At 44.2% G+C, this 128,431-nt stretch overlaps 1 protein-coding gene across 1 annotated transcript; it reads right to left on the bottom strand.

Annotated features, from left to right (window-relative positions):
• Positions 1-6,819: 6,819 nt before the first annotated feature.
• On the bottom strand, positions 6,820-115,139 carry ARHGAP31 (Rho GTPase activating protein 31). The gene is made up of 12 exons (XM_082839318.1): positions 114,872-115,139; positions 53,306-53,408; positions 50,592-50,736; positions 40,211-40,293; positions 38,923-39,030; positions 37,497-37,639; positions 31,311-31,509; positions 29,159-29,283; positions 22,650-22,712; positions 20,246-20,818; positions 13,123-13,400; positions 6,820-9,982 (listed from the first exon to the last, which is right to left on the bottom strand). The coding sequence occupies exons 1-12, from the start codon at positions 114,969-114,971 to the stop codon at positions 7,544-7,546; spliced, it is 4,359 nt and encodes a 1,452-aa protein (XP_082695444.1). The 5' UTR covers positions 114,972-115,139; the 3' UTR covers positions 6,820-7,543.
• Positions 115,140-128,431: the final 13,292 nt, after the last annotated feature.

Here is a 128,431-nt window from a genome sequence, read left to right as displayed (position 1 = left end):
GCAGTGTCAGGGAATGCCTCACTGCATCAGTAACACACATGATGCATTTTGAAGCAGCACTAGTTTACCACAGAGATGAGAGAGGGAGGGAGGGCTCATGCAGTGGGAACAGAAGAGGCAAAAACTCGCATAGACTTGCACTAAGTTTTTAACTAATAGTTCAATAATGCTAAAGAGCTAGGCAAGGAATAGATTACAGAGGGACTCAAGTTCCACATTAAGTGGTTTGGATTTTTATTATCTTGTAGGTCACAGATTGTCAAAGGAGTGATCCTTGGGCACTGCATCAGATCTACTAAGTCAGAATCTTGAGGGTGAAGCCCAGTAATACATACTTTTCACAAGTACTTCAGGTAATTCTTAAGTGGACAGAAGGCTGGGGACTTTTGTAGACAGAAGCTATCTAATGAGAGATTTTAAGCCGAGGACTTAACGATGACCCAAAGAGTTTGCAGGTCAAGGGTTCTGGAAGTGTAATTTTTGGACCAGCAGCATTGGCATCACCTAACTGGGAACTTGTTAGAAATGGGAATTTTCAAGCCCTAACCCTAACCTAACAGTCAGAAACCCTGGATGAATACCTAGGTCTGTTTGAACACACACTCCAGGGGATTTTGATGAGAACCACTATCCTGTATTAGGTAACTTTCGCAGCAATATGTAGGATAGGTTTGGAGAATGGGAGGATGTGAGAATTGGCAGGGAGACCAATTAGCCAACTATTTAAAAAGTCCATATAAGAGAAAATGGGAAAAGTTGGGGTGGGGTATCACCACTGTGTGATAGAAAAAGCCACGGACATGAATAAGATAATGTAGGGAAAGTATGTACAGTGAAAAAGGAAGGACAGAATTCTGATGAATAACAACATTTAAGGGCAGAGGAAGAGGAAGCTTTCAAATGAGCAACACTAAGGAAATGGAAGTCCAAGAGATGAGGTGAATTAGAGTTTCAAGAAAGGAATGATTACAGTATCAAATATAAAAGGTAAGTCAGGAGACTAAGAATTGACTGTTGGATTTGATTGTGAGACCACTGGTAACTTTAGTAAGAGAAGTTTAATGAAGCAGTGAGGGTGGAGTTCGGGTGGCAGTTGGTTCAGAGTAGTGAATTGGGAAGAAGGAGCCGTTTGGAAGAGGAATAGCGCTTCTCCTGAGTTAGAAAGGAGTTTAGGGACACACGTATGAATAAGGGAAGTGGCAATGTATCTGATAGCATAAACTTGTTAAGTAAGAAGTAATTATGTTTTCAAAGGAGTGGTCCATCTGGGAGGGGGAATAGCCTTTATGAGTTTTGGGAATGAGGCCACTGCTGAGGTGGTAAACCATAAATTTACAAAGGCTTTCTTCATGGTTTTACGATTTTCTGTAGTCTAACTCAATAGACACAGTAAAAGGGTAGTAAGATGGGTGGTAAGAGTCCTGGTCCTGGTTTGGAGGTTTGCCAAGCAGGTATAGCTGAAGGACTAGTAGCCAAGGGAGTTATGAGAATAGCTGAGATGATGCACCTTGGGGTCTGGAAAGGCTGGGGAAGAAGAATGAAGTCTGGTGGAGTACTGGCCATCAGAAAGAGCAGGGCTGGGTCGGGCATTAGTGATCTTGAGCAAGTAGAAGGAATAAAGGAGCAAAGATAGGAGTTCTGAGAAGAATATGGGAGTTCAGGATCATAGAGTTCTGGGTTATGAAACAGCCTGATGTGTACCCCTGGAAGCAGATGGTCAAAATTCAGTAGAGGCAAAAGCCGTAAGCAATTGTGGCAAGGGTGTAGGATGAGTTTTCCTCAGGAACGTTGAAGTCATCCAGGATGACGATGGGACAGGAGGTAGAGAGTCTGGTGCCGAAAACTGGGAAATCTGGCACACGGACTACATCATGGCCACAAAGAACAGAAAAGGTAAAATCGCTGGATGCCATAAATTTCAGTAATGAGATTTTTGCATGAGATGGGAAGAAACGGTGCAGAAGCAGGAGTGGGAAACTGGATAACATTTCTGGGCTTTTTGTAGTCTGTGTAATGTGGGAAAAATGGGCAGGGAAAGAAGCGTCCTCAGGTGAGTGTCAACTTTTACTGAACTCTAAGAAGTGGAGGCAACGTTCAGTGAAGAGATTCAAGGAGAGAAGCACTCTAGAGGAACTGGAGGAAAGATTAGGAGTGAGGGGAACTGTGTGTTGCCAGTTTGGCAGGGGGGAAGAGTGGTAGGCTTACTCAGAGAAACAGAGAAGTGTGGGGATCTGGGAGTATATAGGATAAAAGGCATTTATGGCAGCAATGAAGGAACAAGAGCAGGCCTGAGTGGTGTAAAGTTCTAAATAGAATATTGCCGAAATGCTAGAATTTTAATACCCTTGGCAACAATATTTTTCACTGCAAATATCACCAAGTTGTGAGCCTAGGCTGTATGCTTGTTTTTTTAAGGGCCTGTCATTTCAGCTCATTGAGTGCCTCTCTCCCCTCCCCCAGCCCCCTTCTGTGATAATATATGCCACGATAGCAAACTTTTGCTTTTTTTCCCTCAGAGCACCATTAACAAAAATCACTGAAAAAACTAGTCCTCCCTGACTAATTCAAGAAATAGAAAAATTGAGTTCACATCTTTGCAGGTAGACCCACATAACTCCTTAAGCTGTGGAGTTTTGAGAAGTAATAGCTTTTTTTCCTTCTCATTTTTCATGACAACATCCATTGATTTATACTGGGTATATTGGGTGACATGTATGATTGCAACAGTAAGAGAGTGAAGTTGCAAATATTTGACAATTATTAAGATGTAAAATAACAAAGCAAGGAAATTTTACTGAAGCAAATGATCAGGACTTGTGCTGTGAGGAAACCAAACCTTGAAGTAATAAAAAATGATATCAAACAGAACAAAGTAGAACAATGAGCCTGAATGCATAAAGTCCACTTTTCCTATTATTGATTTTGCTGATCCCATGTCCTCTAGTTCATAGTGCCGTCATGAGCATTATGTTTTATATCATTTATTAGAGTACATTTTTAAAGGATAACAATCTTTTAATTACACTTAAATGTCTCTAAGGATAGGTTTAATATTTATGCTTTTTTAATCAATAGAAAAACATTTTGATTATATCTTTGGAAACATATTTGTCAAGCTCAACAAACAGCTGAAATCATGTGGCTTTCTAATAGACTCCTTTGAGAAAGTGCTTTACCTTACAGAATTATAAGCCAGGAAGTACTATGGCATTAAGTTAATGCAAAGCATTGTGATTCATCCAGTAAAACACATGGCTCTGAATTTCATAGGTTTCGTATATGTAACTACATCCTCCTTCATCCTCATAGAAGTGCTCCCTGCATTGCTCATGAACTTCAACGCTACTAAATGTGTGCCAGTTGATCAGTGGTGGCCCCAATTTTATCCTATATGGACTTACCCTGATCTTAAGCAATCACCCTTCTACCGTCTCCCATTCCTCTCCATGCTTGGAAAGGTGCTTGCTCCCTCTTCTGGTCTAACTTTGCTAGGAAAGGTGTTGACAAAGGAGGACACATGCTTTGTCATTCCACATTTTGAACTGACCTTCCTGCTGGAAATGCCTGAAATCATACTCCTGGCAACATTTAACCCCAAGATTCATGTTGTCATCAGATAGGACAGGTCATGGTAGAATGTAGTCCTAATCAATCCTGGTGGGAATTGGACCTACCCTGAACCTCTCCCATTCCAATCCCAGACAAATGAATCTTAGGTTTCCCAGTGGCTCTTCAGGCAGAACACAAGACCTGTGTAGACAATCGACTGACCCACCCAACTTTAGGCAAATGTGATTATCATGTGCTAAACATTAGACATGAAAGTAACAATTTATCTTGGACCTATGAGTTCATCATCAACAGGAGTTAACCCATTTTGTGATGATGGAAGTGTCTAAACCCCCCTCTCAGGGAGTATGGAACCCTGATGTTACCTGGCTCATTTGCCGAGATCCAACAAGACTTCACAGCCAAACTAATTAAGACCATGCAAAACCTCAGAACTATTTATTCTTAGTTACCACTCGCTAAGTTTTTAAGTGATCAAAGCAAAATTCTCAGCACCTGAATGTCTTCCTGGTACCTTCTACTGGATTTGTAATTGTGTTTAACTTGATTAAAGTCAGTAGGTAACTTGAACACTGTTAGCAATCATATTAAAAGATGCTAAGTTGCTACCTGTTTTCCCCTGCTGCTTTCATTTGGTAACTTAATGGTTCTAGATCTTGCTCCTGGTTGCTTATAGGCTGTTTCATTTGCTACCATCCCTCTCCCCTTTTTCATTAGACTCTTCAAGAATTTCAGAGTTCTGAGGTACCCAGCGCAATATTACTAAGCTCTTGATAAATATTGTCTGTTGAGTATGATGATGTTTACATTTTTAATCTCCCCAGAATTCAGAATTTTGCCTTGGCCAATATTTTGAATTTTAGGGCTTAGATTAGGCTAACCCCTTAATGGGGTTTTTGATCAGGACCCTTCATATTCCATTTGAAGCAGAGAATAAAAACTAAATTCCCTCTACCTGGTACATTTTGGCAAAAAAAAAAAAAAAGGTTGGCCTGGGAGGGCCATTTTGCCAATAAATATAGGTTATTATCTTATTAGGCAAGCGTTAACACTGAAGGAAACATTAGAATATGCATGCATTTCACTTTAAATTCAGGATTTAAAATCAGCCACCCCCATTTTGATGACTCATAGTTTATTTGAAGGTGCCTTTTGAGAATTTGTTTCTGTAGCCCTTTCTAGGGCACCATGTAGATCCTCCTATAAATAGCAGCACCTCTTCTCTCCTTCCCCTAGATGGAAGCAGGCAGTCTGGTTTTCATCCAGCCATTCTCAGGGGGTTCATTTTTCAGTCCCAAGTGGATGACCAAATAGGTAATCTCAGGAGATTTGGAGGGAACAATTTCAAGGGGAAAATGTAATGAGTTTTCCTTGTCATGGAACGGAATTTCGTCAGTGCCAGGCTAGCCCCAGCTCACAGGAAGTTTATGATTATGGAGAGGTCCATACTTTAGCAGCAGGACACTGACCAAGAAGGTGAGTCAGCTTCCAAGGCCTTCTGGATTGATTGGCTGGGAAAGCTCAGAGTAGGGAATATCTCCAGACAGTTGTCACACACACTGTGTGTGTGTGATGACATGTGGATGATATCCACACACTCACACTTCTGAAGATGATGCTACAAATGAAAGATGTCAGAGTCTAAGGAACATGGCAGTCATTTAATCAATCTACATAGGTGCCTCCAGTTGAACTCACTTGTTATTATGGAAATGGTGGCTTCTCAGTCTATCCTCAAATAAAAATATATCCTCTAAGTGTTACAAACATTTTAAATAATCATAAAATAGTTTAAATATTTCATTACTTGGCTCAGAGTTCTGATGGTGAAGCAAAGTGCAGTTCCCTCCCTCTCTCACATCCTAACTGGAACATGGTCTTTATCAAAATGTAGACACCACAGTGTACTGATATCGACATAAAGCCTGTCTGCCACATTTTCTGATAAGGCAGAAATGTACTTTTCAAATCTCCTAAACACGGCTTTCCTCATCTGGCACCACTATATTCCTTCACCTTTCTTGCCTAGGGGAAAAATGCTATCTATACCTCAGGACTTTTCTTACGGGTTTACATCTCCTTGGCTGTTGGTCCAATGTCTGCTCACCCAATGCAAAAACCACTGACCAAAGGCCTATTAACTGCTCCCCTTGCTCACTCAGTGCCCTCTGAGAGCAGAACTCGTCAGCTGGCTTGCCGTTTATCTGTCACAGACACTGGCTTAAAAGGTATAGGACAAGATTTCAAAACTCTCTGTAAGGCTTCTCAGGGAAGAAGGGAGAGAGGAATATGTATCTGTTGCAGGACATCAGCTTCCAGTTTCTCACTGGAGGAGGTAACTTCAGTTCAGCCCCTACCCAGCCCATTGCCAGCCTTGGTTGTGAGGTCTGCCCAGAGGTACTGCTAGCTCTTAGAGAAATGTCTGCAGCGATTGAGCTTCTGGACAGAGTTCAGCCAGCCTTGAACCTGAGAAGAGGTGCATAGAGCTAAAAATAGGTCCTATCTTTCTTTGTTTCTCAAACAAGATAGTTGTCTTAGAAGGTTTGAAAGTGTTGATACCATGATGGGTTTTGCATTGCGAAGGGCTCCTGTGAAGCCCTTTTTGGAAGAGCACCAAAAATCTGCCAGCAGGTTATGTTAATTCTCCTTCCTCTCTCCAGCTGAAAAGGAAAGAACCATTTGAAGTTCCAAATAACTGAAATAAAATCAGATTGGTTTATTGCTTCTGCTTGCATATAGACAGAAGAGCAAATTTGAGTGGCTGGGGTGGGTGCTGGATGAAGGGAATTATGGAAGGGGGAGGGGTGTCTCAAATCTGCTCTTGACCAATGGAGGGGGAGGGAGGAAGGAAGGTACCCACTGGCTAAAATGAAATACATTTTCAAGAAGGGCAGCTCTCACCAAGCGGGAGTGATGGCCACCCTGCAAGGGTTCTTCCCGCTCCTCCTAGGGCTCCCCGCTTATCCTCTCTGGTACTCTGGTCCCAGCCTAGTGTGGAAGGAGAGTGAAACTGAGCTAGAGGTGTTTTCTGTGAAAGTCCCACCAATTTATTAAACACTTAACATTTGGAGGGTTCTGCCTATGTGTGAGGCTTTCCTCTTTGATGACAATCTGTTCGTGAACTCTGATATTGGAAGGACAGCAGATCACTATCTCATACTAAATGAAGATTTAGCACATTTCATTGAGGTAACCCTCAGCTCAGCCCCCACCCTGCCCGACTACTGGATTTATAAATCACAGGGCAGGATCATGGCAGCTGGAGTCCCAAATTAATAAAAGCCAGAGCCGGAAAGTCTTCTTGGATTGTGCCAGTCTCAGAGTTTGCTCTTGAGTATAGATTCTGATTTTCTGTGCTGGTAATACGGAGCCATCTGGGATAGATCTGCAGGGATTCCAGGGAAAGCATGGCTATATTCACCCACCTGGATGTCTAAGTGTACGTTAGTTTGCATTTCCAAACCTGCTTCTACTCTGGATAGTACACTTTTACAAAGCTTATCAGAAAACTGGTCTAAAAGAACACATGCTTTAAAGAGCATTAAAAAGCATGAAGTAAATAGGAGGCCTCCAAACCTCAATAGCAACATTTTCCAACACAGGCAAAGGATTTCTCTTTCTTTCAAAAGACATCACATCCAGCTCTCAACAGTACTAGATAATGGCAATGGGGGAGTGATGCAACTTATAAGCCCCAAATATCACTGGAGGCCAGCATTTCATCCTTTTCCCTAACCTGACTTTTCCCTGCCTGCTCAAATAGGCTTATTTAAATGTCATCTCTTGGTCCTTCCCTTGACCTCTCTCCTGGCAAATGGCCTAATTAATAAATGGTCAAAAGGCTGAAGAAAGAGAAGAGGCCAAAATAAGCCCGAACTTGGATAACCTCTGCCTGGAATAAAGGCAAGTTGCCGCTGTAATAACTTCCAGATGAATCATGACATTTTCTCAGACACCAGCAGATGAACTGATGTCATTCTATTTGCCTCCCACTTCTGCCATCCAGAATCACTGATCTCCGCTGGGGCTGGTAAAAACAGCTTGTTGAGGTCTCCAGTCTCTGGCCATTCTTAGGGATGGTCATTTTATTCCTAAGTGTAACCCCTTCTGGTGTGACCCATGTGTTTTCTGCCAACTCCCCACAAAGAAGGCCAGGGGAAATTGTCTGGGTGGGACTTCTGATAGGGGACAGCAGGACCTTGGAATCTGTCACTGTAGATGAGGGGGGCGGGTGGTCCATGATGGGGAAAGGAGGACTGAATAAGATTAGGCTCTGAGGTCTTCCTGGTCTTGACCTGTGGAAAGGCTTAGAACCCCCTGATGGTCGCTCTATTTTTGAAGAAAGAAGGTTGTCCCCAGATGGCTCTGTCTCTGATGTGCGCTTTCTACATTGCACTACTGCATCCTGAGTGGAGAGCAGGTTAACTAACCCTGGTTCTGGAGAAAGGGTGGATCCCTCGCACATGCGAGATGCAGTGGCATCCACTGGCAAGGACTCAATGGCTCCTGTATCTTGCTTTGGTTTCTCTTCCTTTGGGCTTTCCAAGGAGGAGAGAGAAGCATCTTGGGCAGGTTTCTGAGAGGTTCCACCAGTTGAGCCGGGTTCCTCTTGGTTCCTCTCCAGGGGCTGAGCCCCACTCTCCTCTGAGCTCTGAGAGGGCAGGGGCTGTGGGATCTGGGTGTACTGAATCTTGGGTGGAATGACTGGGACTGCCCTGGCCTGGCACATTTTGACCATGAAGGAGGTTCTCACAGCTGACACACTCACAGGAGCTGAGTTACGGCGGCCCGTCAGGGCATGAGCAACAATGTCCAGGTCCTGAGAGTCCTGGGAGTAAACCCTCCAGGGGTCTACTTTACAGTGAGATGAGGTCATCCATGTGATCTTTGGGTCTCCTGGCTCAGAGAGTTGCATTCCAGGTGAACCAAATGAGGCCACATTCTCAAACCGGAAGAGGTCAGTGATGGGAATGGCAGAGTCCAAGTTGAGAGAAGAAGGCCTATTTTTCCCCTTTAGGGTCCCACATTCAGTGCTCTTCAGCTGTAACTTTGGGGGATGCTCTCCAGGTGAGGTGCTGTCTTGCACACCCGGTGAATTCTCCTTGCTGTTTTCTGGCCCAGGATCACTAGCTTGCTCAATTTGAGGGTTGTGTGGCCCCAGGTGTGTCCCCAGTTTCTTTCCCTCTGCTAGACTGACAGGGCTGGATTCTGCTGATTTGGGCTGCAAACCACCTGGTCCCTTCTGGTTGTGAGGAACCTCTGTCCTTTTCAGGCCAGACAACTCTTGAAAGGACCTCATGGCTTTCTCATCCCATCCAGTAATCTCGCTCCTGGGTGCCAAGGGCTGCAGAGGGTTGGAATTCCTCTCTGCTTCAAGATTAGCACAGCTGCTGGAGGAGGAACCCTCAAGAGTCCACTGGCTCTTAACCGTGGTTTTGCCATCTAGAGAATGGCTCTGGCGAAGGCTGGGCCTGTGGGAAAGCCTCTTCTCCAACCGGTGGCCCTGGGGGCCCTGCATCTGGGCCTCTTGTACATCTTTAAGGGTGGGTGAGTGCAGGGGACTTGTCACCCACTGGGGCTCCTCCCAGGGCTCCACCATCTCCAGACCATGCTGGGCAATGTCTGTCACAGTGTCATCTTCATCACAGTCTGAGGGATCCTGTGCTAAGTGGGCCACATCCTCCTCTCCTTGTGGAGAAATCTCAACCTCCCTGGTTGGGCTTGGAAAGCTAGAGCCTTTGCCCTCAGAAGCAGCATTCTTTGAATTTTGCTCTTCACTCTGCTCTGAAGAGGCCTCCTCTCCCTGACAAAGACTGGGAATCCCAGGGCTGCCTTTGGACTTCAGCTGATCTATATACGGGTTTGTTCTCAAATTCCCAGATGAGTCTTCTTTCTCAGGGCCACCCTTCAATAGCTGGACTGGAGGCGCCTCCTCCAAAGGAGTTGGAGGAGGAGGAGAAACAGGCAGGAGCAGAGGAGACAGATTCCCTGGGCCCCCCACCTCCGCTGCCGCTTGTGGAGGAGACTTCTCAAATGGAACCATTTCCAGAGGAGTCAGGCTGGCAGGGTCTGGGCGCTGGCCCTTTTCAGGCTCGGATCTATGGAGGATGCTGGTTGTCTCCGACTTCTCTCTATTGGCTGCTGCGGAAGTGCCCTGTGTGCTCTGATTGGTTGGATCCTTAGTCCACTCCTCCAGAGGGGCAGAAACTGGAGCTGGGGCGGAGCCACAAGGCAGGCTCCCAGGAGGCTCTGGGGAAGCAAAAGGCCCTGGACTAGACTCAAGAATAGGCTGAGTCGCGCCGGTCTTTAGAGCAGGTGGTGGCAAGGAGGAGAGTTCCTCCTCAGATTCAATAATTTTCAGCTCTTGTTGAATCTCAGGCCAGATCAGGGCGTTGGCCAGATCATCTTCATCCTGAAAAACATCAAGAAACTGATTACTTAGAACCAAAGACTCTCTCGGCGCGGACATCCGCACTGTTTCCCAGGGAGCGTCTAGGGACTGGAGCAGTGCCTGGCGGCGCTAACCTCAGCACACAAAGGATACAGTGTTAGTAATAACTGTGGCTGTTTATTCATGCTTACCGTGTGCCATGACATCATTAACTGTATTTTCTTAATTTCCCCAAGAACCGTAAAAGAGAACTACTACTGTAACTACTCCCATTTTAGAGATGAGAACTGTGTTCAAATAGATTAAACATTTTACCAAAGCCACACAGCAGCAGACCAAGATTGAATTCCAGCTCAGTCTGCCCCAGAACATAAGCACTTAATCCCTGTGTACTGTTGCCCTAATAAAACAAACCAACCCCTGATCTCATATAACCTCAGGTTGACCCGATGGCTCACAAGAATGAGAGTCTCCCAGTGGAATGAAATGGTAACTCTTGTCCTGACACCTGCTTTCCAAATAAATAAAAATAGCTTTCCCCTCTTATTACCAAAGAAATACATACTCCACATGGAAAAAAAGATTTGATACATATGAAAAGAAAAGAAGGATGAAAAATAGCAAAATGATATACCCCCAATTCCCCATAGATAACCACTGTTAACTGAGATGGGTGCTTCCTGCGCCATCTTATTTGTTGTCCTTGTCTCCCCTCAAGTCCAGCTTCTCTCTGTCCTCCTCGGCTCCTCCCTTTCCCTACACAAAGCCCACAGCTGCAGAAAGGAAAGGGATGAAGGGAGGCCTGGTCAGGGCCAGGGGAGCAAATTTCAGTTCCTTTTGCTTCTTATCTCAAGGCCTAATTCTGTCCCGAGGAGAAGCAGTTTGGGGAGGCATTTCTATCCTGAGGGGCGGACGGCCCTTCTGGGAAGTCTGACATGCTAGCCACCTGACATCACTTCTCCCCTGGCTCTGATCACATGTCATTTCACATTACAGTTAATTGGACGCTTGTCTTATCTTTCCCAATGGACTGTGAGTTCCTCCATCAGGAACTGTGTTCATCCATCTTTGATTCCTCAAGGCCAAATGATGCCTGGTATACTGTGAGTAACTGCTCAATAAGGGGTCTGTGAATTTGAGTGGGTTCATTGTTTTCTTTTATTTCCTTCTGATAACTGTCCGGGAGTAGGATTACTTGGTCAGAAGGCAGGGGTATTTTTGAGATCTAATTCTACTATACTGCATTTATCTGTGTACATTTCTATTTTGCCTACTAGACTGTGCCCTCCTTCAGGTCAGAGGCATCTCTTTACTCTCTGCAGCTCCTACATTATTGATCTCTTACTAAGAAACAATACATTTAAATGAATAAATGAACATCTAAACTCCCCTCCACCCCCAGTCTGCCACTTCAGTTAAGTGGACCATAGTGCATGTTTCGCTCAGATCAGAAACTCATGGGTTGTCCTTGATTCTTCCTTCTCCCTCAGTCCTTATCCAATCCTTCACCAAGTCCTATTCACTTGACCTTCCAAATAGCTCTGAAAGCCTTCCATTTCTATCCCCGGTTCCCCCACTCTAGTCTAAGCCACCATCTTTTCTCCCCTGGTCTGCCACAGACTAGCCTTCTAATTGCCATCCCTGCCTCCTGTCTTGCCCTTCTCCAAGCCATTCTCCTCACAGAATAGAGTGACCTTTAAAAGATAAAATTCGGAGCAAATCAGAAGAGTTTCCTTTGCCCTTAGGTTAAGCTCCAAATCCCTTCCAAGCAACCCTGCCTGACGTGGCTTCTGCTTTGCTCTGAGCCTCACTTGCTCTAGTCCACGTTCCCGTTCTCCAGCCTCGTTCTTATTCCTTGAATGTTTCGTGCTCTTTCCCATTTCAAATTCATGGCACATCTTACGCTTTCTGCCTGAGAGTCTCTCCCTTCCTACTCTGCTCCCTACCCCTTTCTCCTAGCTAAGTTCTCAATCTAAATATCTATTCTTCAGAGAAGCCTTCCCTGACCCTTGTGACCCTCCCCCTCTGACTAGGTTGCATCCCCCTGTTATATGCTCCCACAGAACTCATACTTCCATATCACCCTAGAAAAGACTTGGTTAATGACCTTTCACCTACTAAGCTGTCAGCTCCAAGAAGACAGTGATGGTGACCATCTTGTACACTGCAGTGATCCCAGTGCTCATCAGAGTGTGACACAAAATAGGCGTTTAACATATGTTTTTAAATGAATGAATGAATTGCCGCTTTTACTTGTTTCCATGAATCCAGCCTGGTTCTCCTTCTAGCATTAACTTCATCTGCTTCTCAAAGCAATGTCATTCATACTTGATCCCTCCCCAGACTCAATCCCCATAATACTCTTTGCAACCTTCTCCTTCTATAAATACAAACACACCTTACAGGAACCCTTATTCAGGCCTCCGGAGGCCACTGTGGTGTGCCTGCACTGCCCTAACTCCCAGTCCACAAGCCTTTTGTGCGTGTCCCAGAAACCAAGTTCCTGGAAGCAAGTTAAAAGGCAAAGTTTTCTTTTCCCCTTTGGCACACTCCTCCAGGTCACAGAGCTATTTCTCAAATGTAAGACTCCTCCCTGGATGTCCCTGGAAAACCTCCTCACGACTTCATCTTGAGCAAGGATATCCCCCCCGCAAAAGACCTTGGAGAATCCCACCTCTAAAAAGTGGAAAAGGTTTAGTACGCTCTGGCATCATGTTTTAAGTTCTCCAGAGCCATAGGAGGAAGGAGTAGATCCTGAAAATCTTACAGAAGATTTTTACAAATAAACATAGACAACTGTCCATCCAGGATGTCTGGAAGAAGAGAGCTGGCCCCCATGAATGGTCATCACGTTTGGGACCAGGACACGAGAAGCAGGTTTTGCACTGCTTCCGGGATTGAATGTCATTACATTCCCAGGACATGTTACTGGTTTATGGTGACTTCAGGTCAGAAATATTTATAGAGTTGAGTCGGTCCTAGGGAATCTGAGCTGGATGGTTACTTCGTATCACCATAGGATCCCTGACAGGTTCACTGCAAAAAAATCCCAGACCTGATTAGAAGGCTGTGCCGTAAAGTCCCCTTGGCAGAAACTGGTTCTTCAAACAAACAACAGCAACAAAAAACTTTGGCTGGACCAGGCAGTGAGTCCACCTTACCATCTCATGGAGGAACACTGCTTCACCTCTGGCCCCAGGGCTCTCCTGCAGAGCGCTGGATTCCACCTGGCCAGTCTCTCCACCCTCCTCCACCGCCTTCTCTGCATCCAACTTCTTCTCTAATTCACTTGAATGTCGAGAGCCTAGGGAGTGTTCTGAGGTTTTCTTCTCCGGTTGGCCGCCTGGCTCCTGGGGAAGGCCTTTGCTGCATTCCAGTGCTCTCACTGCATCTGGTCCTGGCTTAATATTCTCAAGCGCTGCCTTCTTAGGTACAGATGCTGCAATGAGGATGAGAGTTATCAGTGGAAGGAGACTCCATTCAAGAGAGGCCGTTCCCCGCACAGTCTTTGTCCCAGACTAGTTCTGTGTCACATGGATGGAGGGAATTCGCCCAGCTCACTGCTCCCTCACATTCTTTACCCTTTCCTCCTACCAATGATCTGTCCTCTGATGCCAGAGTCTCAGACTGTTGGAGATGGGAGGGACCTTGAAGATCATCTAGTCCGGTGGTTTTCGATTGGCAACCGTTTGCCCCTCCCCTCTCCAGGGGACATTTGGCAATGTCTGGAGACACTTTTGGCTCTCACAACGGGGTGGGGGGGAGTGGCTACGAGCATCTAGCGGGTAGAAGCCAGGAATGCTTCTAAATATGCTACAAAGCATAAGACCGCCCCCCACAAGGATTACCCAGTCCAAAATGTCAATAGTGTTGAGGTTGAGAAAGCTGGCGCTAATCCAATCTTTTGCCTGTTGCCTAAGGTCACAGAAACCTGTGATTTACACCAAGCTACAAAGATGTATTATGATTATGATTGCAGCTTCCCGTGTGACTCTTCCCAGGGGTGATCTGCACATCAGTTTGGATATATCTTTATATCTAAAGTGATTAAGCTCTGATCTTAAACATCTACCAAGACACTAGAGAGGGAGGCAGACTTCATGTTTGGCCCCTACTGCCTTGCCTGAAGAAGGTCCTATTTCACTGTATAAGGCTGTTTCCACAATGTAGACTCAGTACTTAGCACAGTGCTTGTTACATAGCAGATCCTCAGTGATATTGTTATTGTTTACATTGGAATTAACGAAACCTGAGTTCAAATGCTAGTTTCTCAGTGAATCTTGTAAACTTGATACAATGGCATAATAATAGATAATAATATATTACAGGGCTGTTGTGAGGATAAAGTAGATTAGAGGGGCAAAGCACTTAGTACAGTGTCAGACATACAGTAGAAGCTCAGAAAAGTTTACTGATTGAGAATGAACTCTTCTCATTGCCTCTAGTTATGCTGGTAACTTAAGGCCTCTAACCACAGTGTTGGCTTTAAAATCAGACCCAGTAGTAGCATCCTGATGTCAGAACTAATAATGCTTCAGAACTGACAAAGTGCTATTTTCCTCTGCCCATCACTTGGCAGGCTTGTTTTTTGAAATTTAACTTAATTTTTGAATATGTAAAACAACTACAGAGTTGAAAAGTTAAAATTATATAAAAAAGTGGTCTCAGAAAAGTTTTGCTTTCATCCCTGTTGCTTCCATTCTGTTCCACACCCCCACTGTCTCCTGTGGACAACCATTTTTACCAGTTTCTGGTTTATTCTGCCATAGTTCATTTTTGCATATATAAGCAGATACTTGTACCATATATTTTTTATTCCCCACCTTTATTACACAAATTATAGCCTGTGATTTATACTATTCCATGTTTTGCATTTTTTTTCACTTAAGAACATATCTTGAAATCTATGCCATATTAGTAATATAAGTAGGTTAACTGTTCTTTAGGATGTGGGCTAGTTTGAGTTCCTGTCAAAGTAGAGCCTGAGCCAAGGTCCTGGCAGCAGGTCGCTTATTTGAAAGGTGGTCCCAGGAAGGAGTGAGGAGGTGAGACAGTGATGGAGGAAAAATCAATAAGTGGTTACCACAGTGAGCAACCAGAACTCAGTCCCTGGTGACCCTCTGAAGAACCACGAGGAATGTGCCCCATACTTATTCCACCGAAGGGTGTACGGCTGGGGCATTAATCCCCTGACTGCCATCTCCTATTGGGTGAGAGCTGCCTCAGTTAACTCTCCATATACTTCTGGGCTTTCCTGAGCAAGGGCTGGGTGATTTCCTCCCTTCAGAAATAGCCCCGAGGCAGAAAACCAGAAACACAAGGCAGACACTTCAGATACAGTGCCTTCCGTGTGCAAACTGTCCCCCGCAGATGAACAAGAGTTTGAGGAAATGGTGCCGGGCCCACAAAACTATGGACTCCATGGGACTCAACTGTGAGTGATGCACCTTAGTTATTCAATCCATCTCCTAAAGGTGGACATTTGGATTGCTTCCTGTTTTTTGCTATTACAAATAATGCCGTGACGTGCATACACATTCTGTACTTGTGCAGCTATTTATTTAGAATAAATTCTTGGAAGTGAAACTTCTGGGTAAAAGGGTAATGCGTCAGTGATTTTTTTTTTTAATATTTTTTTCCCATTTTACTAAGAACTCTTAGTTGGATGTTTGCCAGTGTCTCTTTTTGTAAAGCTTAGGGTCTTCCAGTCATTGACTGTGGACTCTTAAAGTGAGGAGTGGAGGAAGGGTCTGCGTGACATGTGAGCTTGTTCAGATCACTCACTGTCCTGCTCAAAGCCCTCCTCACTCTGGCTCAGCCACACATTCCCTCTTCTCCAATCCCCTGCGTGACACTGAGCAGACCTGCTACCCCTGACAGGCCTTATACTCCCCTGCTCTGGTCCTCCCTGAGACTCGACTCTAACCCAGTCTTCAAGACGCTAACCTAATAACACCTCTTTTGGAGCCTCCCCAGACCACGCTCTCCTTCCCTCCACTTCCTGCAGCACTCACTGTAATAACCTGTGCGGTGCCAAGCCATCAGGTTACCATTTTCTTTTCACTTGTATGTGGTGCCCATCCCTGGGTTAAGTTCCTCAGGACAGAGGCAGCATCTATGTCTAGAAACTATCTTCTAAGGGCCTAGGAGTCCAATATATATGGTTGCTGGATACTTGTAAGCTATAAAAGAGTCTCTGTAGCTCAGAAGGGAAGGGCATTGTCAGGTTCCCAGCATGGGATGCTTTATGCATGAAGTGGGTGACCATGGAGACAGAGACTCCTAACGTCCCCTAGTATCCATTCTCTTCCTCATTTTGAAATAGAACCTTCCCTGCCGCTCAGGTTTCGCTAGGTACCTGGCCAGCCAGCCAGCGATGCTTCTCAGCCTCCCTTGAAGGTCAGCATGGCCATGTGAGTTACGGCAGATGGGATGGAGGTGGAAGTGATGGGTGCAACCTCTGGGTCCACCCTTAAGTGGAAGCTGCTTGGGCGCCTCCCCTGGCCCCCTTCCCACAGGCAGGAATGTGATGGTGGGGGGTTGTTGCACTCACTTTGACCACACAGGCAGAAACAACACCCCTGGGGACGACTGAAGGGACCTGGGACCCCAGAGCATCTCCCCGAGCGCATCCACCTACCTCTGGTATGCAAGATAGAAATCAACTCCCATCTTGTTTGAGCCACTGTGTTTTGTTCTCTATGTGACAGCAGCTTGGCCTGTACCTTAACTAACAGAACCATGGGTTTATGAGATAGGCAAAACATATTTTTGTAGGTAGACTCCTGTTTCAGATGCACTAAAATATAACTATTTAAAAGAATTCTTTTGTACATTCCTCAGAAGAAGAATGAGGCAACTCCTAATATCTCTTAGGGTAATTCTGGAGTTTGACTGATCAGGCCTCCTTAAATTTATATGGTTACTCTGACCTCCCTCTAATAAGCATTTCTAGAAGGGGACCCAGAGAGCGTTAGTTGTAGCTTGTAAGTCAGCCCTTTTAGAAGGATCCAGTTTGTGGTCCTTTCCCCCCCCCCCAGCCCCCCAACCCAAGGATGGAGGTTACCAAGACGTAGTCTTGAATCACATAGAAGTCAGACAATTAATTACTATGACTAATTGAATAATCCTTTTTTTTTTTTTCATTCAAAGCGATCAATGACCTAACTTTCAACACTTTAGTTATAATGCAATACTTACTTGGTATCTCTTACTTTTTGGGTTGCACTGGAATTTTGCCTAGTTTAGCCAAAAGTAGAAGAACGGGTTTGAGCAGAGTGACTAAAAATTTAAATCAGGTAACCTGGAAAATTGTCTTTAATTCTATTTCTTTTATCTATTGCTACCGTACAAAAGAAAGAAAAAATAATTTATTAAGGAAGGTGAAGTTCTTCATTTGGAATAATTATGGAAGAAGGTAAGTAACCTACGAGAACCTAACTCCATCAGAGAGAAAGGTGAGGGGCCCTCCGCTGTCGCTGAAACTTTTGGCATCTCCCTCTGGCCATTGGTCCTAGATCCACGTGGCTGCCTCCTACAGGGTCCCTTGTTGTGCCCTGGCTGCCACTAATCACAGTCAGGGAAGCAGACTGGAGTCTCCATCAGTGTCTTTCCGAGACCAATTTGATACAGATTGGGTATTCTGAATTACCGAGAGAAGGAAGGAGAGAGGGAAAAAAAGTAACAGACTGTCTGCCAAAGACCCCTTGGGGCCTTGGGACTCTCTCTTTTGGAAAGGACAGCCAATCACATAACAGCCTTTGGAAACACTTTTTTCGTCAAAGGCTGCACTTCCTCTTCTAACCCTCACTCTGTTCCACCCACAGCAGCCCGTGGAGCATTCTCCAGACAGGGCATCACTTAATTCCCCTACGTTTTTGCTCCTCTTGTGCCCCATCCTGAAGGGAAGGGGGAGGGGAAAGGGACTGATGTTCACTGAGCATCTTCTGAGGGCCACACCCTGAGCAGGCATTTCATGAATATTTTCCCATGCGGACCTCATCCCAGCCCTTGAGATAGGAGCCATCCCTGCTTTGCAGAAGAGAAACAGGCTCAGAGATATCAACCAGCTGTCACACTGCCCCAAAGTGGTGAAGCTCGGATCTGAATCTGCCCAGCTGGGGTCCAAAATCTATACACTTCTCACAACAGTCAGCACCTCTCAGCCCATAATGCCCTTTTCCATCTTTTCTGCATTCGGAAGTCCTACCCATTTATGAAGGCCCAAATGTCACCACTTCTGAGAAGTGTTCCTGGAATCCTCCTGAGAGGGCTGCTTCTTTTAGATGCCACTGAACTCCTTTCTGAACACCCCTTTCATGATACTTTGGGTACTTACACTCTCCCTCATTCAAAAAGCCCAAAGGAGCACATATCCAGACAAAACTCTAATTCAAAAAGATACACGCACCCCTACGTTCATAGCAGCACTGTTCACAATAGCCAAGACATGGAAGCAACCTAAGTGTCCATCGACAGAGGAATGGATAAAGAAGATGTGGCACATATCTACAATGGAATACTACTCGGCCATAAAAAAACACAAAATAATGCCATTTGCAGCAACGTGGATGCAACTAGAGATTGTCATACTAAGTGAAGGAAGTCAGAAAGAGAAAGACAAATACCATACGATATAACTTATATGTGGAATCTAAAATATGACACAAATGAACTTATCTACAAAACAGAAACAGACTCACAGACACAGAGAACAGACTTGGGGTGGCCAAGGGGGAGGGGTTGGGGGAGGGATGGAGCGGGAGCTTAGGTTTAGTAGATGTAAGCTATGATATATAGGATGGATAACAACAAGGGCCTACTGTATAGCACAAAGAACTATATTCAATTTCCTATGATAAACCAAATGGAAAAGAATACAAAAAAAGAATGTGTGTGTGTATATATATGTGTATAACTGAATCACTTTGCTGTACAGCATAAATTAACACAACATTGTAAATCAACTATACTTTAAAAAAAAAAAAAAGTCCAAGGGGGGTGTTAGGCTACTTCCACAAGCTGACCCTGTGCTGCAGGTGGGTGCAGAGTTTCAGTTTCCCTTCCTAGTTTGGAGCTTGCTGGGGGAAGGGATTGCATCTTAACAATCGTTTTAACTCTACAGCCCATAGCAAACACGCGAGGGATCATGGCAGAATGCTTAAAAGCATGGATTTTTAAAAATCTGGATTAAAATCCTGGCTTGTACACTTCCTTGCTATGAGCCCTCGGGCAAGTTAACAGATTCCTCTCTAAGCAAATGGGGATAATAATAACTACCTATACCTCATGGAGTTGTGGTGAGAAGAAATGCAATAATACATGTAGAACACTTAGGACAGTGCCTGACACCATGATAGGTGATCAGAAAAAGCTAGCTTATATTAATTTTTATTTTTGTGTATGGTGTTGGGGTGTGTTCTAATTTCATTCTTTTTTACATGTAGCTGTCTAGTTTTCCCAGCACCACTTCTTGAAGAGACTGTCTTTCTCCATTGTATAGTCTTGCCTCCTTTGTCATAGATTAGGTGACTATAGGTGCGTGGGTTTAGCTAATATTAATTGAAATAGAAATATTCTTAAACCACAATGAGCATTTATTGGTTTGTCTCTCAGCCATCCTTTCCTCTGAGGTTCTCATTACTTCCCTTTTGTGTGGCTCACAGTTGGTTGTTGGTTCTCACTCCAGAGACGGCCCAGGGACTCTCGCTTGGCCAATCTTAGAATACTATTAGTCTGGCAACAGTGACTGGTCCAAGGCTGGGCATGTGGCCCAAGCAGGCCCAAACACAGAGTCCTCCCTGTGTTTTTTTTTTTTAAAGGAAATTGGGAGGAGGATGCTCTTTCTCACCGCTAGGGCCGCTAGCCGTGTTCTCTGCAGATGTGAGGTAGAAATGTGGGATGGGTGGATTGTGTCTGGAAGAGTTGAGTCCCCAGTTCCAGCTCTGCATTCCATTCTGTGAGCTTTCCCTCCTGCCTTACATTTACTGAGTACTTGCTGTGTATTAGACCCTGTTCTGATAGCTTTACATCTATTAACTAATTTAATATTCACAACTTAATACTAACATTATCCCTATTGTACAGATCAAGAAGCTGAGGCATGGAGTGGTTATGTTAACTTGCTGAAGATTGTACAGCAAAATGGCTGAGCCTATACTTGTACCAGGCAGTCTGGCTCCAGAGCCCGCAGTCTTAACCACTTCACTACATTGCCTTGCAAACTCTGTTTAAGTCTGGTTTTTCCTCTCTTGCAATGGAAAGAGACCCTCTCCCTTACTTTACCTGCAGAAGTCTCAACTCCCAGTGGCTTCTCTTCAGGCCAATCTCCACTCTCTGAGCCCTGGAAAGAAAACTCTTCCAGGCTGGAAAGAGACTGTAGCTCCTTTGGGGGGGTTCTGCATGGGGTGCTGTTGGTGCTGATGACAGCTGACACACGGAGTGGCACGGACACAGCAAAGGGCTTGGAGATGTTCAGGGCCTTGCGCTGGTGACGGGGAGAGGGCTCCATCTGGAAGAGGCTGCTGGTAAAGACAGATTTGCTGGGGCTGTCGTTTGAGGTGTAGAACATACCCAGCATCTTCGGGGCTGTTTGCTCGCTCTCGGGATCCTCGATGGGTCGGAACACCTTCAGCTGCTCAGGCGGGGCCCGGGCCTGAGCGCCCTGCAGCTGGCTTCGGTCACTGCTCACGTCAAAGCCCCCCTCGGCCCCCGCCGGCATCCCCTCCTGGCCCCATTCGCCCTCTTGCTTGCTGAGGTCACATGAGCTGCCAGTGCTAGTCGAGTGCATTTTCGCTGCTGGAATGAAAAATCCACCAGTGGTGACTGTTCGATTGAAATTTCCTTTGGTTTCTTTCCCTAGTGAAAAAGCAAACAAACATGGTCAGCAGCCTGAGCACACACATCACTGAGCAGCCTTCCAGTAAGGGCAGGCACACAATACTTGAATATTGGAAAGGCATATTATGATAATAAGGGCATAGCTATCCTAATAAAGACAGGTACATACCATTTGGTTGACAAGAGGAAACATCTCCCTATGTGCACAGAATCTTGTCATAATGCCCTGATAGAACCATTTTGTTGTATCATATGTATCTGTTTTAAACTTTGCAGGTAGAGCAGTTTCCAAAAGACAGACACTGCTGAAACTGCTGAACAGAGCAGTCATCCACCAAGCATTAAATGTAGATCATGAAAAAATAAAAAGAAGGTGGGAGATGACAGAATGATGTTTGCTCAGAATGAAGATAAAAAGGCCAAAATAACAGAATCTTGTTTCATTTTAAAACTTTAAAACTTATTGTTTTAAGTCTTCTCTGGCAGATGGACCCAAACAGGGGTTTGATTTCCCAGCAAGGAAACAAATGCTGTTCTCAGCTAGACCTTTTTGCCTTTTCCCAGGCTTCCTCCTGCTGATTCAGAGGATGAGAAACTAGAAATGTAAATTAACTAAATGTTAGAAAGCACAGTTGTGAGGAGTGAGTTCCTGACTGACTTAGAAGTGAAGGCAAAGAAGAGAAAAAAATCTGTGTGTGAAATAAATAAGCTGGGAGACAACAACTGAATTGCCAGGGATCTGGAAAATAATTCCCAACTAGGCACTAAGTGCTACATCTTAGGTAACATTAGGTTTAAAATTCTTAGGAACCACTCTGTAGGAGAAGTGTAATTATCTCCCTTAACACGTGAGGAAACCGAGACTTGAGAGGTTAGATAACCTGCCCAATGCCCACGGAAGTGGTGACCTAGCTTTTAGTGTCTTTTTTGTTTTGTTTTTTAGCTTTTGAAATATTAAATCCTGCCAAACTGGGCAAGAACTGCCCCCAAGAGGTTTCAAAACCAAGCAAATTGATGAATATAAAGGTGAGAAAATGCTAAAAGGATTGAGCCAGCTTAAAAAGATCTCATTGAATATTTTACAAGTTTAGTATTATTTTTTGAAAGTTGTTCTAAAGATTTTCTGTTTTGTTTCAGGCTGCCTCATTTATCAAAGAGCAACATACCTTGTATTAAAGGGATTCGAAAGTCATGGTACAATCATGGGGGAGTTTAAACAGTCTGCTGCTAGGGAAGCCCTGTGTATTGCCAGTTGTAGCAGTGCTTGTTGGCTGCTTAACAAAAACAGAAGCAAGGGCTACAGGCAAGTCAGCCCTTAAGGCTGGAGCTGTAAGAACTAACATGGTGAGGTGCCGCTTTGGTGATGGGTGTAACCTGGCATGCAACTGTATGTACATCTGCTCCAACCAGCAATGACCAGCTACGTGCCAGGCTGGTGCCTGTCAGTGTTTATTGATGAATGAAGGAATGAATGACTCTACCAACTCAAAATCATGACTTGACAAACACAATGAAGCTAATGCCTACAGAAACACCTAAATTCAAAACTCTTCTTTATGCCCCAGGGGGAGCCTCTTCTGCCTTAGTTTTCAGGTGTTGACCCTTTACCTGGCTCAGGATTGAATGCAAGGAGGCTGCTGTCTCCAGCTGTGGAGTAGGGGAGGTTACTGCAAGGGCTGTGTGCGCCCCTTGAGTTCCGGAAAGTCAGGGAGGGATCTGGGCCTGGGGGCTTGTGTGTGGCCATGACTGGAGCTGAGCAGGGTCTGCGGTTTAGGAAGGCAAGTCTGGTGTGGGAGCGCCAATCTCCCAGTTGTAATCCCCAGTTCCAAATCCAACTGAAAAATCTCACCTTCCACGGGCACTGAGCACAGCGAGTCCATGCTTTTAGCTGGTCGGATAGTAGCCTTTTCCACTAAGGACAAAAGAAGAAATATCCCTGATGAATGTTTGTTCAGAGAAAGTGTTTAGAACAATAGGTCAGGCTGTAAGTACAAAAAAGAAATTTCTTTAGGAAAGTTTTTCAAGTATTTATAATTTTCCCCTTTGGAAAACATTCCCCACTCCACCTTAGATGTTCCTACTTTCTTGGTGGGACTGACCTTATAAAAATAGGGCATTTGTAGATCAAAGGTTTATTAACATTTTACAGATAAAGGTAAGTTACAATTTTGTCACATAGCTATTAGCAAATGAGGAGTCCTGAACCCGATTTTATTGTACAGAAAAGGCTCAACGATTCATCCATGGAGTAGAATCCATGGGGCTCTAGGCAACCCCTCCTATGTGACTAGGCCAGAGAGCAGGATTCTCGGCTGCAGCCACATCGCTCAACACCCAGGAATTTGGTACAACAGGTGAGAGAGAGCCCAGGGGTACTCTTCTCCCTTTCTCCCATGTGTCACCTTTCTCCACGTGCAGCTCTGCTCCTTGATGTCTGCAGCCTGGTTGCTCCTCCAATGCTCTCACCCACCAGCCTCACCCTGGAGCAGATCCCAACCAAATGAACCTTCTTTGAGCACCTGCTGTGTGCCTGGTGGATGCTATGCATCTTTGTTAAGCCACCCAAGTAGGTTTTCAGAAGATTATGGTTTAAATAAATAAAAACTTATTATTTCAGGCATAGGCTTAGGCACTTTCACAAACATCATCATGTCTTTTCAGGAAGGCTTCCAGGGCAAACTTGCTAGGAGGGGAGAGGGGGCAATTTAGAAGCTGACCGGGAGCTCCAGGACTTGTGGCTTTAAGGTAACTCTGGATCCAGGCAGATCTGGCTTTGAATCCCAATTCTCCCACTTTTGGGCTGTGTGACCTCAGAGAAGCAACTTACCTTTTTGAAACTTCAGTTTTTTGGCATGAAAAGGAGGAACAGTAGAGCTGTTGTGAGGATGAAATGAGTAGTGCATGTAAAATAGGTTGCATTAACCTAGAATAAATGCTCAAGAAGAAGTAGCTATTGTTTATTGTTGTTGATGTTATTCAAGATAAACTAGGGCTCAGCAACAAGGGTAAACTCAGGAGACGGTTCTAAAAGAAGCACTCAGTGTTGGCCCTAACCCAAATCGTGCCCTAACTCACACTTGCTTTGTCCCTCTTTTAAAGATCCTTTTTTCCTTCTTGCTCCAAACCCTGCTCCTTCTGAGAGGCTCTGAATTAGCCCCTTGGCATCCCAGGCTCTGGGCTTCTCTCTGCCTGGGTCCCACTGGGCTCTGGAAGGACACAGCAACGTTCACCCAAAGCCTTGGTGACGCCAAGATTGCCTTCCACCTCCTTACTTCCAGAGGTAAGCCAGAATTCTCATTCTTGGAAGACTGACTATTCCCACAAGTTTACAAAATGACTTTCTTTAACATCTTTATTGGAGTATAATTGCTTTACAATGGTTAGTTTCTGCTTTATAACAAAGTGAATCAGTTATACATATACATATGTTCCCATATCTCTTCCCTCTTGCGTCTCCCTCTCTCCCACCCTCCCTATCCCACCCCTCTAGGTGGTCACAAAGCACCCAGCTGATCTCCCTGTGCTATGCGGCTGCTTCCCACTAGCTATCTATTACAAAACGACTTCTAAAACTGCCTGGCCAGCCTCCCTTCATTCGCGTATTCTTTTTTTTTTTTTTTGGCCGCACCATGCGGCTTGCGGGATCTCAGTTCCCTGACCAGGGACTGAACCCAGGCCATGGCAGTGAAAGTGCCGAATCCTAACCACTAGACCACCAGGGAACTCCCCATTCGTGTATCCTGAGACAAGATTTTGCCTTTGTTTTCCAAGAGCTGCATTTCTTGGCCTTCCTCTGGGTTTCATGTATCACCCTTCAGGGGTAGTGACCAGGTGACGCTGAGTGTCACGGAGGATGGGTAAGCGATCTGGTTGCAGGGCCATCAGTGTTCACCTTTCCTGCTGGACCCTCATTCTGACAACACAGCTCCTTCTGGTCCTGGTGGCCACAGTAGCTGCTTTTGGGAACAGTCAAGAATTCCCTGGCTCCTTGTCTGGATAGAAACTAAGCACTCAGACATCCTTGGCCTATGACTACACAATCGTCCTTGGTATTTTGGGGGGACTGGTTCCAGGACCGCCACGGATACCAAAATCCATCTGTGCTCAAGATCCTTATGTAAATGGTGTACTGCCGTCGGCCTTCCCTATCCACAGGTCCTGCATTTGCGGATATGGAGGGCTAACTGTATTTAGATTATACTTTTCTGTCTGGCACCTTGGCCTCATGGAAATGCATCCACCAGTTTTCTTTGAGTCCTTGGGTTCCCCTCTCTTGGTTTATCTCTAAGGCATTATTTCCCTACTCAAAGGAGTTCACTCTGGAGGGTTCCCTGGAATCTTCCTGTTTGATAATATACAAATTCCAGTACACCAGTGTCTGGGAGACTCCAAAGTTTATGCATCTCCATTCAGTCAATACCCAAGTTTTTCTTATCCTTTAGTATTTCCTATTTCTGTTCCATTTTCTAAACATGGTTAAACATACCTTCACCTGCCCCCGCACCAAAAAACACCCCCAATACTATATACATGGTGAATCAATTTTTAAAATGCTCTTAAATATGGAGTTTTAAAAAAAGATTTTAAAAATTATTTATCAATAAATATGTTAATCCACTGATTTCCTTTTTTCACACGCATATTTCAACGAATAGCAAGCCCACGTGCCATTTACGGTGACCATGCTGGTGGGTTATGACCAGAAGGCTCCCCACTCCCTACCCCCCAGTCTTTAGCTTCTAGGGATCCAGCAACACTCTTCTGGTGAAAAGCAGTCACTCGGGCAGTAGTCAAGGTCACAGAGAGCCACTTATATTGACGCTGATGGTTCTTTAATTTCACCCCTGAATTCATCAAAATTTCACCCCTGAATTTCATCAAAATTCAGCCAGTTTGATGAACTATCTCTGATTAGCTTATTCATGAGATAGCAGTGGTTTTCAACACCGGCTGCATATCAGAATCACCTGGGGAGCTTTTTAGACATTACCAGTACTCTGAGTTCACCACAGAACTCCTGAGGCAGAGCTGCTGTGGGTGTGGACCATACTCTATGGGTGATTCTGAGGTGCAGCCGAGCTGAGAAGCTGGCCAGGGACATCCTGTGCATTCTGTGAGTTTACCGCTGTTTGATCCAGCACCTGGGGCTTCTTCCTTTTGAAAACCACAAGGGGGTAGAAATCTTCATAAGTCAAGATCAAAGAAAATCATTTAATCTATTTTTACTTGATTGTTTTGTTCTATTTTTTTTAACTTTTTGTTACTCGGGGAACCTTTTTCATTGTGTCACTGATTCTGTAACTGAAGGGCTCTCTGACGTGCTTCAGCAAATCTGTTATTAGATCAGGGGTTTCCTGCCAGGTACTCCCCCTTAAATTCTCCTTTGAGAATCCTAATTTCTGATTTGTATCTGCTTGACCATACCTATAGCAACCTGCCCTCTTCACCTGGCCATCTTGCCATTTTGTGAAAGACGTTTTTCCCTATATAATGAATATTGTAGATGCCTACCCAGAATCCATTTCCCTTTCCCCTTCTCACAGAGCCCTGTACATCTTGGGTGCATCTCATTCCTCACACAGGGGTGTAATGCCATTCTTCATGCCAGTGATTGGTTCAGGAATCCAGGCCTAAGCCAATCAGCACAGGGCACTCCCGTAGCCATAGGGATTGACCCATGTGACTCAGTGAAGGCTACTATTGTGGGGCGGAGGGAGGGGGGCAGACAGACTCTTAACTGGGGTTTCCGGGAAAGAAGGGTCCCTGCCCTTAGGAGCAAGCTACCAGAAATGATCTTCTTTCTCCTTCTGGATATAGTGAGAGTCAAAGGTAAAGCCTAGAACTATTGTAGCCACTTTGTGGAGGAAAAGGAAACCAGTCTGGGGATAAAGCTGACCGACAGAGGAGGGCATAGCTGAGGAAAACGCGGAGAAATGGAGACAGAGCCACTGTACTAAACCACCCCTGAGGCCTTCCCTACATCTGGATGTCCCAATAAACTCCCTCCTTGCAGAAGCCAATTGAGTTGGATTTGTCGTTACTTACAGCCTAAACCACTGTACTTGCTATACCCTGTGACATCCCTCATTACTCCAATAGGTCAATGTGACAATTTCTAACATCTGTGCTTTATGATCCTTGGAGTACAATTATCACTGGGCTTGAGGAAGGTCCTTAAAAATATTACCTCATTTTTTCCTATTGGCATTAGTTTTTCCTCATAAATCTTTATTACTAAGAATTTCAGGGGCTTCCCTGGTGGCGCAGTGGTTGAGAGTCCACCTGCCGATGCAGGGGACACGGGTGTGTGCCCCGGTCTGGGAAGATCCCACATGCCGCAGGGCAGCTGGGCCCGTGAGCCATGGCCGCTGGGCCTGCGCGTCCGGAGCCTGTGCACCGCAACGGGAGAGGCCACGGCAGTGAGAGGCCCGCATACCGCAAAAAAAAAAAAAAAAAAGAAAAAAGAAAAAGAATTTCATACATTCAGAAAAGGTGAAGCCCTCTAAACCTAGGTTGACATTTTGCCACATGTCTGCTGTATCTATCTCTTTTTATCTATCTATCTACCTACATACATATGTTTTGCTGAATCATTTGAAAGTGAGTTTCAATATTTTGACACTTCATCCTTAAATACTTCAACTTTAGCATATGTCTCCTAAGAACCATCAGCACACTATGAGAATGTACTATTCTTCAATATCATCTAAAATCCAATCTATTTGTCCCCCAAATTATCTTTTGTAGTCCTTTTTCTTTTCAAACTAGTATTCAATCAAGTTTGCTCATTACATTTGTACATTTAACTTTTACTACTTGCTTTCATAACAATTGCCCTCATTTTTAAACAATTATGCTTTCAATTTATAACACTAAAAGTCTTTGTGGCAAATTTCTATGGCCTCCGCTTTCTGACACAATATTCAGCCGGACTGGTTATATTCCCCATTATACAGTGGTTCCCTCAGTTCCCTCCTGCATCAATTCCTATTCACTACTCAGATATAATTCCCACAGGGCAGCATTCCTATTTAAAAATCATGACCCTGGGGCTTCCCTGGTGGCGCAGTGGTTAAGAACCCACCTGCCAATGCAGGGAACATGGGTTCGAGCCCTGGTCCGGGAAAGTCCCACATGCCGTGGAGCAACTAAGCCCATGTGCCACAACTACTGAGCCTGCACTCTAGAGCCTGTGAGCCACAACTACTGAGCCCTTGTGCCACAGCTACTGAGCCTGCACTCTAGAGCCCGTGAGCCACAACTACTGAGCCCACGCACCACAACTACTGAAGCCCACGCACCTAGAGCCAGTGCTCTGCAACAAGAGAAGCCACCTCAATGAGAAGCCTGCACACCACAACGAAGAGTAGCCCCCGCTCAACACCACTAGAGAAAGCCCACGCACAGCAACAAAGACCCAATGCAGCCAAAAATAAATTAAATAATTTAAAAAATAAAAATCATGACCCTCACCCTGGGGGAAAAGGGACAGATATTCCTTACAGTAGAGTTCAATTAATAAATGTAGAAGGAATGATGGAAATGGAGAATAACCATTTGGCAAACACCACAGTAATAACTGTTGCAGGCAAGGACCACTGATGGATGTTAAAATGCATGGATGAAAGTATGATGAAAAAAGGATATTTGCATAGTCTGAAAATACCTCCCACAAGATACTTATTAATTGCAAAGGAAAAAAATAGTAACGTTACAGGGACAAACCTTGTAGATAGCACTTTAACCAAGTGCTCAAAACTGACATCACCAACAATAAAATATTGACTTCATGTGCCCCCTGATATGACACATTGAGACATAACCTCAATCTAACCATGAGAAAACATCAGACAATCCCAATCTGAGGTATATTCTACAAAATAAATGGCCAAAATTCTTCCAGAGTGTCAAGGTCAGAAAGACTGAGGGACTGTCCTAGGTTGGAGGATTAAGGAGGCATGACATCTAAATGCAATGCGGGTTCCTGGACTGGATCCTGGACCAGAAAAAGGACATCAGAGGGACAACTGGCCAAATACAAATAACGTCTGCAAATTATTTAATAGTATTATATTGATATCAATTTTTTGGTTTTGATCATTGTATTACAGTTATCTAACATGTTAACATTTGGGGGAGCTGTGTGAAGGGTCTACAGGTTCTCTGTGTACTATTTTTGCAAATTTCTTGTAAATCTAAAATTATTTTAAAAAACCAAAAAGACTCTTCAGTTAATTTATAAGTTTCTCTTTCAGGGTTAGTGAATTTGACATAATCAAACCAAAGACTTAAGAAACAGAACTGAAAAAAATATATATATATATGTATCTTATAAATATAACTGCTATTGATTCTTACCTGAGAGCCTCTGTCCTCTCACAAATACACTCCCATTTCTACTCAGCTTTGATTTAGAGTCTGATCCAGAACGTCCCAGGTTAAATATTGATTTCCACTTCTTTGATTTACTGGAGAGCTTTCTTCTAAAGGAGCCAAGCCACAGGGGGTTAGTTTGGTAACTAGCTATTTCAGTGGGACTTTTAAACTAAGAAGGAATACCCCAAACATGTTCTTAGTTATGAACAGCTCTGACATACCAGGAAATTTCTCTCTAAAATCCAAGTTGAGCCTGACTCTCACCCTGTCTGGGGATGCCCATGATGACCAAGCTAGGTTTTCATGAGTCAGAGTGAAGGACCACATTCCCCAGAGGAAGGGACAAAGATGTGCTATTACAGGCAGGGGAGGGGGCAAACAGAGACAGGGGTTGGTGGCAGACTCAGAGGTCACAAGCAACCACAGTTCTGAGAATTCTGGTAAGCAGTTCAGTCCTGGGTTATCAAAGATACTTATTTTTTTACAGGAGTAAACACTAAAGGCCAGAGACCTCAGTCCTGTTATGCTCCTCGCACTGCAGCCACACTGCTGGGACATCCACAGGCGAGGAGGGGGCTGGGGTAGACTTTAGTGGACTGGAAAGGGGGTGGATGAGAAAGCAACTTAGAAGAGAGCCTGGCCTGGGAGAGTTGCAGGCTGCTGGATGTGGTCAGCGGTCACTGCAGAGAAAGGCAGAGGGTAGTCACTGTGTTTCTGGCTTTGTCTCTCCTTTCTCTGATGAAGCAGGGAAAGTTGAGTGCTAGACTGGGCCAGAGGGCCTGGTGCCACCAGGGTTCATCACAGAGGCCCTGCCTGGCTCTAGCCGGCCTTGCTATCAGACTTCATAAAGTTCCAGGATGAAACCCTGCAACCTGTGGGCCCCACAGAGGACCTTTTCTCTGCAGGGTTCTCATAGAACATCCAGGTCTCAAGCACAGCATGATTTTACAATCCATCAGAGACAGATCTGCAGTGCTTAGTGGTTTCTATTGGATCTGGCCTGATGTTTTCAAGCACTAGGCCTTGGGGTGGGTTTTACATAATCGCATACCTTGAGGTATGGTATAAAGGCACAGAAAAGTGAACTTGGTTGTCCTTCAGAGGAAGTCTTCCTGACCCCTGAGTGGAAGTCTTATTCTCCAGGGATTTGGGGGGGGGAGGGGCAGTGGGGATCAGTCTTTCAAAACAGAGAGAGAGAAAGAGAGAGAAAACCATCCATGCACTTCAGGACGTAGAGGGGTTTCTCGCCAGGTGAGTTCCAGGTGCCCTTCCCAGAGCACACAGTGTGACAGGCGCCCCCTACCCCTGTGCCTCCCCAGGGGGAAACAGCCTCGCCATCGTGAGGAGGACACTGATGAGAGGTCTGAGAGGTCTGTTTTCATACCTCCTTTCACTGATGAAACAGCGAGGCGGACACTCTCCAGTGAAAAGATTGCCTTTCGGCTCCTCTACCTACTGTCTGCCTAGGATTTCGGACCCCTGCTTCAGTCACTGCCTCCTTTTTACAGTGGGGCATGGGGCTGGGAGAGGGATGTGTGGAGACCAGGGTTACCACAGAATAAGTGAGAAGGAGAAGGGAGGGAAGATATGAATGAGAATGGTGTTTGTTTTTGGAGGGGAGGGAGGGCTCTAACAGGTAAGAGAGGAGGAACAGAAGCCAGGATGCACGTCCCCAGGTGCCATGTTCCCAGAGGTCTCAGTCCAGAGCGGTGCTCTCTGTCAACTTGCCCTCCGCTCATCCCTACGCCTTCCATAGGTCCCGTGGGAGGTGCAGGGTGGGAGGAGGGGGTCAAGATTTTGTGTTTTGCAACCTTCCTTTTGAAAATGTCAAGCTTATTTTGTCTCAACTAAGGAGTAAAGGGTTTTAGTTCTGATTCTTGACACCTATGAGCCCCACCCACACCATGGTACTAGGGATCTCAAGTTCTCGATGACTTTGGGGCAGCGAGTGAAGGCATCAGCCGCTGGTGAATGTCGTGGAGGCAGCTCCCTTCTCTTCTGGAATGCTTCCTTACCCCCCAACCCAGACCACACCCCCAGCCCATGCTGCCATCACAGCCCTGAGACTCTATGGCTTCCTCCTCCGTCCCCCTCCACCTAAACATCTCCCAGAACTTGGAAGAAGGACACTTACTTGTTGTCTGGTAACTCAAGGACAGTGTGGAAGAGGGTGCCCATGGGAGGGACAATCTCAGGCAGGCTATTCTCTCTCCTTTCCTTCCGGGCAGGGTGATTAGTAGCTAAGCTCCGGGCCTGAGCTTCCTCCAGACTCACCAACTTCATGGGCAGGGAGAGGGCTGGCAACGTCAGGCTCTTCATGATCGGCCGGTTTTCTGTGAAGAGGAGAGAAGAGCTCATAGACCTCCTGGGAGGAAGTCTGGGCACTGGCTCCAGCCAGAGCCCCCATCCACAGCCCCTCCTGACCTCCTGGCAGGGGCTTCTCCTGGGAGTGGTGGGGTCTATCGGGCAGAGACTACACGTGGGGATCTGACAGCCCTCCTGGCTGGACCAGCCAGGGGGCACATAGGGGCTTCAGAAGGCAGCCTGCATTCCTGTACTTTTCAGACTCTTCATTCATTCATGCACACGACAAATATACTGAGCACTTACTGTGGGCCAGAGTGACAGTAGTGGATATTTGCCCCTGGGAACTGCCTAATGCTTTGGTCAGGTGGGAATGTGTGTTCAGCCACAGAGGCAGCCTCACTCATCTAGGGTAGGGCAGGATACTACCCCTCCTCTCCGCAGCCGGAGAACATAGGCTCCAGGGGAATTGAAGGTTGGAGCCTCGACTTTCCTGAAATTACCTAGCCTTGTATCTCTGCAGTAGAAAGACATTTTATGGCTATGCTATTCCCTAAGAGATAAGTGGCTTTTTATTCACTACCTAATCATCTTCAAGTGTATGCAAGCCAATTCTTGTACGTTTTTTTAAAGAATGGAAGTGATGATGACAGATCAATGGTGTCCACGATTATCTCTTTTCTCCAAGTCAATTTTTTTTTTTTTCAAACTGGGGCAATCTTGTACCCCCTGTCTCCAACCAGGGACATTTGGCAATGTCTGGAGACATTTTTAGTTGTCACAGGTGTGTGGGGGAATGCTACTGGCGCCTAACAGGTAGAGGCTAGGGATGCGGCTAAACATCCTACGATACACAGGACAGCCCCTCGACAAGAATTATCCAGTGCTAAATGTCAACAGGGCCAAGGCTGAGAAACTCTGATCTAAGTAAAAACGAAGAGGTCTAAGTTTGCCTCTAAGTATTTTGGCAACCTTGCCAGTTTTCTGTAACTTCGGAAGGGGTAAAGAGACTCAAGGGTAATTTGGACCAATTGACACTAAGAAATCACTTTTGGTATAGGACTCAGCTAATTTTCAGAAAGCACCTCGATAGCACTATTTCTCTTTGCAGAGCATGACCCTCTCTGAGTGAAATAAAACCACTGACAAAAGGCCTTGCAGACAATGGGACTGTATGTGACTCTGGGGCGTTTCCAAGGAGGAGAGAGTGGCCGTCATTCAGCACGACTACAATTAGATAAATCTGTGATCCTAAAGATTTTTCAGTGAAGTTTCCAACTTTAACCCAGTTTTCCCACTGAATCCAAAGGAGATTAAAAATATTTAAATTTAATTGACTCAATATTTGTTCATAGATCCTAGATTATTTATGACTTTTTTAAGCTTAATTATTTATTTACTTAAAACATTAAATCATTCTGGGAGCAACTGGAACAAGAAGAAAAACTAAAGTGCAGGATCAGGAAACCTAGCACCCACCTCTTGCCATGGTTCCAGGCTCCAGTACACTAAGGCCTACTCATCATTTCTGCTTAGATGTTCGATAGGCATCTCCAGCTTTACATCTCCTAACAGAGCTTGTGATTTTTGCTCCTTATCTCGAAACTGGTACCTCCTCCCATCCTCTCCAAATCGGTAAATAGCACCATGGATCACCCAGTTGTGTAAGCCAAACCTGGAGTAGGTATTTTTCATTGATTCCTGTCTTTGATGTACCCCTTCTCCCCCACATCCAGCCTATAAGCAAGTCCTGAAACTCCACCTCCAAAATACATCCTGAATCCAGCCACTTTCCTCCTTTCCACTGCTAACATGCACAGACAGTCCCCAACTTCAGCAGTGCTTCAACTTACAATTTTTCGGCTTTAGGATGGTGTGAAAGCAATATGCATTCAGTAGAAACCGTACTTTGAATTTTGATCTTTTATCAGGCTACTGATTCCGTACAAGACTCTCTTGTGATGCTGGGCAGCGGCAGGGAGCCTCAGCTCCCAGTCAATCACGCAATCACAAGGGTAAACAAGCAGTAAACTTATAACCATTCTGTTTTTCACTTTCAGCACAGTATTCAATAAATGACATGAGCTCGTCAACACTTTATTATAAAATAGGCTTTGTGTTAGATGATTTTGCCCAACTGTAGGCAGGCGCAAGAGTTCTGAGCATATTTAAGGTAGGCTAGGCTAAGCTATGATGTTCAGTAGGGTAGGTGTATTCAATGCATTTTCGACTTAACGATATCTTCAACTTATTGAAGATACGTTTATTGGGACGTAGGTTGAGGAAGATGTAGTCCAGTCCACCATGATTTCTCTCCTGACTTCTGCCATAGCTCCTTAACTGGTCTCCCTGCTTCTAGCCTTTCAGTCTCTGCTCCACATAGCGACCCAGATGCTCAGATCCCGCACGCCCTGTTCAAACACCTCCAGTGCTTTCCCCAGCACAGGGGACAAACCAAACTCTTAGCATGACCGACCAGGACCCTCCATCTGCTTTCCCTCTCTCCTCTTTGCCCACTGACACAGTGGTCTATAAAAATATACAGTAAAATTTTTTCAATGTAGACTCCCACTGTATACACATATATATAGTTGTAAGTTATACATATATACCACTGTATTTGTTTTATGTGTAATAGAAAACATACAGCATCATAGAAATTACAAAGTATACAATAAAATCGATGGAAAAGAATTCTAATAGTTTCTTCCAACACCCATACTTTGGTCTTTGGCGTCCCCTGGGTGGGGCACCCCACTTTGGAGACTGCATTTCTGTAGCTACACGGGCTGACTTTCTGCCACGCGATGAGCTCCTTTCCACCTCAGAGCTTTTACACTCCCTGTTCTCTGTGTTTGGAACATTCATCCGCCAGATCCTCAAATGACTGGTTTCTTTTGTCATTCAAGTCTCAGTTCAAAGATCACTTCCTCAGAGGCCATGTCCACTCTGTACCAAAATTATACCCCCAAGTCATTGACCATCACATTATCCTGCTGTACTTTCTTCCTGGCATTTATCGTCTTTGAAGTGATAATGTATTTATCTGTAAACTTATTTATTGTTTGTCTTTGCAGCCAGACTATAGCTCTATGCAGGGCAGCGGCTTTGACGTTTTGGATACTGTCCCCAGTGTCTGGAACAGTGTCTGGCACATTGGAGGTGCCCAATGCTACATACTTATGTTTTAATAAAACTTGGCATATCACAATCTCTCTGGCCTCACTGCTCTCATCTATCAATTAAAGGTGTTGGATTCTATGACTTTTAAAATCTTTCCAATTTGAAGTAGAACCCTATTTCTAAATCTCAAATTCCAGAGCGTATGACTTATTCCATTTTGTGTAAATATTAAGTATGGCACTGAAGTCAATAAGAATTCATAACAAGGACATTTAAATGAAATGCACTGAATAATAATTATTGGAGACAATCAAGAGTTAAAGCCTCAAGAGGAAATTGGATTTCAATATGCAGGACAAGAGCTGATTAAGGCAATGGTCATAAAAAGAACAGGCATTTCCAGGTTGGAATTAGGAACATCCTTAACACTAACAGTCATGAATGGAATCTGCTGTCAAGAAGAACATCTCCCAAGAGTCATTAATTCTCCGCAATGGTTTATTTATCTGTTTAACTATTTTTTCCTCTCAGAGTCAGCACAAGGTAAGGAAAGAGCACAGGCTGGAAGATTTAGGTTCAGTGTTCAGTCCTACCAGATACTAAGCTTTTCTGGTTCTCTAGTCTTCATGTATAAAAGAGGGTTGATAACTTTATGATGGTTGTTGGGATAAGACCATGAGATGATATATGTGGAGCGCCTGCCATGGTTCCCGGCACAGAATAAGTCCCCAATAAATAATTGGATGACTCAAAAGGATGAATGAATGAAAGTGTATTATTTCTCCTTTACTTTCAAAAAGGATTTATATAGCTTACAATAAAAAATACATCCGTAATGTGTGAGTTAAAATAAAGATAAAAGAAACGTCAGCCATTCCTAAGTATATAGCCAAGAGAATTGAAAACATATGTTCACACGAAAACTTGTACATGACCTCACAGCAGCATCATAATAACCAAAAAGTAGAAACAACCCATATGTCCATCAACTGATGAATGTATAAATAAAACGTGGTATAGCCATACAACAGAATATCATTCGGCCATAAAAAACAGGAATACCGATACATGAGAACATATGCTAAGTGAAAGAAATCAGTCACAGAAGACCACATATTGTGTGATTCCACTTATATGGAATACGCAGAAGAGGCAAAATCCACAGAAACAGAAAGTAGATTAATGGTTGCCAGAGTCTGGTGGGAAGACAAAATGTGGAGTGACTGCTTAATGGGTGTGGGGTTTCTTTTTGGAGTGATGAAAATGTTCTGGAATTAGATACTGGTGATGGTTGCACAATTCTGTGAATACACTAAAAACCACTGAATTGTACACTTTAAAATGATTAAAGTGGTGAATTTTATGGTATGTGAATTTTAAAAGAAAGATCATAAACCACATGGAGGACAGGATGGGGGTGGGAACCATTACACCAGAAATCAAAATTTGATATTAATTGCAATTGATTACTTTGATGGTTATACTTGATTTTCCCAAGGATATTAGCCAAAGTAGAAAAGAATGCTTTGATCAGCTAATACAAATATTTTGCAGATACAGCTCTCATACACCACTGGTTCTCCAAGTGTGGGCCCTGACCACCAGCAGCAGCTCCATCACCTGGAAACTTGTTAGAAACACAGATTTTCGGCAGCACTCCAGACATGCTGAATCAGAAATTCTGGGGATGAGATCCAGTAATCTGTGTTTCAATAAGCCCTCCCAGTTATGTGACGTATGCTAACGTTGGAAAATCACCCTCACACAAATGGTAGTTAACAGGCTTATTGATCAGCTGGATTTTTGATTTTTACAAATTAGGCTCATATGAGTTCAATCAGCATAAACCAATACCAGTGCATTCGTAGGGTTAATTATGTTGTTATGAGACTACAGGACTGAAACGTCATATCTGGCATCTCATCACATCCAGCGTGAAATAGCTATATTTTTCTTGTATATAGTGGGTTTCAATGCTAGCTAGTCTCTGCATACATGCGCCCACACACTCATTGCTGTATGCCTAGTGCCCTATGCAGGGCAGAACAAAGTAAGCACTCAAGAAATGCTTGAGAAAAAGACAGATATTATACGATACCACTTATATGTGGAATCTAAAAAATAGTACAAATGAACTTATTTACAAAACAGAAACAGACTCACAGACATAGAAAACAAACTTATGGTTACCAAAGGGGAAGGAGAGGAGGGATAAATTGGGAGTATGGGATTAACAGATACACACTACCATATGTAAAATAAACAACAAGGATTTACTGTATGGCACAGGGATCTATATTCAATATCTTGTAATAAACTATAATGGTTTATATATATATATATATATACACACACACATACATAACATACACACACTTCGCTGTACACCTGAAACTAACACAATATTGTAAATCAATTATAGTTCAATTATTTTAAAAAAATGCTTGCAAAGAGAAGGCATTCTGAATATATATGTGAATATGAATAGGATGCCTCTTAATTCACTTAGGACTTCTGAAATATCATACTGAAAGTAAAGATGAAATCTAATAGTCGGCAGAATATTGCCAGTGTCTCTAGCTAATAACTGGAAGAGTTTAAGAACTCACTAAAAGCAACAGAAGGTATTCCAGTTCACCACACCACATTCATGGGATAGGCCATGTATGCAACTGATCAGAAACATGCTAGAGCCACACACATACATACCACACTTTTGTTGCACAGGCACACATGTATGTATGCACGATCCCCAAACACATGCAGTGTAGTCAGCACACACACACAGTTGACACTGAGAGCTAGATCTCAGCCCACTCTAACTTATTCTTGGGCCCCATGCCTAAGGCAAAGAACGGTGACTGGTAGGGTGTATGCCAGAAGGAGCCATTACCATCGTTCTCCAGAGACCCGGGTGCACCGTTGTTAAAGATTTGATCCACATGATTCAGTATGAATTCAATCACCACCTGCTGGACCCGAACTGCAAGGAAGGCTGCATCTCCATTGCAACCAGTGGCTTCAATTTCTTTGGACCTGAACCGTGGAAGAAACACATTCAGTGAATGAGTCTGCCCTACCCCATGAAGCATAAGGGGGAGCCAGTGGGCCTTTTGTACAAGCCCCCAGTTCCTAAATGTATAGTTTGTTAATTTGTATTACTTTAACTATTTAAGATCAATTAAAGGGACTCTCCAAACAAACTGAACAAATTCGAAACAGTTACCAGGTATTATACCTTGCACAACTGTAAACACTATATTAGTGAATATATAGGAATTGATTGTTTTCTTTATAGGATCTTCTTCCGCCTCCACACAATTGTTCTAAGGGCAGGTCATCATTTATGAAGTCATATGAAGCAGTTGATTCAGGTTATAGACAGCTAGGACCCCACCAAAATCAACAAAAGCAAAGGAAGCCCCAAAGACCCAGAAAGGCCTTTTCAGGAAATTATAACATACAGACCCATAACATTGGCCACATCCTGGTAATAGCCAGAAGATACCTCTGGGTTCCAGAGTTTCCATGGTTAGCAGGAAAGGGCTATTAAAAATCACATTTGGGGGCTTCCCTGGTGGCGCAGTGGTTGAGAGTCCGCCTGCCGATGCAGGGGACACGGGTTCGTGCCCCGGTCTGGGAAGATCCCACATGCCGTGGAGCGGCTGGGCCCGTGAGCCATGGCCGCTGAGCTTGTGCGTCCGGAGCCTGTGCTCCACAACGGGAGAGGCCACAACAGTGAGAGGCCACAACAGTGAGAGGCCCGCGTACAGCAAAAAATAAAAATAAAATAAAATAAAATAAAATAAAATCACATTTGGGCTTCCCTGGTGGCACAGTGGTTAAGAATCCGCCTGCCAACGCAGGGGACATGGGTTCGAGCCCTGGTCCAGGAAGATCCCACATGCCGCAGAGCAACTAAGCCCGTGCGCCACAACTACTGAGCCTGAGCTCTAGAGTCCCTGAGCCACAACTACGGAGCCCGCATGCCACAACTACTGAAATCCGTGCAGCTAGAGCCCGTGCTCTGCAACAAGAGAAAACACCGCAGTGAGAAGCCCGTGCACCGCAACGAAGAGTAGCCCCTGCTCGCTGCGACTAGAGAAAGCCCACGCGCAGCAACGAAGACCCAGTGTGGCCAAAAATAAAATAAATGTATTTTTAAAAAAATTTAAAAATCACCTTTAATTCCCACGTGCGACAACCACTTAGCCAAAGGTTTGTCTACAAGGGGCTTCGGTTTTGAAGAGTCCAGTCTTTGTTTGAATTGGGGGCTGCTTTGAGCTCAGTGGGGTAGTGAGGTGAGGGGTGGTGGTTACCTGAGGAGGTTTGGAGCCCACACCAGGGCCAGGTTCCTGGCATGCATGTTTGTCTTGCTGCTGAAGGAGGCGATGTGGGCCAGGTGTCGAATCAGGTATTCCAAGGTCCTGTAACGGTTCATTTTTTAAAAAGCAAAGTAAGAAACTTTGGAGCCTGTGTGAAGCCTGAATCTGGAGATAATTTCTAAAGTTTGAGTTTAAAAGACTCTAAAATATTTCTATCTCATGAATTTTGGAGGACTATCAGGAAGATATCAAGATAGATGGAAGCAATTTTCTTAACCTCAGGAATACTGGCTGTGGGTGGGGAAGAGGTGGGTTTGACAGAAGTCAGCTGAGGCCCTTGGAGCACCAGCCAGAGACAGAATAGGGGACTCACATCACTTGGAGCCTGTGCCTCCTTTCACCCAGGGCAGCACTGCCTCATACTGTCTTGAAACTGGGCCCCATCTCAGCTTTTATTGTAATTCTCGCAACTACAGGTACCTGGCACTTGTTAGGGAGCTCATTTGATGGATGAATAACATCTGTTATTGCTGGGAAGCCCTTATACCACATCAAAACCTGCCCCCCTGGTAAAAGCTGGGCAAGCTTAGGGAGCAATGGGAAAGGTGGTAGGATTAGGGGCTAAATTGTGAGAATGAAATGAAAGGATGAAATGATGGAGGGGATGGTGCTGATGCGCATACAGACAGAACAGTCAGCCAAACGCTCAAGAGCAACAGTCAAACCCTGTTTAAGAACCATCTTGGTGGGGCTTCCCTGGTGGCGCAGTGGTTGAGAGTCCGCCTGCCGATGCAGGGGACACGGGTTCGTGCCCCGGTTCGGGAAGATCCCACATGCTGCAGAGCGGCTGGGCCCGTGAGCCATGGCCGCTGAGCCTGTGCGTCCAGAGCCTGTGCTCCGCAACGTGAGAGGCCACAACAGTGAGAGGCCCGCGTACCGCGAAAAATAAAAAAGAACCATCTTGGTTTCCATAGATTTGGTTGTGCTATGAACCTCGGTAAGAACCTAGACTATCTCTGTGAGGCTGGCTTCTGTGATCAGAATGATTCTTGTGGGACTCTGAGGGGTGCTCTGAAAGTAACTTAGACACGGGCTGTCCCTTCCCACCAGTGTCTCTGGTCAGGCACCAACTCACTCTGATAAAAGTGACCTGTTCTCTCCCCTCAACCTGCCCTGGGAAAGCCACTGTCCACTGAATTTGTTCCCTTTTATGATGCTAGCCTGCATCTATGGTATTACATCACATCAAGAGGCTGTGAATTGCTTTTACCAGGATTCTTACCTGTAATGGGATGGGGGGAGCTCCTGGATAACATTCTGGATTCGGGCCAGTTGGCCTTCTTCCGGGCAATGGGACACCGCCTCCTGCAGAGAGGAAATGAAGCAGTCCAGTGAGTGCTCGAGAAGGGGGACACCCACCTGTGTCTGTGGGTTTTATTTAGGCTTCTGGTACTCCAGCCTCCCAGCCATGCCTAGAGATTGTCCTTCCAGGAGGCATGCTTTTCTAGAAAAAACAAACCACCTAAAATCTCTGAGTGTTCATGATGGGAGGTATCTAACAATGTGGGCACACAGGGTCTCTGTGCATCCTCAGATGTTTGGTAGGTATCTGGTAAAAAAGGTGTAGAATCTTGGGTGTGTCCTGTGTGGCAGAGAGAGTCACAGAGACTCACACTGGGAGAGAGAAACAGAGACAGGGAGACAGAGTGAGATGGAGATGAGAGGTTGGCTCCCTGTTTACTCAGCCAGCTATCTTTTTGGGTGCAAACAGCCACTCCCCACCTAGCCTGAGACTATCCCTTGACCCGGCTGCCTGTCATTGATGCCAGGAAGCAGGAACGACGTGAAGCCGTGCCTTCTCAGCAGGATAAGAGCTTTGCCCCTGAGACCTGGTGGCCTTGTCCGGACTTGCTCTCTGGTTGTTTCCTGTGTGGGTATTTGGTTCCCCCCTCAGCCCAGGCCGTCAAGGAGAGGCTGGGGCTTCAGTAAAGGCAGTGTGGTCACAGTCCTGCCCAGGGCTCCTGCACAACACAGGTGTCCCTGGGCAGAGTCCCCTGTGTCCCGTCCTGAGACTCTGTCCTGCCTGTGCTCAGGCTCAAGGGCCCCTCCCAGTGCAGTGGCTGAGTGCTCAAGACTGACAGCATGGGAGCCATACCTAAGTTCAAGGTCAATGGTAATTACATCTTTTTTTTTTTTTAACTGAGGTATAGTTTACATATATTAAAAATGTACAAATCTTCTGCTACAGCTCCCTGAGTCCTTTCATATGCATAAGAACTATGTAATCCCACTCAGGTCAAGAGATACTTGAAAAGTGGCTCCTAAGCTCACTTCAATCCTCGGGATCCTGAATTCACAGGCATATGTGACTTACACAGTTTTGTATTTCCTCACAGTGCTGGAAACTTGCTCTGCATTTATATATAATGAAAAGTATAACCAGAAAATACATTCTCTAATTTGAAGATCCTAACCGTGGTGTGGTTTTCTTATGCTGTTCGGTCATTCACTGTCATTTCTTGCTTGGATGTAAAGGCTGAAGTTCAAACCCTCAGTCATGAGAATTTGGGGGCACAGAAAAGTGGAAGGAAATGAACTTTATGGGGCACCTTCTATTTGCTGGACCCTATCCTAGGCCACACTTGCTGTGTCTGTTCTGGTCTCACTTGGAGGAGAACTCCAACACGCTCCCCCAACCCAGACCTTCCAACCCGCCTCGCTGGTCTCCATTTCTTCCCACAGCACTTGCCATCATTACTCATACATATAATGTACTTATTTATTAGGCTTATTGCTTGTTGTCTGTCTTCCTTGCTAGATGTAAGGTCCGTAAGTGCAGGGATGTGATGAGTCCCAGTGCCTAGAACGTGCCTGCCACACAGCAGGCGCTCCCTGTCGATCTGTTGGACTACCCGTGCTCCACTTCCCTAAGTGGGACATCATGCCGGAGCTTTGACCACCAAGTTGTTTTTGTTTGACTTTTTTACTTAATTGAAGTAAAGCATCCACAGAAGCTAACAATTTTCAAAGGCAATCAAAAATTTCTATGTGGGAAAACTAGATTTCATTTCCTAATCAGAAATGGGGAGAAATGCGGGGCTGGGAGGGTCACAATCACAGGTGTCTCAATCTTCTGGTGGGTTTGCAAGCCTGAGAACGGAGCCGGCATAAGCATGATCTCTGTGGCAATCCTTGCTTTTTGAGACGTGCAGGATGTAGAGGGTGAGGACAAGCATGGGGCCTGGAGTAAACACCTGACGCCTCTGCCCTCTTCCTGGAAGCTGTCATTTAGAAAACAGATTTGTGGAGAAGACCCTGATTCCCAAGACAGGGAGAACCTCATAAAGCAAGTGAGGGGAGAGAGCTCAGGGGAAGGAGGGTCAGAGGAATGTGGGTGTGGATCCTCCCACATTCTATCCTGCACATGGGGAGGAGAGGTAGACCTCTCTTCCTCTCTCGGCAAAGCTGGGATGAGCTTTGCAAAGTTTTGCACACACACCCTTCCCAAGCCTCCCCCTCTTCCCCCCACTTTCTAAAAATGTGTCTGGGGAAAAAAAGGTGTAGGTCAATTCAACAGCCCTCATGGAAAGTTCCTTTAATACTTTAGGAAGATGTTAGTCACCTTTGTTCTGAGAGGCTGGGCGGGCTCACCCCTGAGGCCTGCAGGTCCCGTTTGGGACTGGTGTTCATTTCACTATTTATAGCCTCTCCCTATCACACCCCAATCCTATTTGGAATCTCTCTAGATCTTTGTTTTTCTCCCAGAGGGTCTGCTCACTGCAAAGCTATTTTTCGATCTCTTTGTCTTCACCCATTAGGAGAGCAGAATCCATCAGTGGGGAATTGAGGGAAAGGAGTTGAAATTTTGCCCACCCCAATTTTTTGCCTGAAAGAGAATTTCACTCAACATTAGCCAAGCCAATCTTGCTAACAGCGAAACCTTAAAAGATCTAGGCTGACTCTGTGACTATTTGTTCTCTTCCAATCAGTATCCCTAAGACCAGCTTCCTGCCCTTGGAGGACTCTTGCGAAGGCTGGACTCCAGTCCCCTCTGGCGGGGCCCAGGCTCTACTTTCTTCTGCTTACCTGAATACCACCTCTACCCCTGCCGCCCGGGGAAGGCCCATCACCAGGGGGGACAAACAACCCATGGCTGTCCCTTCCAACTGCGCCCAGCCGCAACTCAGTTTTTACCCTTTATTTTGTATTAATTATTTAAAAATTATTATAAAGCCACCTTTATTATTTTTAATTATTTTAAGCCGTTAGGTTAAAAAGTAATTCATGCACATGATTTTAAAAATGCAAAGCGGGCTTCCCTGGTGGCGCAGTGGTTGAGAGTCTGCCTGCCGATGCAGGGGACATGGGTTCGTGCCCCAGTCCGGAAAGATCCCACATGCCACGGAGCGGCTGGGCCCGTGAGCCATGGCCGCTGAGCCTGCGTGTCTGGAGCCTGTGCTCCGCAGCGAGAGAGGCCCGTGTACCGCAAAAAAAAAAAAAAAAAAAAAAGCAAAGCATTCAAAGGAATACACAGAAGAAAGTTAGTCTGACTTCCAACTGCAGACCCTCCGTCTCCAGAGACAACCACTGTTCTCTTCCAGACAGTCATTATACCTACCTGTCTTTGTCACACCCATGGCAGCAAGCACAACTACGTGACCTGGCCCATCTGCAAATTCCCGGTCTCCCATCATTTCCTCCTTGCCTGCTCCCTATGGGCCAAGCTGGCCTCCATATATTCCCTCAAGCAAGCTTGGCATGTCCTCGACTAGGGCCTTTGCACCTGCTGTTTCTTCTCGGCACCCTCTTCCACCAGATATTTGCACAATTTGTTCCCTCACTTCATCCTTGTCTCTGTTTAAATATCACCTCATAGACAGACCTTTGATTATCCTACCAAAAATAGCAGTCCCCATCATTCTCTGCCCTGTACTCTGCATTAGCTGGCTTCGTATTGCTTATCAACAGTTCAGATTATAGAGCTATGCTTTAAATTCATTTATCATCTATCTCCTTCATTAAAATGTAAGTTTCATGAGAGGAAGGATTTTATCTGTCTTGCTTACCATTAAACCCCCAGCACCTGGAACTGTGCCTGCCTGGTATACATAGCAGGTGTTCAACAGACATTTGTTATATGAAATGAGTAAGTGAATGAGTCCGTCTTTTGCTTTGCATTTGAAAATGCCAGAAAGTCTCATTTTGGCCACATTTCCAGGACAGTACCATCGAGAACCAAACCTCCTGAGTGAGGAGCACCAGGTTTGCTGAGACAATTCCCCTCAACTTTTGGCTCCTGGCAGGGTGACCAATCAGCAGAGTTTGCCTGAGATCGAGGAGTTTCCTGGGACACAGGACTTTTCAGAGTTAAAAGTAGGGGAGTCCCTGGCAACCCAGGACAGTTGGCTGCTGCCCCATTGGCAGCTATCTTGAGCTCACAGCCAGTCAGCCTCTGCCTGATGCCACACACCAGTGGTCCACCCCCAGTGACACTTCAGATGACATGTGTGGGTCAAGCAACCTGCCAGCAAATGCTTACTAGGTAACAGTCACAACATTCTCCAGTAGCTGGAGAGCAGGGAAAGGAAGCACAATAATGAATAAAATAAATACAGTTTCTGCCCTCAGGAAGCTTACAGTTCAATGAAGGAGACTGATACACAAAGACGTAATTTCAATATAAAATTTAATACCTCTCTAAACTGCCTTCTCTAAAAATCCTGAAGCAGCAACTTTTCTCTATCTTGGGTGTAACAATTTTAGCTGAATCAATCTGACCCAAATTGAGTTTTTCCTAAAATGAACTTTTCTTCTGATAAAAATAAAATGTAGTGTAGTAGGTTGAAGAGTTGCTTCCAAAGATATCAGATCCTAATCTCTAGAACCTGTAAATGTTACCTTATTTGGAAAAAGAGTCTTTGCAGGTGTGACTAAGTTAAGGCTTTTGAGATCAGGAGATCCTCGTGGATTATCCAGGTGGGCCCTAAATCCAGTCACAGGTATCCTTAAAAGAGGGAAGCAGAAGGAGATTTGACACAGACAGGAGAAGGCAGTGTGACCACGGAGGCAAAGATGGGAGTGAGCCACAAGCCCAGGCATGCCAGCAGCCACCAGAAGCTGGAGGAGGCAAGGAACAGGTTTCCCCCTCGAGTCTCTGTAAGGACCATGGCCCTGCTGACACCTTGACTTCAGCCCAGTGAATCTGATTTCAGACTTCTGCACCCTGGAACTGTGAGAGAATAACTTTCTGTTGTTTAAGCCACCAAGCCTGTGGTAATTTGTTACAGCAGCCTCATGAAACTAATACATGTACTGGAAGGAAATAAAAAGCACCTGCTATCCCACCACCCAGCCATAACTACTATTAACCTAGTCACATGTGAAGCATTAAAAGAAGCAATGGGTCCGGGCTCCCCAGCACCAAATATGAACACTGGCATCATTTCCTATTTAGTTGCCTATACTGCTTTTTTCCATTTAACTTTATATTATGGACAGCAAATAGTCTTCAGAAATATATGATTTTTCACAGCTACACAGGATTGAAAACAATAGATTTATTATCATTTATTTAACCCATCCCTTAGTGTTAGACGTGTAGATACTCCTCAGTTTTGTTATTGTAATATGGCAGTGAAATATTTGTAAATCAATTATTTGTGTGCGCATCTGATTATTATCTTAGAATGGAGTCCTAGAACAGAGTTACTGTATTAAAAAATATGAGCATTTTAGGACTCTTGATAGTAATTTCAAATGACTTTCTGCAATGTCCAGCCAATTTACACTTGCAATAGAAAACTATGAAAGAGCCAGTGTCACCACAGGCTAGGCAGCATGAAATACTAACATTTAAAAAATGTTTCTTTAATATGCAAATATATTTTTCTAATACATTTATATTTTTTAAGTTGGTTTTTATTTTTTTTAATTAATTAATTAATTAATTAATTTACTGGCTGCGAGGTTTGTGGAATCTTAGTTCCCCGACCAGGGATTGAATCTGGGGCCTCGGCACTGAGAGAGCAGAGTCCTAACCCTTGGACTGCCAGGGAATTCCCCATTTATACTTTTTAAATAATTATATTTCTTCTATGAATTGTCTGTTGAGGTTCTTTGCTCATTTGTTTTTCAGGGTGTTATCTGTTTATTTTTTATTGATAGGTAGGAGTTTTATATAATTAAAAATATTAATCTCCTGCCATCTTTATTGTAAATGTTTTCCATAGTCATTTGCCTTTTAATTTTGTTAATGTATTTTTAAATTTATTTATTTTATTATTTTTGGCTGCGTTGGGTCTTGGTTGCTGCACGTGGGCGGCATGTGGGATCTTCCTGGACCAGGACTCGAACCCATGTCCCCTGCATTGGCAGGTGGATTCTTAACCACCGCACCACCAGGGAAGCCCTATTAATGTATTTTTAAATAGAGAAAACAATAATCTATATGTAGTTTAGTTTGTTAAATTTGTCTTTGGTGATTTTTTTTTTCCTTTGCTTTTATTCTTAGAAAGCCCTTCTCCACCCTGAAATTCGCTAAATGGTAAGAATGTAACTTGACTTCTCCCCTTTCCCAACACTTAGCCAATTTTCCTAACATTGTTTATTGAATTTTTCCTTCACCAGTTTGGGATGTTTTCCTTATTTCATATTAAATAATTTAATACCTGAGCCTATTTAAGAGCTGTTAAATCTATTTTGAAAATAGTGTGGTAGTTCTGAGACAGAACGTTAAATCTTTACTTCCATTTACTAGCTGTACAAACCCAGGCAAAAGTCACTCGGAGCCTCAATTTACTCATCTATAAAAGAGGCAATAAAACCTACTTCACAGAGTTATTTGAGGATTGCATGAAATAATATTTGTAATAAGCTTATCATATTGTAAGCACTCAATAAGCGGCAGATATCATAATTATTATTATTCTATTAATATTTTTCTAATTCTGTTATATTCCATTGAAATGTTATTCTACTTCAGCTGTGCAAGTGAGTTTAAATAAATCATTGTAAGAATGCGTGACAATGTGATAGAGCTGTTCCCATGTCCCTGTAGAAGGTTTGCTTATATTTTCATAATTCGTCACTGTGATCAAAGCAATCTACTCAATGATAAATTTTTCTACATAGTTAACATCACTAGGTCCTACGTATGTAGAACTCAGTTGTCATAACAAAACATTTTTATTTTATTTCTTACTGTCACTAAACTATGTTTAAATACAATGTTAAGTTTTCTTGAGATTTGACGACCAGCGGACAATAACATTGCTTTGGTATTTTTTGTCGCTGTGGGAGATAGAATGATTAGCAATGTCAGGGAACACAAGTGGGGAGAGATCAGCATGGGTTTTCTTCTGAGCCTCTAAACAAGATCTAAGAAGAAACTTGTATTTCTCAAGTCTCTAGACAAGAATTCCTATCTACCCCCATCTATCATAGAATGAAATTTAGTTAAATTAGACTCACTCAGTTAGTTAACGTGATGATGTTGTTGTCTTATTCAAGGATGCAACTGTATAGTGATAAGAAGACTAAAACTATGCAGAAAACAAACAAGAAAGTCTTACGCACAAATTAAAAGAACAGTAAGATATATTTTTGGTTGACTGAGATTGTCAAACAGTTTAACAAATTGAAAATACTCAGTGTTGGCAAGGCTGCAGGAAAAAGAACATTCTTGTCTCTCTACAGAACCATTTGGCAACGTGTGACAAAATTTTAAATAAGCACTTTTTACTCGGTAAATCTTCTTCTGTGATATTTTTCATGAGGATATAAACAGACAAAAGTATAAAGATATATGTACAAAAATATACTATATTTTAGTATATACAACATTATATCACTATATATACAACATTATATCACTATAATGTTGTTTATAAAAAGCAAAATGTTAAGAAACAAAAAGTCCTGGGACTTCCCTGGCAGTCCAGTGGTTAAGACTTCCACTGCAGGGGGCGTGGGTTTGATCCCTGGTTGGGGAACTAAAATCTCGCATGCTGCATGGTGCGGCCCAAAAGAAAAAAAAAAGAAGAAGAAAGAAAGAAACAAAAAGTCTAAATGTCCATCAGTAGGAAACTGGTTTAAGAAATCATCGGGTGTATGAGAGAATACACTGTAAAAAGAGTGCCTCTCTGTATTTGTTACCATGGAAAGATGGTCACATTGTTGAATTAGCACCATTCCAAAACAGAAATATGTAGTATTGAGGAACAAAAGTTGGGAGAAAGAAAGGGAGAGACAGAGAGCGAGAGAAAGACAAAGAGATCTGTAAGGATGTCTCCTGAAATGTTAATAGAAAATATGCCTAGAACGTGAGATTTCAGGTGATTTATACTTTCTCCTTTATATTCTTCTGGATTGCTTTAATTTTTACAATAAAAATTTAGTTTGGTTTAGAAAAACAGAACACAACAAAAACACTATGCAAAGAGTAAAAGAATGAAGGAAATAACCCTTTGTTAATCGTAGTTGTCTCTGGTCTTTAAGAAGAGAGACCAAGGTTTCCTTTCTACTTTCCCCCATTTTCCAAATTGTCTTTTATTGAGGATGATTATTTTTATTGAGTATTATATATCATGATGATGATGATAATCTGACAGACACACAAGACCCACAACCTTTTCTCCTGGTTCCAGGAAAGACTCCTCTGTAGTTGGAGGGTCAAAGGCTGCCGTTATTAATGACTTAGCCATGCAGAGTGGAGGCTCATTTGCCTTCTGCCTTAGATCTCAAGGTCCTCTTAGATCTTTAAGAGTCCCCTCAGCTGGTTTATGCTGGCTTTTCAAGTGGTCAACATTTATGCCCACTTTTGTTTGTTTGTATGTTTTGACCTAATATTTTTTTAATTAAAAAATTAATGGGGGGCTTCCCTGGTGGCACAGTGGTTAAGAATCTGCCTGCCAATGCAGGGGACATGGGTTCAAGCCCTGGTCCAGGAAGTTCCCACATGCTGCGGAGCAACTAAGCCTGTGCACCTCAACTACTAAGCCTGTGCTCTAGAGCCCGTGCTCCGCAACAAGAGAAGCCACCGCAATAAGCCCACGCACCGCAACGAAGAGTAGCCCCTGCTCACCACAACTAAGGAAAGCCCGCACGCAGCAACAAAGACCCAATGCAGCAAAAAATAAATAAATAAATATATTTATTTTTTAAAAATTAATGTATTTTTAGTGGATAAGATTTTGAAAGTTAAAGTATAAAGAAGCAGGGAAAACTATCTATAATACCATCATTGAAATAAATAGATATTAATCTTGTGAACATCTTTCTTTTTAATCATGTCTTAATATACAACTGTGTACCTGCTTTTTCCAGTTATCATAGTGAGTGTTTCCCTGTATCACTGAAAACTCCTAAATCTATTTTAATGGTCCACACCCAATTTTTAAAAAGCATTCATTTATCCCTATATAATTTCAAACTGAAGAACATTTATATGCTCAAAATAAGTTCATTACAAGAGCCATAAGAAAGATTCCTTCCCAGGATTAGAGCCTAGATCTGGTCCTTACCAATAATTGCAACTCCTTCATAACCTTAATTTCAAACATCCCCTCTGACCACCCTACTCCAACAGTCTGCTGACCTTACTGGGATGAATGACCTATTGATCTACTTTTTCATTGTTACCTGCCTTAGGCCCTCATTTCCCTTCTTATCCAGACAAATTTCTATGGTCAATTATTTCAATCACTTCCTTGCACACACTCTCATATCCCTCCTCCTCTTTTTCTAGCTGAGCCTCAACCTTGGTTAAACCCAACTCTTCACCTACTCTGCACCTCCCCACCTGCAGCCAAATGTCCAAGCCCTATTTTTAATGCTGTCTTTAAAGACATGCTCTAAGGGTGGGAGGGAGGGAGACGCAAGAGGGAAGAGATACGGGAACATATGTATATGTATAACTGATTCACTTTGTTATAAAGCAGAAACTAACACACCATTGTAAAGCAATTATACTCCAATAAAGATTTTTTTTTTTTTTTAAAAGACATGCTCTGAGCATTTATTCTCCTCTCTCATTTTCCTTTGGGGACCCTATTTGGTGACCATACAGCTGTTATATAGGTGTTCTGCTCTTGCCCATCCATCCTCCACCAATCCAACTCACTGGCCTAACCTGCACTCCCTCTCGGCTGCTTTTCCCAGAATCTTTTCTCTTCCCAGCTTTCTGACCTCTCTGTTGACTTCTGTTTGTTCTCTCTCCCTTCTCTACCCAACTACCTCTTTGTGCAACCCCCAAAAGAAACACAGAAGGAATAGCCCGAAATGAATTAGCCACGGAGGGTAGCATCTGGAGCCTCAGGTTCCTGTCCTGCTAGGGGGCAGAGTGACCTTGGGCCAGTCACTTCATTCTCTGGTTCTTAGTTTCCTCCCTATATAATGACACGCCTTTGGTTACATAAATGTGGAGATGATTTAACCCAGTTCTTACACACAAACAAACATGATTCTGAAAATTGAAGAAAGGAAAAATTTAGCAAACAGTCCCACTACCTTGCTTTCCTCACTGTACCATCCTACTTCCATCACCAAGATAATGGCAAGTATTATTGCCATTGGTGAGTATTATTATTGTAATTTTAGTGCTGAAACTTTCCTTGGCCCATCCATGCATCCCACCCAGTAACCATAACGGAAATCCAAACACTCACCGTGAATTTCTCATAGAGCTCATAAGTCAGGAGGGGGTTGGGCAGCTCCCTAAAGTAGAGCTTGCAGAGGGAGCCCACACAGTGGATGTCCTGGAGGTACACTTCCCTTGTCAGATCTGGACATTGATCTGAGCCAAACTCTTGCCTGAAACAACACAGACAGAGACATAACAATCCCAGGAACATGTGTTCTATGTCAGCAGCTACTTGGCTGCTTAGTGGGTAAAAAGACCCTAAACTGCTGATTTGACCATATTTTTGACCTTGACTCAAAAAGACCTTCTATTTCAGGCACAAGGAAGCTACAGGAAAGATTTCCACTTCAGGTCTGGATCTTCCCTGCAGAAGCTGCTGTAATTAGAAAGACATAATCCCATTTACAAAAGGATTTCTCATGGCATTATGTCTGTAGTCTCAATTATGAACAGTGGGGAAATATGAAAACAATTTTCCAAAAACCCTGTTGAGAGTTCAGTTTTTCCAAAATATTGTTTTAAATGAACTTCTCTTTCTTGGAGGAGAGACCAAAACCAGGGTGAGTCAGATTGTTATCATTCACGTCCACATATTCATGTCAGCAAACTTGTTTTATCTGGAGACTCAAACTCAAGGTTTGAGAACTTCAATCAACTCTCCCTTTGATGCTGAATGGAAACTTCTAGGCTGCTTGATAGTGACTCCCACAGGACAAATGAGCTTACAAATATCTTCTTAAACAACCTAGAGTGGGGTGCTTGGGAGCATCGTCAGATTCCAGGCCTCATTTCTAACTAAAAGAACACTAACAAGGTTACATGAATATACTGCCTCAAATAATATATACTTAAAAGTTAAAAATCTATTTAGGGCTTCCCTGGTGGCTCGGTGGTTGGGAGTCCGCCTGCCAATGCAGGGTATGCGGGTTCGAGCCCTGGTCCGGGAAGATCCCACGTGCCGCGGAGCAACTAGGCCCATGTGCCACAGCTGATGAGCCTGCGCTCTGAAGCCCACGAGCCACACCCACTGGGGCCCGCGCCCTAGAGCCTGAGCTTCGCAGCAAGAGAAGCCCGGGCACCGCAACGGGGAGTGGCCCCCGCTCGCCGCAGCTAGAGAAAGCCTCGTGCAGCAACGAAGACCCCAATGCAGCCAAAAATAAATAATAAATAAATAAATAAATTTATTTAAAATATATATATATATATTTAAAAGATGATAAATCTGAGCTTTAATGCAGAAGAGAAGTTAGCTTTCTTGAGAGTATTCATTTGGTCAAACATGTAGCGACAAAGTCAACCAGACTCTCAGAACCAGCATCTTGAAACAGCGTGCTGCCCATTCTCCTGTAGTCGGGTTCTGCCCCTTTAATAAAGGGAAGGGAAATCCCCGATGCTGTCAGAACCTGACAGGAACTGAGTGAGGCCTTGAAAAGCGAACCATGCAATGGCCTCAAATTCATAGGCATGTGTTTTTCTTACGAGGGCAGAACACAAACAATCTAGAGCTTATTTAGTTAGCCAGAAATTTCCCTTGTCAAGGCTAAGGTCAGTCCTTAAGTGAAAAAGAACTGGCCATTGTCCAAATGTCCTTCCACGATACCAGCTACTGTGTAGTATGTTTCAGAGCTAAGAGTAAACTGTTAAAAATACTTGCTGTTGAAACTCTGAAAAATGTCACATGAATAAATTAGTGAAATGATGTAAGCACACAGATCTGTTAAAAACCTTTGGCTGCAATAAACCAGTTATTTTTTAACAGCTATCACTTCTCTGGGAGTAAAAAGAATGTTTTATTCCTTTGGTATAGTTTCATGACAATTGAGATTTGAGGACGAGGGGCAGAAAACTAAATAGGAGGAAGAAGATAAAAAAATGAATTACCTGCACATGTAAATTTTACATATTAATCTTGTAACAAGAATGTTTTATTTGAAAAGTCTACATTTGTAACTAAAGAATATATAATAAATACATTAAAATATGTTCTTTTTGTATTAAAGAACAATATTCAAAATACATAAACCTATTCCTTTAGTCATGGAACAGTACATATATTATATATAATGTATATATTCTATATATACACTATATACACTCCCTTTATTTTACAGATATAATACATATAAAGAAGATTACTGTCCTCTTAATTCATTGTGATAGAAATTTCTTCCAAAACATTCTAGGATGCATTTTAGAATTGTTTAGGATAAATCCATAGAATTGGAAATAGTTCCTCTATCAATAATTTTAAAAATACAGGCATCAATTAGAGAAATGCACAATCATGCAGACTTCTGATTTCTCGACCAGGTGAAATATCAAATGTTGAGTGTGTGCCAACAGAAAAACTCACGATGACCTGCAAGTTCTGAATACCATGTAATGGGGATCTGAGCTGTGGGTAGGCAAGTGAGTAATAATAAATCATTTTTTCCCAACTTGCAATTTAAATCATTTGAGTTCAATTGAATCTACCTAAGAGGGATAAATCTGGTGCAAGGCATAGGAACAGATGAAAAGCCCTCAGGAGTTTTTGTTGGAAAGAATTACATCAGATTGGTGAGCTTCCTGATTAGATTAAGAAGAGTTAGGCATCTGAAAACATCAGCACTTGATCTTCTGCCCTGACATCCTTCCCTCAATCCCTTCAGTTTTTAATACCCCCAACACCTGCAGATAGAGGTATGGACAGAGGAAGGATCATGGGAGAATCCTTTGGGGGGCTATTCTTTGGCTTACCTTAGCCGTTGTATGTTTGAGGTGACTCCTGAAAGCCGATAAATTCCATCCACAATGCCGTGAGTCTCTATAAATTCTGCACAGCTCTTCAATACATATGGAACTATGCAAAGGAAAAGAAAAAATAAAGTATTAGGTATAAGTCTGACTGTCTTTTAAAGATAGCCTTTTAAAAATCGAGGTAACTTCAAAGAGAAGTAAGTATGGAATGCATATGAGCTACAAGTGGAAACAATTACTTGTAAATGGTAGATGATGTTCTTTGATATCTAAAAAAATAGGGTTTTGTTAAAGTTTAGAAAACCCATGTGTTTTAAAAGTTAGGTCTTTTTTTTTTTAAGAATTTGTAAAATATGCTAACACTTAGATTTTTGAAACCAGCAGTGACCTTGGAAATCCCCCAACACAATCTCCTCATGTCACTGGTTCTCCCAGTGTGGTCCCCTGACCAGTAGCACCAGCATCTCCTGGGAACCTGTTGGGAATGCAAATTCCCAGGCCCCACTCACACCCACTGAATCAGAAATTCTGGAGGTGGCGCCCAGCAATCTGTGTTTTAAAAAGCCTTCTAGGTGACTGTTGTGTGATAAAATTAGAGAACTCTTGCCTAGTCTACACACGAAGAAAACAAAGGGCAGGTAAATTTGTTTAATTCACTCAGGAGTACTTGTCGCTTATGAAAAGTGATTTAACACATGGAAAAATGCTTATGATGTAGGTAGGTAAAACAAGAACAAGGCACAAAATCAAATATACCCTGTGAATTCAGCTATGTTTAAAAAACTGCAAAGGGAAAAAAGACTGGAAGAATATCTGCCAAAATGTTAAAGGTGATTTAAAGGTGTTAAGTGTTTTTTTTTTTTAAGGTGAGAACCTCCCCCCATCCCCGCCGGCACCACCACCAAATGGGTCAAACCAGTCATTGATAGAATGGACCTCATATAAGGGACCAACACGGCCCCTCAAATTCCTGCCACTCTAGAAGTCCAGTGCCTGGGTAGAAGGGTCTGGCTATGCTGTTCTCTCCTCAGGGCTGAACCTGATCAGCCCAGCCAGCTCCGTGGCCCAGAATGGCAGCCACAGGCCTTCTGGATGGCATGGAGAGAATGGCAAGTCACTTGCCACTTTGGTCCTTGGGCAGATCCATCGGAGGTCCCTCTGTGAGAGTGTTGTAGATGGTCTGGAACTACCAAAGCCTTGGGTGCTGAAGTCCTCAGGCACAGAGGTGGTATGGGAACTCCATGAACCAGGGCTTGGGTTAGCACTGTGCTCACTGCCCCAAGACATACTCAGTCTATTAATGCCTTGGATTAGACTAAAGCCAATCCATTAATGCTTAATGCACATGATCATACCCACACACGATACGAAGCTGGACTGGACCTTTTACATGGGTAGATACTAGGTGTTCAGGCTCAACATTCTTCCTGGATTCTCTATTACAATACTTTCTAAACAACTCCCCCATCATTTCCTTCAACCACTAACTATCATTTTAGGTGCTGAGTAAAATTCATCATACTTAAAGTATTCCACCCACCTCTCAAAGGCTATGCATCCCCAGAGCCTTTCTTCTCCAGGACACATCCATGTTTTGCCCCTTTCATTCATGACCAACTGGTGAGAAGCTTCTTAGTTACCCAAGGTGGAAAGAGGGCAGGAAGTGAACTTGGGATTGGAAATATTGAGGTCAGAGACCACAGAGGTGGAACTATTCCCTGTGAGTGAATACAGGGTAGGAGTGGGTGTGGTGGAGAAGGGGCTGTGAGTGTGGGCAGGGGTCCAGAGCCCCTGCCTGGCTTCAGTTAGAAAAGCTATACTTTGATCTATTTTATGAAATAGGGTTCTTGGTGAGAACCCTATTTATGCCTCATGCCTCTAAATAAATTTTATAAATAAATAAATAAGCAAACAGAGTTCCCATGCTTAAAAAAGTTGTATTGTTTAAAAAAAAAAAATCCCTATTGTGCACAGTAGGTCGACTCTTTCCCACCCACAACAAGATGTTGCTCTGTAACCTGCCACGCAAGGTCATGGTCAAGAGCACAGGTTTGAATGCCAAACTGCCTTTGTAACCTTGGACAAAATATGTAATAATTCCATTTCTTAGTTTCCACATCTGTAAAATGAGGATAACAGTGATATTAACCTCATAGCTAGGATTGAAGTAATACTTGTAAATACTTAGCACAGACCCTGGCATATAAGCAGCATTCTACAATGACAGTTATTCCTATTTGAAGCTTCTATATGATGTAAATTTATCATTTGTGAGATTCAGTCTTGGTGAAAACAGTTTGCTGCCTCCCATCTGATGGGCAGTTGGGGTAGAGCTGACCAACCTCTTACAAGTCAACACTCACCTCCCTATTCAGAATGGCTTTTGTGTCTCTCTCTGGTTGAGGTCACTTTTCTATGCATTGAGGTGTATCTTCATAATACAAAGGCAGTAGTCCTGGAAATGTGCTTGACCTTGATGTGTTTCACAACGTGAGTCTGTACTAAGGTATATGGCTGTTGCACGGCACAGGTGGATTGAGAGCTCGGAGCATTCCCAAGCAGGACTCAAAGACAAAAGCCTCAGCCTCAAAGGGCTTCTATAAGGAACACTCCACAGATGGGCAGTGCAGGGTCACCAATATGTCCTATTCCATTCTCAAAGACCCACCTCCCAGTAGCATGGCTCTCCGTTGGAAAACACATTCCCGGATGGAGCCTCTACCATAAATTTGGTACAGAGGCCCTAGAACCTCTAGTCCACAGCTCTGTTTAAACAGGAGGCAATATTAAAACAACCCAAGGGAAAAGGCCATGGTCCTGGTCCCTGAGGCGTGTTAGCTTTCTTGGATTCTCATCTTGGGCCGAGTTGGAAGATGTAGGAATTCTCCATCATACTCAGTAAATGAGAAAGGATCCACTTGATCTCTGCAATCATCCAGCTCTAGAGCCAGAGCAGTGGTTCTCAGACTGTGGTCCCTAGATAAGTCCAGCAGCAGCAGTTGCTTCCCAGGTGATTCTGATGCATGCTGAAGTTGAAGAACGACCATCTAGACCAGAGCTTCTCATATTTTAATGTGGATACAAACCCCCGGGATCTTGTTAACATGCAGATTCCAATGGGAGGGTGGAGGGAGGGAGTCAAGAATTTGCATTTCTAGCAAATTACCAGGTGATTCAGATACAGCCAATCTGCAGCCCATACTTCGGGGAGCAAGGCTCTAAAGGTGATACTGGTCGGTGGTGTTGCAGGGGCTGCCAAGAGTATTGTCTCAAAGTCTCAGAATTCTTTAGGCTGTTGTTCCTGGGGCCCAACCAAACTGGGGACACCCTAGGATTCTGGACAGGATAGAAGCTTGATACAAAATGGCTGAGTAGGTATAGATGGAAAGAAAGCCTCCATTGTCTGTTTAGGTTGCTATAGAAGGTTGGAGCCACAGAACTAGTTCTGTGGGATTTATCATGGACCCAAAGAACATTAAGTCTCCTCCTACAGAGGTACACACAGTTGCGGATTATGATATAACATTATGACTTCTTTGAATTATCGCACTGATGGTTCTCTAAGTCCCTTTTTTGTTTGGTTTGGTTTCATTTTTCCTGGAGCAGCGATCTTTAACGTTAAATTTTAATCGGAGCACAAAATAAATCCTGAGGTGGTTTCTGACGGAAAAGAAGGCTTTGCCTTTGATTTGTGCTTTACAATTTACAAAACATTTTAAAGTCATTTGTTTCATCTGGTCCAACTTGCTACAACTAAAAGTTATTTTATACTCAAAAATAACGTGGGGGTACTTCTTTCCTCAATTCCAAACTTCTTCAAGGGTTTAGGGCAGAAAAGGCCAGCAATTAAATCATTTCTCTGAATCCCCCCAGAGGTAATGCCTGCTAAGCTGCCCCACTTCCCTGTATGGCCGGAATCTGATCAGATCTGGAGATGCAGATTGGAACAAACACAGTTTTATTTGATCAGTTATGTGATCATGGCAGCCTCATTCTTTCATAGTGCAAATTGCATTTGTGTTTTAGGGAAATATGGCTCTCCTCCCGCCCCATTCTGGATTTTTGTTAAGGTCCTGTACTGGTCATATTTCATTCCCTCTCTGGGTCCTGCATCCCTAACCATCAGAGTAAAGTTTAGTGGTACATATATACAATGGACTACTACTCAGCAATAACAAGGGATGACATACCATACGGGCGATAGAAGCCATTCTATAGAAGAGTACATGCTATATGATTCCATCCACATAGAACTCAAGAAAATGCAAACTAATTTATAGTGGGAGAAAGCAGGGAAGAGGCAGGAGGCAGGAGCTGCAGAGGGGCCGAGGAAACTTTTGGGCATAATGGATATATTCATCACCTTGACTGAGGTGATAGAAAGGACCAAGGATCACTGGTGGATGAAGAATTGATACTTGCAGGGGGAGAGTCAGGGAGAGACAAGCCGCTGAACAGGGAAGAAATCTTTAAGAATCTCCTGCTGTGCACGGGGGAGAGAGTGAGGGCTTCAGGCAGCTCTGCTGTGCTGTGAATAAGCCTGCTCTACTACGGCATTTTTTAAGAGATGAAGTAAAGATTTCAATCACTTTTCTATTATTTCTGGTTGTCAGCAGAGAGCTTCCCAGCTTTCCATTCCGCAGGAATCTAAGAGTCGTCACAGTGGCTCCTGTACCTTCTCCCTCTGCCAGCTCCTGCTCTGTATTTCTGTCCCCTCCTTCCTCGATCCTGCGCCTCCATGTCTCCTGCGCCTCCATCTCTCCTGCGCCTCCATGTCTCCTGCGCCTCTATGTCTCCTGCGCCTCCATCTCTCCTGCGTCTCCATGTCTCCTGCGCCTCCATCTCTCCTGAGCCTCCATGTCTCCTGAGCCTCCATGTCTCCTGTGGCACGCTCCTCCCAGCCTCTGTGGGCCTTGGCTTGCCTGAGGGGTCGCTGTCCTCCTGCAACTCTCCCTCTTTGATTCTTCTTTCTCCTCCCCGTTTTAACCTCTTCTCTCTTCTTCCTGACCTAATGTAGAATTATAGAAAAGTCTGAAAATTCGTGGTGTTTATTTATTTATTTATTTATTTTGTGGTGTGCGGGCCTCTCACTGTTGTGGCCTCTCCCGTTGCGGAGCACAGGCTCCGGACGCGCAGGCTCATCGGCCATGGCTCACGGGCCCAGCCGCTCCGCGGCATGTGGGATCTTCCCGGACCAGGGCATGAACCCGTGTCCCCTGCATCGGCAGGCGGACTCCCAACTACTGCGCCACCAGGGAAGCCCTCGTGGTGTTTATTTTTTAAAGTATAATGTTCTCTGTTCTTTACAAAAAAGCAAATTAACTGCTTTCCAATTTTCCAAGGAAAATTGTTTTTTTAATATGTCAGGATTTAGCCTGTCCTCCTTGGAGTAAAGTTTCTCTTTCTCTAAACTTAAAAAAAATTGAGATATAAATCAAATGTCATAAAATTCACCCTTTTAAAGCACATAATTAAGTGGTTTACGCTATATTGACAGTTAAGCAACAATCACATTTCAGAACCTTTTCATTATTCCAATTCTAGAACATTTCTGTATCTACAAAGTAATTCATTGCAGCAATTTTTGTAATAGCATGAGATTGTTCATCAATAGGAAGCTATTTATATAAATAATAGAATATCCATATAATGGAATACTATATAGTCATCAAAAAGAATGAGGAAACTTTCATGTACTGATATACAGCAGTCTCCAAGATATATTGTTAAGCAGAAAGAATGAGGCACAGACCAGTGTAATGGTATACAAGCATTTGTTTTTTTAAAAAGAGAGAATAACAGAACAGCTCTACAATTCCTTTGTATATGCATTAAATATCTATGGAAGGATGCATAATAAAGTGATAACTTCAGTTGCCTATGGGAAAAAAAACTGGGAAGCTGAGGCCAGGGCTATAAGAGGGAGACTCCTCATTGTATACTCTTTTATACTTTTGAGTTTTGAACTATAAGAATATATTACCTTTCCCCAAAACTTTTCATTAAAAATCCAATTCAGCAAATACTTATTGCAAACCTGCTCTCATCCAGCACAAAGTGCTAGGTGTTGCCTGAACCTATGTCATCTCCATCACTAAGTTGTGAGCTCTTTAGGGACAATGAGGATAGTTCTGTCTCATTCATCTAGAATAGCCTTGAAAACACAAGCACTTGAAATGTTTTGCTAAACAAGGGATTGGTCATTACTCTCCAGATGGGTTTTCAGTCCTCCGTTGATATCTGGGTCCTTCAAAGAAGAAAACACTTTTTAATGTGCCAGGCACTACATGAGGTGCTTTTTTTTTTCTCTCTCTCTCTCTTTTAACAGCATTCTCCATTCTATAATCATAGCCAATCCACAAAAGACATAAAATTCTCCATTTTGAAAATGTGAAAGCTGATTCTCAGAGAGGTTAGGTAAGTTGCCCAACATCACAATTCCTAAGTGTCAGAGTTGGGATCCAAACCTAGGTTTGTCTGACTCCAAACCTCATGCTTTTTTCATGGTACCACACTGAGGAGGAAGTTTAGAAAAAGCCCCAAGCTACACCTACCTGACTCAAACCCTCCCCATCAAGAGAGCAGATCCCATGAGTTAGTGGCCAGGTATGGAAGCACCATTTAAGGAGAGCTGTTTGGTTCCTTGCCCTTGACTATCCATATGCCTGAAACTCTACCACTGCAGACCCTACCTTACTGTGGTGATGGCTTTTAGGTGTGCAACACCTAGTGGTTAACATCTATTTTTAAGTTCCTTTTGAAAAAGTTAAAGAAGCAATATATACTGATAAAAAAATGAAAAACACTTCCTGACTTCAAGCCATACTATAAAGCTATAGTAAACAAAACGTTATGGTACTAGCATAAAAACAGAAAAGAAGATCAGGGGAAAAAACCAAGATCCCAGATATAAACCCAAGAATATATGGTCAATTGTATTTCACAAGGAAGCCAAGAATACTCAATGGAGAAAAGACAGTCTGGGAAAATTTGTGCTGGGAAAACTCGATATTCACATGTAAAAGAATGAAACTAGACCTGTATCTTATACCACTCACAAACATTAACTTGAAATGGATTAAAGACTTATATGTAAGACATGAAACCACGGAATTCCTAGAAGAAGACATGGGAAAAAAGCTCCTTGACATGGGTCTTGGCAATGATTTTTTTGGCTATAACACACAAAGCACAAGCAACAAAATCAAAAATAAACAGGCAGGACTACATCAAACTAAAAAGCTTCTGCACAGCCAAAGAAACAATCAGCAACATGAAAAGACAACATATGGAATAGGAAAAATATTTGTAAATCATGTATCTGATAAGGGGTTAATATACAAAAGATATAAAGAAGTCAAACAACTTGATAGCAAAAAACCAAATAATCCAAATAAAAAATGGGCAAAAGATAGACACTTCTCCAAAGAAGATATACAAAAGGCCAACAGATACATTGAAAAGATGCTCAACATCACTAGTCATTAGGAAAATGCAAATCAAACCCACAATGAGATATCACCTCAAGTTAGAATGCCCATCATCAAAAAGACAAGAGAGAGGGCTTCCCTGGTGGCGCAGTGGTTGAGAATCTGCCTGCCAATGCAGGGGACACGGGTTCGAGCCCTGGTGTGGGAAGATTCCACATGCTGCGGAGCAACTGGGCCCGTGAGCCACAACTACTGAGCCTGCACGTCTGCAGCCTGTGCTCTGCAAAAAGAGAGGCCGCGATAGTGAAGAGGCCTGCACGCACTGCAATGAAGAGTGGCCCCTGCTCACCGCAACTAGAGAAAGCCCTCGCACAGAAACAAGGACCCAACACAGCCAAAAATAAATAAATAAATAAATTTATTTTTAAAAAGACAAGAGAGAAATGCTGGCAAGGACATGGAGAAAAGAGAACCCTTGTTCACCATTAGTGAGATTATAACCTGGTACAGCCACTATGGAAAACAGTATGGATCCTCAAAAAAATTAAAAAGTAAAACTGCTATATGATCCAGCAATCACACTTCTGGGAACATATCCAAAGGAAACAAAACCACTAACTTGAAAAGATATCTGCACATCGCAGTTCATAGCAGAATTATTTACAATAGTCAAGACATGGAAACATGTGTCCATCAAAAGATGAGTGGATAAAGAAGCTGTGGCAGGGACTTTACTGGTGGCGCAGTGGTTGGGAGTCCGCCTGCCAATGCAGGGACACGGGCTCGATCCCTGCTCTGGGAAGATCCCACATGCCTTGGAGGGACTATAAGCCCGTGCACCACAACTGCTGAGCCGCACTCTAGAGCCCGCGAGCCACAACTACTGAGCCTGTGTGCCTGGAGCCCGTGCTCTGCAACAAAAGAAGCCACCGCAGTGAGAAGCCTGTGCACCACAGCGGAGAGTAGCCCCTGCTCACCACAGCTAGAGAAAGCCCGCACACAGCAACAAAGACCCAGTGCAGCCAAATAAATAAATAAATCTTAAAAAAGAAAGAAGTTGTGGCATATATATACAACAGAATAATATTCAGCATAAAAATAAGGAGATCCTGCCATTTGTGACAACACGGATGGACCTTAAGGGTATTATGCTAAGTGAAATAAGTCGGAGAAAGACAAATACTGTATGATCTCACTTATATCTGGAATCTAAAAAAAACATGAAGCTCATAGAAAAAGAGATCAGATTTGTGGTTACCAGAGGAGGGGGTGGGGGAAGCGGGGAGCAGGAATTGGATGAAGGTTGTCAAAAGGTACCAACTTGCAGTTACAAGATAAATGATTACTAGAGCTGCAATGTACAGCGTGATGATTATAGTTAGCATTGCCGTATATATACGAAAATTGTTAAGAGAGTAAATCCTAAGTGCTCTCATCACAAGGAAACATTTTTTTCTTTCTTTTCTTTCTCTTTTTATTGTATGTATATGAGATGATGGGTGCTAACTAAACTTACTGCGGTAATCATTTCACAATATATTTATGTAAGTCAAACCATTATGCTGTACACCTTAAACTTATACACTGGAGTATATCAATTATATTGCAATAACACTGGGGAAGAGAAGAATAAAAATGAAAAAGATACACAAATTTAAAGAGCAAAGAGTGACTGTCCCGTTTACACAACCCTTCACAATCTCTCAAATGATAAAACACACACACACTGAAAGGCTAATAGTATGTTTTTGCTTTTCTTTATTCTTCATTTTGCTTTTCTGCATTTTCTATAATGAGGGTGAGGTACAAATAATTTTTTTAAAGAAAAAAATTGGTTTTTAAAAAAACAAGTTTCGGGCTTCCCTGGTGGTGTAGTGGTTGAGAGTCCACCTGCCGATGCAGGGGACAGGGGTTCGTGCCCCGGTCCGGGAGGATCCCACATGCTGCGGAGCGGCTGGGCCCATGAGCCATGGCCGCTGAGCCCACGTGTCCGGAGCCTGTGCTCCGCAACGGGAGAGGCCACAACAGTGAGAGGCCCGCGCACCGCAAAAAAAAAAAAAAAAAACAAGTTTCGTTAAAGAAGCCCAAGGGCTTTCTAAAGTTAGTGAGGCAATTTCCATGTTTGTTGAAGTCCTTTCCAATCACCCTGTGAGGTAATTACTCCTTGTTAAATAGAAGTATTTGCCTAACCAGCTCTGCTCCACTGCTGGGTGAGGCTCCTGATGGAAGACTATATCCTGGAGTCCCCTCCCCTTCTCACTTCCAGGGTTTCAGATGCCAAATCAAGTCAGCTCTTTCCCACAGAAGTGTCCAGGTCCCCCCCTCTGCTCCACACCCTGACTCATCCCAGCTGAGCTCTCAGGTCTCTGTCATCCGTACACCCACTCCTCCCAATGACAACGATTCTCCTTCTACCAAAGCAGATGTACTGCAGGGCTATCCGGCCCAAGGGACAAAAAGGTGAATAAGATCTTTGCCCTCAAGAAGCCAAGAGGGAACGGACAATTACTGTGTACCTACTAGGTGCCGACCCCTGCGCACTACACTTTCATGCATTATTTGTACCCAGCGCAGTCCTCACAACCACTTTCTGAGGAAGGTATTTATCTTTGCTTTGTAAATGAGGAAATTGAAGCTCACAGATATTTAGTAACTTGGCCGGTATGAAACGATCAAGCAAAATATGTTAAGGGCCCTTGAGAGGCACAAAAACGTGACAGAAGTTCTTCTAAAAGATTACACAATGGTGGGGGAAGTCAGGCAGGGCTTTTACGTGTTGAACAAGAACAGGAAATTGTGTACATTATAGAGAGCTGACAGTATGAGAGGGACCTTGTTAGAGAGGGCTGAGGCAAGACCCTCACCCCGGGGCCACACGATGCTGTGAGATTGATCAGTGGATAAAGGAGGACGTACAAGGCTATGCAATAAGAACTCAGACACTGGTTCCTAGGGGGTGATTTGAGATGCTGTGATGTGATAAGATACAATATGATGCAATTATACACTGTGATACATGCAGAAAGCTTAAATAAGCCTCCGGCATATAATAAGCACTTTGTAAACATCACCCACTTTCTGATGCAGCTAGAGCAGGGAATGGTATAAACAAGATGGGAAAACAAGAAATAATGTGGTGAATTCCAGGAATGCTGACTAGACCAGTCTGGTGGAAGAGAAGGTAAATTCAGGTAAATTGGAGGAGTTTTGACAGGCTAGGAAGACTGCATTCTATCTTGAGCTCCACTGCCAAACAAATCTTTCTAAAACACTATGGAAAAGCTCCCCTATTCCAAAACATTCACTGGCTTCCCATTGCCCTTAGAATAATGTCCAATCCATGCAGCTGCCTCAGTAGGGGTAACCCTGGAATTCTTCCCTTCAAGGGAACAGGCTTTTGAGAAAGGTGGGTGGAGGAGGGGATAATATGAAGGAAAAGACTTGCCACAAACATATCGATCCACCAAAGGAAAATAAGGCGTCCCTTTAGGGTCAGTGCAGAGGACCTCGTACGCTTTGCCGAGGATGAAAGGGGAGGTGAGAAGCCTCACTCTTTTCTAGCCGCTTCTGAAAATTTCTTTAAGAAAGGTACGTGCCTGGGCTTCCCTGGTGGCGCAGTGGTTGAGGGCCCGCCTGCCGATGCACGGGAAACGGGTTTGTGCCCCGGTCCGGGAAGATCCCACATGCCGCGGGGCGGCTGGGCCCGTGAGCCATGACCGCTGAGCCTGCGCGTCCGGAGCCTGTGCTCCGCAACGCGAGAGGCCACAACAGTGAGAGGCCCGCGTACCGCAAAAAAATAAAAAAAATAAAAATAAAATAAATAAATAAAAAGAAAGGTAAGTGCCTTTGTGACTCAAAGATAAAAGGCTGGTTGAGGGCAGTGATATCTGGGACCACACATCATCAGTTAATGAGCAAGTGGAAACAGCCTAGGAGGGACTGTGACAGGGGCCTCCGGGGTGTTTTTGGGTTTGGGGGAGGGGAGGGTTGTGACCATGAGGGAGGGCAAAGCTGACTAGGGAAACCGGGTGGGGTGTGACGAGGCTACACAGAGAACAAACCTGGAGAAACCCTCACACGGCCTTGGGCTTAGAGCTGGCCCTGTTCACCTGGTACACGGGAATGGTGCAGAAAACGTCCCTCTGCTGAGAATGTCCCTTTTGTCCCTTGCTGAACGTGGAGGCTGCCAGGCTTTGTATAATTTATGAAAACTTTTCTGGCTCGTGCTTCCTACTGTCTGACTTGGCTCTCAGGGGAGTTGTCGGGCAGACATCCCTTGCTCCATAAGGCTGCCTGCGGATGCCAGAAAGCTCTTTCAGGCATGGCCCAGCACACTCGCAGGCCCAGCTGTGAGCATCGATTCCCTTATCATTGCCAACAAGTCGTTTAACTCCTCAGTCGAACTGCGTCAAGACCACAGTCAGCTTGGATCACCCAATCAAGATCTTATTTCCTGGACTAACAGACCCTCTCTTTCTTGCCACCTGCTCCTTGAGACGTCACGGCTGGAGGCTCTTCTGCAGTGATGGAGAAGGAGGATGGCCACTTCTGCCTCCAGAGAGAGTCCCAGAAGGAGAAGGGATGGAGCTGAGCAGGCTAATGAGACAAAACAGGGAAAATAAACCAGCTTCTTGAACTGTATGGGTCACTAACACCAATCATCTGAAGAATGAGGACAGTGTAAGTTTTTCTCTCGTCTGAGTGTGTCCAGGCCATTTTTTTTCTTTCTTTGCATGCCTTAGTAGGTGGTCATGGGATGCACTTACCAAATGCTATGTGGATGGGGTCCCATGCTTAACGATAATTATTTCATTTAATTCTCACAACTCTGAGGTGTACACATTACTATTCCTATTTTATAGATGGAAAACTAAGGTTTGGTGTGGGCGGATGGCTTGCCCAAGGTCAAACAGCTAGTGGCAAAGCTGGGGTGCAATTACGAGTCTGTCTGAATTCCAAGTTCATGCACTTTCCAGTACATTGTATAAACCTAACCTCCACACCAGGAAAACCCAGGCACAGACCAGGCATGGGGAAGACCAGAAAGCCACAGAAAGCTGAGCTGATTTCATTTCTAAGAGCAACTTGATGACAGAGAAGGACTTAACAACAAGGAGTTAAGAAACCTGGGTTCTAGTCCTGACCTCCAGGTACTAGATTTCAGACCTTTGAGGAGAGTAACTGTGTTCCTCTTTGAGTTGCCCCCAGGTGACTCACAGGTACTCGGTGCTGGGTACCTATCAGTTAAAGCAACATGAACCAGCTGTATATCCTTGACCAAAAAAATACCTACTCCCAGCCTCAGATTTTCATCTGCACTAGGTTCAAGTTCTGGATCTAGACGATTGCTAATGTTCCTTCCAGGTCTAACATCCCATGACCTCTGAACCTCCTGGATGAAGCTGGGGAGAAGCTGGGCTAGAAATTAAGAAGGCAGATCTGACTTCTACCTGCAATGTTCAGGTCCTCACTCCTACTGGTTCTGGTTTTTATCTAGGTCTTCTAGGGCAAAACACTAGCATTCTATTTTGTTAGTTTTGTTTTTGTATTGTTAATTGACTCCCCAACTTGTCCCACCCATGAGAACAGAAATTTGTGTTAAATAAATATAAACTTCAATCTCAGGAGGTTTACACGTGTCTCCTTTGGTATGGCTGGATTCCTATTAACCCCAGTGCTATTTTTTTTTTTTTTTTTTTTTGCGGTACGCGGGCCTCTCACTGTTGTGGCCTTTCCCGTTGCGGAGCATAGGCTCTGGATGCGCAGGCGGCATGTGGGATCTTCCCGGACCAGGGCACGAACCCGTGTCCCCTGCATCGGCAGGCGGACTCTCAACCACTGCGCCACCAGGGAAGCCCCCCAGTGCTATTTTGATTATTATGGAGGCTGGAGTTCTCCAGGGACTTGGCTTTAAATGGTGCTGAGTTCATCTGAAGGTCCCCCCCAACTGAAGGGACCGTGCCCTGAGAGCAAGAAATACCTTCCCTTGCTTATTGTACCTTCTGGTTTCCTGGGAGGCTTAGCTTCCTAATGGTTTCCAGACCTGTGGCACCATGGGTTCTTTTCATTTCTGTGTTTTCCTAAAATCATCTTTGCTAATGAAAGATGGAGAGCGTTTAGAAAAACAACTTCATCATTGGCCCGCTAGGCCTAAGTGAAGAACAGCCAGGTAGTGCTTATCAGCTCCTCTGGCACACCCCCTCCCAGCATCCTTTCATTTCCTGCCCAATATTCCCGAGCCACAGGCAGCCATTGTTTCGAGAACTGCTCTGCTTGAAAGCCTGGGTACTGCGGCCTCCCAGAGCTTCCTGTTGTTACAAGGCCCCGCTTTCCTGCTGAAAACAACGGCACTTCCCTGCCTATGTAACCCTTTTGGGGCAACTCATTTCTTCCATGAGCTTGTTCCGTGCTTGCAAATACTGAATGCAAATTAAATTTATCTTATTTAGCGTTTTCTTTTTTCTTAGTATACAAGTACTGCAAGTAGAAAAAAATGTAAATACAGATGAGCAAAAGAAAAAAAAAATCACCAAATCTCACCCTCTTCTATTAGAACTTGAAACCTCTTTAGTGTTCATGGTTTATGACTATTCATCAACATACACAGAATTTACCCTAGACCCAGGGCCAACCATTCCCAATGGTTGAAACGGAGGCAGGGAATCCTGCCTAGAAACCAGCCTCCTGGAGGTTCTCATACATTGGTGTGCAAAAGAGGCTCTCAGCAGCTTAAGAAAAGTGCAGCTTCCTAGAGAGATGCCCCTGCAAATTCTCAGGACTACTCTTGGAGAAATTCTGAAAGAGATCCTCTTAAAAAGTTTGTTAAGGGCTTCCCTGGTGGCACAGTGGTTAAGAATCCACCTGCCAATGCAGGGGACACGGGTTCGAGCCCTGGTCTGGGAAGATCCCACATGCCGCGGAGCAACTAAGCCCGTGCGCCACAACTACTGAGCCTGCACTCTAGAGCCCGCGAGCCACAACTACTGAAGCTCCCGTACCTCGAGCCCATGCTCCGCAATGAGAAGCCCGCGCACCACAACAAAGAGCAGCCCCCGCTCGCCGCAAGTAGAGAAAGCCTGCGCACAGCAACGAAGACCCAATGCAGCCTAAATAAATAAAATTTAAAAACCCCACAGATCTGATTGCGTTTGTCCCTAGCGAAGACCAAGAGCCACATCGGGACATGCTCGGTTCTTTGTGATCCCTTCGCCCACACTACCCTCTCTAGTCACAGCAAACCCCCCATGGGTCCCTGAAGCCCATGCTTCATGCCCTTGCGTTCTCCTTCTTCTGACTGAGATGTACCCCCCACGCAGATGCTCCGTGGTCCTTCAGAACACTACTCTAGAGCCTGTCCTGTAAAGTCAAATAAAGTAAATCGCCAAAACCCTGGACACAAAGCTCTGCTGTATAGTCTAGAATTCTGGACACTAGTTTATGGTGCAAATCAAGATAGTCTAATTTCTCTGAGTTTCTGTTTTTTGGCCTCTGGGAACATAGTTGAGGGATATGATGTAGAGTATTTTGGAGACTAACACTCCTCCCTTCCCCACCTTTCTCTCTGAATCGCTGACACATCACAACAAAAAGATAGGCTCCTCGAGAGACTGCACCTTTTCCTTTGCAGGGAGTGCATTATTCTTTATGTAAAATCAGGCAAAATTAATGGCGATCTGCGGTTTGTTAAAACAGCGAGGGATGATGATATTCAAGCTTTTATCCTGAGGTTTTGCAACTCATGAATTACTTAGGATTCTCTGAACGTTTCCTATGCAGAGCTAGCTTCATTCAGAAGCCAGATACTATAATTCCCTGAGCCTGATCACTCCTCCCCTTACCACACTGAGACCCCTCCTTTCAGCTCTGTCTTTAGACAAGATCCTCACCAGATCTGTTTAGGACTAAGGCTAAATGATAAAGATGGCATGAAGGATTACTGTCAAAGTTCTGGGCACTTTCTCAGAAGAGGAGCAGTCATAAATAATACCTAAAGAACAGACAATTAATAAAGAAAATGCTAGTTTACCGTAAAGACACTTACTTCTAGAGTTAGAGAAGCTAGGTACCAAACGGCTTTCTATGCTTTTAATTCCTAACTTTTGAGGAATTCCCTGGCAGTCCAGTGGTTAAGACTTGGCACTTTCACTGCCGTGGACCTGGGTTCGATCCCTGGTGGAACTAAGATCCCATAAGCCGTGCAATGCCGCCAAAAAAAAAATTTTTTTTTCCCCTAATGTTTGCTCTCCTCACCTTTTCCTTAACAGCTTCAAAACTGGAATTTTCTCCTGCTTGTTTTTTTTTTTTTTTTTTTTGCGGTACGCGGGCCTCTCACTGTTGTGGCCTCTCCCATTGCGGAGCACAGGCTCCGGATGCGCAGGCTCAGCGGCCATGACTCACGGGCTCAGCCGCTCCGCGGCATGTGGGATCTTCCCAGACCGGGGCACGAACCCGTGTCCCCTGCATCGGCAGGCGGACTCTCAACCACTGCGCCATCAGGGAAGCCCTGCTGCTTGTTTTCTGCTATAGAAAATGTCAGTGGTCAGATCTGATCCAACGGTAGCCCAAGAATGGGCAGTTTTTAAATGGTAAGGCTCAGGTTCTGATCCCTTTTCTTGGGTACCCAGAAGGGGTCAGGGAAGGGGTCAGGGATTCCACCCCGGGTTCTCTGGCACCAGAGGGCAACAGCCTGTGCTGGGAGTAATAGCCTAAAGAGGCTCCAAATGGGGACTGAGTCTCTACCCAAGCTTGCACACAAGGAGGCCACTGTAAAGCTTCCAGGAAGAAAACAATGGCAAGAAATTGGTGTTTTAAAAGATCTGTCGTACCAATTACAGTGAGGGGAACCTAGAAGCAGAGAAACCTTCTGGGAGAGAATCTAGGCACAGGGTGACTCACCACCAGGTCACCTCTTCGGGGAAGCCATGCCCGATCCCCAAAAGGACTGAGTACCTGTTATATAGTCTTAGGGCAACCTGTACAAAATTGATACTTGACTGAGTAGGTTTTGTTTCTGTGTTTTTAAACACCTGCATTTTTTTCAGTAAACTCCATGAGGAGCTATGTCTATCTTATTCAATTTATAAGCCAACGCCCATGATCTAAGCTCATAGTCTAGTGCTCAAGCAGCACAGAGAACAAGGCAAAGAGCACACACGGATGGATGATGAAAAGAAAGGCGGGGCCAGGTGCGTGAGCATCAGCTGGACCTTGCGTAGGACGTGGCGAGATGACATTGTCCTCGCAAGGACCAGATTAGATGCAAAGTGCACATTTGTTTCCAGGGCTTTTTTTCCTTCCCAGCTCCGTTTTTATTTTCTCCCTCTCAGCCATCCCATCCCCACTTGCAAGCATCTGCTCCATACTCCATTCCCGCTTTCCAGTGGTTGGTCAACCAGAATCCTGGAATTTTGGACTGCCGCAGTTGGAAGGGACCTTAAAATCACCTGGTTGAACCTGCTTGATACAGTGTCAGGAAACTGAGGCTCCAGGAAGTTTGGGGACTTATCCAAGGTCACTCAGCTGGACAGTGGTAAAGCCCTAGCATTAGAGGGAGACTGGGAAAAGGGTACAGGAGTGTTGAAAAGTCATTAGGATTTCCTTTCTTTCCAGTTTTGAGGATTAGGGCTTAAGTGCCTGGAAGGCCTCTCTTCGGTCCAGAGTAACACTTTGGTGTCAGACCTAATTTAGGGTATTTAAGCTGAGGCGCACCCTTAGCAGTCAAACCAAATTAAGTATGTTTATTGGATCTTCACGTGTGAAACACCGTGCCAGATTTTGGGGATTCAAAGAAGTATCTTATAAGACGCTGCCCGTGACCTCAGCTTACAGTCTAGTGAGTTCAATTACATGCAGTTAAACTGTGGGTAGAAAAAAAACGTCAGGAAGAGTTCTTTCTTGTTCATTCTACATCTGTCAGGCAGGAGTCAGCTGGGTTTAATGATATCTTTCTGGACAGAGAGGAAAAGGAGGCAGCTGCCAGAGGCTTGTCTCACCCCTTCTGAAAATGTGCTTTCTCTTCTTAAAAAGTGAGTAGCTGACCCTGAGCAAGGAGGAGGCCTTTGTTTATTGTCTTGAAGACTCCATGATTCCCGTTTAAAGAGGGTGTGGCCTTGCAGTGGCTTAAATTCCCTGAAGAGAAAGAGACGGAATAGCAGCCTTTCAGGGCGCTCTCCCGGCAGTGTGGCAGGTGTGGCCTGGGGACACAGAGCAAAGCAGGCCTGAGCTGGTTGAGGAGACTGGGGAACCTACAAGGAGGATCAGCTCTATATGGAGGATAGAGCAGCTCTGCTATCCTGTGGGGGACCCAGTGGGAGGCAGTCGACTGCTCAGGATCCAGGCCAGGTGACGGATTCTCAATCCAGGGGATCTCAGAGGGATTGGAGAGGACAGGCAGTGGGTGCCTGGGTGTCCACTTAAAAGAGGTGGGCAAGGGCTGACAGAGCCCTTCATGACTCAGTCTTGAGAGCAGACTTCACGGTGTGTGTCCCGACATCTTGGTTTGACATCACTTGCTTAGCTCACTTAGTAGTCCTCTCTCACTTACCTTCTCTCAAGCATCTGGGAAGAGGGACAGATCAGGGAAGAGAAAAAGGTCCCTGCCCTAGTCTTCTACATTGTTCAAGCTGTGCTCATGTCCCACCTCCACCATGAAGGCCTCCCAGACTCATCTGTCCATCAGGTATGTTCTGGCAGCTACTCTATGTTTTGGGTGCCGCATGCTAGTCGTCAAAGATGCCACGGAAAGCAAAACAATAGGCCCCATCTTCAGGGAACTTAGAGTCTATAAGAGGGAATTCATCTAAATGAATCGCCTCCTCTATTGCTCCCGGTTAAGGGGACGAGGTCTGGAGCCATTATGCCTGGATTCAAATCCTCCCGCTGCCACTTTCTGCCAGTGAGATGTGGGCACATCTCCTAGAGGTCGATGCCATAATCCTAGTGTGCCGGCTAGGTGCCAGGTCCTGCCTGTCGTTCTGTGTAATTACAGATAGTAACGCCTTTCACTTTACAATGTTTCCCAATTTGGGTAAAGAATCATATGCTTATAAGGTTCAGTTTCCTTATTTGTAAACTGGAGTTAATAATAAAGTCTACCTCATAGGATGAGATTTAAATAAAATAATCTGAAAAGTGCTTGGAACAATATCTCAATAAACTTCCAAAACATATTGAAAATTGCCATTGCTGCTTGTATAGTGACTATCATCCCACTGGACTTGGTCGTCTGGAGTGAGTGGATCCTTATATCCAGGACTGTTTTACTCCTCTCTGGATCCCTAGCGCCCAGCACCATGCCCTGCACTATGGCGATTTTGACTCCATGGCTTCCCAAAGGAATTGTGTCACAGGCTTTAACCACACAAGGGTACACTTGCAGAACAGGTGATGGGTGGCCTGTCCAGAAATGCTGCTTCCTATCTGGTATCAGACAGAATCACAGGAGAATGGAGGATGTTCTCCTAATTCCCTTTCTGAGTAGGGTTGCCAGAGAAAATACAGAGCACCAGTTAAATCTGAATTTCAGATACACAATGAATAATTTTTAGTGTATTTTCCCAGTATTGCGTAGGATATATATTAAAACATGATTTGTAATTCACCTGAAGCTCAAATTTAGTTGAGTGTCTTGTATTTTTATTTGCTAAATATGGTAACCTTATTTCTGAGTCCATCTCCTACTGTTTGCTGTCCCTTCCCCAAAGCAGTGTTCCCTTTAAGCCTCACACTCACAAAGCCACATCCATAAATCTTCCCTGACTCCTACTTACCCTATTGACCCACCTTAGGCCTATCCATGGGATACCTCTCATGATTTAGCTCCCCGCAACAAGAGCAACAAGATGACGAACTGAGAAAGGGGTGGGGCAGCCCCAGGTGTGGATGTGTCAGGGAGCCAGAAACCTCACTGGGTCAGAGGCATCAGGATGTCCAGAAGTGTCGGTGGGCTCCCCTCCCAGTAGAGATAAGGGGAGGCTATATCCCCACCTGGTCTCTCGGAGAAAAGGGAGAGAGAACAAGGATGAAGCCAGTCTCGACAACCTGATCAGGTTTCTCTTCTCATAGGTTTCTTTGCCTTCTAAGCCTGCCTCCGCATGTCCCCACCTCCTGGTGGCCCTTCTCCTTGCCTACAAAGTATATTTTTGACTGTATGAGTGGGTGGATGGGTGAGGATATTTTTGCAGCACTCTTTTAGAAAAGGTGGGAGCAGGATACCAGGGTATCTATGACTTGAGGGAATACAAATTTTTGGAGTACCACCTCCTTTTTCCTTAGAACATTTATTGTGTACCAGGCATTGGGCTAAGTATCTCATATGTATTACATCATCCAGTCCATACAACCCTGCAAGGCAAGTATAACTATCCTCATTTTACAGGTGAGACATCAGGGGCTGAGAGAGGTTTACTGCCTTGCTGATCATCATTTGGTTTGCAAATGGTGGAGCCAGTATTTAAGCTGAGTTTCTCTGACTCTGAATCCCTCTCTTAATTAGCTTCCTATTATTGCTCCTTTTTCAGAATACACCCTGGCACCTACTAGGTGCTCAATCACTATTTCTTGAACGGATGCTTGATTGAATGTATGAATGAATGTATCTAGACTCAAGGAGCCACACTCAACCTCTGCAGACTCACCAGACAACGATCACCAAAAGAATGATTTATCATGAAGTGTCTACCTATTTTTGATTTTGAAAATTCATCAAAGTGTAATTTGTAATCAAATATTTCAGGGCTACTAATTTCATTACAATATTGGGTGTATTTGTTTTTAAATGGAAATGTTCTGGTTGTGGGTCCTGAGTTCCACAGACCTTGATGCTCCTAGTTATAGTCTGCATTTATTACAGTGTTTTGGGCAAACATATGCCCTGTGTAATTCAGGAGTCAGCTGGATTTTTGAGGAATCATCCTTGTGGGATTCTCAAATCATAGCCTCTGGCTGGTCACAGCCTTTTTAAGAATTTTACTGACACATGCTCTGACCTTCAATTTTATGTGAACCAGCAGTAACCAGCAGTCTCTGCATAGCTCTGAGTATTCTATTGAGAAATTTATTTTTTCTTTTGATCTTGATGTACATTTGGTATTAATTTTTTTCCTGGTGTGTTTCCATTTACACATGAATGACCTCAGTTTGTTTTTAGCAGAGCATTGCTACAGCTGGATGAAGATGCAGGGCTTATTAAACAGAAAAGAGTCCTTGAAGCTGCTGGCCTAGGACAGAACTGCTTTTTCAAAGCATATACAGTCATAGCACACATTCTGTTACATACAAATACACACACACTGAGTCAGAGGACATCAGGCTGTGAAACACAGAGGGACTTTACTTTGAGGAACGTGACAATGAATATAAAGAAGTAAAACAATCATCATCTTAAGAAAAAAGTGGTGGGGACCAGGTTGGGTACGAGCTGTGCTATGCAGTCTGGTATGGTTTAGATCATCATTCCAGGAATGCCCAGAGCTTCTAAGCCTTGTGTTAGAAAGTGAGAGGACACCTGGGAGACCCCTGAGAGGTAGCAGGAATGTCTTCTGCACAGATTTCTGGTTCTTACATAACATCGGCGATGGGCTTTTCAATCGAGATATGTGCTTGGACATGCATTAGCATACTTCAGAGAAAAGTAAGGCAGAATAATAAATATGGGATTGTCTCATATTCTTGGCCATATGGTCAACAGAATTAAACTGTTCCAGAAAGAGTGTCACTTAAATTCCTCCTGGAGACTGCAGCCTTAGCTTGTGTGTGAAAACAATACCCACACTCACACTGAGAACTAGGCTGGATACCTCGTATCTGTGGGTTTTGATCTGATCCTCCCAACACCCTGCAAGGTAAGAAACATCATTCTCATTTCCAGAGGAGGAAACTGAGTCTCAAAGAAAGAGGTCCCTTGTCACATCATCCCTTGTCACATCACACAACTGCTAAGTGGCCCAGGCTCTGTCCACCCCCCGTAACTATTGCTATTCGACGGCTGATGGGGTCAAATGGCGCCAATTTTCATAGACACTAGAGCTACTCCTATATCTAATTAGTCACTAAATGGTACGGGAATTATATACCGCATTTGGAAGAGATACCTCTGGAGACTTCTGTGGCGCTCCAAATTTGGAGATACCACTAGAGCACTGAATTTAAATGATAAAATGAAAAGACAACAAGTCACCTTAAGAGATGGCTACAGGGGTGAGCTAAGCTCTTTCGCTGGCTAAATAATTAATTTCTATACACCAGACACTCAATGTCTGCCATAAATGTGTGGCTCAGCAAAATTAAAAATGACTACATGACAAGTATCTCACTGTGGTTTTAATCTGCATTTCCATAGTGGCTAATGATGGTAAATCTTTTCATGTGCTTATCCCTCTGTACATCCTCTTCAATGAAATGTCTGCTCATATCTTTGGTCTATTTTCTAATTGGATTGTTCAGGTTATTTTTTTATTGCCAAGGTTTGAAAATTCTTTATATATTCTATATACTAGTCCTTTGTCAGATATGTGGTTTGCAAATATTTTCTCCCACTCTGTAGCTTGTCTTTTACCTCTTAACCAGGATCTTTTGCAGAGCAAAAGTTTTTAATTTTGATGAGCTCCAATTTATCAGATTTTTCTTTTATGGATCATGCTTTTGGTGTGAAGTCTAGAACTCTTTGCCTAGTCCCAGACCCCAAGGATTTTATTTTTTTTCTAAAAGTTTTATAGTTTTGCATTTTATATGTAAGTCCATGATCCATTTTGAGTTAAGTTTTGTGTAAGGTTTAGGTGGAGGTTCATTTTTCAGCCTGTGGATATCCAATTGCTCCAGCACCAGTTCTGGTGTAAAGGCTATCCCTTCTCCATTGCATTGCCTTTGCACCTTTGTCAAATCCGTTGGGTGTACTCATGTGGGGCTGTTACTGGGTTCCCTAGTCTGCTCCATTGGTCTATGTGTCTATCCCTTTGCCACACTACCTTTATACTGTAGCTACGTACTAGGCCTTAATATTGGGTAGAGTGATTCTTCCCATTTTCTTCTTCTTTTTCAAGTTTGCTCTACTATTTTAGAGCCTTTGTTTTTCCATATTAATTTGAGAATAAGCTTGTCTTTGTCTACAAAAAAACTTGCTGGGATTTTGATAGGAATGGCATTAAACCTATAGGTCAATTGAAGGAGAAATTGACATCTTTCCTATACTGAGTTTGTAAGAACCTTTTGATTTGTTCCTTCTCCACTCCTGTAACTCCCACCCAAAGGAGAGTGTCATTAGTTCATGTCCGAATTACCTGACTTACAACTCGCCTTTGGATTGTGTGCTTCTGTTGTCCCCATTCATCTTGTATATTGCTGCCAAAATAATGGACCTCAAGCCCTCCTCCACAAAGTTCTTGTCTGGGAGTCTCAAATGGCTTTCTACTCCAGACCCAGGCTCAGGTCTACCCTCTCTGCAAACTCCCCAAACTTCCACTTCTCATTCATTCTTGAGATACCCGGTAATTCATGACTCTGGACCTTTCCCTATTCCTAGAACTTAGCCAGAAATTCCTTCCACACTGCGAAGCTAATCTGTTTCCATTTTCTTCTACCAATTCAAGCTTACTCCACGCAAGAAATATTCCCTAAATAACCCGGTCATCTTGTACGTGCTCATACACAGCAGCACGCCCAGCATATCCAACATCCAGAGCAGGTCCTTTTTAACGCCATCTTCCTTTATATAAAGGAATTATTTTCAGCAATAAGCATATAATAGTAATACAGTAATAATTATTCATTGTTATTTTCTTTTCTTTCTTTTTTTTTTTTTTTGCGGTACGCGGGCCTCTCACTGTTGTGGCCTCTCCTGTTGCGGAGCACAGGCTCCGGACGCGCAGGCTCAGCGGCCATGGCTCATGGGCCTAGCCGCTCCGCGGCATGTGGGATCTTCCCGGACCAGGACACAAACCCGTGTCCCCTGCATTGGCAGGCGGACTCTCAACCACTGCGCCACCGGGGAAGCCCTCATTTTGTTCTTTTGTTTTAAATCAATTTACTTGAAAAGGAAAAATAGAATTCTATTTTAAAGATATTCATATTCAGTAAAGTGTTTCATGTATGAACTAAAATTTGCACTTATGAAACAAAAATATTATACCTTGTAGTTTACACTCTATTTCACTAATTTAAATTTTGGCCGTAAATAAAAACCTCAAGTTCTCATATAATGACTTAAGTTTTGTTTCCCCCTATTTGTAATCACTCTGTTACTGTTGTTTACTTGACACCTACTGTTTAAATGCAGGAATGTGTAGAACCACGGGGTTGGAGACACAAGCTGCATCTGAAACAAGCTCAAACTATTCAAACCAATATGAACCGATTGTTAAAATGAACATCTGTAGTCGAATCCACATGCGTTAGGGGATGGCTGTACAAGTTGGAGGTCTCCAGACTAACGTCCTTGTAGAATACAATGTTTATTAAAGGACAAGTATTAAAAATGTACCAACATACCAGATGTGTTTGCACATATATTACTAAAACGCACAGTCCCTCAAAATATTAAACATAGATTTACCACATGATCCAGCAGTTCCACTCCGAGGTATATCTACCCAAGAGAAATACAACATACATCTGCTCAAAACCTCATACATGAATGTTCACAGCAGCATTATTCATGAAAGCCAAAAAAGTGGAAACAACCCAAATGTCCATTAACTAATGGATAGATAAATAACTGGTGGCATGTCCACACAAAGGAATGTTAATCGACAATAAAAAGGAATGAAGTACTAATACAGGATACATGGGTGGGCCTTGAAAAGAGTCTGTTAAAAATGAAATAAAATTTTATATAGTTAAGTGAGTCATCTATAGACTTTTTGTTCAGAAATCACTGTTTTCAAACTCAACCCCAGGATCTAGATTCCCTGTACAGATAATCAACACAGAGCACCCTATACTGATGAACTGTGAACAATCCATAGATATGTCTGCTGCTCTTTCCAAACCCAAAAGCAGTAAGAGCCCCTGTTCCCATGGCTTTGGAGACACTAGCCCCGTGGTTATCCCACCTCCCAGCCATGGCCCAAGGCCGCTGCTCCTCTGGGTCCAGATCCCCACGGCAGCATGGCTACCACATATGGCCCTTCTCCTGACTGAGCCTCCAAACCCTGTGGGAGCCTATGTGTTCTCCCCCTCCACACCCTTCTCCTCCTGTATCCCTCTTCCCCCCCACTCACAATGCCACCAGCTCCACCTCGGGAGGACACATTTCCCCAGAGGCTCCCAGACCTGCCCACTACCCCTCCCAGCCCACAGGAGATTTTGTCTCCACTTTGAGGGTCAGAGTTAGGGTTCTTGGAAACCTCACTTGCCTCCTGGCAATGTCATAAGTGGTTGTCAGTTCTTACAGTACTACAAGTGCTATTTTTAAAAGACATTCATGTACACTGTCTCCTATGATTCTTGCACTTTTTAGAAGCTAGATATTATTTCTAGCTTCTAGAACATTTTCTAGACATTTTTGCAATTTTGATGATAAAACTGAGGCTCAGAGAGGTTAAGTAACTTGCCCCAAATCACACAGCCAGTAAGTAAAGGAACTATGATAGAAACCTATGGCTTCTGCTTCCTATTCCAGTTCGGTATTACATAGAGGAGTAAACCACAATGAAATTATAGTCTGCATAGACTTTTGTTGATTGGCCTTGGAGCCTAACCACCACTTTAGACCTTTTTTTTTCCATGGGAAAACGCATTTCAAATTCTAAGCATTCAATGTACAAGTGTTCCCCTGCAGCATAACTCATTTTTAATTTAAGGGCTGACTCTATCATCTCTCCACCAAAGTTTCATTTTTATTGATTCCATTGTTACACTGGGTCAGGACCCAAAGGGAAGATTCAAAACAAAGATTTTGGAGCCAGGCTTGGGCCCGCCACTTATTAGATGTCACCTCAAGCAAATTATTTAACCTTTTTGAGCTTCAATTTCCTCCTCTGTGAGATGGGGGTAACATTATACATGTAGGATTATCATATGTATATTGCCTGAATAGGCGGGTGTGTAGAGTGCCCATTGTGGTGCTTGGCACTGAGTCCATCGGCAGTAAATGTGTAATGTTGCTTTACAGAGTGACTACAACCCGGAATGTACCCCCACTGGCCAGGAAGGGCCCTTGTTTATCCAGTTGTGCAGGTGAAATTAGCAATAGTGCCCCCTTCCATTCTTAAGGTGCTCCAGGATGGATGATAAAGTACATGGTTACCTTACCTGCAGATGGCTGGCCGGCAGGGCCCAGGAATGGTGACTTCAGGGGAATCACATGGCCCCAAGGCCGGAGCTCCCTAATTACAGGAAAATCTGGCCTTTGTCAAGAGCATCTCACCAGGGAGCTGAGAGCTACTGTTGGGATGTTTCCAGAAGCAGAGTCGAGGGTCTGAAGCCAGGAAGAGAGCTTGCAGGGATTAGGGAGCTCAGCCAAAGGAACCAACAGTCACGCAAGTGTCTGGTCGGCCAGGACTCCTGCCAAGGAGCCAGGCCGCAAGGGCAGGGTGGGAGTTGGAGAGGGGGCCCAGACGGCAAGCCAAACAGGAGGTGAGGGTGAGCCAGGACACAAAGTGTCAGGGACACCAGTGAGGGAGGTCAGCAAGGTGCTGGAAGGGCGACGGGTCTCACTGGGCATGGAGCGGGTGCCTGGGCATCAGGCCCCCGTGGTATCTGGCTCCATCCTTCCTCATCTTTAAAGGGGTTGAGGCACTGCCTAGGGCACATCCAGGTTGTACCCTCCATGACACTGCACATATGCCAGGGCTGATCAGTGACTCTGAGACTGCCAGTGATAGCAAGGACCAAACATAATGGAGGCAGTGCCATTTAAACCTCCCAAGGCAACGTTTCCTCCATCTGCTCGTGTCAATTTGCCATGTTCGATAAATAGAACTGGCAGCTTATTTCAGTTTTACCTGAGTACTGACTTCTCACAAAGTCCTGACTTCTCACGAAGTGGCTGTCTCATAAATGAGGTGTAATGATCAAAAGACCTACTAATTAAGAGGCAAGCTTGATTAGAAAGAAAGGAATAATGGGGTGGGAGTCAGAACTTCTATCCTGGTTCTGCTTCTTTGTGATCTGATTCTTGAGATGAGTCATTGCACCTCCCTCAGCTCATTTTCCCCAGCTGTCAATGAGGAAATCATTGTTGTGAAGGTAAACAGAGAGTATGGGTACACAAGCATTACAAAGATTGTGGAGGGCTATACAAATACAAGCTAGACATAGCTCCAATATAATAATAATGGAGCAATCTCTTCTAAAACAGACAATTATCATCTGTATTAAGAAGCTCAGAAAAATAACATTATGTTTAAAAAAGAATACACCTGGGCTTCTGGTGGTGCAGTGGTTGAGAGTCCGCCTGCTGATGCAGGGGACACGGGTTCGTGCCCCGGTCTGGGAGGATCCCACATGCCGCGGAGCGGCTGGGCCCGTGAGCCATGGCCGCTGAGCCTGCGCGTCCGGAGCCTGTGCTCCGCAACGGGAGAGGCCACAACAGTGAGAGGCCCGCGTACCGCAAAAAAAAAAAAAAAAAAAAAGAATACACCTGGGGTAGATGTAATGAACAGATTCTAGTATACTGGAATCAGGACAACTTCAAATACTAAAGAAATACTCCTTTACATGCTCCTTGAATATGTTAGTGGGAGTTGCTAATCTCACCTCCCTCTAGAAACATACAACAGTTAGAAAACATAAATATCTTCCTCCAAAGTTGGGATAGATACAGGGATGATAGGCCCATACTAGAATATTCATACTAATGGAAATTCAGAGTCCTCCTTTGAAGAAGGAAGGACAACCTTTTCTTTCCAACAAACACTCCTGGTTCAAACTGGAATGCTGAGTTGATCGGTTCTGGTCCAATATTTCAGCAGATGGAACAAACAGCACCTTTGGTCAAGGCAGCATAGTGTTATAGAAAACGTGTGGGCCTGGAATCTGACGAGCCTGGGCTCCTTACCAAGCCGGCCCTGACTGCTTCTCTATGACTTCAGGCAATTCATTCAGCCTCACTGAGCCTCGGTGCTCTCATCTGGAAAATGGAAGCAACTAATCGAGTTGCTATGAGGACTGAATTAAATAACACCTACCACATTTCAGGTATAGCACCTGGCTCAGAGGAGGGGACTCACTGTCCCTATGAGAGCACCTTGACCTCTGCCTTGCGCTGCCAGGAAGCCCGGGACAAAGACCATGGCAGTTGCCTGCCTCTAGTCAATGTGGGTGAGCGGTGAGACAAGGCTGCCAAAAACGCTAACCCACCCCATGCCTTGCGAATGGAAACATAGGGTCTCGAACTTGTGTGTGTGTGTGTGTGTAGTCTGCTCCAGCTAGAACACATCCCACACCTGGAGCTCTGGCTGCAGCTTGCAGAGGCCCATCTTAAAATACAGGGCATCCAGAGGAAGGTGAAGAGGAGTCCAGAGGACCTGAACACCACCTCATTTGAAGAGTGGTTGAAAGAGCTGGTGGGGGGGGGGGCGGGGTGTTGAACCCAGAAAAGAGAAGTCTTAGGATAAAGTGAGAACTGTTTCCAAATAAGTGAAGGGTTTCATGCAGGAGTAGGTGAAGACATATTCTCCGTGACCCTGGAAAGCAAATCACGACCCAGAGGTAGAAATGACAGATGCACTGTGTGGCTCAAACACAGGAGGGGCTCTGGATCATGGGGAGCTCTTCACCTAGGGGAACGTCACTTCCCGCAGCTCCTGGGGTCCAGGATAGCCGCGCTGGGCTAGGCGGAGATTAGCTGCCCTGTGAGGTCCCTTCTGAGTCAACAGGCCCTCAGCAGAGCCCTGGATCTTACAATCCTGTTATAATTTTTTGGTCCGTATTAAATCATATTTTATAAATCTCCAATTTTTAAAAATGGTTGATCGAGGTGATTATGCCTGAGACATGTTAAAAGCCAGAGGAGTCAGTGAATATGTTAAAGTTGTCTGCCTTTGGTTATTAGATTCAGAACACTTTTGACGATTTCCGTTCCAGTCTGGAATTACAGAACACTTCCTAAAGCGCCAGGAGCTTCATATCCATAACTTCCCTGACTCCTCCTTCCCACTCAAAATCCATCTTGGAGTCAGAGTCCTATTTATTACTGCTTTACCCGAAAGTTAAATTATTTTCAAATTTAAAATCTAAAAATAGTTTATATCACTTTCCTTAAGCCCTTCCATTTTTATTCTTTTCTCTCAAATCGTTCTAAAGTTCAGAACCTATTTGTGCAGAAATACTATACACACACGTAGAAGGAAACTGATTAAAGAGCCAGTTTTGATCCTCTTTCTCCCCCAAATACAACTGTGTAAATGACATTTTTTATCTCGTCTGAAGCATGAAGTGCTACAGAAGTACGATTCACTGCTCACACAATGTTCAATTATTCAGCATGGGACCCTGGGGCTAAAGGAGATCTGGGAACCCTAAGGTCCTAGCCAAGCACCCCTTGAACTCATCAGAGCAAGGGCAGACCATCAGAAGTGAACGTTTGAAATATGTCAACAGTTTCAGAGGAGCACCCAATGACATTTTAATCTGAAAAATTATAAACAGCCCCACTCCCACCACCAGCCCTGCCACCTCCTGAGGAATGTGCAGCGTGGTGGATCTGAAGGAGCCATTGATAAGCAGAGCAGCTTTAGAGTGCCCTGGTGAGGGGAGAGCTTGACAGCAGAGATTATTTCTGATGCTTTCAAAGGCGCACACTTTATAAATGTTTTGCACATATACGGCATGGGTCTGTTTCTATGCACGGCATATATACATGACTGTCTATTTAAAAGCATTTCAAAGCTCATTTAGTAACGGCTTCTCCTAAGTGCTGTGGGGTGAAAGACGAAGAGATAAAGAAGGCCAGGTCTCTCCCCAAAGTACTACAGAATGCCCTATCTGCCAGCTACTTCCACGCCATCTCCATCTTCCTCGTTTAACAGATGAGGAAACGGGGATTCCAAGAGGGGAGGTGATAGGGTTGTCAGAAAGTTAAGCCTAGGCCCAGGTTTCTTGATTCTAAACCTAGAGTTTACTACGTGATGGTGGAAAGAAAATATCCACACTGTAAACCACAAAGCAACGCTAAAAATGGGCAAAGCCACTGGGGGCCTGGAGCCCTGGTTTTCATCCCAGCAAAGGAAGGCACACCCTGCCCCATTTTTTGGCCACTGCAATACAGACCACAGGGTGCTCACCCTGGGTCACAGAACAGTCATGCCGCTGACGTGCAATGCAAGACGGTGGGTCATTCCTACGAAGCTAGCAGGCTGAGCTGCTGGCATCACCCTGCCTGCAAAGAGCAGAACTAGCCAGGCCACGCTCCACCCCTGGTGCAGCCCTGGGTTCTCTGTGATTGCTGTTTCAATCCACTAAGGATTTGAAGAGGCAAGTGGGAAAAGACAAACCCCATCTCCTACATTTCGCCAACGCGAAATTTCTCCTACATTTCGCTCTTGCCTTTCAGTCTGGTTTGCGCCTTTCCTGAAGGCTCAGACTACAGTACTAACCAGAGAGATTAGATCAGTTCAGACATCTGTCAACTGAATAGAAATGTCTACCACACCAGTTGGGTTTATGAAGCAACTGGGGGAGTCGCTGATGAGACTGGAAAAGCCGCTCGCCTTGGACACAGCCTCATTCTCCTCTCCATGGTGACTCCCTCAGTGTCTCTGTTTGTTTACCCATCTGAGGTCTTCGTTTACCAGTTTCTCGTCCCCAGTGAGGACCCACACAATAAGGCTTGGGGACACTGCGGTGGGGACACTGCAGATGCGGCGCGGCCCCAGAACAGTCTGTCCTTTCATGGCTGCTGTGGAATGAGCACGGCTCTGCTAGCGGGCACGCAGGGCATCTGCTGTCTCCCGGCCAAGTCCGGTTTCCAAGTTCCCTACCGTAACCTTGGATACGGCTGGATGGGGGTGGCAAGGCCCTGTGAGGGGTCTTTGTTTGTCACTGGAGGCTCTTTAGAAGGAGGGTGTGGATAGCTGGGTTCTGGGCCTGGCGAAGAAGGAGGGAAGTGAACGGGAAAGAGGGAACGGACTGCTGCAGGCCGACAAAGAAAGGATCCCGGCCAGGACAGACCCACCATATTAAGCTCTCCGGGTCTCTAGCTCCCCTTCACCCCCTCTTGTTTCCTCTTATCTGCTCCCGCTCACACAGGCTGCGAGGATTTTATGTAGGAGGGAGCGTGTGGGGTTTGCAGGGCACATGGTTCTGGTCCTGCAGCGGCACCGTCAGGCAACCTTACGGGACTCGACGCAGGCTGTGCTGACCTGCGGCTCCAGAGAGTAAGCAGCAGAGAAAGAAGAGCTCGGTGACCATCTGCCACCACGAGTAAAAGGCAAAAGTAGAAGTGGCAGGGACCCCCAAAGTTCCTAACTCAGGGTGTCCTTTGGGGACTCTGCACCCTGAGCTCATATTCTCAGACAGACTTCTTTGCCGTAGGCTTTCTAGGTGCCTTCCAAGGTATGTGATCATGTCATGAAGTCTCATCATGGGTGATTTAATTGTCCAATAGATATTTCTTGGAATAATAATTATTATTATTTTTCCAGGAGCTATCATTTCAAGCAGCTATTATATGCCAGACATCTACATACATGATTTCATTTCCTCTCCCCAACAATCCTGAAAAGTGGGTATTATAATCCCCTTTAATAAATGAGAACACAGAGGTTCAGAGGTTAAGCCTGCATGACGAGGAAAGGGCAGAGGTAGCTCTTCTGTCTGACCCCAAAGCTTGTATCTTTTTTTTTTTTTTAATTTTTATTGAAGTATAGTCACTTTACAATGTTGTACAAACCTTGTATCTTTATAATAATAAACATAGACGAGAAAGTAGTAGGGAAATGCCACATTCAACTTTAAAACTTTTCATAAATTTTTTTACTGCCATATAATGTGTATTCACTTTTGAGTGTCACTTTTTCAGCCCCGAGGGCACAACTCACTGCCCTGCTGCTTCTACCAGTCAGAGAGCACATGACTTCCAAAGTGAGATGCGGCTGACAAGGACAATGAAATCTCTCAGGCTGCATTAGCAGAAAGCACAGTGTCTAGAAAGAGGGAGAACACCACTCTGGGCTCCTCAGTTGACACCCAGCACATCAGGTCTCTTTTTGGGGAACACAGTATAAGAGGGGCACAGGAAAACTGGGCCAGGTTCAAAAGAGTCTGACCTTGAAGTTCAAGTGGACCCTAAACAATATCCTATGCAGAAAAATGGAGGAACTGAGGTTATTTGGCTCGGAACAGAGTTGGAGTTTCTGGCAACATGTAGGAAGTGGGGTGATGGGGAGGAGAAGGGATACAGTAGATACCTTCAAACTTTGAAATGCTGTCCAGAAGACGAATTCTCCAGTGTAATGGTAATGAGCAGTTACTCCTTTATACTTGCATAGTGTAAGAACGTTGCCAACGGCTCAACAGAAGGAAGGGTTTCCAATACGTGGAGCTGTTCACTGACAGAAGTGTCTGCTTCGTGGGGCAGTGAGCTTACCATCACTGCAGAAAACAATCATCCGTGACCTTTAAAGTCACTTCCAACCCCCAAATCCCACAACTCACCGGTACATTTACCGTCGTAAACATCCCCTCAGATCCTATATTTCTTCCTCCTAACAGCTCATTTGCATTTAATCTGTTATACTTGGTGGACTTTACTTTTCCCGTCACTTGAATTAATTCTATTTTTTAAATACTTCAATATGAAATTAATAATTGATTGTTTTATGAGGTATCCTTGAAAAAAATATTTTTTTTCCAGATACTTGACCTTTTTGATCAGCCAAACATTTAATCCTAGATTTATAATTCAGGACATTTAAAGCAGCTCTTTCGTCCATTGGGGAGGGCAACTTATCTTTAGGGACACATTATTCCAAATTTTCCTACCTAGTGACCAAATACTGTCATCATTTCCCCTTCTAAAATGGAACAGTAGCAAGATCAATTCTTTTGGTTTCTTCTGCCTCGAATGTTGAAGTTATTTGTGTTGGCAACAGCATTGTATATGCATTCAATTCGGTTCATTCCTTCATTCCTTCATTCAGTCAATATTTGTGGAGTGTCTAATATTGTCCTAGGCACTGGGAAGAGGCAGTGAATAACACAGACAAATTCTCTGCTCCTGTGGAGCTGCCTTTTAACGGAATGAGACAGACAGTAAGCAAGATTTTTTTAAAAGTAAATATATACAAGATAAACGAAATATACATTAGATGGTTCTCTTTAGATGTACTAAAGAGAAGAATAAAGCAGGAAGAAGTGTATGGGAGGGGTGGGCAAAAGAAAGGATGTTTCCATTTAAATAGCGTGGCCAAGTCCCTACTTACATATTGTTTAAATAGTGGGAGCCCCACTCTGTAATGTGACAGTTGAGTTTAAAGTCTCAAAGGAAGTGAGTGAGCGAGCAGGGTAAGTATCAGAACACTCCAGGCAGAGGGAATAGCAAGTGGAGATGCAAACCTCAGTCAGGTTCTGGACGCCTGCTGTGGGCTTAGCATCACATGTGACAAAAAGAAGTAAAATACAGGTCTCTGCACAAGGATCTTGAAGAGGAAAGCACACGTTCACCTGAGACAATAGGCAGTCAACTGCCAAGGGCTAAATAGTGTAGATCAGTTCACTGAAAAACTTCTCCTCTCTAGTCACAGTGGACCAGCCATCGTCCCCCAAAGCACCCCTTGCATGCTTCTGACTGTCCACCACACAGGCCAGAATGCTTCTGCTCTAGATCTTACACAACCTTCCAAGCCCAGCCCGAACTTGTCCTCCTCCATGGAGCTCTTCCGGGCCATTGGATTGTATGGCTAAATGATAGCAGGCCTCACCCTCCACCTACTGAATAAGAACCCCCATCTTCACAAGACCCACGGGTGATTCCTGCGCACATGAAGTCTCAGGAGTCCAAGTCACTCATCTTCAAATGTGGCTGCGCACTGTAAACCCCTGGGGAGCTTTTAAAAATACCAAGGCCTACTTCCACCTTCAGAGATGCCGATTTAATCAGCATGCGGCCAGAGCTGGGCGCGGAGATTTTTTTGAAATTCCCAGGTGATCCTAATATGCAGCAAAGTTTGAGAATTACTGGTAGCTCTCATTTCCCTCCAAGTCCTCTCCCCACTGTCTTTCCCTGGCTGTCAAACACCCTGCCCTCGGGTATGGCTATTTTTTTCCTTAGGTGGATTCTTAGGGGGAAGCGGCTTCCCCTCTACGCTTTGTCCCCTCCCTCCCGGAGGTCTGCACAGAGTGAAGATGACAGTTGAAGGAGAGGAGGGCAGTGGGAGAAGCAGACTCTGAGCAGACTCCCCAGCCGGCAGTGTGGCCTTGGGCGAGCCGCTTAAAGTCCTTCTCTGTGAAGAGGGAACAACAGTACTCTCCAGTCTGCCTCATGCAGTCTTGGGGAAGATCAACAGAGGTCGTGTGTGAAAGCGTTTGCAAAATAGTACTAATGTGCCTGAAAGCTGGCACGGCTTCCTGGCCAGGAGTCCTAGGATGTTCATTTCAAACTTAAAAATCTGCCTTTCCCCTATTTCTCAAACCTAAGCAAACAATTTTAAGCAAAATTTGATCTTTAACATCCCAAAGGAATGGCTATGACTGTACACTGTCTGTACTGACGTGGGTAAGCGCCATTTAACGGTCAGACCTCGCTGCACCATCACTTACCAGAAGGCAGTGATTCTGTGGCTTGAGGATATTTTGATTAGCACCAAACACCCTGTGAGTATTCAATAAATATTAACCAATGAGGCCTAATTTAAGATGGTACGATGTTAAGACCACAGTACGCCACTATTGAAGTGAAGAGTACTTACTTATCACTTATCCACATGACCAAATTTTCACCTTTTAAGGAAAAGCATAGCATCTTCATTAGCCTTTCTGCTGATGTGCAAACTGAAAGACCAAGAGACCCTAGCACATTCAAAATAGGTTCTCTGTTTTACTAAAAGGAATGGTCCACCGAAAGTCATGCTAATTGCTAAATGCCAGAAGTTAAGAACAGATACAACTGTACTGCCTTTAGACCAAGCACTAGCTGTTGAGAGAGTCTAGAAAGGCCTCTTTACCATATATTTTCCTCACATCTCTCCTCAGAAATTCTTTGAGGTTCTCATTCTGGCAGTTTCTTTGAATAGATACAAATGCCCTCGGGAGGGGCAACAAGAAGGCCCTAGCATCTCGGTGTGAACCAGATGTTGAACAGAACAATGGTGCCCAGGCTTTCTGGTTTTCATGAATCGATTTAAAAAGATTTCGGGGGACTCACATAGGTTTACTGATTTTTTAATTTTTCTGAGAGAGGACATCAACTAAACCCAGTAAGAACCATTATTATTTCATAGTAGAATGGACAGTTCAAAATAAATAAAGTTATGAAGAACATAATTTCAGAATAAAGGACCGTCCTTTACAAGAGAGGACAGTTGAAGTCTTACAATTGCGATGATACCACAGATAGACACATTACATGGTCCCTACTTTTCCTATGGCTCTGCATTTGTGCTAAGAGGATTTGAAGTGAATTCAAAATATTTAGTGTCCTGAAGATGGGTGGGGGGCTAAAGAAGGTGGCATATTCTAAAAAGGTGGAAAGAAAGAAGAGAGGAAAGCTCTACAGCAATCATTTTGCCTCGGATTACTTGCAGATACAGATAACAGATCCCTATCACATTGTTCCTGCAGGGAACTTCATCCCTTGGTTAAAAAGCAAGGATGGCAGGAACCTCACATAATATTATACTTGAAGAAAGAATGCTCACAGTGGCAGAAGGTCCCTGGTGCCAACTTTTCTTTTTCACTCATGAGTGTACCTTCTCTGTCTCCTTGGGGGACCCACCTGGACAGAAGGGCAAGGATGAAGGAGAGGAAACATGGAAACAGCATCAATAGTCCAAACCTACATTAGAATGTAATCTGCAAGGCGGGGAGAGCAAAAGGAAATCTCTCACTATAGCTGAAGATTTTCACAATGAAGTTAATGCCTCCCTTACAATGAAGTTAATGCCTCCCTTTGAAAGGATATGAGCCGCAAAGGTGATACAAACATTTTGTGATAAAAGGTTCACTCCGTTTCGCCCAAGACCCTGAAGCTCAGAGGACCTGCCCGACACCCTCCAGCTGGTGAGATCCAGCCCCGGACCCCGCCCTGCCGCAGATGGCCTAACCAGGCCTTGAGCCAGCCCCCCACCGGTGTTTCCACAGGTTTCCCTCTCTCAACTGATAGTATGTCACATGAGGCAATTAAAACAATTTCCTAAAGTTCTGATGTATCCTCTCTCTTTCTTCCTTTCCTGTTATCTGACAGGTTTCCCTTCTTCCTGGATGTGGTTAAGAAAACAAACAAACAAAACCCGTGTTTGATGTTCAGGGCACCGCTCCTCCCTCTGTTCTTGCTCTGGGTGCGGGTCTGCACCCTGACCCTGGGTGAGGACCCCACCCTTTGCCGGGGCCGCACCGACGCGAGTTGCCGGGTCGGAGTCGGGGCCTCCGGTGGCCGGGGATCCCGGCTCCCGGGAAGGCGGCGGGAGCTAGTGGCCGGGCTGCGCCCAGGAGTCCGCCGGGCGCCGAGTGACTCAGTGTGGTCCGAGGGGTTTCGGGAAGCGGCGGGAGGCGCGCGGGGGCGCAGGGGTTTCCCCGAAGCCGCAGGGGGTCGGGCTCCGGACGCCTAAAGGGGATCAGAAACCCGTGGGCGGAGTGGCGGGAGAGGAAGCCGAGGCGCAGGGAGCAGAAGCCAGCGTCATTGTTTCTTTTGAGAGAGATCCGAGGGAACCTGGCCTTGACGTTAGGAAAGCTGAAGAGGCCGCCTGAAGGGACAGAGCGCGGCTGTGCGCCCCCGGGTCCCAAGGGCCTTTAGGGAGGAGTTTCCGTCTCCCCAGCTGGCGGGGGTGGGGAGTGGGGTGGGGGGCAGGGCTGGGGATGCGGATTGGAGGAGGGGAAGGGAGTGGCAAGGGGCAGGGGAGGATGTGTCGCAGGACCCCGCAGCCTGCGCCGGGCTGGGCCGGTGCCCCTGTCCCCTGTCCCATCCCTGACACGGAGCCCGGCGCGGGTCTGACCTGAACCCAGGTCAACAAGCGAACGACAGAGGAGCAGGCAAAGAGGGAAATGGAGTGAAATGAGGGTCTCTGCTGAAAAAGAGCGCCCCGCGCACGTCCTCTGCTTGGCCTGTCCTTCCCAAACCAGCCGGTTCTCCATCAGAGATTCCTTTGTTTTCCACGTTGGCCTCCCAGCCCTGGGGTGGGAGGCTGGGGTGGGAGATGGTTGGGCAGGGCAGTCCGAGTGGAAACAGAGATGGGGGTGTGAGGTGCAAGAGCTGGCTGGCACGCGGGAGACGTCCAAGGAACACAGCCGGCCAAACGGAGAAAAGGTGCCAGGAGGAGTGATGGGTGAAACTAAACCACCACGCAAGGCAAGTTGATAAAATCTTGGCTCTAAAAAAGAGATGTTAAGATGGTGCAGGGTTGTCACTGTGGGTTAGGAACTTGAATTGCATTATATCTGTTTTCACTTATCTCTGTAAGCTAAATGCTATTATGCCATTCCAGAGGCAAAGAAAAAATCAGAAAGCTACAATTCCAGCCTCAGCCTCCAGCTTCCTGAAGCCAGCCCCCCCAGCCCCTACCCTTGCTTTCGCTCAGGTTTACATATATGAATCAATAACCACCAGCCCCTTTTTTTCTTAGTAGTTTGAGTTCCTTCGCTCCCAACCAAAAAAGTCCTAACTAATTATACACCTTTTAATCCAGTAATTATACTTCTAGGAATCTCTTCCAAAGAAATATTATAACATAAACAAAGAGCCATATGCCTCGAAATAGTCACTGTCGCCTTCTTTATAATATTAAAAAATATATAATCTAAATGTCCAATGATGGGGAGGAGTAAATAAACTGGTACATGATAAAATATTACAGAGCCTTAGAATAATGCTAAAAGTACAGTTTGATGACTAGAATAAAGACTTAGGTTATAATGCTAAGGGAGAAAAGTAAGACACAACATTAGCTATATGCGATGTAATCACAATTATGTGGAAAATATACATAGAAAAAAAATCCTGGAAATAAATTGTATCTTTCTGTGGTAGGATTAACCCAAGTACTTTTTTCTTTCTAAAACACGTATTTTCTAATTTCTGTACAATGGGGATAAGCATGTATCATTAATTAAAATATTGAGATATTTATTTCAAAAACTTTACATATATAATGTATGTTTTATGGATATATATATTCTTAAAGATATAAATATATATTCAGTAGCAATTTCACTCATATATGTGTGTGTGTATATATATATATGTATCTATATGTATATGTATATGTGTATATATATATATATATATATATAAAAAAGAAGTCACCAGTCCTGGGTGAAAGAAGAAAAGAGGTACTTGAGCAATTTTCCCATTAACTGAAAGATTTTCCACAATTTAAAGGGTATGTGGGAGTTAAAGGGGATGCGTAATTAAAAAAAATTTTTTTATTGAAACATAGTTGATTTACAGTGCTGTGCCAATCTCTACTGTGCAGCAGAGTGACACATATTGACGTTCTTTTTTTCATATTCTTTCCATTGTGGTTTATCACGGGATATTGAATATAGTTCCCTGTGCTACACAGTAGGACCTTGTTGTTTATCCATCCTATATAGAATAGTTTACATCTGCTAATCCCAAACTCCCAGTCCTTCCCTTCCCCATCCCCTCCCCCTTGGCAACCACAAGTCTGTTCTCTATGTCTGTGAGTCTGTTTCTGTTTTGTACTGGGTTGGCCAAAAAGTTCGGGTTTTTCCATAACAGCTTACAGAAAAACCCGAATGAACTTTTTGGCCAACCCAATAGATAGATTCATCTGTGCCGTATTTTAGATTCCACATATAAATGATATCATATGGTATTTGTCTTTCTCTTTCTGGATGATGATCTCTAGTTGCATCCATGTTGCTGCAAATTGCATTATTTCGTTCTTTTTTACGGCTGAGTATTCCACTGTCTGTATATACCATATGTCATTTATCCATTCATCTGTTAATGGTCATTTCGGTTGTTTCCATGTTTTGCCTATTGTGAATAGTGCTGCTGTGAGCATAGGGGTGCATGTATCTTTTTGAATTATGGTTTTGTCCAGGTATATGCCCAGGAGTGGGGTTGCTGAATCATATGGTAACTCTATTTTTAGTTTTCTGAGGAACTCCACACTGTTTTCCATAGTGGCTGCATCAACTTACATTCCCACCAACAGTGTGGTAGGGTTTGGGGATGGGCAATTTTTATGCATCCAATACATTAATGAAAGGGAAGGACATGCCTCCGATGGGCCAGAGGAGGGGCAAATATCTGAGTATAAGAATACACAAAAAGGAAATGATGCGATCGTAGCTGATTCCTGATTGGCAAGGACATGCTGATTCATGGGCGGAAGGGAACAAGATTGGAATACAACTCTTAATGGCAAAGGAAAGAATACATTCATAAACATAATTACTTAGGAAAGGAGATAAGGGAGTAAACGGTAAGGTTTGGCACCTTGAAAATGGCACCATAAAAGTTATTTTATAATAAATGTATTTATCAGGAGAATATTTTCTAATCATGGAGATTAGATGTGCAAAATGAACTCGACATGTTCCTGTTTAGTCCAAGACTGTTGAGAGCAGTATTTTGTATCTCAGCTCAAGCAGATGATTATGGATTGAGAAATGCTTAAACAAAGGTTTAACAAAATGGGCTCCCTTATTTGGAGCCCATTCCTTTTACACAGGGAGGGGAATGCAGCAGTGAAAATATACACTAATTAATAAAAGCAGGTTTCCTTTGGTTTTGTGTGAGGATCTGGTAGAACGAAGAAAACTGAAGTATCCTGCAAATAATCTAACACTAGATACTGTATGAAAACAACCGATGGAGCTGAAATTATGTTGCAACTATGTTAGGTAGAAGGCAAAGCTCTTGTTCTGGGATTGAAATCTAGGATTCCCTGGGTGGTGAACACGGAATTTACCAAACCATACACAGAAAGCTCTCTGTTTGGGCTTAATGATGTCTTGGGTGCTTCCAATTCCCCTCCCTTGATTCTTCCCCTACCAGGGGAGATCCCTTGCGGATCTCACCTCTCTTGCTGTTTTCAACATGTGTGGATTATTTCTCACTCCCCCTCGCCCCCACCTAATGAGGTGGGAGGACCCACTCAGTTGAGGGCTAGAATCTGGACCTTCGTGGATTCACTGTCTTCCCCTAACGACACTCTAATCTCCCCTACATCATCACCCTCCAGCCTCCCCAACTTTATCACTCTATTTCCATTCACTGGAATAGCTTAGAGTGGGCAGGAAGAACCAATTATGGTTCTTTTCAAACTTTCACAGTTAAAGGCTAACTAGAGCCAGGAGATAGGATGTTTCAGCACTAGGACAATGGTAGGATTTCTACAAACACTTGTTGGTTAAATGAAGAAATAGGGAGCATGATGTTTGGGTTGCATATGACTTTGTATGGGTACCTAGATGGAAGGTGGGAACTGTCTTGTTTGATATCCTGCAACTCATGGAATGCAGTGAAATTTAGCGTCTTAAAAAGTCTTATGCTACAAGGTACAGTGATTTCTTAATATCTTCCATCAAAAAAAAAAAAGCAGTAGAGAAATCATCTTGTTAAAAAATTATAATAGCGGAACAGAAAGCACTTCTGTATACTTTGCCTAAACTCCAAACACCAAACGTAAGCATTTATATGACACTTGGGCTCACAAAATGGAAGAACTTTTTTACCTTGTCCTAAAACACACAAACAAACAAAAACCCTCTAGACTGTTTTATAAAAATATGTGATGAAATCCAGAAGGTGCTTTTATCTCATAACACCCATACCAGAAGATTAATCTCTGTGGTTGGTGTCTTGTTCTGGTTGGGGATATGTCTGAGCCCAGCTTTGGAATCTTCTTCAGTTAGAACATCTGCTCCACAGTTGTTAATGTTTGTTTGGTATTGCCCAAAAGAAGGCAGCAGAAGTGAAGAATTTTTTAACAATGAATCCCAAGATAGACTAGATCAGCAGCATCGCTTATTCTGAAAGGCATTTTTTGGGGAGCAATGTTACCTGTACGTAAAAAAAAACAAAACAAAAATGGGCATGTCGTTGGACCAAGAGATGGATGCCCATCCAATACTGGAATGTAGTTTAGCTTGTTTTCATTACTTCTCAAATTTTTTTCCCAGAAATATTTGCTCATTGAATTATTACTACATTCCAGAAAACTAGCTGAGCTTAGTTTTTAAATTTTTAGACAGAGATTTGAATGTTTAACTCAAAATAAATCATAAATGAGAGACTGATTCCACAGCATTCAATTAAGAGTACGCAAGTGTAAAAAAGTCCTAGCTGTCTTAGGAAGTCTAAATAAAATATGTAAATAATCTATATCATTTGGAAATTTGCTACGTTAGGCAAGAAACGAGGACAGTGTCATTTCTTTAGGCTCTGTGAAGCTAAATTAAATTAGTTGATCAATAAGAAAAATATCTCATTTTTCTAAATAATGTGAGTGAAGTTCATGAAAAACCAAGCATACTTGCATTTGCAGAGTGGAAAAGTTACATTCAAAGCAAAATTCAAATTATTAGATGATTTTTTTAAAAAGATTAGAGTATAACCCCTCTGTCAATAGTGTTATCTTTAAATTATTCTTATCACAAGAGTTATTATTCAAGAGTTCCAATGGAGGTCGTTTATATCAGTTTTAAATTCTACCTGGTGAAAAACCGTTGAGACCTAGCATTTGAAAAACTGTAGACACAGCTGGGTTTAGTTTCAAAGCTCCAAAATTAAAAGGAAAGAGGGAAAGACCCTAATCCTTGAAACCATCTGTTCAAAGAACAGTGAAAAAAAAAAAAAAATGATGACGGTCTTCAGCTGGGGAACAACAATGGCCTCTTAACTGAAATCTGCAAGTCCCCTTCCTATTCACGGTTCCAGCCGATCCTCACAACATCCCTGTGAGGTCTATGAAACAAATATTTTTATCCTCATAAAGCAGATATATTATATGTCACTCATGTCACATGGAGTACTAAACCCCACGTCACACAAAACATCATTAGCAAAGGCAGGACTTCAACCTAGGTTGGCTGCTTCAAAAATTCTAAAGTTCCTTTTCTGTACCAACTTCCAATTCCATTCTTCCTTCCTATCCCCCTTCCTTTCGTTTTTCCTCTCTTTTCTTCTCTTTCATTAAACATTCATTGGGATGCATCTGCAGTGCCAGAAATTATTCTTTGTTGCCAGTGTTCACACAGACACATTTACATCCACAATGGCGAAAAGGCCAGGAACTATTCATAGAAATTTAGAGAAGTGGCATTAAGGCCAGCCCTTTGGCTCTGCTTCATTTCTTTACTGTTTCCATTGAAAATGGAACCTTCTCACATCATGTAAAACACAAAACAGCGTGTTACGTATCAGGGCAGTCTCCCCCCTCCCTCACCCCCAGAAGTGACTTTGCATGTCTATTCCGCAGGCTCTGTGAGATGTCTTATCTCCAAACAAAACAAGACACAACACAACACCTGGACTGCCCAGAGGAAAGGTTCCAGGGCAAACCTAAGGGCAGCAGATCTCAGAGAGGAGGTATTAGTGAGGTCAGGAGGGGCCATGGGAGATAAATAGTTGGCTGGGTGGGTGACCATGAGACAAAAAAGTTTTGCTGATTTGCAGATTTAAGTAGTAGTGGTTTTCAGACTTTTCTTCTAAGCATGAAGTGCTTTGTTCAGATAAATTTCACCCTGAAGCATAAAACAAAGAGCACTGAAGAAAGCAGAGTGTTCTGGCTTAAGCAAGGTGGGGGGACCCCAGAGCCCTCCCTTCAGGCCTCTCTAGTGGCCCCTGTTATAAGAAAAGCATAGCACAGACTTTTTAAAAGATAATTAATTTTTATTGGAGTATAGTCGCTTACAATGTTGTGTTAGTTTCTACTGTACAGCAAGGTGAATCAGCTATACATATACATATATCCTCTCTTTTTTGGATTTACTTCCCATTTAGGTCACCACTGAGTAGAGTGCCCTGTGCTATACGGTAGGTCCTCATTAGTTACATATTTTATACATACTATCAATAGTGTATATATGTCAATTCCCATCTCCCAATTCCATAGCACAGATTTCAAGTTATTTGTACTTAAATAGCCCTCAAAATAAGCAGGCAAGCTCAGTCTCTTAGGATTAAAGTATGGTCCCCTAAGCAACTATTTCAGGAAGAGGCCCTAACTCAAGCCCACTCCAACCCAGGGGATTTGGAGAGAAGCAGCAGCTGGTCAGGGATGCCTCTCTTTTCCTGGAAACCTGATTACTTATCTTCAAAGCAGAGAATCTACCCGAAGCGGGACAGGGGGTGTGAAAATAGAAGGTTTGGGTTCCTAGGGAGCTGGCTGGGGGTTATTGGATTGTTGTGGACTGTATTAAGTTTATCCAGTCCTAAAATAACAGTTCTCTTTAGCAAAAGTTACTCAAACACATATCCCTCAGTACCACACTGGGAAATTAGTCATACTTTATAATCCTTTAGCAATTCACTATTTTCAAAGCACACTATTTTCATGTCCATTGTCTTGTCAGATCCCCACCCCATGAGGCAAGCTAGACAGGTATTATTAACCCCATTTTACAGATGAGGAAGCTAAGGTTCAGAAAGATGAAGGGAATCCCACAAGGTTACATGGCAAATACCTAGGTCTTCTGATTCCCAATCCAGAGCTTTAAACATGTACACGATGTACATAAATCTTGTATCCTAGTGAGTCGTAAGTAAAGGCCACAGATTTGGCATGATTAGTTTTGTGTCTTTTGGGAACAGCAGTGTCCTCGTTATGCAGCAGGTGTAATGATGACCTGCTTCATCTAACTCACAGGACTGTGAAGCACAAAAGAGATGATTTGGTGCAAGCACTCTGTAAGGTGCCATGTAAGGGTTTGTCACTCCCCAACCCTCAGTCCCCTGCAGTCTTGGCAGGTTCTCTGTCCTTCTAGTACCTTGGACCTCACTTTTACAAACCCCCCAGAAATGTATCTCACACTCTGTTGGTATCATGCAAGTCTCTTATGAGTGTCAGCTAGTGGCCAGAGGAGCCAGCCAGCCAGCCATGCTTTTGTACAACCTCAAACCAAAGCTCTCTCCCTACGTTGGGGCTTCAGGGATGCGATGCCAAAGGTTTCCAAGACTGCTTTACCCTGAACCCCAAGCAGTGGCCATGAGGACTGTGGGTCCAGCTGATGTTTAGGGCGGGACTCGAGAGGTGTGTGCATGGGCCTTCGTGGAGTCATCACAGGTAGGAGGGTCTTTGTCTTCTTGGCAGAATCAGAGCCTGAATTTGGCAGGTTCATCTGAGAGTGATCTGTCCTCTGCAACCAAGTTCTGAGGGGATGACTTTGTAAAGTCAAACGGCAATGTCATCATTTTTTATAGGAATTCACAATTGGATCTAGGCTGTATATAGATGGAAGCTCTTGCATAGGAGAGCAAGCTACAGATGACAAAAGGTGTCTGATGAACACAAAATCAGAGTAAAGAAAGTTGAAATTTAGAGAATATGTATGCTTTTACAAAAATAAAAATACCTTATTGTTTTTTCAAAGTATAAACATACATGTTCATCATTAAAAAAAAAAAATTCAGACAGTAGCGACACAGCAAAGTATACAGAAGAGAGAGAAAAGGATCCACCCAAAGAAAGCCATTGTTAACGTTTTGAGCATATTCCTCCAGAATTTTTCTTACATGTATTGTTACCAAAATGGAATTACGTATACTTTAGGTGTTGTTTTGTAAACTCGTTTACTTAAATATCGTTGGACATTTTTCTGTGCCGGTAAATATATGTCATCCTTTTAATCAGCTATATAATAAAGGATATTTTCCTCAAGCTGTGAGGTAGTCTTATGAACCCTCCTTCTCTCCTAAAGGCATCATCATCTGAGCCTCTTCTCCTGTCTCAGGGATCCCTGATGCTGGTTGTTTCTGAGAAACACGCTGACCCATGACTTCTGGCCAACACCAATGAGCAGCCAGAAAACCTCACTGGACCAGCTGCATCTTTTCAGGCAAGCAACTGTACTCTCCAGGGCCCCAGGTTCTCCATGTGTTAAATGAGAGGTTTGGATAGATAGACTTCCTAAGATTCTTTCAGCTCGAACATGATGATTTAGCTTCCGGTTCACTTATCTCTCTGTTTGCCTTGGTATAGGAGGATCCTGGTACTGAGTGAACGGGGTGCCACTGGAGCCCCAGCTGTGCACCTGCATGACCTACTTCAAGACCCTGAAGATCCTCTGCTGGGAGCAGATGGTTGAAGCTGGAAGGTCTGGGGGAGGCACAAGGCTGTGTGGGAGGGTCACATAAGGGAAACAGCTCTCCTGATTTCCTTCCAGTATGGCAGTGAGTGATAGCTACAAGGAGGCATCAGATTCACAGCGTATCAGTAAGTACAGCCTTTGGGGCCATTCAGCCCTTTCTGAGCACTAGTGTCTAAAGTGTAGCATCAGTACAGTATTTCTTTTCCATTTTAAAAGCCCTCTTCCATATATTATCTCATCAAATTCTCATTCCTGTCTTTTAGATGAGGAAACTGAGATTCAGAGAATGGGATGACTTGCCCCAAACCAGATGATGATTATTTGCCAAATGAAGACTCCCTAAGCTCCACCAGTGCTTCACCAGAGCTCACCCAGCTTCTCCTCCACCTCCACAGTCTCCCCATTGAAACACAGACACATGACAGATGCACACACGTGTGCAAAATACTCATGCAGAACACACCCTCCATCGCCACCCCACCACCACACACACCCAAGACAGCATTGCCCTTCCCTGGGTCCATCCACTCCTTCAACACATATTTGTGAGCGTTATGCTAGGCGCCAGTGGTAAACTGATAAACCAGGGGACATGGCTCCTGATCTCACAGAGTTGGTCCAGGGTCAGCTAGAGTCTAGAATGAGGCAAGAATAGGGTGGGGCTGAGAGTGGTACATTCAGTACAGGGTACAATGGGAGCACACAGGAAGGGCCCCTAACCCCTCCTCAGAGGGATCAGGGAAGGCATCCTGGAGGACGAGACATCCAAGCAGAGACCCAGAAGATGGGTTGAAGTTGGCAAGACTGAGGTGGTGGAGCTAAAATGAGAGACAGGGAGAGTGTTCTACACGGAGGGTGGAGCATGTACAAACACGGGGAGCCAAGGGGAGCACGGCACTTTCGAGGAACCACGAGAAGTACAACGTGGCCAGGGGACCTGCTCAGGTGGGGAGATGGTGTCCATTGAGGCCGCAGAGGATGCAGGTGTTTGAGTGTGATGGGCTGGTAAACCTTGTTGGTATTTATGGAGTTGATGTTTGTCTCGAGGGCATTGGGAAGCCATTGAAGGGTTTAGTGAGTGATGTTGGTGACAAGCTCTCATCAAGACATTCTCCTTTTGGCCACTGTAAGAATCTACGATCATAACTAATTTCAATCCTACTTTAAGATACACTCTGGCTTTAGTTTCTGCAAAATATATGTTTGATCAACTTTGGGATACTTTTCCTGTTTAGGCTGCCACCTCCATTTCACCTGCTTTTGCTGCTCTTCCTGGGTCTCTATGGTCTGGGCCAGGTTGGCTCAGATGACCAGAGCACTGTTATCAAGATGCCATGGATATGCCAGCAAATAGCTTCTTACTGCTCCCTGCTCCCAGCCTCAGCCTTAACCCGGGGCCTGGACTCCACGTGGACAGAATGTGGGCTGACTAACCAACATCCCTCAGGAAGACTGGAAAACAAGTTTAAGGTATAATAAGAAGTAAGTGAGCTAGGAAATTCTACCCTCATCATAAGCAAAGGGAAGCAGTATTACTATTCAATAAGTTACAGATAATAGAAGTTGTCAACGAAAATGATGCACGGCCCATACAACACACTCAATAAATGCTAAATCAATTGAACAGTATTTAGACAATAAGAGAAGCTTTATAGGAACTTGTAAAAAAGAGGAAGATTTTGATATAAAGAAATGGTTAAATAAACTATGGTATTTTAATGATATCACATATATGTAGAATCCCAAATATGACACAAATGAACCTGTCTATGAAACAGAAACAGACTCACAGACAGATAACAGACTGGTGGTTGCCAAGGGGGAGGGGATTGAGGGAGGGATGGAGTGGGAGATTGGGGTGAACAGATGTAACCTTTTATATATAGAATGGATAAGCAACAAGGTCCTATTGTATAGCACAGGGAACTATATTCAATATTCTATGATAAACCGTAATGGAAAAGAATATTAAAAAAAGAATGTATAGGGACCTCCCTGGTGGTGCAGTGGTTAAGAATCCGCCTGCCAGTGCAGGGGACACGGGTTCAAGCCCTGGTCCGGGAAGATCCCACATGCCGTGGAGCAACAAAGCCTGTGTGCCACAACTACTGAGCCTGCATGCCTAAAGCCCATGCTCTGCAACAAGAGAAGCCGCTGCAGTGAGAAGCCTGCGCACCATAACGAGGAGTAGCCCTCGCTTGCTACAACTAGAGAAAGCCTGCATGCAGCAACGAAGACCCAACGCAGCCAAAAATAAATAAATTTATTTAAAAAAAGAATATATATACATACACATAAAAAACGAATGTGTATATATATATATATATGTATAACTGAATCACTTTGCTGTACAGCAGTAATCAACACAACACTGTAAATCAACTACAGTAAAAAAATAAATTAAAAAATAAATTATGGTATTTTATAAAAAGTATATATATATTTGCTTGTACATGCACAGAATATCTATGAAAGATTTCCAAGAAAATTAACACTAGTTCCTTCCCAGGTGAGGAACAGGTAGGATGAGGACAGGAATAGGAGGGAGATTTTTTGCTCTACCTTTTAAATTCTTTTACAATTTGAACCACAGGAATGTAATACCTGATTTTTTTTAAAAAATTAACTTTAAAAACCATCCATTCAGCAGAATCTCAGGCAGTAATTAAAAAGAGTGAGATCGAACTATACTCACAAAAATGGATCATTCTCCAAGATCTATTGTTATTTAAAACAGCGTATTTCAGAACATATGTATGTTGTAACTTTAACTTTGTGGGGAAAAAAAACAGAGAATCATTCAATATGTGTATTTTTTAGTACATACACAGAGAAAGGTCTCTGTGTTGTTTGATGCAGTAGTCATGAGCCACATGTTGCTACATAAATTTAAATTAATTAAAAGTTAAAGTTCAGTTCCTCGGTAGCACTAGCCACATTCCAGTGCTAACAGCCAGAGGCGGCAGTGGCTGCCATATTGGATAGTGTAGATAGAGCATATTTCCCTCAGTGGGAAAGTTCTCGTGACAGAACTGGTCTCAATGAATCCAGCCCAGACTGTGAACCGGCAAATGCGACTGCAAGGATGTGAGAAGGGACTTTGTACTTTATAAACCTCTGTATCGTTTGGATTTCTTCTTAACAATTACTTTAATAATTTTACAAGAGTAGAGGATGGCTCACACCGGTAGCAGGTATTTATTGCTCATTAAAATCGCATCCTGCATTTTTTCATGACCCCTGCCATTCCTACTCAGGAGCCAAGGGATGGCAGAGCACCGCTAGAGGAGTTACCCCAGTGAAGGGGGAAGAGAGATGCCCGTTGTCCGCAGTGAACACAAGCCCCTGTTGCCCCCTCAGGCAGCGGCTGACCATGCTGCCAGTCTCACTCCCTTCTGGGCCTCTGCTATTCAGTCACAAGGGACAAAATCAGTTTGAGTGCCTGCCAGCAGGAGAAGCAAAAACTGAAGTATTTTTAGTTCTTGGAGTTCTGGAATTTGGCAAGGGCAAGGCGGGCACAAGACAGGGAGTCCCACCTCCAAGGGACCCTGAGGTCTCCTCCGAGATGGGACCTAGGCCGGTGGGGAGGGAAGACCGCTCTGAGGTGGGGACAGTCAGCCCAGAGTGGAATGGGAGCACACGGGGCCAAGCTCAAAAGGGCACCTGGAAGTAGAACTGGCAAGAACAATAGGTCTGATGTCTGCTCTGTGGTTTCTTAAATTGGGGGATGACAGGATGAAGAGAAAGCTGGAGGGAAAAAGAGATGGGATGGAGTAGAAATGTGAGCGGGAGGCAGGTGGGAACGAATGTTACAAAAATTTTCACCTCAAATAAAACGTGGATTTGAAATGTTAAACATCACTCTTGTTATCATCCATAAGATAGAGAAAAATGAAATTTCCTAAGATGGAAAATAAATAGATGAAATGAACTCTGAAAGCCTGAGTTACAGCTGCTTGGGGCACCTCACTTTTCCTCCCCCTGAAGGAAGTTTATTCCTAGACTAGGGTCCAATTTTTTCTCAACAGCAACAATAGAAACAGCAAAAAGGACACACGCTTTGAATATGGCTCGAGATTCTTCTTCCTTTCTCAGTCTGGAACTTACTATAAACCTCATCCAGGAAGGTAGGTGGCTCAGGCTTCAACCTTGTTCCCTTTGTTCTTCTCTCCAGAATGTTGATCCTGCCATACTGTTTTACACCTCGACACCTTTGCTTATATTGTTCCCTCTGTCTGCAATATCGCCCCTTCAGGCAGAGACTACTTAGATTCCACTCATCGTAGAAGATCTAGCTCCTCTGAGTCAGAACTGATGATATCCACTTCCTCCTGTGGTTTGTGTGAGGCTCAGCAGAGGATGTGTCCATCCCCTGCGTGGGATTGTGAGCCCCTACAGGGACAGATAATGCCTGCTCATCCCTGTGTCCCAGCTGACCCCGTGCCTGGTGCATGGAAACTGCTTAGTAAATGCTGATGTCCATCTATTCCTCCACTCTCACAATCACCACCCTATTCCCTTCATTCACATTATTAATATCTATGGAGCCAACCATATGCTGTGGGGGAAACAAGACTGTGGTAGCTTGAGTAATGGTGCCTCAAAAATGTCCAGGTCCTTATTCCTGGCATCTGTAAATGTTGCCTCATATAGCTAAAGGGGATTTTGCAGATGTGATCAAACTAAGGATCTTGAGATGAGGACATTATTTTGAATTATCTCATGTAGTCACAAGGTCTTTATAAGAGAGAGGCAGGAGATCAGACAGAAGGCCATATGAGGATGCGCCAGAGGGAGCAAAGATTCTTCCTGAGAGCCTCCAGAAGGGAACCAGCCCCGTAGACACCTAACACACAGGTGAACAGAGAAAGGTCAGTCTTCAAGGAGCTCATTTTCTTTCTACTCAAGGAAGGAGACAACTTAGGAAACCATGACAGTCGTTGGAGATGAGACGTAATAAAGGTCTAAACTTCACCATCCTGATCACCTTCTCAATATACTCCTGTGTATAAGCTTCCAGCTTCAAATGGAGCACTGAGAAATGAACACAGACTCCCTATCTGATTCAACCTGTGAAGAGTGCAGTGTGGATCCCTTGATCCACACCCTCTACAGCCTAAGATGCTGTTCATACAGCTTAAAATTGAGCCAGATACACCTCATTCAGTCAACTGTCAAAATGCAATTGTGGAGCAAAGAAATAGGCACATGTGAAATGTCATACAGGCCAGCTAAAACCCCGGCTTTACACTGTTCCATCAATGACAGAAACAGACTCATTTTCCAGATTTATAACTCTCCTGAAATACAGATGGAAAGTAGAAGGTTGGATGGCGGTCACTATGATTATAGCCTTTCGCCAGAACCCATAACCCTCATTTTATTTCTTTCCAGTTTTGCTTTTAAATTGTTTTCTTTTTCTGATTACTACAGAAATGTACAATTTAGAAAGTTTACCACATTCCCACCCCAGAAATCTATATCAACAGATATGAATCTTAAAACCAGCATTTTAATGCATTCAACCAAAGAAAATAAATAATTATGTGTATATAAGAGAATTAAAGAAAAAAAACAGAAAGAAGGAAACCCCTAGGGATATATGGGAGACTTGGAATATTTGTTCTCATCTCCTTCTCAACTTCCTTGTCTGTAGCATTACTCAGGAACCACATTCTGAGTAATGAGGCTGAAACAGGATAAGATTTCTAATCACCAAGGAAATAAGAACCACAGTTAACACTTATGGAAGGTTAACTAAATTCCAGGCAGTGCACTAGTTTATTTAATCCTCATAATGACCCTGTGTGATAGGCACTATTATTCTCACAATCCTCACTTTATAGATGAGGAAACGGAGGCACAGAGAGGTTTGGTAGCTTGTCCATGGTCACACAGCTAGCATGGGGTAGAGCTGAGATTTGAACCAAGGCAGACTATCAGCATAAAAGCCACATACTAGCCACTTTGCCACAGGCACTGCTTCTCAGAGAGGTTAATTGATTTCACTAAACTGCATCTATTAAGGCAGGATACCAAACTACCAGGCTTTATGAAGATTATGTTTTTAAATAAGGAGTGGAACAAAAGGGCTTTATGAAAAATTCAATGAATCAAGATACCACATTCCCATAATAATTTAAAGAGATTTTTTCCCCCTCAATTTAAGTAGTAAAAATACACGTTCACTGTTGAAATTTGGGGCAATATAAAAACTATAACGAAAAAAAATCATGTGGTTTCACTTAGCTGCTTCTTTTTACAAGCTAGTCAAAGTGAGATCAGTAGGCCAAAGATATCACAATCGCCTGGAGCTCATCTTCAAAATGTAGATCCCTAGGCCCCATCTCAGACCTCCAAGAGCAGAATCTCCGAGGGACTGGCCTAAAACACTGACCTGCAACGGCACTTTACAGCTTGCAGCCCTAAAAACTGTAGAACTCATTCTGTGGGATCGTGTGTTCTCCACAGACCCAGATACTACTGGACCTATGCAAATGCCCATTTGAAACTTTTATTAGATGTCCATCTTGTTTCAAGGAGTCCAAATGGGAACTTAAGGAGTATTTCTAATACTCCTTAGAGTGTACTAAAATTTAACCAATATTTCTCAAATTCTGAAATTAAATTTTAAATGAAATGAAATTTTAAAAGTAAACACTCCAGTTTTAGTCATCCTGATGCCCCAGTAAAGTTTGAGTATCATTGCCAGAGCCTTAAAGAGAGGCCCAGAACTCTTGGACCCATAATTCAGAACTCATACTCTCCCCTCCCGCCTGCCCCCAGAACAGCCTCCCCCCTTTCCTTTCTGAAACCAAGTTGACTTTAGGAGCAGTAAAAAAAGGGGAACTGAGGAAACCAAGTCTCACTGGAGAGTCAGGCTTGGGTAAGGGAAAACAGGTTACTGGATGGATATATTTTCCTGACCTTCAGCTGCAGGCTCTGTGTCCAGGGTCCAACAGTTATAATGCAGCCCCTGAGAGCCCTCGAGTGGGGTTTGTGCCCTCAGCTCTGAGCCGGATTCAGAGCCCTGCATCCAGCTTTGCTTTTCCAGAAAGCAAAATGGCTTCTCTCCACTAACACCAGGCCCATACTCTAGCTATTAGCCAAACAAAGGATTTTCCAAATATGGACCCGAGAAGCATGTGCACTTTGAAGGCCACAATGAAGCTTAAATAGCTAAAACATATTAAAAAGAAAGCCAATAACTGACGCCAAAAAGCGTGAGTCCTTAAAGAACAGAACAGCAAGACAAAAGCCAGAAAGAAGAACAAAAATATGCATTGTAGGGGAGGGGCAATAGGGAGGTGTAGATTTATATGGAAGAGTTGACATCATTGTTTCCCAATAATACTCAACATGCAGGAAACAGATGGGAAAGCAGTGGTGGAAGGGGCTACTTATGGTAACAGGGCATGCTCTCTGTTTAGAATCCTGCCATTTGGAACCTCAACGTTTCACTTTGAAAAACTGGGGATGGGAACTCCATTGCCAGCAGTTTTATTAAAGTTGAACTAAATCCTGCTGAACTTATCACCTTGGCAATGCATGGGTAAATGCAGCTCTGCATATCAGACCCTGATTTACTGCCGGCATGACTGCAGCTGTTTGGGTCCAGAGGAGACAAAGCTAGGAAAGCGGAATTTAATGTCGGACAGACATGGTTTGACTTCTGGTTCTCCCAGTTCCTAGCTGGGTGATGTTAGGCAAGTTGCTTAATCTCTCTGAGTTGGTTTTCATATATAAAATGGGGGAGGGGGAAGATCCCTGGTGGCCTAGTGGTTAGGATTCCGAGCTTTCACTGCCATGGCCCAGGTTCAATCCCTGGTTGGGGAACTGAGATCCCGCAAGCTGTGTGGTACAGCCAAAAGTAAATAAAATTAAAAATAACAATAAAATAAAGTGGGGGGGGCAAAAGAGAACTTTCCACATGCAGTGGGGAGAGATTGAGGCTGCACATTTATGCACATGTAGATTTAATCAAGAAACATACTTAGGGTGGTCAGTTGACATCATTTTAAAAGTTTTATGTTTTAACAGAATCTCCCGTTCCCCTGCTCTTGGGCCAGGCGCAGACACAGCCAGGCCAACTGCCACACCTGTGATCAGCTACAGTGCCTTCTCCCGACAGTAGGATCACTCTCCTGCCACTGAAGACAGCTTCTGTCACCCCGGCCAAGGGTGCAGCCAAAAGGGTTGCAGGCTTGGAGGTCCCCCCCCTCCAAGCCTGGCCATTACAAGTCACTGTCAACTACCTTTCCCACAGTTTAAGCATCTTCTCCCCCGGGGCTCAGGAGGGTGTGACCAATTACAAGCATCAGGCAAAACCATGTGGTTTCCTGTCTGTAGAAACCAACCACTCTATATCTCTGTCATTCCTCACGGGTCAGATGATGTTTATTGTTTTATTGATTTATTCCCCCCCTTACAAACAATCCACTCATAGTTCTCTTTCACTCGGTTGCCTTGAATGTTAGCATCTCCCGCTCGCACCTTCTGTAGAACCCTCATTTCATTCTTGGTACTCTTGGTTATTTTCCTGTCTTACGCAACCCACTAGGCTGACAGCAACTTGAGAGCATCTTTGTAAACCCCAGAGTGTCCAGCATATTAGAGTCCCATTAAATATTTGTTGCATTGAATTGAAAGCCCCGTACAAGATGGTTTCTGAATAAAACCATGAAAAGAGCCAGAGAAAGAAATATGCATAATTACACAAATTAGCTCAATTCACGAAGGCTATAGATTTATTTAGTTTGCCAGCCTCCTACTTTTTATGTCAGACTGTTTTCTGCTGTATGTAACAGCAAGAGCTGGTATAAGGTGCTTTTGGGGAGGGTGACATTCACCCCTCTCCCTCTGGGGGGTGGCGGCGAGGGGGCCCCCAGAGGCATACTGGGTCAGCATCAGGCCATGGGCATGGCACCAGGGCATGGTATGCATGAGCCAGGCTTGAACTAGAACAAAGAGTGCCTGAGACTCGATCCCAGAAACTCAGTTGGTTCTGGGGCCCCGCCAAGAATGTGATTCATACCAAGGAGTGAGTGGTGAGGCACTAGGGATAGTCAGTGTTTCTGGGGCACCCCGTGCAAAGCCTGGGTCCATTTCTAACTGGGAGTAGCTATGCGCCCTTGTGGGGAACCTTGAACAATCTTGGATTCCTGCTGTTCCAGCATATCAGCAATGTCCCAGGTCCTGAGCTTCCTAGAAGGGCTCTAACTCTGGCTTCCTGAGGAGGAAACAGGGTCCATCAATCATCTGCTGTGTGTTAGCCTCAGGGAGGCCAGCGAGCTACCCAATCTGCATGAGCTGCCCAAGGCCACCCGCCTTTAACCGAGCTCAGCGTCCACTTGCAAACACAAAGCCAGTGAGAAAACAGAATATCAGGTAGAATGAGGATCAAACTGGGTGCCTCTGACTCTAAGGCAAGTTCCAGGAGGGAAGGAGGATTGCGGCTGCAGTAGGCAGGGAGGGGCCTGGGAGGAAAAGGTAGGGGACTTGAAAGTTACTAGGTGGGGTTAGAGTACGTGTGTGTGAAAAGCTCCTGACAGAGGGTGAAGTGCTATGCAAACGTTAGCTGTTATTATTACTATTCTCCATCTAGGCTGGGGGAAGAACAACGCAAGGGAGAAAAGGCTACTTTTTGCAGGTTAGTTCTTTTTTCTTTTGACAAAACTGTAACATAAATGTCAAATTATGAAATATGCTATTTTGGGAGATTGTGTTTGTGCCTAAGACAGGCTTGGCTTTGGGAGTCACACTAGATCTGGATTTAAATCTTGCCTCTCTTATCTCTACAATCTTGGCAAGTGATTTAACCTCTTGGATCTCAGTTTTCTCCTCTGTAAAAAGGGTAAAAATGCCCAATTCTTACAGATTTCGAAAATATTACTTTGTACGTATAAAGTGACTGGCACATAGTAAGCAATGAATGCAGACTGTAACTCTACAATTAAAAATAACAAGCAGGTGTGGTTTGGGGCTCAGCTTTCATTTCTGGGTCGCTTCTCTCCTTCCAAGACACCCCCCCCTTCCTCCCCCTTCCTTTAGCAGCCTAATGTTCTCAGCTTTCTCTATCAAAAGCTGCTCTTAAAAAAATCTAGCACCAATATCTGTCTCTTCTGATTTGAAGTCATCATGCTTTCTCAGGGGTCCCTTATTTTAAGGCTTACCTAAAACTGCATACTGGGGGGAAGATTAGCGGGACGGTGGGGGGCTGCTATCTAGACACCTAAAGTTCCATCAGGCTGTGGCTCCACCTCAATTGGGACTCAAGGACAGTCCTCTGAGGGAGGAACACCAAAACCTAGTAAACTGAAGGGTGACATTTGTGTTGGGGCATAGAGAGAAACAGAAAATCAGGTGGGAATGCACCTGTAAGCAAAAAGAAAATTAAATCTGAAGTGTGACAAGTGGGTAAATGCCACTTTGGCTTCAATACAGGGCAAGCAATGAGTGAAAAAGAAAACAAAATAGAAAATTGAAAGAGCTAGTAGCGCCATGTTCCTGGGCCTCAAAACTGGGGTGAAGGAACCAGACCAAGGAAAGTGGAGACCTGAGACCCAGAAGGTGCGGGTTGGGGGGGGAGGGGCGAGGCGGGGAGGTGCCTAGCAGCTCACACTGACTAGCCTGTTCTGGAGGAAATAAGCACTGGGGGTCCCAACCAGAGGGTCTATCACTACTTTGTTCCAATATCTAATGGAAGAGGAGTTGGGGGGCACTTCTTATCCCCAGACTGAGTCCTGGACCTCTCAGCCCTGTCCTCCTCTCCCACCCTCTGCCACGGAATCCCAGGAAACTTTCTGCAGGGAGGTGACCCCCAGGAACAATCGGTCCCTAGCAAGTGCTTCAGAACTGCCTTGGTCAGTCAGCTTCTGGAATTTACAACGTGTTCTCCCCTCATCCCCACTCCCACAGGAAAAGGTTTCCAGGCTAGCCCACAGAGGCCTAATGGATTAAGGGGGGAAATAAAAAGAATGTATCAAAAACTACAGCTCTGATGGCATTGGGGAGCTTATCCACCACTTACAGCATCATCTATGGGAAAACGTGTTCCCAGTTCCAACTTGTTTCCCTCTGCCCCAGCAGATGGTCCACTGGGCTCTAGGGCAGGTCTGGGGCTACCTTAGCAGTCCCAAGGCCTGGGCCTCCAGCGGCTGGAAGGCATCTGGGCAGCTGCCAGTGGGGGTGGTAGGGGTGGAAGAAGGGCGAGGCTATGCCTGTCCTCAAGGGGCTCCTGGCAGAGGTCTGGAGACTGGGCAGGAGGGAGGGGTGTGGGTAGGTGGAATGGCTGTTTCCATCCTCTGGGTGGGTTGTTTATCATATCCAGACCATGCAGAGTCAGTTACAGTTTGGCTTCATGCAATCAGTCAGCTTGCTCCAGGTTTAAAAGCCTTAATTCTCCTCTTTTAGTTCTTCCTGTTTCACTGTGGGAGCCCAGATCTCGGGATGCCCCTCTGAACTCAAGCCCATGAGGTGGCTGTTCTGTCTGCACAAACTCCACCTCCAGGACCTGACTTCTCTTTCAGTTCCCTGAAGGTCCGGGAGTGGCTGGGTACCTTTCTCAGATCTTTCTGAGGGCCCTTGAGTTTCAGGTTGACATTTTGCTCTCCCACCACTGTACACTGATGGTCCACTCCCCAGAGGCTCTGGGAAATCCCTCCGTGAACTCTCCATTCAGCGGGACAACTAATCTGCTTCCTGTCCCTCTTGGTGCTTAATTAACCCATCTGACCATATCATTTACTCGCTTCATCGGAGCCCTCATGCATTCAGTCATGGATGTGGTTATGCTAGGGCAAGTCCAGGGTGTTATGATAACAACAGCTACATTTAGAGCTTACCTTACGCATACCCTCTGCTAAGTGCTTTGCCCATAGTAACTCATTTCTCTTCACACCAGTCCTCTTATCCTCAGTTCACAAATGAGGAAAGTGAGACCCAGAGGGGGTAAGTAACTTGCTCCAGGGTCACTCAGCTGGGAACAGGCAAAGTTAGGATTCTACCCCAGGCTGTAGGCTTCCAGAACTCTTAATGGGAGCCCCCAGCAGGGGGCACCTGACTTGGGAGGATCAGGGAAGGTTTCCAGAAGCAGCTGAGACCCAAAGGATGAAGAATTAGCTAGGAAAGGTGTGAAAACGATGCCAGGCAAGACGCTGGGAAGGAGACCACTAACCCAAAGAGGATGCCCCTGCCATTCAATGTTAAATCTTCTCGTGAACAGAAAAATATTCACCTTCCTTGCTAACACTTTGCTCCTGTTTATGTTTGGATTTTTTGTCTATTTAATTGAAGACAAAAGCTTTTGCATTTTCTCCTTCAGTCATGACAGCTAACTTCAAAGCTTAATTGAGCCATTGGTTTCTGAAAGTTTGTTCACATCCCTTAGACTGTAAATTTCTTGAGTCTGGAGTGCCTGTTTCTTTCTCTCCCACCGTACCTCCACAGCGCCTTATACTGGTTTCTTAAATAAGCGAATAAACAAAGTGAGAGAATGACTTAGCTTCAGAAATGTAGAATAGCTATGCCTCAAAGTTCCCATTGCCCTATCCTTGTTCTTTGAAATGCTGGGGCCATCTTACTCTCATCAAGCTTAAAATTATATTTTGTAATGGGTGTTTATTCGTTATGAACCTTTTGTAATCCCTCGATTCAAATACATATATATTTTTTCTTTTCAACCTGATAAGAACTAGAAAAAAACCTTCAGGAATAAGGTTCTTATCAAACATTCAGAGGGTACATTCTGAATAGTCAAGGCCGCTTATCCAGGGAGAAAATGATCTGTAAACCTCTGCACTATAAGCAGTGGTTCTCAACTCTTCCTGCATTCCAGAATCATCTAGGAAGCTTTTTTTTTTTTTCTCGGTACGCGGGCCTCTCACTGTTGTGGCCTCTCCTGTTGCGGAGCACAGGCTCCGGACATGCAGGCTCAGTGGCCATGGCTCACGGGTCCAGCTGCTCCGCGGCATGTGGGATCTTCCCGGACCAGGGCACGAACCTGCATCCCCTGCATCGGCAGGTGGACTCTCAACCACTGTGCCACCAGGGAAGCCCTCTAGGAAGCTTTTAAAACATACCCATGCCTGGGTACCAAGAGATTCTGATTTAATTGTTCTGAGAGGGGGCCTGGACATGAACTTTTTTTTCATGCTCCCCAAGTGATTCTATCGTGCTACCATCATGGCATACCATTGCATGGACAATTATCCCTTTTTACCAGGGAGTGAGTCAAATGGCAGAGATTGTTGGGAAGGGTGAGGAAGTCCTCAGCCCTTAGAGTGGGACCAGCACGGAGGCAGAAGATAGCTTTCCTGTAATGCTCTCTTACTGGTCCCTTGACTCCTGGCCCCAGCATTTTCAAGCACTGTGGGAAGACCCAGAGCACTTGATTCAGAGGGGAGAGGTAGGAAATGGTCTGGGATGCACTCTGGCCTCACGGGGCTTCACCCACAGCCTCCCAACTGCAGGTGACACGATGATGTGGTTTTCATCACACAGCTGCAAGCAAGGGTCTTCGTATTCAGGGGTCAAAAAGAAGAAAAAGAAAGCTGTACTATTTTCAGCATCAGCAGTGAGGAAGTGATGATCTTCTCCCTCTATTCCAGACAGGAAGAGAAAGTTCTCTGGTTCCCGGGGGAGAGCTAGGGGTTGGGGCAGCAGCCACCATGCTGGAGGGGAAGGGAAAGAAACACTGGCTAAGTTGGCCAGGAGCAACTTCATGCCATTCTTGGGTGATCTCACCAGCCTGGAGAAAAGTGGCCAAAGAAGCAAAAGGGGGAAATTGGCCATTCGTATCAACCCTATGTGCAGCTTGGGACGACCAACAGCAGAGCCTGAACATGGCATCTGTGTGGCTGCCTGAAGAAACTGTATACACGATTTGTGTGTGTGTGTGTGTGTGTTTCTAAGGAAAGGTTTCTGCTTTTCATCAGCTTCCTAAAGATTAAGGACAACACTGGCTCTGAGCAACGTCTGCGCTAAGTTAAACACCTATTTGTCACCCTGCCTCATTAGATTTGTCCAGTTGAAGGTAGCAGGACTGGGTTACAGCAATTGGCAGAAGTGGATGACATTTTTCCTCTGTGCTCAGTCCGGGGGTATAAATTCCTCATGTTCAGGTGGTCTGAGCACAGCTAATTGTCACCAGCTTTGCCTTGTACCCCAGCTCAGAGATTTCCCTCCCTCCCCAAACACATGGGTTCTCTTGGATTCCCCACATCTCTGTTCTTTCCTTCTGCCCTTGTGTTCCCAGATCTGAATCCACTTTTCTGCCTCATTTTATCCTTGACCTCCAAAGCTGAGTAACTGGGATGTCAGTCTTGTGAGGCCCTCCCCAGCCTTCTAGATCCTAGTTACCATGCTGACTTGTCACCCTCAGGATTCTGGGCTGAACTTCCAAGGTGGTGAGCAAAGGGGCACTACCCAGGTCAGTTTTTCCTCCCTGGGGGCAGAGTCCAGGCCTTGTCTATTAACCAATACATGTTTCAGAAAGTCCATGAGGAGGACACATTGTTTTAGAGAAAACATTAGCACTGACTCTATTTATTGATGCTACACTAAAAGAAAAATAAGAGACAACTGCTTAACTAGTTTTAGATGTGGGAAAAAAGAAATCCTAATTATTCTCATTTATATAAGCTGCTTATTATGCCTGCCTAATTCCTACGTGGCACAATAATGGTATATGGATCATTAAGTGGGTCAATTTCCTTCTGTTTCAAAGGAACTTTATTCAGGTATGTCAGTCTTGAAAGTTTGCTGATTCTGGGGCAGGACTGTCTGCTTTCAATTAACGGGAAAAAAAATCATTAGAGGAGAATGTTGGCCTAGACAAGGATGCCAGGGAGGGGAGGGGAGGCTAGTGGGCCAGAGCCCTCTGCGTCCCTCATGATTGACTGTATGACCTTAGGCCGGTCACTTTACCTCTCCTGGCTTCCCTCCCTTCTCCCCAGGGCAGGAAGAGCACGGGGTACTGGTTTCAATTTTTTTTTCTTTAAGAGTAGCCCCTTTTCTTTTTTTTCCTGAACAAAACATATATAAAAACCCAAAATATAAATCAGGTGAAAGAGGAACCGTTTAAAGCTGCCTTTGAGGAGTCTTCACAGAACCCTAGGATTCCTTGCTCATCCTAGGATCTGTGACATTCATTGTAAGAATGAGTCAGGACTGATAAGCACCTCCATGCAACTCTCAGCTTTGGAGTGAGGGCCCAGAAGAGCACCCACTTGGTGAAAGGTGGTATCCACGAGCATTCATAAGTGAACATGGACATAAACCTGAAGGCCCCCTGCAAAAACAGGTGGAGGAGAACCATTTCATTCTGAACTTCTGAGGGTAGTGATTAAGATGCATAGTTGGAGTTCTCTCACACTCAAAACAACTCAACCTAAGGATGTTATTTCAAATCTACCTCTCCAGATTGTTGGAGAGGATTACATGAATTGACTCAGTTGTGTCCCAGTTTCAAAAGAGGCAGTTTTGAAACCTGTGGTCCCCCAAGCTGTAAAATACTAAGCCATCTGTCCTAATGACATGGCAGCCCCTGAACTCAAGGACACCACAGGAATATCACACCACTGCAAATTACTAGGTGGTGCTAAGTCCTTAAAAAAATGAAATAGAAACAAAAGCACTGCTCTGTTTTTGAGATGCACATTTGATATGAGCTAATCAAATAGTTTTTGAGATTATTTTCCTGGAGGTAGAGTTATTCTGCAGTTAGCCCTTCAGTTTCCCCCCTTTGTTGTATCTATCTATGTATAAACACAAGGCCCATATAGTGGACTTTTTTCTCCCTCACTGAAATTTCTGAAGACAAGGCCTTTTTGTCACGGGTAAGTGCAGGGCCAGTCAACCTTAACAAAAGCAGTCATTTAATGCTCAATTTCCTCAACTTTCCTTTGATTAAAAACTTCTCACTTCAAATGCTGGTACTGTATTATAGGTTGTTTTCTTTCGCCCTCCCCCCCCCAACAAACGTTTAATGAGTTGTCTCTACCCTGGAGGATTCCCTTTTTTTTCCCCAATCCGACCTTGAAAACATAGAGGCTCTCCTTTTCATGTACAGACCCTAAACTATTTTAAAATCAAGGCCCTCTGACCTTTTTACAACACTCTTCTTGTCAGACACACCAAACGCTAATCTGAAAACCAAGAGGAGGTAGAGGGTCTGAGGGGTTGGGAAGGGGAGGGAGGGAGCTACTATATATTTGGCATCAGTTCAGAAATTCAGAAAATGTTTGTGCAACCACTCCCCCGGCCAGGATCCACCGCACCCCCGTCTTCCAGCACATTAATAAAAAAAGATGTGAGCGGATGAAATCGGAGAGCCCGGGAGGGACACCTAAGGCGGTCATAATTACGTACCCAGAGAATCCCACTGAACACCACACCACAGATCGAGGCCTCCTCCCTCCCCTCCGACATCCAAAGTTTGGGAACAGGACCTCTCAAGCCCCCCACCCCCAAGCCCCAGAGGTGGCCAGTTAAACGTGTAGCAGCACCGGCGCACCGCCCATTAATGGCTTGGGTGACACAAACGGAAGGGCTGACACAACCTCTGCACGTCGGGGTGGCAGCGTTACGCACCTTAAGAATCATGTATGTTTAAAAAAAAAAAAAGCACAGTGAGCGCTCAGGCCTGGAATACATTAACTTGGGAATTGAAGGCAACACGCCCTACCAGAGTCCCTCTCTCTCTCTCTCAAACAAAAAGAAGCGGGGTGGGGCGTGGGGGGGGGGGAGGGAGGCGAAGGCACTTTACCATCCTGTCCTGAGCTTTCCAGATACTCCGTCAGGTCACAGCCAAAGGCGCTGGCGGCTCCCTTTCGTTTCAGCTTCTGCTTGGCACCCTTGTTCTTCATGAGTTAGTCCCAAAGAGGTTGCCCCTCCGTCTTCCCCTCCCCGCTGCTTGGCACCGCGCCTGCGATGGTCTCCGGGGGAGGTTAGATCAGTGGTTGCGGCGCGGCGCTGGGGGGCCGCATGGGCGTGGGGAAGAGCCTGGGCCCGGGGCAGCGCGCATGGAGCCCGCAGGGCGCGGAGCCCGGCGCGGGCGCGGAGCCTGAAATCCACGGCGCTCTCCTCCAGGGCCGCGGTACCGCAGGCCGTGTGGAGCTGGCAGCGGCGGGCCGGCGCGCTGGGAGTGTCACTTCCTCACTTGGAGTCCCAGGGACTTTCACGGGCTCCCGCGGTGTCTTCGGGTGTTCTCCTCCGCTTTGGAGGGAGGGCGAGCTCTCCGGTCCGTCTTCTAGAAGCCCGGGAGTGGCCGAGAGCGCGGGGAAGCCGGCGGCGGCCAGGGGCGCGGGGACAGCCCGGGGGCTGCCGTAGGTCCTCTGCCCGGCGCGCGCTGTCCTGCCTTCAGACGGCTTTGGTAGAACGAAAAACAAGCATCCTGTCTCTCTCGCCCGCCCTCAACGCCTTCCTTTTTTTCCTGTCTTACAAATCCTAGGATCATCCAGCTCAGGAAATGCTGGAAGGAAGTTAGCTAGGGAGGGGGGTGGAGGGTGGAAATTTTTGGCAGCTCCGTGCTGGTGTGTGTATGGAGCCGGAGGAAGTAGGTGGGTGGGTTGAGGAGGACGGGGTGGGGGAGAGAACGCGCTCTTCGGAGAGCTGTTCTGCGACTCTGGAGATAACTGGGCAGCTCGGGAGGAAATCGCCGCTCTCCTAGGAGCACCCGCAGCCCGAGCCGCCCGCTTCCTGCCCCACCGACGGCTCTTTGAAGACCGCAGGAGGAGGCGCGCTGGCTTTCTGGATGGAGGGGGCTAGGTGGGACTGAAAAAAAGTGGCCTGCCTTGTTTTTATCGTCATTGTCATCATCTCTTTGACACTTTCTATTTCGGTGCCTGTCTGCTCCTACACAGACACTTAAAGAGTAATGACAGAAACAAAAACAGGGATTCCAGCGGAGAAACCTGACGGGGAGCGGTTTTCAGCCGGCCACTCCCAACCTTCCACCCTCCTTTCCGGCGCCCAGGTACCCCCAACCCAGCCAGGTCCCTCCCAAGCTGAGGGAGGGATGGAGGCTGCCGCTTTGTAACCACTGCTCAGGAAATTAGATTTCTGGTTAGAGATTCAAGCACGCGCGCGCGCGCGCACACACACACACACACACACACACACACACACACAAACGCACACACAGACGTTATTGCAAAGTTTGCTAAATGGAAGTGATCTGGGGGGGAAGTCTCAGATTTAAGGTGACTCTGATATTCTGACCTAATGTGGAGAAAGCAGTCTCCCAGGTTATTTCATAATTTGTCTCAAGTGTTCAGGAGGGCATGTTTTTTCTTCTCCAGTTAATTTGACTTCTGTGTACTCAGCACACAATAAGCACTCAAATTCTTGTTATTTAACCATTTTAGGATTAGATTAAACTTCCTGGGTAAATTCAAATCCATGTATAGGCTTGAAGGGTAAGGACATTCATACAGCTCAGAAGGCTGGAAAAAGCTATAGTATTTTAGTCACTAAATCCCTTTACAGTCTCTCATCTCCCTATGTATCACCAAGACAGTTTATGAACTTTGACCCTTGACCTTCTCTCTTTGTCAGAGCTCACAAGTGATAGCGTGCCTGCCAAATCTGGCTCACAGATGTGTTTGGTTTAGTACATGCCATGCTTTAAATTTTTTTTTAATTAATTGCCAACATTAAAGAGTTAACATTTTTCACATAAGAGATCGGGATTTCTGGCTTCTCTTGCAAAAATGGAAGATCTGGTCACACCGAAAGGGCATTTCCTTATGGCAAGGACCGCTGATGCCAAGTTGTAGCAGCCCGCATGGCGGCACCACCTTCTTTAGAGAGTGAGCCCTCCAGTTTCGAAGCCCCCAGTGCCCGTCTTCCCCACTGGAGTTTGCGGCCCAAGCTCTGTGTATGGTCTCTCCTTCCTTCTATTTTCCATCGGTCTCTCAGTGACACCAGCATTGCCCCAGTCACCTTGGCAAGACATCTTCAAGTAACCACTGACTCATTTCTCTCCGCCGCCACCTCCAGTCTAGTCCCGCCCAGACAGATGAGTCCTTCAAAATGCCTCTCCTCTGTGCTTCTTCCGTGCAGTCCCATTCAGTGAGGACCATTCACTCCTAAATTATTAGAATAACTCCTAGTGGGGTTTGCCGAGTCCGGTCTCTTCCCATTTCATCCTGTGCACTAAGGACCTGTTGAGTCATCTGAAGTATTGCTGTTGTTGTTTGCCTGCTTTGCTCAGAACCTGTCAATGACTCCCTGTTTCCTACTCCCACGACAGCAATTTCTAAGCATCTTGTAAGCTACTTGGAGAATATTTGATAGGGTATTTAGTATAATGACTTGTTCCTTTATTTATAGAGAAGCATCTCCACATGAGACTGTAATTATTACTATTTTTTAATAATTATTACTATTTATTTAGGAATTTACTGTACCAAAGACTTTCATATTTGACCTACAGTGCATTTCATCATTTTGGTAGCAAAGGAGAGAGGCTAAAGGGTTGCTCTTTTCCTGGGTCCAGACCCCTAAGCACAAATTATGGATAAGTTGTCAAGCCCTGTGAATTACCTTTCTAAAGCTTTAAAAACATTCTTCTAACTTTTTATGTTGAAGTAATTTCAGCTTATAAAAATTTTTACAATAGTCAAAGAATTCCCATATACCCTTCATCGAGCTTTCCCAAATATTAATGTCTTATATAACCAGAGTACAATTATCAAAGTTAGGAAATTTATATTGATGCAATAATATTAACTAATCAGCAGACCTTATTCAAGTATTAATTAATTTTAATTATATAAAATTTTTATTAAATATGGTCTTTCTGGCAATAAAGTTCACCAGTTAAATAAACAGTAATTTACAAGTAATTCTCAAAACACTTCACTTTATAATGTTAGCTATGTAGGAGATCCCCTTAAGCACCATCAAACCCAGCAGGTGTAGGTTGTCACAAAACAGGGCTGCCTAGATGAACCATAAAGCTAATGACTGACTCAGCCCAAAGATTCTTCTATGCTTTACTGAGGATTCCCCAAAGGGACCCCACAATCACAGAATTTTCATTCTGGAACAGCCTGAGACCTTTCAGCCCCTGCTTCGTGATAAGCTGGTTTCCGGTTGTTTAGGGTTCAGGGTTGAGGTAATACTGAACAATGGACAAAGTGTCCATTACGTCTGGACCGACTGAACAAACTTTATTTGAAATGTGTACATGGTGGTTCTTTGTCTCTACCTGATAGCTCTCAACTATCTACACCTTATGGTGGGAAGAACTCACAATTTATCAGGCTGGATAATGAAGCTACACGGTGACAGCCTGACCCAGGGAGCTGGAAGGTTGCCCTCTCCCGGTTTGCTCCCCGCCCCCTCTCATTGCTGAGTAAGCTCTGTGATAATTGCCGAATTTAAATCTAGCCCTTGTTCTGGACACTCTCCTTCTATTTTTCTTTCTCTTCCCATTTTTCTTTTTCTCTTTGCTTACTCTAAGATGTGGACCTTTCTCTGGGTCTGTGGAAGGAAGTCAGATTTGGGTTCCGATGGGTTTTTTCGCAGGGCTGAGGATTTCCCAGGAAGCAGGTTAAATGGAAATAGTGTAGGAATGTTAACAGGAGGACTAATTAAGCTATTTGGTGATAATATAAATTATGCCTGTAGCAGATTATCATGGTGCAGAAAGCACTTAGCTCACATGGAACTCCCACAGAAGAGCTCTGTCCTTGCCTATGATTTATCTTATCTGCAATTGGTTAAGACTGGTGCTTATCAAAATGTGCCATCTGCTTCTTTCACTCACCAACGTTGGTAGCAATCTTCCCTGCTGTAAATAAACAGATGCAGAAGACCAAGAGTGAATATTGGGAGATTTTTTTAAAAATTGAAACATAGTTGATTTACGATGTTGTGTTAATTTCTGCTGTACAGCAAAGTGATTCAGTTTGTGTATATATATATATATATATATACACACACATTCTTTTTTATATTCTTCTCTATTATGCATAAAAATATCCTTCTCATAGGATATTGAATATAGTTCCCTGTGCTATACAGTTGTTATACAGGACCTTGTTATTTATCCATGCTTTATGTAATAGTTTGCATCTGCTAACTCCAACTCCCAATCCATCCCTCCCTCACCCCCCACTCAGTATTGGGAGATTTTAATGTCACCTGTGATTTAGCCTTTTCTTTTACCCAATGGGCCCATAAAGCTAGAGTAGAAATCAGCAGTTTTAGAGTTCTCCCTTCTCTCCTCATGCCCAGCCAATTAAGTATTCATATAACTCCTTGTTCATGGACTGTGGTTAATATGCTCTGAATTCTTTGTTCTGGGGTACATCCTTCTGCTACGTACATTTTCTCTCCCACTTTCTTCTCCCCCTTTCCAGTTTAAAGTTGCTAGTGTTGGGACTTCCCTGGTGGTGCAGTGGTTAAGAATCTGCTTGCCAATGGAGGGGACATGGGTTCAAGCCCTGATCCGGGAAGATCCCTCATGCCGCAGAGCAGCTAAGCCCGTGTGCCACAACTACTGAACCTACGTGCCACAACTACTGAAGCCCACGCAGCTAGAGCCCATGCTCCCTAACAAGAGAAGTCACCGCAATGAGAAGCTTGCGCACCACAATGAAGAGTAGCCCCCACTTGCCACAACTAGAGAAAGCCCGCATGCAGCAACAAAGACCCAATGCTGCCAAAATTAAAAATAAAAACAAACAAACAAAAACAATAATTCTCTGTTTAAAAAAAAATAAAGATGCTAGTGTTGTCACTGATTGTTGGGTGTGATGGGCTGAATTGTGCCCCCCTCCATGTTCATATGTTGAAGCTCCAATCCCCAATCCCTCAGAGTCTGACTGTATTTGGAGATAGGGCCTTTAAAGACATGATTAAGTTAAAATGAGGCTATTAGATTTGGCCATAATTCAATCTGACTGGTGTCCTTGCAAGAAGAGATTAGGACACAGAGAGACACCAGGGATGTGTACCACAGAGAAGAAACCATGTGAGGACATGGCCTTATGAGAAGGTGGTGAGAAGGTGGCCATCTGCAAGGCAAGAAGAGAGGCCTCAGGAGAAATCAAACCTGCCGACACCTTGATCTTGGAGTTCCAGCCTCCAGAGCTGTGAGAAAATTAATTTCTGTTATTTAAGCCACCTTCTGTATGCTATTTTGTTATGGCAGCCCTAGCAGACTGATATATTGGGTGAGGTTCTTCCATGAGAGAGGTCTTGTGCCCCTTCTGAGCCCAGCCACCACTACTCTGAGGGTCTGAAGCCAGTAGAAGATGAGGATGGCCAGAGCAAAAGGGCTTCTAGAAAGTTATGTATGCCAAACTCATTATTGCATTACCCTGTGCTATGGGTTCCCAGTGTAGGTTATAATGCAAACTGTTGCTTCTAAGTGTCCAAATGAGATTGGATAAGCATCCTTAGTGGGGTTGAGGGAGGTCCACATTACCAGTCTCTAATCAAACAGAACAGAGTGGAGGAGAGGTCAACTCGACGAGAGAGAAGGAACGAGAACCAGAATCAGGCTCCCCATCCTAGAAGCAGGAATAACCTTTAGCCTGTAGGCGGTACATCCTGAAACATGGCAGCTAACCTCCCATTGCTCCACCAACTCTGCAACCATGAAAGCCAGTTTTGCTTCTAAATGGGGTTCTAAGAGCAAGCAGATGTGGTGATAACGAAGAAGGAGGAAGGCTTTAAATGGTCCCACTCCCAGCTTAAAAGGTGAAAGACAGACATTATTATTATAAATGATATTCTCTCTCTCTCTCTCTCTCTTTGTTTCTGAAGCATTCTGTATTTAAGTTCCTTTTCAGTTCCTAGAGTTGCAAAACTGTATTGCTCAGGGCAAAAAATAAATAAATAAATGAAAACACATTGGGAAACACAGCTTTACAGCCTCAGTTCCCTAGCTGAGAATGTGATTCAGTTGCTTCCCCATCAACTAGGCATTTTGGAGTAGAAAGGGCAGAAGGTGAGGGAATAATGAGAAAGAAAAAGACTTGGTTTCAAAAAAGAAAGTCTTACTAACTTTTTATAATAAAATTGCATCGATCAATGCCCCTATCCGCTAATTCAGAACTTCAGACTTTTATTTAAAAGACGAGATGTAGGAGGGGGTAGAGTCCAAGATGACCCCAGGTTTATCGGATTGGGGGCTGGTAAGGGTAAATACTATTTTTTGGAGAAAGATAAAACATACCTGTCAAGGGCCATGTCAGAGCTGTCAGGAGGAAAAGTCCTTTGATAGTGTAAAATGCAGGACTGGGTAGAAATTGAGAGGTTAGGACTAGAGATTAGATGAGACACCTGCACACAGTATTTGCAATTATTTGAGAAATAAGTTTTCCCCCTCCAATATTTAAGTTACATTCTAATTTCTTTGCATTGAATGTTGTTCAAAAACAAGAGGTTTAGAGATCTTTTGTGTCCTGCAGAGTGTTTTAAAAACCGTAGCCACATTTGACCCATAATACACAGTGTAGCACTAAATGAATCTTCAGTGTTTCAGAAACGATGAACAAACCAGGCAGCACAAGACCCTCTTGTCTCACTCCACGTGGGCGCTGGACTCAGCCAAACAGCAGTGGGAAACTTCCTTCCTAGAGTCACATGCAGAGAAGAGACTTCACAAGGCCGGGGGAGAGCCAAGTGCCCTGGGTAGAATCACTATTATACCGACATGGGAATCTGGGCAGGGTCTTTTTATTTTTTTAGTTCTTTTTAAAATTTTTTTTTTTTTTTTTTTTTTGCGGTACGCGGGCCTCTCACTGTTGTGGCCTCTCCCGTTGAGGAGCGCAGGCTCAGCGGCCATGGCTCAAGGGTCCAGCTGCTTCGCGGCATGTGGGATCCTCCCGGACCGGGGCACGAACCCGTGTCCCCTGCATCGGCAGGCAGACTCTCAACCACTGCGCCACCAGGGAAGCCCTAAAATTTTATTTTATATTGGAGAATAGAGAGTTGATTTGCAATGTTGTGTTAGTTTCAGGTGTATAGCAAAGTGATTCGTTTATACATATATGTATTCTTTTTCAACTTCTTGTCCCATTTAGGTTACTACAGAGTATTGAGTAGAGTTCCCTGTGCTACACAGTAGGTCCTTGTTGATTATCTATTTTATATATAGTAGTGGCCTTAGTTTCTAAGTCTGAATTTGTATCCCTTTGGGTGGAGGTGTCTGTTCGGTGGCCCAGAGGGAAAGATGTCTGGGTTGGGGGGTGTGGGGCGTTGCTGGAACCGGCAGCCCCCGGAGGCCTGGCTGGGTCTGTCCTGAGGACCTAGCAATAGGTTCTGGGGTCCCTCTCAGCAGCTGGGCTTGGGATCACTTCTCTCACTCCCTGCTCTGTATCTTGGGAGTTCCTAATCTGAACAGAGACTCTGGGAAGAAAAAACTAGATTCCTCATAGAATTCAGGAGTCCCTGGGAGAGGGGATAACTTAGCTATCTGGCTGATTTCATTTATCTTAGTGTCTTGTTTGTTTTGTTTTGTTTTGTTGCCTCTTATTTTGCCTCTGCTTCCCATTTTACTCTGTTCTGCATCCCTTTGGGAATGTTGCCTTCTTTCTGGCTCGGAGAAAGCCAATAAAAGGAGCAGAGATGTGGTTCCAGCTCCATCTGTCTCCCCCAGGGTCTCCGAATACTGAAACAAGTGATTTTCTTAGGTGGGTGGGGATCTGTCTCCACCCCGCTCATTGTGTTCCAGAGTTTCCTGTGCATTGCCTGTAACCCTTTACCAATCTGCCAGGAGCCTTTTAACACAAAAGAGAGGAGATGGGGGAAGGGAGTACTGAGGAAAAACATCCCTATAAATAGCCCTCTTGAACAAAATTGTTTTCCCAGTACACAGTTGTTTTTAGGCCTCCATGCCCCCCGTGATCTACCTCTGCACCCTCCTCCTCATACATTCCAACCTTCCTCAACATGCCTGGTGTTCTTACTCAGTCCTCTCTGGATGAAGATGTTCTAGAGGCACAGGATAGAAGCTTCAGATCCCCCATAGGCCCCTCACCAGCTCTGGGTGCATGGGCTGTGGTCTGGGGCTGACCTGGGTTGAACAAATTTCTTAACCTCTTTGAGCCTTAGTTCCTCCACCTGATCAATCAAGGTTATAATAACTACCTGGTAGAGTTGTTGTGAGGATTAAATAAGATAAGGAAATAGCCTAGCACTTGGCCTGTATTTAGGCCAGTGCTCAGTACACAAAGGAGAGTAATTTTTTTTTTAATTGAAATATAGTTGATTTACAATGTTGTGCTAGTTTCAGGTATACAGCAAAGTGATTCAGATACTTTTCCCATATAGGTTATTACAAAATAACGAGTGTGGCTCCCTGTGTTATATAGTAGGTCCTTGTTGGTTATCTATTTTATATATAGTAGTCTGTGTAGGTTAATCCCAACGTCCTAATTTATCCCCCCACCCCGCTTGCCTCTTTGTTAACCATAAGTTTGTTTTTTACGCCTGTGAATCTCCTTTCTGTTTTGTAAATAAGTTCATTTGTACCTTTTTTTTTTTTTTTTTTTTAGATTCCACATATAAGCAATATCATATGATATTTGTCTTTCTCTGTCTGGCTTACTTCACTTAGTATGGTAATCTCTAGGTCCATCTATGTTGCTACAGATGGCATTATTTCATTCTTTTTAATGGCTGAGTAATATTCCATTGTAGAGAATGATTTTTATTATCTTCTCACTGAGCAATATTTCTGTTTCCTCCATCATGATCCAGTTCCTTGGGATTATTTTTCCCATTTCCCCATCCTGGTCCCATTTCCCATATAAAACACATTTATAAGACTTTATTTTATTTTCATTTATTTATTTATATCTTAACCAGTTCCAACATGGTTTGAGATGATTTACTTTACATTTAACTGTTTAGAACCAGGAAACATTTTCAGAAAAGGTAAGATTGCCTCTTGTTAAACAGTTTTCTAACACTGAAGATATGTTGCCTTTTGTGGGCAATTTGGGAAGCCGTTCTGATTGTGGCTCACACTTTTCTTACATCTCTGGTGTCCCCAGACCTGTTTTTACTCCTATCTTGAAAGCACAATATGCAGAAATTAGTTTGAGGACAGGAATTATCAGAGGTTACAGATATAAGTTACCTCAATATATAATTATATCCCCCAAATTGTAAACATTTGGAAGTTGGACAATATATTCCTATTGTTTTTCATTATACCTTTTGGATATGTTTCAAGGTCATGGGGGTTGGCAGTGGTGGGAAAATGGTACCAGTTTGTAAAAAGGATTATACTTGAAAAATCTTACATCTATTTCAGGGAACATTCTGCTTTTTTCAATCCTCAGTACACAAGTATTTAATTCTCCATGCGGATCCTAAAAGAACCTAGTCAGATGTACACAAATATCATTTACTGGTGCACTTTTTCAAAGTAAGATTGTGTGTGTATATCTATCTAACACCAGCTTATCACACATTAATTTAATTTCATGGGAAGTCCTCACAGATTTCGTGGGAACTGATTATTTAAAGCAGCTTCAGGTTTCCTCTCTAATTCTTCTATTTAGAAGAACCTCTTCAGTTGGATATCTACCTTGTGGTGTGTTAAAACCTTTCAGATTAACATGCACATGCCCGGATTTACTCCTAAAATATCCTACCTAAACCCCTACATTTCCCAGACAGTCCTGATTTCAAATATTCTGCCCCATTGTCAAACCACATGCTAAAGGATGTATACTGATTTTTGCTTTAGAAAATATGACCAATGTTATAAGATGAATTGTGTCCCCCACCAAATTCACATGTTGATGTTTTAACTCCAGTACCTCAGAATCTGAACTTCCTTTGGAAAGAGGGTGGCTGTGATGTAATGAATTAAGATGTGATCAAACTGGAGTAGAATGGGTTCCTCACCCAATACAAAAGGTGTTCTTAGAAAAGGGGGAAATTTGAACACATTCATTTGAACACACAGGACGAATGCCAAGATAAAGGCAGAGATTGAAGTGATGCTTCTGCATGCCAAGGAATGCCAAGTATTGGCAGGAAACCACCAGAAGCTAGGGGAGAGGCATGGAACAGGTTCTTCTTCACAGCGCTTAGAAGAAACCAACCCTGCTAACACCTTGATCTTGACTTCTAGCCTCCATGACTGTGAGATAGTAAATTTCTGTTGTAGAAGCCACCCAATTTGTGGTACTTTGTTACAGCAGCTCTAGTAAACTAATGTAGCCAGCATAGTAAAGAAGCAGAGCTAGCCCCCAGTCCCGCGTTGGAAACTGTTACTCTAATGATCAGATTGGTAAGAGTCTAAGTAAACTCAGAAGTGCCTTGGTGGAAATATCTGTATCGTTAGCTGGCACTAACGGTTAAGCACTTTTATGCAGAGAATGCTCACTTCAGCAAGGAGCTCCAATGGAGGTCAAGGAGAAGAGTTACAGAAGTATACAGCATTTCACCTGATTGTACAGGATGGGTGGGATAGGGAGATTGGCGGAGGTGGGGGGTGGGCTCCTTCCCACATACCTTAATGTTTTGAAGCATGTTTGGGGTACCAGAGAAAGGAAGCTCTGCGGGGCCTGTGTGATGGCGCTGTGGCCTCTTGCGTGGGCCACTCTGGCTCCGGCCCCTTGCTCTTCTGTCCCTTCTCACACCTCTGCAAGGGATCCAGGAAGGAATTACCTTCCTGAAGGCTGGAATTTTCAAGAGTCTGCGAAGTCTGTTTACACTCAGCATTTACTCATTTATTCAGCCAGTCAAATTTCCTGAGCGTCCTCTACATGCCAGATACCGGGTTTGGTGCTGAGGACACAACGCAGAAAAGACTCCATCCATGCCCTCGGGAGCCCTCACTCTAGTGGCAAGAGAGCCAAGCACACTGGCAACTGCAATATCAGGAGACAGATGGGAGCCCTGGAGTCGGAGTGACTGATTGCCTGGCTGAGTCGAGGGGATATCCTAGAGGAGGTGACTCTGGTGGAGGCTTGAAGCGTGATGATTTCTCCTGCAGATAACAGGGGAGAGGATTTTCAGAAAAACAAGGACAGCATTTCTAGGGACACAGATGTGTGTGAGACCAGGACTTGTGCAGGGAGTGGAAAGCGTCAGCATGGTTGGGTGTGGGAGAGATTGGTGGCATGGCTGGCTTGTGCCAGTCCGGAGTTGATCCTACAGTGGGAAGTCGCTAAGGAAGTTGGAGCAAGGCAGTGTCGGCCAAGCCTGGCAGAGATGTGGGGGTCAGGACAGGGACAGAGGGAGGCGGCAAACCAGGGGGAAAGGCACCAGCATCCCTCCTTGCCTGCTCTCTCACCTTACTGAGAGGTGGAGATGCATCCTGGTTGATGCCTAGTTTCTGAAGTTGAACTACTTGGGGTCAAATCCTGGCCTTGTCAATTGCTTTAGTCCCGCAACTAGTTCATTCTGAAGCCTAAATATGAAATCAGATGGTCTATTAAGGGAATTTATCTGTATTAATACTACATTTTGCACGAAAAATAAGTCACAATAGATTCTAGAAACTGTGGAGCTGTAAGTTTAGCTTCTCTCCCTGGGAATTATTTGTAAGAACATCATCACAAAGTTAATTTGCACACGCCTTAAACTGTATATCATACCTTGTCCTTAGAGGAATTTGGCTTGAATTATTAAAATGCCCACAAGGGGCATCCCAGTAATCATTAACGTCTGAGATGTGGGTTTGCCCTCTAGTGGGCATTTGTGAGTGTGCATGCATTGTAGATACACATACAGCACATGTACACACACACAGAGTTTCCATCCATGGTTCATAATCTTCCTCCCCTCCCCGCGACACTTAAAGGTCAAATGGTATTTCTGACACATCAGTATTTGTAAAAGTGTCTTCGTTTATATGAATCAGGGTTACGAGAATGTTTTATTACGTGTGTGCTTGCACACACAGTGGGGAATAATAGTCTCACATGGAGGTTCATTTCAAATTACATGTACTTATATAGGTATATACATATATACACATGTATAACCAAATCACTTTGCTGTATACCTGAAACTAACACAATATTGTAAACCAAGTATACTTCAATTAAAAAAAAAAACCGTCAAAAAAAAAAAAGCAAGAGTCCACATGCACTCCTCCACATCTGCTTTTCTTTCTTCTGTTTGAGAATTACTGATCCAGAAGAGAAAGTAGAAATATATATCACCACCATAAAGGTATAGTGTGCCTGCCTCATAGTAGATACTCAGGAAACATTAGCTTTCTTCCTCTTCTTTTCCCTATACTTTCCATAAAAGCTATTCCAAAGTATAATTCAACAGTAAAATGTGCATTTGGTGTAAAGCATTACTCTGTGTGAAGCATGTTGTTGTCTCCTCAAATACAAAGATGAATAAAACTCCACTTCTATCTTTAAGATGCTTACAGTAGAGAAACTTCTAGCTTGTAACTAAATTCCAGCAGGATATGTCTCAAATATTTGTTTGGGGTAGATTTTGGGGAAATTAGAATTTGGTTTTCTTTTAGAAATAGCATCATAATAATGCCAGTTTCTCCTGACTAAGAAGAAGGACCCTTGTGGTAAAAGATGAAATGAACATCAGGGGAACGTTGATTTCTATTTGAACGAGTAGAGACTTAGAATAGGCCCAGAAAGAAAGGGGAGTAAAGGAGACTAGAGTCAGCGTGGGAGGTGTTTTGTTGAAGTTTGAAGAGGAGAGAGATTTGGGAGCAGTTACCATATGATGTGAGACATTGAGAGAGGGGCAGGGAAAGAAGATTTGAAGAGGTTTTATAATGCATTGTGAGTGGAGTCCCCCTTTGATGTTTTCATGACACTGTAGTAAAGATTTAACTTGTGTTTCTGTTATTTTTGGATTGGGTTAGCATTTTTCTGTTTTGTTTTGTTTTTTTAAAATCAGACCATGAGGAGACAGGCTGTGAAGTGTCTTAGGTTTATCTGGAAAACGTAAGTGTTCAGACCATAAGACTTTAAAAATAGGTACATTATAATTTCCTCATGTGCCTTAAACCTAAAATTAAACAAAACTAAAATGATAAAATTGTATAAGAACTGTCTATGATAAAAGTAATACATGCACATGGTTAAAAAATTCAAAAGGTATGGAATGGTATTCAATGGAAAAAGAAAAATGCTTCTTGCTTCATTCCTTAAACCTCTCCCCCACCCCCATGTCTCACCACCCAAAGGTAACCACCTTTAAGAATTTGTTTTTAATTATTTTGATAGTTAGCACTATAATTATAAACTCTATGCTTATATCACTATTTCTTAATTTATATACTTTATCCAAGGTCTGTTAACCCCCAAGCTATGAATGATAATAAATCTAGTTCATTGAAACTATCTCTCCATTTCTTTTC

This window comes from Leucopleurus acutus (genome assembly GCF_964270905.1).
Source record: "Leucopleurus acutus genome assembly, chromosome: 5".
Taxonomy (NCBI): Eukaryota; Metazoa; Chordata; class Mammalia; order Artiodactyla; family Delphinidae; genus Leucopleurus; species Leucopleurus acutus.
Note: the sequence above shows the minus strand (reverse complement) of the source record. Positions and strands in the feature narration are given on the sequence as shown.

Bases quoted from the DNA above. Each gene is read 5' to 3' on its own strand.
- ARHGAP31 (XM_082839318.1), bottom strand. From the start codon at position 114,971: ATGAAGAACAAGGGTGCCAAGCAGAAGCTGAAACGAAAGGGAGCCGCC. The intron at 29,284-31,310 runs GTAAGTGTCCTT...TGGCTCCTTTAG, and splicing joins CTTGAGTTACCAGACAACAA to AAGAAAGCTCTCCAGTAAAT. The intron at 13,401-20,245 runs GTAAAGTAAGGG...TCCTCATTGCAG, and splicing joins GGGAGTTGAGACTTCTGCAG to CATCTGTACCTAAGAAGGCA.